The 140976-nt window shown below is 41.2% G+C and overlaps 5 protein-coding genes and 1 pseudogene across 17 annotated transcripts in view; 2 read left to right on the forward strand and 4 right to left on the reverse strand.

The window, feature by feature from the left end:
- Nucleotides 1-1303: 1303 nt before the first annotated feature.
- On the forward strand, nucleotides 1304-20989 carry SLC25A51 (solute carrier family 25 member 51). Of its 6 annotated transcripts, none has more exons than XM_066256707.1 (5): nucleotides 1304-1455; nucleotides 5886-6010; nucleotides 12117-12168; nucleotides 15484-15571; nucleotides 17403-20989. In XM_066256707.1, exon 5 carries the CDS (start codon nucleotides 17443-17445, stop codon nucleotides 18313-18315), a length of 873 nt encoding a protein of 290 aa, XP_066112804.1. In that variant the 5' UTR covers nucleotides 1304-1455; nucleotides 5886-6010; nucleotides 12117-12168; nucleotides 15484-15571; nucleotides 17403-17442; the 3' UTR covers nucleotides 18316-20989. The 6 variants fall into 6 exon arrangements, with proteins under 6 accessions (XP_066112804.1, XP_066112806.1, XP_066112808.1 ...); XM_066256706.1 differs by lacking the exon at nucleotides 15484-15571 and adding an exon at nucleotides 4660-4796 and having other exon boundaries at nucleotides 1320-1455; XM_066256705.1 differs by lacking the exon at nucleotides 15484-15571 and having other exon boundaries at nucleotides 1310-1455.
- Nucleotides 20990-27863: 6874 nt separating this feature from the next.
- DCAF10 (DDB1 and CUL4 associated factor 10) lies at nucleotides 27864-85660 on the reverse strand. Of its 3 annotated transcripts, none has more exons than XM_066256702.1 (7): nucleotides 85047-85660; nucleotides 71288-71401; nucleotides 57458-57655; nucleotides 45477-45679; nucleotides 43145-43258; nucleotides 39692-39837; nucleotides 27864-36171 (listed from the first exon to the last, which is right to left on the reverse strand). In XM_066256702.1, the coding sequence occupies exons 1-7, from the start codon at nucleotides 85592-85594 to the stop codon at nucleotides 35803-35805; spliced, it is 1692 nt and encodes a 563-aa protein (XP_066112799.1). In that variant the 5' UTR covers nucleotides 85595-85660; the 3' UTR covers nucleotides 27864-35802. The 3 variants fall into 3 exon arrangements, with proteins under 3 accessions (XP_066112799.1, XP_066112800.1, XP_066112801.1); XM_066256704.1 differs by lacking the exon at nucleotides 27864-36171 and adding an exon at nucleotides 36967-37115; XM_066256703.1 differs by lacking the exon at nucleotides 43145-43258.
- On the reverse strand, nucleotides 46247-47077 carry LOC136322795 (pancreatic progenitor cell differentiation and proliferation factor pseudogene; annotated as a pseudogene).
- Nucleotides 85661-96509: 10849 nt separating the features above from the next.
- On the forward strand, nucleotides 96510-101999 carry EXOSC3 (exosome component 3). Its single transcript, XM_066254691.1, has 4 exons — nucleotides 96510-97065; nucleotides 97792-97941; nucleotides 99649-99800; nucleotides 101304-101999. Exons 1-4 carry the CDS (start codon nucleotides 96751-96753, stop codon nucleotides 101503-101505), a joined length of 819 nt encoding a protein of 272 aa, XP_066110788.1. The 5' UTR covers nucleotides 96510-96750; the 3' UTR covers nucleotides 101506-101999.
- A 1440-nt stretch (nucleotides 102000-103439) lies between these two features.
- On the reverse strand, nucleotides 103440-120740 carry TRMT10B (tRNA methyltransferase 10B). 2 transcript variants are annotated; one of them, XM_066256712.1, is made up of 9 exons: nucleotides 120690-120740; nucleotides 115831-116033; nucleotides 115282-115390; nucleotides 114543-114667; nucleotides 112813-112965; nucleotides 111126-111204; nucleotides 110619-110686; nucleotides 105091-105214; nucleotides 103440-104536 (listed from the first exon to the last, which is right to left on the reverse strand). In XM_066256712.1, the coding sequence occupies exons 1-9, from the start codon at nucleotides 120730-120732 to the stop codon at nucleotides 104430-104432; spliced, it is 1011 nt and encodes a 336-aa protein (XP_066112809.1). In that variant the 5' UTR covers nucleotides 120733-120740; the 3' UTR covers nucleotides 103440-104429. The 2 variants fall into 2 exon arrangements, with proteins under 2 accessions (XP_066112809.1, XP_066112810.1); XM_066256713.1 differs by lacking the exon at nucleotides 120690-120740 and adding an exon at nucleotides 120071-120182.
- Nucleotides 120741-126666: 5926 nt separating this feature from the next.
- Nucleotides 126667-140976, reverse strand: part of FRMPD1 (FERM and PDZ domain containing 1) — an 89811-nt gene continuing 75501 nt past the window's right edge. For all 5 annotated transcript variants that reach the window (XM_066256714.1, XM_066256716.1, XM_066256715.1 and 2 more), the window contains one exon: nucleotides 126667-129219. In XM_066256714.1, coding sequence (XP_066112811.1) covers nucleotides 126836-129219 — 2384 coding nt within the window. In that variant the 3' untranslated portion in view covers nucleotides 126667-126835. The remainder of the gene's footprint in view (nucleotides 129220-140976) is intronic.

Genomic DNA, 140976 nt, shown 5'->3' on the forward strand with positions numbered 1-140976 from the left:
GTTTTACCACAGGAGAATAACCTATTCTAATTTAAAATGAATTATTTATGCTGATGAACATCCTGGATGCCTGCCTGATTTATTTGTTTTTCTAATAATACATCTGAATAGGAGTTCTCACAAGACAGGGCAAACATAATTTTGAGAAAAATGTCCTTCCCCTGTTGCCTGATTAATCATTCCAAACCACAGTGTGGCCTTGTCATTATTCTGTGGAGTCCAAAATTTATCTCTCTGCACAAATTACACGCCAGGTGCCTATGTCTGACAGTCAAGATTTGAACTATCAGACCCCACCACCTGACCTTCAGTCTTATCTCTTGCACTATGACCTTCTCTCCATGAGTCCAAATTCCATTCATTTATCCTCCAAAGCCCAATTCAAACACCTCCTGCCCTATGATGCCATTCCCAGTCCTCTCTGGAGGGGAAAGGCCCTTCATGCTTCTGATTTTCCAGTCTTTTGTTTTTATATCCCTCATTCCACTCTAAGCTCCCCCTGACTAATGCTTCTCTCCAGTGAAGTTGCCATTGGCCTATCTCCAAGTAAAGTGCATACACTTCACATATTTGACAAGCCTCCTGAAGAACCCCTCCTCTCAAACTGTCCTTTCCGTTTCCTTCAATTCCTCACATTTGCTGCATGTCGTCCAGTTCACACGTTAGAAACAGACTATTCTTCTCAGTAATTCTTACAAGGGCCAGGGGATGCCTACAAGGCAGGCTTTACTTTTCCGAGAGGGATTTGGGGCTCAGGGACCAGTCCCTTGTCTAAAGTCACTCCCAGGAAGTGTGTCAGGACTATTACCTGACCTCGGTTTCCTAACTGCCAGTGAAGTGGAGTCCAAGACCCGCAAGTTGTCTGAGGTCGGGTTTAAAGGTGATTTATATGTCCTAAAGCACACACAGGTGTTCTGTAAATTGTGGTATTGGTAGCTGACAAAAAGGCCACTCCGAAGGTTTGATGCAACTAACGGAGGCTAGAAAGGGGCTGGGTGGGGCACTTCCAAATCTTCCTGTCACCAGCTTGTCAATTACAACTATCAGTTCCCACCGGCCCTACCCGTAGACTGCACACTAGAGAAAGCGTTGGCTGTTTGTGGCATGGCTAGGCCACCGTAAGCTGCCAAGGGTACGGTGTGCCAGCTAATGAAGCCCCAAAACCTTACAGCAGGTTTGGTGGGTGATCCTCTACCTGCCCTGAGCCAAACGTATTCCACCAGAAGGTCGGCGTCACCTGACTCCCGCTATTTTAAAGCTGTGTAGCGGCAGCGGCGTTTCCCTCACGTGATTGGGTTGGGACAGCGCAAGCGCGTCACGCTGCGCCCCGCGAACCCGGGTCGGTCCAAGTCTGCGCCTGCGCGAGCTCGCTTGCTCGCGGTTCCGCCGCCGGCGGCTACCGGGCGTGGATCCGGGCGCCCGCGGCGATGGGTGAGTGGGAGAAGCCTGCGAAAGGTAAGCGGGCTTTCCCCCGGTTTCTGTTTGGAGAGCGTAGTAGCACGAAGGAGGGTCTGAGGAAGCCACCCTGCCCCGGCCCTCCGCGCGCTCGCGCTGCGCGCTGCGGCGTGGGTTCGATTCTTCCCTCCTGAGGTTCGCGGCTCCCAGCTTGCCCGCCTGCAGCGGGGCTTCTTGGGCTAGAGACGGCCTCTGGCCGCCGAAGCTTGCTTTTCCCGCGAAGGAGGCTGCACGTTCGTTCGGGCGCGCCCCGAGCGGGTAGGTGCTGGGAGCGCTCTCGGACTGCAGGGCGGGGACGGGCCGGCTCTGCCATTGCCTCGGGAGAAGGGCGGTGCTGGCGCGGCGCAAGGGCCCCCGCCCCCCGGCGTCTGGGATTCCGGGACCCCCGACTCTGCGGAGTGTCGGAGAAGGAAGGGCAACCCGCTCGCCTCCCCTGCCCTTCCCCTTCTCACTGATTGGCCAAATGGACGCCTGGGAGAGGTAAGTTTAGCTGCACAGCCAGACAATGCTTATTCTGCGACACCATGTTGCTTGGCGTTGTGCGAAACTCAATACAGGGCATATTTTTTCTGGGAATGTGGGGAAGGGAGACGGTGGTGTTAATGGTAAATCTCTGTACCGATTATTTGGTGTGAAGCTTAGCTAGATGGAGCATGTCGATGCTTCGGCTGTAGTTACCCTTTCGGCATAATTATTTTGCCCTTTACAGCTATACACAGCTGGTCTTGATTCACACCTGTTTCTCTGTCAGTACGCTGTGAAGCCCTCAGGGACCTTGCCACTTTGAGCCTCCCCTGCCCTTGCTTTGAAAGCATTCCATAAAATTAAAAGATGTTAGGGCTGGTCAGGTCCCCTAGTGGTTCCAGAGCACAGGGTTAGACAAGGTTAGACACTTTGGACTCACCCTTAGTGTGCATCTCAGGGAAAAATCACAGGCTGTCACCTCTAAGGAGTGGAGTTAATCAGGTCTCTCTTTTGGTAGATGAAAGTAAGCCCAGAGATGTGGATTTTTAAATTACAGAAATTGCTTTGTATCTATGGTAGGTAGCACAATAGTGTTATAACTAGGACTAGAACCCAGGTTGATCTTGTTATGAATGCTGAGTCAGACCTGTGGACTTGGAGTCCTTTGAGTTCACATCCTTTGAGAATTACTATGGCCTTCTCCCCAGTTTTGCACAAAGACCTTTGTGCTGGGATCACATCTGGATCTTGTTTATCGTAAATTACAGTGAGTATTTAGACTTTACACTGTTTTCTTATGCAACAAAAGTTTGACACTTGGAGTTGCTTGAAAGTCAACTTCAGTAGCTTTGCTTCCTAATGTTGAGATAGGTTGAGTGTTTTAGGGAGTGTAAAACTATGATAAATAAATTTTGCAATAAATTAAAAAAAAACAATTATCCATGTTAAAGAATTTAAAATGGGGAAAATTTAGCAAAGAAATATAGCCATGTACATAGTATAGATAAACATAAAAAACTTTAAGCTTCATTTTGCCAGAATACCGAGCACACTATCCTTGCTTCTGTTGCTAAATTAAGAACCTTTTCACACCATCCTGGTGTGTAGGATGAATGAGAGGGAAAGCTTTAAATCTGTGAAGTCTGGGTTCGTTACATTGCTTTTCCTTGTGTTAAGGCCTTTTTTTTTCTTTTTAAATCAAACTCTAAATGTACAGTAATGTTCTTAAAATAGTTCAATACAGTGGTCAATAAATGGCTAGCTTCTGTTTGCCACTGTTACTAAGAGTAATTACAAACTGGACGAAGTAACTTTAATTTGCAAAAACTTGGAAAGTCGTGCTAGTACCATTCCAATAAAAATTAAAAATGAATGTGGACGAAATATTGTTCAAGTGTGCAGGTAACTTTGTATTATCAAGGAACATATTCTTAAATAGCTTGTAGCTAACAACTTTAGAATTTAAAATACTGTATGTTGTGTTCCCTGTGTACAAATGAAAATATTTTTGTTCATAAATTGCCACAGTGTATCATTGTGTGATCAGATGTACATTAATCCAGTGGTCCCCAACCTTTTCTGGCCATGGACCAGTTTAATGTCAGAAAAGATTTTCACGGAGCAGCCTTTAGGGTGGGACGGATAAATGCACAAAGTAAAATTATGCGACCTGCGTAAAAACTGTGGTATTTTTAAATATAATTGTCGAACTTACGAGACAAGCGTCAAGAATGAGTCTTAGACGGATGTAACAGAGGGAATCTGGTCATTTTTTAAAAATAAAACACCGTTCAGACTTAAATATAAATAAAACGGAAATAATGTAAGTTATTTATTTATTCTTTCTCTGCATACCAGTGCCAAATGGCCCACGGACAAGTACGGGTCCACGGCTCGGGGGGTTTGGGGACCACTGCCTTAATCTGAATGTTTTTGTTAATCATAATGTTTAGTTCTGAAACTGAAGGAAACCATTACATTGCTACAAAGCATCTTTGTGCTAAGTAGTAGTATTGTAGTAATGAGTTTTTAAACTCATGTTGGTCAGCTGAAACAGAAGTAAGAATATAAAAGATTAAATGTGTGCAGTTCAAGTGCTATAGAGATGTTTACCTGAAACCTATGTGTTCTATGGACCAATGTCACCCCATTACGTTTAATTTCTAAATGAAATGATTAATGATTATGAAACTCTATACTCTGGCAAACTACTTCTTGAACATCTATAGAAAAAAATTTTAAACTAAAAATACCATTGGTTTCTTTAATTGGTTAAGAGCATAAATGTAACAGGCAGAAGGTCTATTCAGAAAAAAAAATTATAAAGCTTTTTCCCCCCAGTTCTTTCAAGTCAGATATATGCACACAAAAATGGTGTTAAGGGAAACTGTCACACATAAGAAGTTGTCTCCTGAGTTAAGGGAAACAGCTGTTGGAACAGGATTAACACAAAGTCAGCAACACATTAAGTTCTTAAAGAGTCTTGAAATGCTTAATGGCACAACACTATATTATAGAAAGTACTGCTAGATATGAAGGAGGATGTCTGTAGCTTCTAGCAAAAATGCTTTTTCAAAAAAACAAGTTGAAACAACACAATCAACAGACCAAGGAGGGTATCAGAATTTCAGCTTCTCATATCAGTGCTAGAAAATTCTTTTTATTCAGAATGGACCAAAATTTCAGGCCAGAATGGCCATTTTTAACATTCATCCATTTTTAAATTTTTTTATTTTTTAGTAAGCAGAAGGCAGGGAGGCAGAGAGAGACTCCTGCATGTGCCCTGACTGGGATTCACCCTGCCAGCCCCCTACAGGGGGTGCTCTGCCCATCTGGGTCCACTGCTCCTCTGCAGCAGAGCTGTTTCAGCTCCTGAGGTGAGGTCATGGAGCCCTCAGCACCCTGGGCCAAACCATTCAAGCAGTGTCTGCCAGAGGGGAGGAGGCAGAAAAAGAGGAGGGGGAGGGGTGGGGAAGCAGATGGTCACTTCTCCTGTGTGTCCTGACTGGGAATTGAACCTGGGACTTCCACACGCTGGGCCAATGTTCTAAACCACTGAGTCAACCAGCCAGGGCAGCATTTAAAGTTATCTGTTTCTTTCCCCCTCACCCTGTAACTCAACATGATCCAGCAGAAAGATGGCTGCTTTTAGAATTGGCTATTTAGTTTTTTTTGTGGTGACAAAGTCATAAAACCGGTACTTTATGCTCATATGTGTTCATGACTGGCATCCCACTGTTCGTAAAAAAACTTACAATAACAGTGGACTTGGTAAACTTGGCTTCACCCCTTTGCTTTGTTCTCCTGTTGATGAAGGTCAGCTTGAGAAGGATGTATTTGTCACTGGACCTTTGAAACTGGTGAACGGTTGCCAAATATTAGTTCCATTCCTGTAGGATCTTTTCTGTGGGCCATGAGAAAGATGCTCTTCTCCTAAGTATAAAGAAAGTATAAAGAAAGAATAGGATGTGACACACAAAGCTAAAACAGGTTCAGACTCTGGAAAAGGGGCACTTACAGCCATCCCAAATCAAAGCCGGGTGGCAAAAGAAAAAAACAGGAGATAATACAGATGGTAAGGCGACCATCAGACCAAAGTTATCCACAGAATATCTTAAAAAGTAATAAAAGTGTTGCTGAAAGTAAAATGCATAACCTTAAATACTAAGATTATGAAACAAAAAATAAGTAAAAGTTAGCATGTAACTTAAAAAAATTAGAATAAAATAAACAGACAAAGCAGGAGAAAAATGATAATAAAAAGGAAGAACATTTAAAAAGTGTAAGATAGTAAAATTGGAAAATTCAAATGCTGGTTCTTTGCAAGGTGGGAAGATTGTAAACTAGATGTATTCGCTGCCCTGCTTACCAAAAAAGGGGATGTAAGTAACACGTGGTTAGAAATAGTTTTTAAAATAGCAAGTACTTTATAAGACTATATAAATAAACCAGAATTTTTTTTAAAGGAAATCCAGTTATCAAAATTGACTCCAGAAGAGGGAACCTAACAAACCATTAACAATGGAAGAAATTGAGAACGTTATCAGAAAGCTACCATTCCTCAAAACACCAGGCCCAGATGGTGTTACAGGTGAATTTGTTTTGTTTTTATTTAAGTATAGTTGGTATATGATTTTATATTAGTTTGAGGTGTACAATATTCAACATTTCTATACTTTACAGTACAGTCATCACCTCACTGAGTCTAGTGATCATCTGTTACCATGCATACTTCTCACAATATTATTGGCTATATTCCCCTCTGCTGGGGAATTATTTAAAATTTTGACAAAGGGTAATTTTGGTAAGACTTAAATTGTTCACCGTCATAAGGAAGGAAAAATAAGATTCTTTCTACAAAGCCAATGGGACATTGATGCTGAACTTGATATGATGATAGTAATAAATTGAAAACTCTATAGTTATGAAGTTGTAAAGTTTTAAAAAGAAATATTAGACAATGGTATTTCATAAACATTAATATTTCACCATAGCCAAGAAGGACTCATAACCATATTACAAGGGAGAGTAATTACCAAAAAAGCATGCTATTGTGTACACCAAATAAATACACCAGAAGAGAACAATAATAATAGTTATCTCTATTGAGCACTGTTAGTTTCTAGCTCCTCTCCTTGGTACTTTACATGTATTAACCCAGTTAATTAACCAGTCTATGAGGTAGGTAACATCCTGATTTTATAAACAAGGAAACAAAGCCATAGAGACTTGAGTAACGTGCTGAAGGTCAAACAGTAGCCAGGATTTGAGCCCCGGCAATTAGCTCTAACTCTTAAATGTTACACTGGCTCTGCCCCCAGTATGTATATGATCTTTTCAGTTGCTTCCTAAAGACATGTGACCAGGTAGATTCCTGATTGTGGAAAGGGGTGGAGATGGTTGAACTTTAGTAAAACAGGAGTAATGTGTATTCCTTTCCCATGTTTGAAGACTCTCTAAAAGGCCCTATTCTTTGTCAATTAATAGTACTAGAAAAATGGAATACATTTTTAATGGGAAACATAATTTCCTAGTAAATAGTGGTGGGCAGGGGCTTCAAGTATAATTGTGGATATACTAGTTCTCAGAATGAATGCAGAATGAAGTTTTAGTTTTTAGCTTAATATGTCAGATGGAAGTAGATAGCTCTGGGAAGATGTGATGTGCTCCACGTCATGCTTGCAGCATAGTCCAAAAGGTGGGTGGGCTAGACCATAAGCGGGGAGGGTCACTTGAGTGGAACGTTTTGTGTCATGAAAACTAGTTTCTCTGTGTAAATTTGAAACTGCTAGGACTTGAATTTTGAACACTCAGATGACAAGAACTCCCTGTTTCTCAAACAAAAGCCAGCATCATACTTAACAGTAATCCCCAGCAAAGTTCCCACAGATGTCACAAAAAATATCAGGATATTCACTATTGTTATAATTTAATTTTATTCAGGAAGTATTTGCCAATACAGTAAGGTAGAAGAAACAAAGATCCGTGTTACAAAGGAGAAGGCAAAATTATTCATGATGTTTTATGTATGGAAGCTAAAGCAAATCCACCAAAAAAAATTGAAAATTGAAGATTTGGTAAATTGGCTGATTCTAACTTTAATACAAGAATTGGCAGCTTTTTCATAAAAAATTTGCAGATAAAAAGCAGTGAGAAAATTAATTGGAAAAAAACAGCCCGTTCATAATAGCTACCGAAAAGGTAACATACCTAAATATTCAAGATCTATATGAAGAAATGTAAATGCTACTAAGGTTTGCTAATTGGCTGGTGACACAGTGGATAGATGGAGCATTGTGGAGCGTTGAGGTCTCTAGCTAGATCTCTAGGTCTAGCTGGTTTGAGCCCTGGTCAGGGCACATATGAGAAGCAATCATTGGCACAACTAAGTGCAACTAGTTGTTGCATCTCTCTCCACCTCTCCCTCCCTCCTGCTCTCTTCCCTCCCTCCACTCTCCCTCCCTATCTCCCCCTTCCTTCCCCTTTTCCCTCCTCCCTTCCTCCTTCCCTCCCTCCTTCTGTCTTTTCTTCCCCCATCCCTCTCCTCTACCTCCTCCTTTTCCTCTTTCAAAGAAAAGAGAGAGAGAGAGAAAGAACACAAAAGAGAGCCCTTTAAATGCTACTAAGGTGCCTGCCCTGTGGCAGTGCAGTGGATAGGGAGGCAGCCTGGAATGCTGAGGTCACCAGTTCGAGGCCCAGGGCTTGCCTGGTCAAGGCACATACCAAAAGCAACTACTATAAGTTGATGCTTCCTGCTCCTACCGGCCCTTTCTCCCTCTCTCTCCTCTCTAAAATCAATAAATGAAGGTTTTTAAAAAAATGCTACTAAGGTTTGTAAAAAGATACAAGTAAATAGGAAGTCCTCGCCTGACCTGTGGTGGCGCAGTGGATAAAGCGTCAACCTGGAAATGCTGAGGTCGCTGGTTCAAAACCCTGGGCTTACCTAGTCAAGGCACATATGGGAGTTGATGCTTCCAGCTCCTCCCTCCCTTCTCTTTCTCTCTCTCTCTCTCTCCTCTCTCTCTCTCTCTCTCTCTCTCTCTCTCTCTCTCTCCCCCCCTCCTCTCTAAAATGAATTAAAAAAAAAAAAGCACCTCTTACCTAAGAGTGTGCCTTATAAAATTAAAAAAAAGGAAGTCCTCATGTCCTTGTAAAGTTCAATATTGAAACAGTTCTTCAAATTTGTAAAGTTTCTTTTGCTATAAAATACTAGGATTTTTGAGGAAAAATGTGACAAAAATACACTAACATATAAGAGCCCAGAAAACTGGTAATTCTGACAGGAAGAATAGAAAAGGAAGACCTACTAGATAATCTGTTCTGATGCTACAGCACATTAAAACAGCTTGGTATAAGGGAAGAGATACTAGGCTATTGGTTGAGCAGAATAGAGTGCAGAAATACATAAAAGTGCCTATCGGTGTTTAGGTTATACTAACCCAACTCTCTGCCTCACTCTTTATACTGAATTTCAGAGAATACAGAACAGATAATAAATGAAGCCATAAAAGTTAGGGAAGAAAGCATGGATTATTAATTTATAATTTTAGAGTAATGAAGTCCTAAGGAGGACACAAAACCTAGAAACTAAGATTGATAAATTTAATATTCAAATTAAGAACTTCAGTATCATAAAAATGATACAAAGTGGGGAAAGTGTTTGCCACAATTTGATTAATATAAGATTGATTTTCTTCATATGCAAATTTTACAAATCAATAAAAAGTGCTTACAGAAAAATGGGTGACATGAAAATTTATAATAAAAGAAATTTAAATAGTCAGTTAAAATGAAAAGCTGAATTTTATTCAAAAATTTTAAATGAAATAAATGAGTTTTTTTTTTCACCCATCCCATTGGTGTAAATTATAGTTTAATACCTGATGCTGGAAATAGTAGGAAAACTGATACTGGCATACACCTAATGGAAATGGAAATCATAAATTTTCTGGGGGCAGTTTGTAGTAATTATTAAATTAAAATGCATTACTCTTTGAGCCAACAGGCCCATTGTAAAGATTTACCTGACCAATAAACTTGTGAGAGTTGCCCAAGCAAGGTATAGGTACAAAGCTGATTATTGCAGCAATTTTTAGAAGCAAAAAAAAAAAAAAAGTAACCATAAATAAGAGAGAGACTAGATTAGAATATAATTACATAATACAGTTGATAGAATACTGTGTAGCCATTTAAAACATTAGGGTATCTCTGTGCTATTATTAGAAGATACCGAAATGCATTGTTGAATACCTTGAGTTTTTTCACTTAGTAGCATGTTCTTTTGGTGTATTTTTTTAAACGATGGGTAGTTAGTGGGGTGGGGAGCAGTGGAGTGACTGTGACTAGTCAGGCTGATGAGGATAGAGGAGGCTTTCTCCTAGTCAGGCAAGAGAGTCAGGACATTGAGCCAGGTGGAGAGGAGGTCTGTATATTTGATTTACAACCCTATTTTTCTCCCTCAAGAAAAATTAACACAGCTTTTTTAAATATGTGGGGGTATTTTTTGTTTATTTGTTTTTGAGAGAGAGAGGCAGGAAGAGAGAGACAGGTACATCAAGCTGCTCCTGTATGTGCTCTGACCGGGAGATCGTTAAATGTGTATTTTAATGTGTAAATTTAATGTGTAAGTTTCTAAAAAAAGTAATATACATTATTTTATGAAGTTATTTAAATGATCTATTGTTGCATTGGATGTACAAGCAGCCCGACTTCGAAGGAATATGGCCTCTTGGGTGAGCAATCGAACTGCATTAATACCTGCCAAAATTAGAAATAGTTCTTTTTCTGAGCCAGGGCTTATTTTGATTATTTAAATTGCAGTGAAACAAATTTTCAGAACACCAGGGGACAGCTTTTATTGTCCTTTTATTCCCCATTCATGATCTTGGTAAGCAGCGTTTACTGTATTTCCCCGTGTATAAAACGCACCTTAATTTTGGGCCCAAAATTTGGGGGGGAGATGTATTACATGAAGTTGTTGAACTCAAGTTTTATTTATAAAATTAATACAACTCCTCATCACTGTCAAAACTCCCATCCATTAGCTTGTCCTCATCTGTGTCTGATGACGAATCACTGTCTTCATATATGCTTCGTACTCAGTTCTATCTATGGCATTTGAAATGCCACACTTCTTAAAATGACTTATCAACTCTCTCAATCTTGATATTATCCTAGGATCTTTCCACCCAGGTATATACTTCTCCTATAGTTGGTTTCTTCACTCTTCCTGCTGGTGTCAAATTGTTCCCAGAAGACTTCATCCATTGGTTCCATTCGTCTCTCATGGCAGCTTTGAAGGGTTTGTTAATTCTGACATCAAGTGGTTGGAGCTGGGATGTCCAGCCTCCAGGTATAACGGCAAGTTTTTTGTTTTGTTTTTTTGATCTTCAGCAGTATTTGCGTTTTTTGTTATGTGTGCCCTGAACTGATCAAACACCAATGGGACAGGTTTGTGTTAAGAGCCCACCTGGTCTCCTCCTCCAAACTTTCTCAAACCAGATCTTCATCCCATCCTGATCCATCCAGCCCTTGTTATGAACATGGACAGTCAGTCCTCAAGGAATGTCTTCTTTTGGCATTGTTTTGCATTTGAAAATCAGCATAGGAGGCAGCTTGGTTCAGTCAGCACAACAACCCAGAACAACTGTATAATGGCTCTTTTCATGTCCGCTTGTCTTCACAGTTACAGTTTTCACCCCCTTATTATCAACAGTTCTGTTACTTGGGACATCAAATTGAAGGGGGACTCCCATCCATCTTTGCAGTCTGTCCCAACTCAAACTGATGTGTCTTCTAACATTGCATGACAAAACAGAGAAATTCAAGGACCTTCTCATAGCTTTCAGGCATCTTTTGGGCAAGTCTGGTGCATGTACGCATGCTTAGTGCATTCCGTTTTATGAACCTGAAGCATCAATTTGTCCTCCTTTGAAATCAGTAACTTCCTTTTCATCAGCAATTCTTCTTGCCTCATGCTGAACCATCTTTGTGGACACAGGGATTCCCATTGCCCTTTACTCTTCAACCCATATCTTCAGTTCCCTCTCTAAATCAGGCCATTTTGCTGACTTGCCTCTCATGGCCTTCTTCTGCCGTGGCGTTTTTAGTGGGGTTTCTTTATCCTGTAGCCAGTCTCGGATTGATTTCTCCGTTGGAGGAGGATCAAACTTAACATTCAGCAGCACAATTTCCATTCATTTTTGCAAACTGGATCACTTTTAACTTCAATTCAGCACTGTATGAAAATCTTTTCTGAGCCATTTCTGGGCAGAATGTGGCAAAACATAACCTACTGTAATATACTGGTAACAAATGCGAAACAATGAACGCAAAGACAAGTGCAAAAAAGCAGGAAATGCAAGCAAAAAAATCTACAACGAGCACAAAAACAAGCACGAAAAAGCAGAAAATGCCAGTAAAAAAATCTACAACCACTGTATAAGACACACCCAGTTTGTAGACCCCAAACTTTTTGAAAGTGGGGTGCGTGTTATACATGGGGAGATACAGTAGATACAAGTCCCACTGCTTCTAGCCCTCTGCCATAAGTGTGGTTTCTACAGTGAACAAAGTTTTCTGGTGCTCGTGGGGGTGGACAGTGGAAGGCTGGACCCCTGGCACTGTTGAGTTCTGTAGGTGTGACCAGGGACTCACTGAAGAGAAAAGTTCCTGACCCCTCTTATTACTTTCCTTAGGGCAGACTTTGAGCCTGCAATGGTATCCAGTAAGAATTCTTCACAACTGAGGGTAAGTTTATCTCTCCTAGGACAAGCCAGCTCAGCTCGAACCCCAAAGAGGCTTTGGGCCAAAGTGCGCACGTGTTACATTTTCGTGGCATAGTTTATCTTCAGGGAAAAGGGCACATACATAGATCTTGGTGTGACATACTTGAGGAAAATAGTTTGTTTCCGTTAGCTTCACATGAGAAAGGAAAAAGAAGTACATAGTGTCAGAGGGTCTTGGGGTCTTCCTGCAGGTCTCCTAACAGGCCCTGACCTGACTCTGTCCTCGTGCCGCCGGTCCGTTTCTCCCGCGTGTTACACTCCAGCAGGACGTGACTCAAGCATGCTGTCCCTTCTTATTCCCAGTTTCAGTTACCATAGTCAGCCAAAATCTGAAAATATTAAATAGAGAATTCTAGAAGTAAACATAAGTTTTACATTGTATGCCGTTCCGAGTAGTATGAAGACATTTCCTGCCGTCTCCCAGGATGCGGGTCATCCTTTGTCCAGAGCGTCCATGCTGTGTATTCTACCTACCCATTCGTCTCTCAGTAGCTCTCAGTTATCAGCATCACAGTGTCATAGGGCTTGTGTTCAGGTACCTTATGGTAGCCTAACTGTCTCACAGTGCCTGCGAGGTTCACCCCACTTTGTCTCATCAGGCAGGTGTTGTAGTATCTCACATCAGCGTGGGTCTTGGAATTTATCCCCCGCAGCTAAAGGGAGACTACTGTAATTCCTCAAGAATGTGACACTGCTGCTGTTTGACACAGGACCCACACCTTAGCCTGTACCTCCTTTGGCTAAAATGTGCTTTATTTGTAAGTAGTAGGGAGTCTTCTTCAGCCTTCAGAGCCCTGCCCGAGGGTTCTAGACTGCCCTGTCATTCCCTGCAGACATCCAGTTAATGATCCCCTTTCTCTCTGGGGCCTGTATACAGTGTATTATTTAACTTCTTTGATTGCACTTAGCACACTGTACTGTAATTGTTCGCATGTTTTATCTCCCCTGAGGCCAGGGGCCTTAGTCACCTCTCATCTCTGACACCCAGGGGAATGCCTGGAACATTACAGGAGTTGAGTAAGTTGGTTGATTTAATTCTCTTAGTAGTGTATTGAGAGGCCAGTATAAAAGCAAGCAAAGAAGAAATTCCCAATAGAAGTAAATGAGTCTTGACAGTTTTACCCAAAGTCTGTACAAACCAAGTACAAGAAACATTTTTATTAGAAAGAATTTAGGGAGGAAGGAAACAAATGGAAAGGCTGATGTTTGTTGATTGGCTCTGATTTCATTGCTTATAACGTGTCCCCAATATGGCAGGAGGACCTGACATAATGGTACCCTTCACCTGACTTTCTCTCCAGTCATGCAGCGTGGCTGGCATTGGCCTTGGTTATCATTGTGGAAACTTGAGTCTCAGAGAGAGACTGCAATTTGCCTTTTGTCACTTTGGAACTTTTTCTCATTGCTCTAACACTATAGTCCTTTTGTAGTCTGATTAGACCTCATTATTGTCACTGTAACTTTTTCTTTTTTCAGAGACAGAGTGTCAGAGAGAGGGATAGATAGGGACAGACAGATAGGAATGGAGAGAGATTAGAAGCATCAATCATCAGTTTTTCTTTTTTTTTTTTTAATTTTATTTTTAATGGGGCGACGTCAATAAATCAGGATACATATATTCAAAGATAACAACTCCAGGTTATCTTGTCGTTCACTTATGTTGCATACCCATCACCCAAAGTCAGATTGTCCTCTGTCACCTATCTAGTTTTCTTTGTGCCCCTCCCCCTCCCCCTTTCCCTCTCCAAACTGATAACAAAATAAACAGACAGCCAACTAAATGGGAAATGATATTTTCAAACAACAGCTCAGATAAGGGCCTAATATCCAAAATATACAAAGAACTCATAAAACTCAACAATCATCAGTTTTTCGTTGTGACACCTTAGTTGTTCACTGATTGCTTTCTCATATGTGCCTTGACCGTGGACCTTCAGCAGACCGAGTAACCTCTTGCTTGATCCAGCAACCTTGGGTCCAAGCTGGTGAGCTTTGCTCAAACCAGATGAGCCCGCACTCAAGCTGGCGACCTCGGGGTCTGGAACCTGGGTCCTCCGCATCCCAGTCCAACCCTATCCACTGCGCCACCACCCGGTCAGGCTGTAACATTTTTTATTGATCAATAAAAGGACTCACTGCTATTTGAAATTTTCTTAACATCATTAAACATTCAAAATTACTATACTAAATTTTAAATACTCCTTTATGTTTAATATCTGTATGATATCCCATCTTGTCAATAATTTTTATTTATGTGGCATGCCTCTTACTGTCGAGAATTATTTTTGAGGGGGAGAGAAGGGAGAGAGATGAAAAGCATCAACTCATACTTGTGTCACTTTAGTTGTTTGTTGATTGCTGCTTATATATGCCTTGAGAGTGAGGGTGGGGAGTGCTCCAGCTGAGCCAGTGGCCCCTTGCTCAAGCCAGCGACCTTGGACTCAAGCCAGCAACCTTTACTCAGCATCCCAGGTCAACACTCTTATCCACTGTACCACCATGGTCAGATGACCATTTAATTTTTATTCAGTATTCCTGTTCAGAGCATTCTGTGACTGTCCTGTAGTTGAAGCTTTGTGTTTGTCTTATGTTAACAACTGTTTCCCTCGGCTCTGTTCCTAGAGGGGAAGCTATGATTGAGTATGCATGTGTTCTGTAGTTTCTGTTACGCATCTGTGGCTCCCGCAGATGGAAGAACGGATGCTTCCTTCTTCTGTGCCTCAACTCTGCACTTCACCTTCACAGCGAGCACATTTCTCTGTGACATATGTTGTCCAGAATGCTTAGTGGTTTATAGCAGCATGTGGTATGGGGAGGAAGGGAACAATGAACTTGGTTTGTTTTTCTGTCATAGGTCAAAGACCTAGATGGATTATCTGATCTATTTTTTAAAAATTTATATACCATTGAAACTCTTACATACAGTGTGTGTGTATTATGAAAAAAATCATAAAAGTTACCATCTTAACCCGTTTTAAGTGTACAGTTCAATAATATGAAGTATATTCCCATTGTTATAAGACAGATCTCCACAACTTTTTCATCTTTAACCATTAAACAATAACTCCCTGTTCCCCTTTCTTCCAGTCCCTGGTAACTACCATTCTACTTTCTGACTGAATTAGACTAGGTGGATTCATAAGTTATTTTATCACTGGCTTATTTGACTTAGCATAATGTCCTCAGGGTTCCCTCTGTATGTGACAGGATTCCCTTCCTTTTTGGATATATACACAGAATTGGGATTGCTGGTAGTTCTATTTTAAATTTTTTTCAGAGTGACCAGACTGTTTTTCACAGTGGTTATACCAGTTTACGTTCCTACCAACAGTGCAGAAGAGTTCTGACTTCTCTACATCCCACCGGTATTTGTTATTTTCTTTCTTTTTTTCTTTTTTAGTGGTAGCCATTCTGATGGGTATGTGCTGATATTTCATTGTGGTTTTAATTAGCATTTCCCTGATAAGTGATGTCAGGCATCTTTTCATATGCTTGTTGACCATTTGTATAATGTCTGTTCAAGTCCTTTGCTCATTTTTAATTGGGTTATTTAATTTTTTGTTAAGTTGTAGTTAAATGTGGTGTCTTACTATTGAGGAATTAAAATCAACTTTGAAATATTGAGTCTGATACATCTAAAATATAAAACTACCATGTCCCTGACTAAACGTAATTTCTGTGACTATTTCTGAGATACAGGAAATGTTCTGGTTGATCTATTTGGACCCTTTCTTGAGGAAAGTCAGATTTTAATGACTAGTGAGGAACAATCTTGAGATTTTAAGGAGACAGAAATAGGATAGGGGTAGGGTTTTTCATTAGTTCTGCTCAGTGGGCTGAGTCTTATATATTTAGGCTCAAATCTTTTTCAGCATAGTCTGTCTCAACCACTTTTGTCTCAGGACAGCCTCCCAAAGTCATTGCCATCTGTGGTGTAATAGCAGGAACATGAACCCTGGAGTCCGACTTCTTTCCAGATGACAGCTCTCCCAGTCACTAACTATACCTTGGGCAAAGGGGAAGGTTGGTCATTTTCCTGGAAAAGCTAGGAAAATAATGTTTACTTTATGGAGTTGTTTTGAGGTTAAATACGTGAAAATGCAGTGTATAGTATATACCTGCAGGCCTTCTTCGACCCTGTCCTTCCAGTTCCTCCTCTCAACATGCATGCTTGGTGCCCCTTACCTGTGTTCCCACAGCACATTTATCATAGAAGGTATTACACGGTGGTGTGATTGTTCACCTGGCAGAGTCTCCTATTAGATTGTGAGTTCCTTGTCTTTAAACACTAGTACTTAGCAGAGGGCCTACTTCAGAGTAGGCACTATGTAAACATTAGTGAACAGAATGATTGACTTGTTATTTTATTTCTCATGGGAGGACTTTGAATCTGTTTCAGAAGGTTAATGGTGTCTATCATTAGGTAGTGTAGACCAGTGGTTTTTAACCAGCAGAAGGCTGTGGACCGGTGCTGGTCTGCCAGAAGGTTCATGAAGATAGACCCAATGATTATAGACTATAGTTTTCATATAGCGTCAGGTGGTTAACTTTTACGAACCAGCACAAAATCTCTCATGGACTGGCATTGGCCCACAGACAGGCAGTTGAAAAACACTGGTGTAGACAAAGTGTATGAATGGACCAGGGGTTCTCAAATGTTTTGGTCTCAGTACCCTTTTACACTTAAAAATTATTGTGGATGCCAAAGAGCCTTTATTTACTTATGTAGATTAATATTTGTGGTCTTAGAAATTAAAACAAAATTTAAAAACATTTACTAATTCACTTTAAAATAAAGATGGTAAACGATTACATATTTCATGAAAAATAACTTTAAAAAATTATTGAGAAGAGTGTTTTTACAATGTTACAAGTTTTTTAATGGCTGGCTTAAAAAATAGGCAGGGTGTCCTATCTGCTTCCACATTCAACCTGAGTTGTTTGGTTGAAGTGTGTGCAGAAAGTCGAGCCTCACATAGCATGTAGTTGGAAAAGAGAGGAGGACCTCCTGGGCAACAGAGAGGGCCTCAGGGACCTCCAGGGGTTTTCTGAAAATACTTGCAGAGCTACTGATCTATCTAAAAGGGAAAATGCAGTAGTGTTCAGAAAGTGGATGAAGGATTAGGGAAAGGAAAGATGCATGTGTGCTTAACACTATGTTTAAAGGTTTACCTGTTGTCATTTCATTATTTATAGGTTAAAAAAGCCTTCATGAAGAAGAAAGATCTTAAGCCCCATGATGGATTCAGAAGCTCATGAAAAGAGGTCGGCAATCATAACATCTTCAAAACAAGATATAGGTGAAATGAAACATTACCTGTGTGGCTGCTGTGCAGCTTTCAACAATGTAGCCATCACGTTTCCCATTCAGAAGGTCCTCTTTCGGCAACAGCTATATGGAATCAAAACCCGGGATGCAGTGCTTCAGTTGAGGAGGGATGGGTTCCGAAACTTATATCGTGGAATCCTTCCCCCGTTAATGCAGAAGACAACCACACTGGCTCTTATGTTTGGTCTCTATGAGGATTTATCTTGCCTTCTCCGTAAGCACATTAGTGCCCCAGAGTTTGCAACCCGTAGCATGGCAGCGTTACTTGCAGGGACAACAGAAGCGATTTTCACTCCATTGGAAAGAGTTCAAACATTGCTTCAAGACCACAAGCATCATGACAAATTTACAAACACTTATCAGGCTTTCAAGGCACTGAAATGCCATGGGATTGGAGAGTATTATCGAGGCTTGATACCTGTTCTTTTCCGTAATGGCGTCAGCAATGTCCTGTTCTTTGGCCTGCGGGGCCCCATCAAGGAGCACCTGCCCACCGCCACCACTCACAGTGCTCATCTGGTCAATGATTTTATCTGTGGAGGTCTATTGGGTGCCATGTTGGGAATCTTGTTTTTTCCAGTTAATGTTGTAAAAACTCGCATGCAGTCTCAGATTGGTGGGGAATTTCAGTCTTTTCCCAAGGTTTTCAGGAAAATCTGGTTAGAACGGGACAGGAAACTGACAAATCTTTTCAGAGGTGCCCATCTGAATTACCACAGGTCCCTCATCTCTTGGGGCATAATCAACGCGACTTACGAGTTCTTGTTAAAGATTACATGAAAGAAATCACCCATTAAGTGCCATTTATCAACTGACCAGACCTTTAAAGAATAATGCAGTTTGGCCTTGTTCCTAATTGGCCAAATATAAATTGTCATAAGTTTAGGGCACAGTGAATTGTGGGCAAAGCTGCTTTCCTTAAGCACCAACAAATTCAGAATAAAAGGGTTCAGTAGGAAAATTTGAGGGTTTTTGTTCTTTTTTTTGTTCTAATATCTTGAGAAGTTTAGGTTAATTGCCTTGTTAATAGCTGTCTCTATGATAGATGGCTTTTGAGAGGAAACTAACAGCCAAAATGGTCTTTTTCCCCAAAGTCTAAACCTTCTGTATTGAAATGTAAGTGGCCATGAGCAGCGGGAGGGAAGGCTCTGAAGGCCCCTTGAGTTCTCAGGCTTACTTTTATTGCTCCATTTCTTGCTCATTTGCTCTTAGGAGGAGTTGCAAAGGGTAGTCTTTGCTAAACTTAAGCATGTACACCAAAGGACAAAGGAGCAGGACATGGAAGAAAGAGCTTAGTAGACGTAAACTTTTTGTGGTAAGTTGTATTAGTTTTGAAACAAAGCTTCTGTTGGCATGGTCATTTTCCAAACTATTTCTGCTTGGACGTAGTAGGTCAAGCAGCCAATGAAAGCTCCTATTTTGGTTTCTAGGCTTGAAATTTTCTGTTTAGTTCTGAATGTGACCTTAAATCTGTTCAAAATGTCCTTATGTTAATTTCACTTATTTCATTGCCAAAAGATGGGGAGACTTATATTTTGTCCTAGGCATTTCATCCTGTGAAGTTTAATATAAACTGCATAAAGATCAAATTCTTGAGCTCAAGTTTTTTGAATTGTTGCCAGCCTAACAAACAGCTTTGGGTTTTTTCCCCTTCTGGATTGTAGGGTTTTTTTCCCCCTTTTATTGAGTTTATTGGGGTGACACTGGTTAACAAAATTATACGGGTTTCAGGTGCATCATTCTACAACACATCTCTGTATACTGTGCTGTGTGTTCACCACCCCAAGTCAAGCTCTGTCCATGTAATTTCTTATTCAAATATTCTGTTCTCTTGAATCTCTTTCAAAAAACACTTCCATAAAATTGTATTTTGGAAGTCTAGCAGGGTCTCAGAAATTGTTTTTTCTGGTTTCTAAATGTTTTGGGGAGGGAGGAAAAAACTCAGGATTGCCCCCCCTTTTATCTTCCTCTTAGAAATAGAGACTTCTATTAGGATATTTACATTTTGGGAACCCAGTTTTACCATTTTATCATTACAACAGACAGTTTGAGAGGATAACATCTAAATAAAGATATTTGAAGGGATTCGTTTTTAATTTCTAGAAATTGACAATAGCTGGATAGACTACTCATCCTTTACCTAACAAAAACATATTTGTCAAAGGAATCAGATCTTAAAATATTTTTTCCAGATAAATAAGGCAAAATGACACATACACCAGTTGAGTAATTAATACACATATGAAACACCCCAGAAAGGCAGTTTATCTTTTAAAACTCTGCATCTGTGAATATGTAGTTAGGATTGCTCCCCAGCATCTGACATGATAGAGTAGTTAGGTTTCTTATTACCAGTATCTCATTCTGGGTAATTGCATATGAAAATGTGTACAAACCAACCAAAGTAAAATCAGGGTCTTAATTGGTAGTTTACTCAGTTTCTGGGTGGATAATCCAAAAAAGATGTTTACCTCTACATGCAGTATGGCTGGTCAGATAAAATGAACATCTGTCCTCCAACCAAAAGGATTCAGAAGCACAGTCAAGCATATTTGTTAGGAAGTAATTAAGCTCAGGAGATTTACTACAACTCTGACGGTGTTGTGCTCAAAATGGCAGTTTACTTTAGCCACCACGGTGCAGATGTAAGGACTTCAGAAAACATTGTCACCAAATAAATATGAGCAGCTTCCTTTGGCCTATCAAAGTTAAGCATCAGGATCTGAAGCGACTCTCAGAAATGAATGACAATGATATTGTGGTGCCTGATCCCCTCATTCATGTCTATGCCCCGAGTACTCCTGGGCATGCTAGGTGCTCAGCCTGTGGCAGGTGTGGCAGCCTGGTGTCATGCCCTCGCCCTGGGAACGGACTCCACGGGCCTTTGGTTCCGTGGGGCTTCCTTTCGTCTCTACACTCCACACAGGTGGTAGAAATCTGAGTTCTAAAACACTTCTGTGAAACATGGGTGAGAATTTGAAGGAGAATGCTTTGGTTTCTGCTATCTCAAATACTTGGCATTTACAAACAATAAATATTTTTAATGGTTTTAACTCATATTTTTGGATTTCTTTGTCACTTTTTACAGCTTTTGAAGACCAAACTGCAGTTACATTACCAGGGATGGTTTTGTGTTGTCCTGTAGACTTCTTAAATTTGACAAAAAAGTTAACTATTCGTAGCCCACAGCTTTGTCTGAATTTTAAAGTAAGTCACAATGTGTGAATAAGTAAGACTAACTATTTACTTTCAGTGTGAACTAGTACAGTAATCTTGAAAAGGCAAGTAATGATCGAATAACTTGGAAAAGCTTTAAAAGTGGCCCTTTCTGTTACATACACAACCCAGACTGCTCATGAGCACAGGGCACTTCTGGCTTGCCTGTGAGACTTCATGTCTGATGTTACAGATTCCATATTTAACATAAGTAGAGTGGCATGAGCCCTCAGGACTGCACCACAGAGGAAATACAGCCTCTATACGTTGGCAAGTTTGTGTATCTTTCATTTCTGTTGCGGACAGAGTTGATGTTTTTGTCTCAATAGTCAATATTTATCTTACCTTACAGTTATATATAATCACCTGCTATATATTGTGAACTGTGCAGTAAAACAGAATTGTGCATATATAATCGTCTTTGGAGACCTGAAATTCCCTGGCTCCATTACAGTGGTGATACTTTGAAGGCTTTGCAGACATGTAAGGTCTCAGAAGGGGTGTTAGGCAGGATGGGTGAACCGGGCTCGAGAGGCCCCTTGGTGAGCCAGTCGTGCAGACCAGCACTGGGTTGGTGTGAAGTACCAGCGGAAGGGGTGTGCCGTCAAAATGAAGGCGAGACAGGAGAGAACACTTGAAGAAAGACTTGAGTTCTTCTAAATTAAAATAATTCTCTTTGTTTTCTCATACATATCAAAGACTTGAACAGGCATTCATAAATTTGAGACTTTTAGTTTTTAATGCCTTTTTTCCTCAATATGAAATATTTGCCTAAATGGCTCCCAAAATGGGCAGTCTCTACATTTTCATTCTTAAAGTTTCATTCAAAATGGTTAAGTTCACAAAGCTGTTTCTGTTTGATATTTTGAATTTTGTAACTATGTAATTTTAAATGAAACCTGTTAAATGTTTCAGTTAACATGCTTTTGGTAATTCTTTTGGAATAAAGGTTTTTTTCTTTTTAAGTCCACTTGTTCTCTTGTAGTTGGGTTAGTTACTAGTGCCTTCCTTTTTGTGTAGTAAACGGGTCTGTTCATTTTTGTTGATAATACACTTAGCACACTCCTCTCTCAGCAGCTTCACCTGATGACTTTATTGATTGAACAATCCTTCATTTATCCATCTTTGATCAAGAGGAGTTCCACGTAACTTTCCAGAGAGCTAAACAGCATTTCAATTGTTATAGCTTTTTGTCAAGTGCATTTATTTTCTACAGAGTATAAAACTGTCTTGGTAAATTCAGTTTACTAGTAATCTCTGTACAATCCTATACCTTCAGGTCATGGTTACCCCCAGCTAGATGGTCTGGATGTTCATGCTTTTCAAGAATTGTATATGTGTTTTTAACTTCATAGTTGCTCCTTCGTGTTAGAGTGAAGTTAGAGTAGCTGCACTGTTGGTTTGCATGTTAAACTGTAAGATGCTCCCTGTGTCAAGGGGTAGTTGAGGTAGCTTGATGAGGATCACTGGGTAAAGGAGCAGTTGCTGTAAAATGTTTCTGAAACTCCAGTTTGGGGTAGAAATTCATTATAAAAGTGAAGATCCTGTCCTGGCCAGAAGGCTAAGTTGGTTAGAGCCTCATCCCAATATGCAAAGGTTGTGGATTTGATTCCTGGTCAGGGCACATACAGGAACGGATCGGTGTTTCTCTTTTCTTTTTGTAAAAGCAATGAATAAATTGTTTTTAAGATGTGAATATCTTGAACTTCAGAATTGATAAAAGGGGTGTTTTACATGTCATCTGATGCAATGTCATTTTTTTTTAAATAATTTTATTTGGACAATTTTAACGGGGTGACGTTGGTCAACCAGAGTACTTAGATTTAGAGAAAACATCTCCAGATCGTTTTGACATTCGATTATGTTGTATACCCATCATCCAAAATCAAGTCGTCCTCCTTCACCCTTTGGTTTTCTTTATTCCACTCCCACCACCCCGTCCCTCTCTTCCCTTCCCCTCCCTTGATAACCACTGCACTCATATTTATGCCCATGAGTCTCAATTTTGTGTCCACCTATGTATGGAATCATACCGTTCTTAGTTTTTTCTGATTTACTTATTTCGCTCATAATGTTACCAAGATCCATCTACGTTGTCGTAAATGATCCAATGTCATCAGTTCTTATGGCTGAGTAGTATTCCATAGTGTGTGTGTGTGTGTGTGGTATATATATATGTACCACATCTTCTTTATCCAATCATCTATTGAAGGGCTTTTTGGTTGTTTCCATGTCTTGGCCACTGTGTACAATGCTGCAGTGAACATGGGGCTGCATGTGTCTTTATGTACCAGTGTTTTTTAGTTTTGGGGGTATATACCCAGTAGAGGGATTACTGGGTCATATGGTAGTTCTATTCTTAATTTTTTGAGTAACCACCATACTTTCTTCCATAATGGCTGTACTACTTTACATTCCCACCAACAGTGAATGAGGGTTCCTTTTTCTCCACAGCCTCTCCAGCACTTTTTATTACCTGTCTTGTTGATAATAGCTAATCTAACAGGTGTGAGGTAGCATCTCATTTCAGTTTTGATTTTGATGCAATGTCATTTTAACCCACCCGCAGCAGCCTTGATAGAGCAGAGAGAGAGTGGAGTAGACATTTCTTCAGGTGGGGCCAGCAAGGGCCCCAAGGGGCGCTCACACAGCTGCAGAGCAACCCTAGTCTCCTGGGAGGCTGCTTCCCAACTTAGTCCATTTAGTAACTGAAGATTCCAATTGGGAACTTGTTATTTTCCTAATGAGCATATCTGATTTTGAAGCAGAAATGGAGAACAGTATTATCTAAATTCTCCTTTCTAATCCATTTTTCATTTTGCTAATTTTTTTTAGATGAAATTGAAAAGGGGAGAAACCAGAAGAATGCAGGAGAGGGGACTGCAGTGTCTTATGCTCAAGCCAGTGACCTCAGGGTTTCAGACTGAGGGAGGAAGGGCTGACTGAGAAAGTTTGAAAAGTTACAAACCACAGCTGTAGCCCCTTTATCAGTTCCCTGAAATAAACTCGCAGCACCAGCAAGAAAAATGGGATATGTGAATAGTCAAGGACAGACAGTCCAAACCTCCCCTCTTACCCCCTCCCCTCCTGGAGACTCGAAAGTCATGTAGGTCAGCAGACAAAGAAGTCAAAGAAATCAGGCACTTGTCACATGAAAACTAAAGCTGTAAAGGTATATAAGATTCAGAAAAACTAACTGGGGAGCTTGTGCTTTGGTGCTACTAACTTTACGTGCTCTGCCGGCTACTAATAAATTCTTCCATCAAGTTGTCTAGATGTCTATTATACTCCCTTCCTGGGCCATTTCCTGCTGCAAAATGATCCCACTAAAACTGCCTTGCCTAGTCACTCCCCTCAGCACAAGCACTTCTGTACTCTTCGTCTCCTGGCATTGACCCATGCCGAGCTCCTTTGCCCTGAGCCCTGTACCCAGCTCTGATTCCATATCTCCTGCTGAAGATCTGAGATTGAGATCATAGGTCAGGGAAGATGGCTCACACTTTCAGGACTAAGTCTAGTTTCCCCTCTTAAAAATGTTCTTACATCACCACATCTCTGTTTTAACTTATCCTGTGATCGTTTGGTGCTTCTTGCCCCTTTCAAATGCCAGTTCCATAAGTGGGGAATCTGCTGTAGTCGGCAGTGTTTTATGTGCCTGGCACAGTGGCTGACAGCCGGTTGATAGCTGATAAATATTTCTTTAAGAATCAAGAGTACCCTGGCTGGTGGTGCAGTGGATAGAACGTTGGTCCGGCATGAGCCCAAGGTTGCTTGTTCAAACCCCATCAGGGCTGAACCCCAAGGGCGTTGTTGGCTCGACCCCTGAGGTTGGTGGTTCGAGCCCTAGTCAGGGTACATAAATAATGACACAACTAAGTGGAACGAGTTGGTGCTTCTCTCTCCTCCCTTCTTTCTCCCCCCTCCCCACCCTGTCCCTCTCTCCTTTCCTCTCAAAAAAAAAAAGGTTTTTTTGAGAGTAAAAGGACATGGGAAATTCGGGATCACAGCATTCTGGAATATTCTGTCTGACCACTCCTTGATGGGTCATGGAGGTTAAGGAGAATGTTTACACTGCTCAGGCTGCCAAGATAAAATACCATAGAGTGGATGGCGTGAGGCTGGTAAGTCCAAGATCAAGGTGCCAGCAGATTTGGTTCCCAGAGAGAGGCCTGTTCTTGGTGTGCAGACTTCTCACTGTGTCTTCTCATGAGAGAGAGAACCTCATGACCTCATCTAACTTCATTACCTCCAAAAGGCCCCACTTCTAAATACCATCACATAGCAGGGTATAAAGACTTCATCCTACCAGCTTTGGGGGACACAAACATAAGTCTGAGACATACATGAGCTAAATGACTGATGAGTGTTCTTGATTTTCCTGGCCAATTTGAGACAAAAAAGTTTGTACGTGAGTCAGGACTGGATGTATGTACAGGCACTCCATTTTCTCATCCCTCCTTGCACTGTCTGTAAGCGAATGAAGCTGACCAACCAGGACAGGAAGAAAACGTCTTTTAAAATAGTCATTGACTGCTACTTTGTTACAGTAGAAGTGTCACGAAGATGTTAATTTGTTTTGTTTAGAGCAAACTACCTCCTCTAATCATTGACAAAAACCAGTCGTGATGAGTCAGCAGTTCCTTGCTCCTGAGAACAAAGTACACCACGAAAGGGGAATGCATTTAGTTACAAGATGCTACCCTTTTGTTTCAGATACTAGACAAAAGGAACTAATTCCTCTTTCAAAGTTCATCGTAACTACAGTACTAGGAGCCTCCTGGTATAAAGCTTTCTCCTTTCCCTTGGGTAAAAAGAGGCTTCAGAACTTTCCTTAACCCCTCTCTTAGTTTTTGGGAAAAGAATGATTTTAAAAAGAAATTTCCAGAGTTTTGGGGACTCCCCACTAGGAAGCAGCCATAGAATTTCAAGAAAGACATAATAGTAGGGAAAATTGGGTATGTATGGAAACCAAGTACTTTTAATTTGTAAAATATGAAAGTAAAAAGTTAGGCCTGAACGTGGAGATGTAATAGGTGTGACGGCAGTGCTGTTGGGGTATAGAGCGCTTCAAAGCTTCCGCTACTTCCACCCAGGAACAGGGCAGCATGTTGTTTTTGTGTCTGGGGGCATTATTGAGTATATTTGCATTTATATGAACTCAAACTAGAGAAAAACAGAATCCTTAATTTCAGTTTTTGCCTTTGGTAGTGTTGGGCAAATAAGTTTGTAAAATCTGTATTTTCTAGTTTTGCTCACTTTTATTGTTAAAAATGGCACTGCCCACGTGAGTGGCCATCACCCAGGTGATATGGTTAATTGCCTTTCTGCTTGGGAAGGGGCTTGGTTATGCTAGTATGTGCTGGAGGAGGGCTTTCCCACTGAAAAGTTTTAAAAGGAGGAGCCAGGAGACCGTTTTGGTAGAGAGGAGACCATGGTGTTGCAGAGGAGAGAGGTCACGTGGTTGTAGAGGAGGCAGGGAGCAAGATGGCCGGGAGCTGAAAGGGAACAGAGGTGAATAAGGCTGGTGAGGCCTTTGATTCTAGGGAAAACTGGAGAAAGTCAGTGGCTTTGGGAGCTCTGAATGGAAAGGGAAGTGTTTTCCCCACTGTGTGTATTTTCTCACCTGCTGGTTGTGAGCTAAAATAAAGGATGGCCCACCAGTTCTTGGCTCCGTTGTTTCATTACGATCTGTCTGAATCAAATGTGAACCTGCATGAGCCAGGCGGTTGTGATGGTGGCCGCGGCTACTGGCTTCAGAGATAGTTTCTTGTTTGTTTAGCACATTTGCCTTGCATCTGCTCAGTACTATGAAACTGCCCTTATTTAAAGACAAATAATTTTGAGATATAAGATTCTAGACTTGTAGAAATACGGAGCATTGAATGCCTGAGACAAGTTCCAAAGTGAAAATTTAAACCTCCTTGATGCCCCAGTGACACCCAGGCTAGACCAGGTGGATCTCCTGTAGCACGTGATGGCTGTCTAGACCCTGCTCTCTGCATGGTGTTTATGCTGTATCCTGTCACTCACTGTGACTCCATTGAGGGCAAGGACTGCCTTCTGATCTTTCTGTCTATAGACTAGAGATCTCATATTGGTTCAATGAGTGAATCATCTGATCTCAGAAGTTGTCTTTCTTACTATTACTCTCCCTGTTTCAGAGACACTTTTTCTTAGGAATTTCTCTTTTAAAAATTATGGGGAATGCATAAAGTAGAATTCCACTCATCTGAAATTCAGGCAGATCCATGGTGGAAAAGAAAACACAGTGGTTGCCTCTGGGAGGAGTGGGGAAGGGAATTAACTGGGAAGGGGCAGCAGGGAACTTTCTGGGGTGATGGTAGTAATCTTTATCATGATACCGGTTTGGGTTACACGTGTGTGTACATTTGTGTAAACTTAGAAGACATGCCATTAATATTTGTGGGCTTCAATCGTGGAAAATTTTTAACAAAAAATAATTGAACTTAAGTTACTTTTATGTACTGCTGAAGATTTTTAGAAGGATGGGTACAGATATCTGCAGTTTATTCAAAATACATAAGAAATTAAGATGGACTGATAGAGTATTAGATAAGGGACAAAACAAGCATAGTAAAATGTCAATGGTAGAATCTTGGTGAACAGATGTTCTCTGTAAAATTCTTTAAACTTTGCTGTATGTTTGAATCTTTTTATAATAAAATTGTGAAAAATCATTAGGGTCTTATCACAATATTTGATGTTAGCGATATGTTAAGAGATGCAGTTTCATTCTTTTAGTATGTTCTTCTTAGAGTGCCATGAAGTCATGGGCAGGTACTATACAAAAGCACTTGCTGGAGGGGAATTCAACTGTATGGATAGTAATTCCCTCTCTTTCCCTCTAATGATATGGTAGCCACCCTCCTCACTCCCCTCAGGCCCAGAATACTGCAATTCCCCCCTCCCACATTGTGACAGGGCTGGTAGGTAAAATAGAGCTTAATCAACTTATTTTTTCTTGAGACTACCCGAAGTGAGAAATCTACCTACCCCTTGAAGGGACCAGGGTAGGGATCATAATTTCCCTGTCAATACACTGCAACTTTCAATAAATACCAGGAAATACTTCTTTTAATTATGTACGTTTATTAAGTACACACACAAAAATACTATTTAGTTAATAACTGCTTAATAAATACAGTGTATTCAGAATAGGTCTGAATTTAACTTTTAAAAATTAATCTTTTAACAATGAAATTTGGATCCTTCATTTTACCCAAACACTAACCTTTGTGAGTGAAGGGCTTTTGCAAGTTAACGTCAATGCAGTAGTCTCGTGTACACATAATTTAAATGGCTTTCAATAGAAACAGCTATTTCCCAAAGAAAGGTGAAAAACTGTTTTGAGCTGTCTCTGCCCTGTTAGTTCCCGTTGTTATTTTTCTGGCAGCTGCAGCTCATAGAACTCACACCAGAGATGTATTTCTATAGCAGTGCTCCTCTTTTTGAGTTAGAAGATACGCCACATGGCACCAGTCTGTTCCTGAGAAGGTAAGATGATCTTAGCGTAATTGGCTGCTCGGTCACTTAAATATTATGTTCAATTAGGAAAGACTCAGCTCTCCCTGGAGGATGGCCAACCAGACAACGTACTGACTGGTGTAGCTGATGAGATGGATGCACATGGTCCATCTGCAGTATCAACTTCTAAAGTCAGGATCTTCGCTAAACTGGCTTCCTGTGTCTACGTCAAGATGCCGGGATGTGTCATCCCAGAGAAATCTAAACTCATAACTGCATTTTTAATAGCCACAGTTTTCAAACTGTGGGCTCCAGACCCACAGCAGCAACAGGGTTCTGGTTAGAGAGGCAAACCGGAGGCTCTCACGCCAGCCCTGTGAATCAGAAACTCTGGATGTGGACCCAGCGGTCTGTGTTGTAATAAGCCCTCCAGGTGACAGCAACACGTGCTCGAGTTTGAGCACCACTTTCGTGTCCTCTGCCAGAAGGAAGGGCCTGGAAGAAAACTCAGTGGACATAAATTTGTGTTGTTTTAACCACTAAGTCTGTGGTCATGTTTTATCAGTAATAGAAAACTAATATAAATTGTTAGCTCATTGGTGTAAATGCATACCAAATAACCATTTTCTTTTTAAATAAAAATACCTATTTTTAAATAGCCAATAGTATGTCAGGCACAGGAATAACTGAAATAGTGATAATTAGTGCTATGATTAAATGGGTTTATCTAAATGGTTCACCTTATAGAATAATTGAAAGGGATTCATTCTGTTTTCTCTTCATTGACTTATGAGAAAAGTGAGTATCACAAATGTGATTGTCATTTTTCTAGTGAATTGAAATGGTATGACAAAACGAACCACCAATCACACTGTTACAGAAAAAGTCATTCTGGGGAACAGTGAAGAAAACAGCATGTTCTACATTGTCTACATGAGAACCAGTCACTGGATGCAGCTTGACAAACGTAAACATTTGTCAACTATGCTTTCTATTTATAGTTACTGAATAGTTACTGAATAAAGAACTAATTTATAAAACTCTACAAAACATAACTCATATCGAATAAACTTGTAAGTGGCCAGAACATGAACAAACAGATCAGATCTCAGTAGTGTTTTCAGTGAAATGCCAATTCTACATTTTTGAACAGTGGCCTTCAGAACAAGAAACGTGCCCGTGGAAGCATATGGTCTGTGGAAGGAATGGATTTCTTTCAACTCTATCTCTGTACATAGTTTATAATCTGCATATAGATCAGTACAGTAGTATATGTGTATACATAATTTATAAACTATCAACATTTGGAATGTATTCTCTAATGTTTTCTGATAGGGTTGCATGACTGGAAACGTTTGGACTAACAAGAACCCCCAAACCGCCGCCTCTGCCAAAACTTTATGCCCAATTCTGGTCTAAAGATGAACATCTAAGAGATTTCAACAAAAATATTCAAATTACTGCTAAATGTAAGTTTGCCATCAACCTTTTAAACAGGTTAACCGCACACACAAAAGTGTGTCAGGGTTTCAGAGTAGCTTTTATTATTGAAAGTACATTAGGAGGTAGACTTAGACCAAAATACTCAGTGCATATATTAATGAAAGGTTTATTAAAACCTTAAAGTTGTATGTAGGTATGGATGTAGATAATACATTCACCTATAACTCTACAGTAATCCATCTGAAAAACTCAAAAGCAATTCAATTAAAAAGGTAAAAAGTCCATTACATTTTTAGAAAGCTTTTCTACTTCTGAAATGAACATTTCATCTGTTAAAAAGTTTGTTGGGAGGGAGGTACTTCTGTTTCAGTTTTAGGTTTTGTAAGTTATTTTACTAAATCATTCATTTTGTGGCTAGTTTGCAGTGAATGTGAAAAGATAAAGTAATTCTTATTCTTTTGTTTCTACCATGTCAAAATGATAATATCTAAGCCAGGGCAGCCACATAACTTATGAGTCTAGTGCAAAATAAAAATATGGGTTCCTTGTTCAAAAAATTAAGCATTTCAAGATGGCACCAGTACAGCATGAACCCTAGCATGAGACCTTTCCCAACGCAGGCCGCACACCCAGGAAGCCAGCCCTGCATCTAGTCCATTTCAGCTGCAGCTGTGCAATCCCAGCACCTTACTTATCTTTGTTCCTCGAGTCCCTGGTACTGGACTAAGCATATAGTTAGTAGGGATTCAAATGTTGATTGAATGAAAAACTGAGTTTTACCCTGTTTTCTAGATCAATGAGAAATGCTTCATTTTTCTGACCTATGGTCAGAAGAAATATGTGTTCTTTGTAGTAAGTGACAGATTCCTTCAGAACTGAATAATCTGCACATCCATTCTGGCTTCATGAGAACTTTGAGGCCACATACGGTGGAGGTTCACTTGACTCGTTCAACAGATATTTATGGAGCTACTGCTCTGTCAGACCCTCCGCTGACTGATCACTGGGGATGCAGGAGTAGGTGCGGCAGTCTTGCCCTTGGGGAGCTTCCAGTCTAGCGTAAGAGCTTATAGCACCTCAGAGCCCAGTAAGAAAACTTCCTGTGTATATTGTCTGGAACATTCCAAATTTCCTGAAAATGTGAATCTAAAATTTACCAGAAAGCAGTCTGGAAACAGAAGATGCAATGAAATTTAAAAGAAAATTCAAATATTCAATTTCTTAATGTAAAATCTATGAAATCTAAATGGGGAAGAAACTTAAGAAAGCTGAAAATTCTATTTTAAATACTTTGGACCAGATTTAAATTTCAACAATTATTTTATTATCTCCGGGTGACATTTTCATTTTCATTTATAGTGACATTTATATATACACACATAGAGGAGGTATGTGTGAGATGGGTCCTTTGGAACATTTGATAAAACCCATTTTCTACGGCTACTTCATTTGCAACTAAAGAGAGCAGAATACAGGTAAATTTGAGACTTTTCCTTTGATAATAATTTCCATTATCATTTGAATGGGAGAAATTTTTAAGAATCATCTTTAGGGTATAAATTTTGGCACAATCTTATTGTGCAATGAGACTAAACTATATTTGTAACAACATGTGATAATTTAAGCATATATTTTAATGGTTATTGACAACATTTAATGGCACCAAAAATACTCTTAAATCTATCAGGATTTGATTTCCATTGTCCCCCCCTCCACCCCCTGCATTTTTTTTTCTTAAAAGCATGAAAAACCCTGTGCAAACACAGAGCCTTTGTTGGTGCTTTGCTTTCTTTGGTACACTGCTGTTAATTCCTTAATATAGCAACATCCTTAGTTTGTAGTATTTTGCCTAGTGGCAACGAAAAAAACCCCACTAGGCTAGGTTTTAACTGGAAACTTCTATCATCCAGAGGCTATTGTGAACCTGTCAGAAAGGTGGCAAGCAACCAAAAGAGCTGTCTCAAAGGCTGTGCACCCAGAGCTTGTCCAGCACTGGAGACACAAAGCAGGCTGGTTACCTCATGTCCCAGCTTGTGGCAGACGAACACAACACACTAGACAGAAGTGGGGGGCTTGTCAAAGGCAGGCATGCCAATAAATAGTGTGGAAGGAGACAGAACAAACTGCTGAGCAGATATAAACCATTTTTAAATTAAAAAAACAAAACACCAGCAATCTGAGGCAAATGATTGTATATACCTCAGGGCTGTGGGGATCACTTTATAATGACTGATATTAACTCATACTGTGATAGCCCTTTACATTTTATGAGTTATTTTATATACACCAGAGCTCCCTGGATATTTGTAATGATACATGAATATAACTTTTACTTTTCATCATGAAGAAGTGAATTATAATGAGCATGCTGTTTAAGAAGGCAGGGAGGTATACTAACATATCTGAATGACTCACATCAAAAATAATTACAACTTTTAAACTTTGGCACTTAAGAGATATGCATTAGTTGTCCAACATATACCAGCTTTCCTTCATGACCAACACAGGTTATTATGTAGTGAAATTTCATAGCTTTCAGTGACTGCAGGTCACTGAGTGGGGCTGATTGTCATCAGTAAGTTATCAGAATATTTCTCTTGCTAAACACAAGCTTAACAGATACTAAAGGGTGCCAATAACGTATCTTCTCACTAATTGGGAAACACTGGACCTCTAAAAGATTCTCAGAATATTTTTTCTATATTGCACTTTCTAGCAAACAAAACTTTAATACTAATGGTATAATGTGATTTTAGTAGTAGACATGGGAGTGGGGAGCATGTGATTTACGTTTTCCTTGCTTGTTTTTCTAAAATTTTTGGTATAACTTCTTCTCAAGGATGTAACAATGAGAAATAACAAAATATACATGTTCTTTGGGCTTCTGAGAAAAAAGACCACACACATTTTCAAAAGATTAAAATAGAGATCTTTTCTGCTTTCGCCATTTGTTTTCACAATTGAAAATAAGGAACTATTATATATTTGATGTTCCTAAACTCATCCAACATAGCATTGCCATAAATATACTGTTCTACAGAAAGCTTTTGAAAACAGAAATATAACTTATACTACACTTACCAACAATTATATTACTATTACCAATTATAATACATTTATTATCATGAATAAAAATGACTAAATATAATTTAATAAAAGCACACGGATTAGATTTTATATTCTAAGAAATAGGACCTTGAAATTTAAGGTGTAATATCTTCCGATAGTATGTATGCCATTGCTGATGACTAAATTCCTTGATTAATACCCATGAAGACTTCATGATCATGATCATACCACAAAGAGGACAAAGGTTGTTTTGTTGAGTTTGCTGGCTGTTGATTTCTAAATCTCATCTGTGTGGCTATATTTTTATACATGGCTATTTATCTTCTATTGTTCTTTATTTTATAACTATGTATCCTGCTTGAGGTTTTTTAGTTAGGCATAGACTGTATGTATGTTCTTCAGTTTATGGTATTAATTCTAATGGAAATTGTCAATCTTGTAAATGTTCTTTGACATGGTGCAGAAGGTAAGCCAGCTCTGTAATAACTTCCAGAGGATCCTAAACAAGTAAATTAACAGGCCAGTTTACCGTCCTTTACAAACTAAAGGGCAGAATGGTAGGTAGTAAGCACAGGCTTTGGATGAAAACAAATGGGCCTGGTTTTGAATCCCAGTGATGCTGCCCAGCTCTGTGACTTAAGGCAAATCACTTAAACTTTCTGACCCTTCATTTCCGTCAAAGAAAAGTGGTGCTTCTGCCACCTACTTTGCAAGGTTTCTGTGAGGATCAGTAAAGTATGCACACTATTGACACGAGACAGGTGCTCTATAGTGGCTGAACAATCATGGACTGAAGTTCAGAGCTGGACACCATGTGCACCCAGCGTCTGACATGGAACTCCCTCCAAAGGGGGTGCAAGCCTTTTGATTATCAATACAATTGTTGTACTTAGTAGCTTACTTCTAATGTTAACAATTGTTTTTGCTTCCAAACCTCTTTCTTCTAAAGAATTTTTTTTTTTAAAGTTTATGGCAAACCTGTGTTTTCACTGTATTTTGTCAGAATTTTTTTGATGACTAAAAAATTTGCAAATTTTAAACATTCATGGTAAATTGATCTAATTTTTAAAATTTGTTCTAGAGCCAACATTGTTCCAACTAAGATGTAAACTCTACACATGTGTGTGAATGGCTGTCTGGTAGGCCCTACCAGAAAAAGTGTCATTTTTATTCACCTATTTGGGTTGCTTAAACATTTCCACAAGATTTAAAATACTTTTCTTTTTATGGCTGGAATTCCCAGCATCTGCTCCCATGCCTACCTGCTTCCATCTACTGGCCAGTTTATGGGTAGGGTATTCACAATAATACAACTTAAAGACAAAATAAAGTGTTCATTCATAGTCACTGTTTGAACAGACACCATAGTATAGTAGAAATTGCCCTGAGCAAGGAATTAGGAGACTTTAACTCGAGACCTGGCTCTGCCATTAATTTTTCAGGATGACCTCAGGCAAGTCACTTCTCTCATTCTTTAAATAATGAGATTGATTACATGTTATTTTCTACCTCTAAAATGCTTTCACTTACTTATTATTTTTTAAAAAATAATCAAAATGTCTTCTGGGAGTTGTTGAAGCGCCTGATGGGTACAAAAGCAGTTACTGATGTTTAAGTACTGTTTTACAAACAGTGATGCAGGGGCCATCTGAAAAAAGATCACTTGATGCTCCTGTTAAAAATAAGTTCCCTGTCCCCTCCCTCGCAGAGTCAGAACCCCCTAAGGTGAGGGCATTTTCTCTATTTTTCACAAGCTCTTCAATGACCATAACATGCTCTAATGTCTGAGGACCAGTGGCCTAAGAGAATGTGATCTAAGAGGGAAAAAGCCAGCACCGGACTTGAATGATTCCAACCTCCGGCAAATCCCTCTCAACACCAACCCAGCAAAGTGGAGGAGGCTAGAGGACAGCCCTACGTCAGCAGGGCGGGAGGCCTGGGGCCTGAGCCCTGCTCCGTGCTTCTTACTTGCTGTGCTCCCTGACAAAGCACAGCACACAGTTTTCATGTCAGCTCTCAGTCTTGCCATCCAAGTCACTGATGGCCAGTTATGCCAACAGCTTGAAGCGGACTGCAGTTCTCCTCTTGCTAATGCTAACAAAGAGGACCTTTTGCCCCCTGGCTCATGGGAGAAAGAGGAGTAGAACACCTCTTCAGTCACAATTCCCGCTCCACCCCAATACTCAGTCTATACCATGTCATCCTGTGTGATTCAAATAACCCGGCAGAGAAACCCGAGCCACACTGTTCTCATCACTCTGTGGTCACATAGAGTGTTACTCCAATAAATAAATTCTCTGCTATACAACAGAAAGGACCAGAGCCCATTCCTTCTTCCCTTTTCCTCCGTAATGCTGTTGACAGGAACAAAATTCCAAGGACACATGCTAGAGATTTTAAAAGTCATACAAGTAAATTACAAAGACAGCTGATAATACTTTTTTCTAGAATTTCACAATGAAACCCTCTCAATGGTGAAAAAATAGGTATAATTTTGACAGGAAGCTTAAAAGACATTTTGCAGCAAGACTAACAGTTATGAGAATAATGCCATTATCTGTGCTCATTATAAAGAAACATAAGAGCAACTTTAAAAGGCGAAGTATACTGATAAGTGAAGATGAAATTTCTTTTTTAACAACCAGTATGCCAACATCAAACTTTTGGGTTTTATTCTAGTGTCCCGGGTTCTCCTAACCCAACCAAAATTCCTGCCAAGTGTTCACAAAATCCACACCAAAATAAAAATAACAAAAGAGAAATAAAAGGGAAGAAACTTGACAAGTGCTACCATGCAATACAGCCAGAGGGGAGCTCGGTGGCACAGGCAGCAGGAGCGCGGAATGCTGCAGACGCTGCTCCACAGTCTCACTTGGTGGCGCCTGATTACGCTGGACGGCCCAGTACTCAGGTCACAGGTGTGTTCACGGACCCATAAGAATCAGGATCTTGACCCAAACTTTTAAGATCTTCTAAAAAGGAAATACTTCACCTAAATTGAAGTAATTTTTATGTCAAATACCAGACAAGTTGCTTATTTGATGTAAGTTGTGCCTAAAACTTTGGCTGATACAAAGAAACCCGTCCACTAAGGCACCCTGAGGCAATCTGACAGTGCGTTGGAGAGAACTTTGTTGTCAGTACCACATCATTATGAGAGTACAGAGACCGGATCACCCGCAGGGGACTGGCTTCTTTGGGCAAACAATCAATAAGTTCACTGCACTGTTTGTCAAATCCCAATAAGCGAATCCCATAGCCATGTGGGGAAGAAATCATTCGCCCATCAGGGCTGAAGCAAAGTTCTTTGATATAACCCCTGCCTACATTGGCTTCTTCAATGTAATGAGTCAGACGTAAAGAACAGCGAGGTGAGACAGGTCGCACAGGAGCTCCTTCTTGGAATTCATAAACACAAGTCCACTAGGGAGAAAGGAGAAAGACAAACCAAAGTTATAGAGCCCCAAATAGTGCTACAGATAATCCAGATCCACCCAGCAAGCCCCCTATGGGGTGATGCTCTGCCCATCTAGGGCCATTGCTCCATTTTTAAAAAACCTCAACAGAATGCCAAAGCCACAGAATTGTTGCAAAAAATCACTTAGATGAATGCTATCCCTCTTCCAACTAACATATAGGCTTTATTGAACCTTATCTTCATAAACTAGGGTCTGTACTATGATGCTTTAAGCCTTTTATTCATGAGGCCACTGTGACTTCTGTAGAAATAATCCTTTTTCTGAGAGTAACAATTTTTTTTTTTGAGAGAGAGAAGAGAGAGAGGAAGGGAGAAAGGGAGAGAAGCATCAACTCATTGCTTCACTTAGTTATGCATTGATTGCTTCTCATATGTGCCTAGACTAGGGACTGAACCAGTGACCTCAGGCTCAAGCTGGTGACCTCACAGTCGAGCCAGCAACACCATGATCAAGCTGACAAACATGAACTCAAGCCAGCAACCTTGGCTTTTGAACCGAAGACCTCAACATTCCAGGTTGACACACTATCTACTATGCCACCATAGATCAGGCAACAATTTTTTTTTTAATTTTTCTTAAGTGAAAAGGAGGGAGGAAGAGAGACAGAGTCCCGCATGCACCCTGACCAGATCCACCCAGCAAGCCCTCTATGGGGTGATGCTCTGTCCATCTAGGGCCATTGCTCCATTCCTTGGCAACTAAAGCTATTTTAGTGCCTGAGGTGAAAGCCATGGAAGAAATCATTCGCCCATCAGGGCTGAAGCAAAGTTCTTTGATATAACCCCTGCCTACATTGGCTTCTTCGATGTAATGAGTCAGTCGTAAAGAACAGTGAGGCAAGACAGGTCACACAGGAGCTCCTTCTTGGAATTCATAAACACAAGTCCACTAGGGAGACTTGTGTCCTCAGCACCTGGGGCCAACTTGCAACTGAGCCATGGCTATGGGAGGGGAAGGAGAAATAGAGAAAGAGAAGGGAGAGAGAGAGGAATGGAGAAGCAGATGATCGCTTTTCCTGTATGCCCTGACTAGGAATCGAAACCGGGACTTCCACATGCCAGGCCGACACTCGACCGCTAAGCCAACTGGCCAAGACCACATTTTTTTTTTAATTGACTTGAGAGACAGAGAGAGAAAGGGAGAGTGAAAGAGAGAGAAACACTGATCTGTTGTTCCACTTATTTATGCATTCATTGGTTCTTTTATTTATTTATTTATTAATAATTTTACTATTTTATTTATTTATTTATTTATTTATTTATTTATTTATTTATTTTTACAGAGACACAGAGAGAGTCAGAGAGAGGGATAGACAGGGACAAACAGACAGGAACAGAGAGACGAGAAGCATCAATCATTAGTTTTTTGTTGCGACACCTTAGTTGTTCATCGATTGCCCCCCTATATGTGCCTCAACCGCAGGCCTTCAGCAGACCAAGCAACCCTTTGCTCTTTGCTCGAGCCAGCGACCTTGGGTCCAAGCTGGCGAGCCCTTGCTCAAACCAGATGAGCCCGCGCTCAAGCTGGCGACCTCGGGGTCTCGAACCTGGGTCCTCTGCATCCCAGTCCGATGCTCTATCCACTGCGCCACCGCCTGGTAAGGCGATTGGTTCTTTTATTTTATTAATTTTAATTTGTGTTTACATGGATTCAAATATCCCACTGAATATAACACCTTCACCCTCTACCCCTCATTGGTTGATTCTTGTATGTGCTCTGACCTGGGTCCGAACCCACAATTTTGGCCTATTGAGACAACACTCTAACCAGCTGAACTACCAGGCTAGGGACCAACAATCTTGATATTTAAAAAATTCTTGGGTTAAGACGTTCAAGCCCTAAAATACCGATCCTACACACTTCAAAGGCTCTTCTCTCCTTTTTTCAGTGGTGGATCTTAGAGCTAGTGAGATTCTTGGAGGATTGCTCTTCAAAGTGGTAAAGTCATATGGTCATATAATGCCTTTTCCCCTAGTCTCAGTTCAGTTCTTTCCCTTTCCCAGAGTTTCCCCCAGTTTTTAAAAAGAGGAAATTATAATACTCAATTGGCTTAACAAAACCTCACATTAAGCTAACCTAGCTGAAACAACCCAGTTTCATGTTTACTATATATATAGGCTTTTTTTTTTTACAAGAAGAAGGAAAAAAGCTGATCACTGTTTTAAAGTACACTGCTCATAAAAATTAGGGGATCTGGGAACCTGCAGATACTCCTGTACTTTCAGCCTTTTTATTTTTTTGGATTTTTCCAAAGTGAGAAGTGGGGGGTGGCAGGCAGACAGACTCCCACATGCGCCTGATCGGTATCCACCCAGCATGCCCACCAGGGGGCGATGCTCGCCCATCTGGGGCCATTCTAGTGCCTGAGGCAGAGGCCATGGAGCCATCCTCAGCGCTGGGGCCAACTTTTCTCCCATGGAGTCTTAACTGTAGGAGGGGAAGAGAAAGAGAGAGAGAGAAAGAAGAGGGCGAGGGGTGGAGAAGCAGATGGGCGCTTCTGCTGTGTGCCCTGGCCAGAAATCGAACCCAGGACTTCCACACGCCAGGTCAACATTCTACCACTGAGCCAACTGGCCAGGGCCCTTTCAGCCTTTTTTTTTTTTTTTCCTTAAGTTGGAAACGGGGAGGCAGTCAGACAGACTCCCACATGCGCCCAACCGGGATCCACCCAGCATGCCCACCAAGGGGCGATGCTCAGCCCATCTGGGGCATCGCTCTGCTGCAACCAGCGCCATTCTAGCACCTGAGGCAGAGGACACAGAGCCATCCTCAGCGCCCGGGCAAACTTTGCTCCAATGGAGCCTCGGCTGTGGGAGGGGAAGAGAGAGACAGAGAGGAAGGAGAGGGGGAGGAGTGGAGAAGCAGATGGGCGCTTCTCCTGTGTGCCCTGGCCGAGAATCGAACCTGGGACTCCCGCACGCCAGGCCGACGCTCTACCACTGAGCCAACCGGCCAGGGCCCCTTTCAGCCTTTTTATAATGCAGTTTCACCAATGAAATAAAAGTTGGCCTGACCTGTGGTGGCGTAGTGGATAAAGCATCGACCTGGAAATGCTGAGGTCGCTGGTTCGAAACCCTGGGCTTGCCTGGTCAAGGCACATATGGGAGTTGATGCTTCCAGCTCCTCCCCCCTGTCTCTCTCTCTGTCTCTCTCTCTCCTCTCTAAAATGAATAAATTAAAAATAAATAAATAAATAAAAGTTGGTTTTGCATCTCATTTGCATAATCAAACAACTTTCTTTGACTTGTTGTTTGCTTTTCTGATGTTCTTGTTTAATAAAAAAAAATCAAATGCATCTTTTCTTTAATCACTTCATATTCATTTTGAAATATCCTCTAATTTTTGTGAGCAGTATACTTCCCAGCTGCCACAGCCAGGATGGAGAGAAGGACGGGTGTTAAGGCACATGGCAATGGCAATTTGTTCAGTCAGTCCTGTTGAGGGTGGAGTGCTGCTGCCCATACCTCCTGATCATCAGTGTTGCTCGAGCACCGAAGAAGAGTGGCCCAGCCTTTTGGGTGCAGCTGTAAGGATGTGATGCAGTTTCCACGGTCTCTCTCACCAGGAACTTCAGGGGTTAAGACTTCAAGGCTATTACGTGGTGAAACTCCTGAGATACAAGAAAAGTAGAATGTGGGATTTGTATTATCAAATGACTAAGGCAGCTTATTAAAGCTTTGATTTATTTATTTTTATTTTTATTTAGAGAGAGAGAATCACCAATCTGTTCCTGTATGTGCCCTGACCAGGGATTGAACCAGCAATCTCTGCATATCAGTACAATGCTTCAATGAACTAAGCTATCTGGCCAGGGCAAAGTTTTGATTTCTTGGGTGGTGAACACACAATATAATATTCAGATGGTGTATTATAAAATTGCATACCTGAAATCTATACAATATTATTAACCAATGTCACCTCAATAAACTCAATAAAAAAAGTTTAAGAAATTTTTAAAAAATTTAAAAAGCTGCCCTGGCCGGTTGGCTCAGCGGTAGAGCGTCGGCCTAGCGTGCGGAGGACCCGGGTTCGATTCCCGGCCAGGGCACACAGGAGAAGCGCCCATTTGCTTCTCCACCCCTCGGCCGCGCTTTCCTCTCTGTCTCTCTCGTCCCCTCCCGCAGCCAAGGCTCCATTGGAGCAAAGATGGCCCGGGTGCTGGGGATGGCTCTGTGGCCTCTGCCCCAGGCGCTAGAGTGGCTCTGGTCGCAACATGGCGACGCCCAGGATGGGCAGAGCATCGCCCCCTGGTGGGCAGAGCGTCGCCCCTGGTGGGCGTGCCGGGTGGATCCCGGTGGGGCGCATGCGGGAGTCTGTCTGACTGTCTCTCCCTGTTTCCAGCTTCAGAAAAATGGAAAAAAAAAAAAATTTAAAAAGCTTTGATTTTTGTAGCCAGCCACCATACCTTCATTCCTTTGTCTGCCTTATGCTAACACTTATTTAAAACACACACACACACACATGTGTATGGAGTGTGTGTCTTTGGAGTGATGGTATGGGGAAAGGTATGACTAGAACTAAAGAATCCAAGTTCCTACAGCAGGAATAATCACCAATGACCTAAAGCTAAGGCATTAAAACTAACTAGGGGTCCTTTTGATTTGGATTATATCTCAGAAAGCTCTTCCTTTAAGTAAAATCAAAGTTATGTGACAGGAAAGGAATCTGGGAAAGTAAAAGATAACAAGTCTCATCTCAGAGAACGTGGTGTTTTTTAGTACACAGAAGGAAAGAACAAAAGCCAGGAATACTGCCATTACATAAATTAAAGACTATTCTGTACACAAAGAGCAGGACTTATGGCTGCCAAGGACAGTACTGTATACAACAAACAGACCTATAATTTTGGAGGTGAGAGAGGACACTTCACATAGAGGCATGTCAAAACAAGGGGTGGGAGACATGCCAATCATACATATTCGCGGTCCTCTGCTGTGACCCATCATTTCCTTCCAGCTGAGCCCCCAATGAAAGTGACTGCTGCATTAAGCCACTGTTGCTTCTGGGAGTATGGCATATCCCTCAGGTGTGCGGAGAACCACTTTTACAGACATTGAGAAAACAGCTTAAAAATATAGTTTCAAGAGAAATACTTCAACATTCCTTTGAAGATAATGAGCTTCCTCTGTCAGAACCTTTGTGAATTGTTTCTCAAAAAGATGTATCTTCTTTTAAAAGATTCCCATTAGATTCCTACAGCATTGGTGGAAACTGGTGAAGCTCTAAGTTACACTGTTACAACCAAAGTATATCTAAATAATGATTTCACATGTGATAAAACTTTAATAATTTTTGAGAAAAACTCCTGTTTCAAGAATTAATTTTGAAAATCTCTAACAAAAGCAGGAAAGAAACCCATTCTAAATAGCTAGGTAGTGGTGTCTAAGCTGTGCTCCTTGGAGTTCCTCAAGAGCTGGCAAAAGGGGGGACCACCTGGGGACCAGAGCAGACAGGGTGGGGGAAGACCACAGGGTCAAGGGCTTCCCTAACTTCACCTGAACCAGAGTCACTCCACTTTCATTTGTGCTACATCCCTAAGAATCCACAGTAAATTTCATGTCAAAAATAGAGTTTTAATCCTGAAATGAGTTTGGAAGCCTCTCCTCTTTGCAGCTATTGCATCTGCCAAAGTATGGTGTTAACCTATTCTGACACCTAAAGATCCAGGATTTCCCACAAAAAAGAGCAACCTTACCGCCCTGCCTTCTTTTCCCTTACCATTCCTTTATTTGCTTGTCCTGTCTGCCCAGGCTCCCAACACATCATCTCTTCTCCCAGACACAGCTCTGCTATACAGTTTTGTTTTGGGGTTTACCAAGGTAACAAGCAAGCATGTGAACTATTGTTCTTAAATTAAGTTTCCTATTTTCTCATGGATGGTTAGGTTAATCAATAAAGATTTTTCTCTATTTAGAGCCTTGACTTGTTTCCCTTAGCCAAGGAACAAGGAGAACAGGTAGAATCTGAAAAAAAGTTTCTGCTACAAACTGAAGGAGAAATGTTACACATCTGGGCATAAATCTCTCAGAGGAGTTTTTAACCTTAAAGTGAAATGTTACAGTCTCAACAACCAGAAGAAAGAGGATAAACTGTAAGTTAGGTTAGGAAGGGCTCTCAAACCATTCTACTAACATAAGTAGTCATGTATGCATTTATTAAGCACTTAAAAGGTCATGACATGCAGGGAAAACATGCAGTACTAATCTAATTATAATACTTCCCATAAATATCTAGGTAGGAAACATGCTTATCAGCAAAAGATGATCCCATACACAAGAAAACATATCTAGCCATCAGTCTACAAAGAAAACAAACGAGATGTGGTGTGGGAGTTTAGATGTGGATTAGACGGGGGTGGCACGAGATGTGAAATCTGCATGGGTAGAAAGCATTTCAATTAGAAGGTTGAAGGAACAGACTAAGCAGCCAGCTCTGCCAGAGTGGCTGGGGAACAAACGGCCAAAGCAGAGCGGAGTCAGATTGTAGCTCACTTTATCCCACCAGCGCCTCTGTGTCCGTCAGGATGGCTCGGATAAGGAAATGGCAGAGTAAATCCTGCTGGGCTGGGCCCACGTGCCGTTCACAAGCACCTGATAAACTCATCCCCTTACATTTATACAGCACTCTCACATTTATGATTTCATTTAATTTCCAAAATAACCTTGACTGGAATCTAAATTTCCCAACTCCTTCCTCTCCATACTACACTAAGCTACGTCCAGGAAATTAAACCAAAGCTTAAATTCCAACAAAGGTTTAAGCCCAAGATACACTGTTTAGCTTTTTGAAAAAGATAACTGAGGGGCAAGGAACAGCCTCATCTCTACTAGCTAACTTTATGGATTAAAACCAAACCAAAGAAAGCTATTTCGTAGAATCTGTTGTTGCAGGATTATAAAATCCAACTTTTAACCTACCTTCTCTTTGCGAGGCTCGTGACATGTGTTTCTCAGAGGATGAGTTAGAATCATTATGATGACAAGGTGAACCAGAAACTCTAGGACCAGATGAACTCGATGAAGTGCTCAGATCTTAAAAATACAAAAAGTTCTGACAATACACCGAGCAAAATTCTGGTAATGTCTCTCAACTTCTTAATCATCTACCTGAACCATACTGTTAAAATCCATCTGAAACATGGCAAGTACATGTCCACTTAAAACTGGCTTATAACTAAGGCTGAGGTAGGACAGTAATTTGAAGTGTTCTATCTAAGGCTTAGTCCCTTTCTAAAATCTTTTATCCCAATGCCTAGCATAAGTAAATAAAAATGATAAACCAAATAAACATAGGAGCATCCAATTTGATAGGAATGAGAACTGAGCTGTTCAGCCCATTATTTAATGTTAGAATAGGGTACAAACAACAGGCTCATTTCTGAGAACATGGACAGATCCTTCTTAAAGCATACCAAAAACATCTATTATCATTCCTGACATTATGTATTATCTTTGAAACGCAATACAAACTTCACAATGAAATCTGTGGAAAAATAAAAATGAATACCAGATAGCTGAATTTAATGTAGTACTCCAAAAATCAATCTCTATTTCTAGTGGCCCACAGTTCTGTGGAGGCTTTTTATTAATTTAATTCACTTTGATGTTATTAAATATCAGAATTACCCTTAGAAGTCAGAAAACCTTCTTGGTTTTTTAATAAAAAAATTCCAACTAGGGCTTTAAATCACTACTTCTCAGAAAGCTAAAGTTGGTTATTAATGTTTGACTGAAAAAAAAAACTGAATCCAAAAGGATTATATCCCTTGCTTGCAAATAAATAAGTTCATAAAACTTAAATTTTTACTTTTAGCAGTGAAATTGGGCTACTGCAGTAAAATGAGGCCTGCACATTCACAGAGGAGTCCTCACAAATGGCCCTGCGCACACAGGAGAAAGAGTCTAGCATTTGAAGCTAATTTTTAATAGAAATTTATGAACATTATATGTTCTAAATATATTATTTTTCCACTGCCTACCTGTGTCTAGACATTTGGGAGTCTAGGACACAATATAGACTTCAAATTAAAACTCCATACTGAATATAATTACAAAGCTCTGCTGGATTCCAGAGAAAAGACTGATATAACAGTGTTCTCAAACTTTTTTAAGGGTTGGGGTGCATTTAAAATCCTAAAAATAATTGTAGGCACACTATATTCTGAGAAATATGTTATAATAATTAAGTCAAATATTAAAGAAAAAAAAGTCCAAGTGTGTTTTTATGGTAATTAAACAAAATAAATACAACAAAATTAAATTTATTTTGATATTAAAAAACATTTTTGTTACATTTTTTGAGTTATGCTTTTTAGAATTCATAAAAAAGAGGGGTTAAAAAATTTAAAAATGACAAAAAAGTTATCTTTTTATATAGATAGATACATTCTTAGTAAGATTTAGTAAATTCGGCAGGTCCTGGTGTGAATATGTTGTCTTTTCATTCTTGTATTTATGAGAAACATGAACCTGATGTGTCCCAGCGATTTCTTCAATGTTTGGGCATATATTTGAAAGGCAAACTCTCATTTCTTCGTCAATACATTGAAGAATTCCTCTCTTTTTACTCTTAATTGTGTTGAGTACAGAAAACCCCCACCATACATATCATCTTAACTTTACACCAAACAAAGGATAGAAGAAACTTGCCTCCAGTCTTTCCAGGGAACATGGGGGGTAGTGTAAACAATCCAGCACCACAGCTGAACAGCCTTTTGCAACCTAATCAGGCAAGTGAGGTGAGGGGTTGGGCAGACTGTCAGTTTACAGCCAATTCCCCACACTTCTGTCCCCCAAAAATCTAAACTCCAAAAACCCTGTTGGTTTTTTGGTCCCAAACAGGCACATATTTCTCTGGAATACCATAGGCGCATCTGGAAATCTTCTAGGGCACACCAGTGCACCCTGGCACACACTTTGAGAACCACTGTCTTAGGCCATCACTTATTTTTCAGATAGTGATAATTTAGAAACACGATAAAAGACTTTCTGCCTAGCAGAGAGCTAAAGGAAATATTTTTAGAGTTAGCAGTTATTATTCCTAGATCATTTGTGATCAGAGGCACAAATTAATACTGTCAGAGATACATATAGCTCATTATATTTCCTTGAGAAAAAAGTTCTCACTGACTTTTCCAAAGAAATGTCTTAATTTTCTTCCCTTCTTCCTGCTATCATTCTCAGAATGGAAACATATACTATTCCTATGTCTGAGACTCTTTGGAAACTTCTTCAAAAAAGAGAAGCTTACCTGAACTTGATGTAGTTCTTCTTGCTCTCAAAATGGGATAGCTGCCTACTTCTAAAGACTTGGTCAAATCAAGATCATGCAAAATCAAAAGATATCCAGAAGACGTTGAGATCAACATTTTGGAACAATCTGGCGTTAATCTCATTCGCATGAGAAAACGTGTGTGAAAAAATTTCTTATGTGGACACCCATCTTCTGTACACCTATAGAAGAAATCAAACCAACAAAACCTAGAGTTAAGGATTCAGTGGTAGTCATATTTTTTCCTTTCAAACTAGAATTCATAGTCAATGCATACTTAGATTTACATGATTGATTTTTTTTTGGCTCACTATTCACTCTTTCATCTCCAACTTTCCATTTTAGATTATTATTTCTTTCTGAAGTATATATATATATTTTTTTTTTGAGAGGAGAGGAGATAGTGAGACAGACTCCCACATATGCCCCAATCAGGATTCACCCAGCACCCCGTCTGTGGCCAATGCTCGAATCAACTGAGCTATTTTTAGCACCTGAGGCTGATGCACTCAGACCAACCAAGCTTGGTGCCTGGAGCCATACTAGAACCAACTGAGCCACTGGCTGTGGGAAGGGAAGAAGGAGAGAAGGGGGATAGGGAGGAGAGAAGCAGATGGTTGCTTTTCTTATATGCCCTGACCAGGAATTGAACTTGGGACATCCATATGCTGGGCCAACACTCCACCTTTGAGCCAGCTGGCAGGATCTGAAGTTTATTTTTTTAAGGAAGACTTTGTTTAGGTAAACTTACTCTTTATTGTTCTGAAAATCTTTGTTTCACTCTTCTTTTTGATTAAAGGTTTAACTTTAGGTTGATATTTCTTTCTTTCTGAATATCAAGGATATTCCACTGAGTTCTGGCTTCCATTGTTGCTATTTATTTATTTCCTTTTTTTGCTGGCTGCTTGTTGTTTATTTTCCATGTGGTGCAAGGCATACGGTTATGGGTGTTAGGAAGGCTTGTGTGTGGTTTGGGTAGGAAAGAGCTGGGCTCCCTCAATTTCCTTTTTGGTATTTTGCTGTTTTGATTAAAAAAAAGAATCTAACTGCTTCTGCTTGCTACAGCCTGCCTAGTCTATGGGTTGGGGTGAGGAGGGGGAAGAGAGTGGAGGAGGTGGGGGAGGGGCTCTAAAGAGCCTAGCGCCTCTGGAAGTTTGGTGGCTGGTAGTAGCCACTGAGGATGGAGGCCCGGTGCTGGCTTTGCCAGGCTGGCCACCAGGCTGCTTCCTTGTAGCTTCCCAAGCCAGGTCACAGAGGATCATGCTGCTGGAGGCCTGGGGAAATCCCGAGTGTTCTGGGGACTCCAACACGGTGGTCATGAACCGGAGAGTGGACTTCCCTAAAAAAAAGCTTGCCCACCAGTGACCTGGGTCTGCCTTGGGGAGACCAGGATGGTGGGGGATGGCTTCTCCAGGGAACTCAGGACTTCCACAAGAGCTGTTACCAGAAATGGAACCAGGTGGCACTGGTAGTAATCATGGATGGCCACAAGGGAACCGCTGGAGGGGATGGCTGCCATGCTCTTGCTTGTGGATTGGTGGAAACCTCGGTGGCAGCCCCTCGTGGACCTCAGCGCATGATCATGGGTGGCAGGAATGAGGGTGCTAGGCCACAGAGTCTATTTGCAGAGGAGACACGCGGGAATCCATTGTTGCTATTTTTAAGTCTGCTATCAGTCTCACTGTTACTTTGGATAATCCCCCCCCCCCCACCTGCCGCCCCCCGGCTGATCTTCTCTTCGTCTCTGGAGTACTACTGCAGTTTCACTCTGATATGTGTAAATTTGGATTTCTATTTATTGGGATTCATTTGACTTTCTAAGTCTTGATTCATGTTATTTATATATTCTAGAAAATTCTCTATCACTATTTCAATATTGCCTCTCACTTATTTTCTCTATTCTTTTAAAGCACCAAATAGATATCTGAAATAATTAACTTTTGACTCTGTCTCATAACTGCTCTTTATGTTTTCTATTGCCTCGTTGCTTTATGTTGCATTCTGGGTAATTTTTCAATATTTTGCAATCTGGTTTTCTGTGTTTTTTTTGTATTTTTCTGAAGCTGGAAACAGGGAGAAACAGTCAGACAGACTCCCACGTGCGCCCAACCGGGATCCACCCGGCACGCCCACCAGGGGGCGATGCTCTGCCCCTCCAGGGCATTGCTCTGCCACGACCAGAGCCACTCTAGTGCCTGGGGCAGAGGCCAAGGAGCCATCCCCAGCGCCCGCGCCATCCTTGCTCCAATGGAGCCTTGGATGCGGGAGGGGAAGAGAGAGACAGAAAGGAAGGAGGGGGGGTGGAGAAGCAAATGGGTGCTTCTCCTATGTGCCCTGGCCGGGAATCGAACCCCGGTCCCCCGCACGCCAGGCCGACGCTCCACCGCTGAGCCAACCGGCCAGGGCCTGCAATCTGTTTTTTAATGCTGTGTCTGACCGGCTACTTGATCCATCCTATGTGTTTTTAAATTTCCATTTACAGTTCTTTCTTTCTTTTTTTTTTCCTTCTTTAAGTTCTATTTGGCTCTTTTTCAAATCTGCCTGGCTTTCTGGATAGATTTTTATTATTTGCCTATGTTTTCTATTACTCCTTTTATTTTTTCTTGTTATTTTTAAAATTGTGAACTATATCATACCTACAGAAAAGTACATAAATAAAACACATGTAAATTTTGAAAAAAAAAAGAATACTTGTGACTCATCACCCATGTTAAGAAGAAGAACAGCCCCTGGCCAGATGGTTCAGTGGATAAAGCATCACCCTGGCACACTGAGGTCATGGGTTTGATCCTGCGTCAGGGCACATACAGGAAGCACTGAGTGTACAACTAAATGGAAAAACTACGTGGAAACAAGTTGAAGCCTCTCTCTCTAATCCTCTTTCTCTCTCCCTTCCTCTCCTCTTTTTCAAATCAAAGGAAAAAATTTAAAAAAAGAAGTAAAACAATACCAGCTTGTTGAAAGCCCCCTCTATTTCTCTACTCTGTTGTATCCTTTAGTCAACATTCAATGTTTCAAGCATAAGATGTCTCTCCTAATCTCTGAGGAAACTACTAGGTTTTTAAAATTTTAAGTTTTCTTTTCCCTATGTAGTTTCTATTCCCTCCAAAATATCTCCCCATTTGTACAGGTCTTTATATTAGAAACTTTTCTCAAATGTCTGATTATCTTTAGCTGTCTGCTCATAATTGAGTGGGGAACTAAAAAGCTGACTGGAAACTCTGAGTGCTGGGATAGGCTTGAGCGTCACTATGTAGGGTGAAGCCATTTTTTGAGAAACTCCTACTGAGTACCTTTGGTTCACTAACTGGAAGAAACTAAGGGCCTCTGAATTCAATATTCAGTGTGTATATGGAAGATCAATTTCCCTGATTTTGGTAAGGTACTGTAAGGCCAGTAGCCACAGCCACCATCACAGCCGCCTGGCCCGTGCAGGTTCGCATTTGATTCGGACAGACAGTAATGAAATAACGGAGCCAAGAACTGGTGGGCCATTAGCTTTAATCCTAACTTGCACCTGGTGGGCAAGAAATACACACAGTGGGAAAACACTTCCCTTTCCATTCAGGGCTCCCAAAGCCACTGTCTTATCCGAGTTCCCTAGAATCAAAGATTTCTACCTCACCAGCCTTATTCACCTCTGTTCCCCATCTCCTTCTCTCTGTACCTTCAGCACCTTGCCATCTTGGCTGCTTCTCCTCTCCTCCACGTGGCCTTTCTCTGTTCTGCTTTTCAGCATGGGCTCCTCTGCCCCATTTTATAGTGTAGAAAATCAAAACTTTTAATCCAATATACAAACAAGGAAGTCTCTAATACAAAGTCACTTATCTGAGGCATAATGGGATTCCTCATGAGAGTTCACCACCCCCTATCATGCAACAGTCAAGGGTGTGGGGAAAAGCTTAGTCTTAAAACCAAGCCTTAGGCTAGAAGGACCCTACGTGCTTAGAGCTTGTCCCCCACACCCAATGCAAACTATAAGCAAGCAAACATATTATATATATCATATTTACAAACTTATTTGACCAGCAGGTACCCAAGCCTTCAACTGTGTCTGGTATCCTTCACTACAGAGAGTCTCTATTTTACTCTCTTAGTTTAGAGGATAAAATTGGAAACTTCTGAAATGGGAGACAATCAATCACCCAGTAGTATGGATTAAGGAAAGAAATATAAATTCTTAAATATCTTTCACTTGAATCCCTACTTATCTACCCCTTCTACTATAGCAGGGCTCAGGAACCTTTTTGGCTGAGAGAGCCATGAACACCACATATTTTAAAATGTAATTCCATGAGAGCCATACAACGACCCGTGTACGTTATGCATTATCCAATAAAAATTTGGTGTTGTCCCGGAGGACAGCTGTGATTAGCTCCAGCCACCCACAACCATGAACATGAGCAGTAGGAAATGAATGGATTGTAATACATAAGAATGTTTTATATTTTTAACATTATTTTAATTAAATATTTGTCTGTGAGCCAGATGCAGCCATCAAAAGAGCCACATCTGGCTCGCGAACCATAGGTTCCCGACCCCTGTTCTATAGAGTACCCAGTTCCTCTGATTTCTGAGGATTTCATATAAATTGTCTTAAGTTCTTAACTTTCCCACTGCCAGCTTAGAGCCTGGCTTTCTTGCACTTACTAAGTCAAGTCGTTTAAGTAAGTTGCTAAGTCAGTTGCCATTCATCTACTTATTTTCCAGATTTAAATTTTTTATTGTCATTGCTTCCTTTCCTATTCGCCTTTCTTTATGAGTTTACACCCTTTATTATTACATTTTCTTATTGTAGTTTTAGGGGTATCTTCTGATCCATAGACTTTACTTAGGTCTTACAATCACTTAAATATACAAATCCTCTGTTGTAACTTATTCTTGTGTACTAATTTTTTTTGTTTGTTTTTTTGTTGCTAGAGACAGACAGACAGACAGGGACAGACAGGACAGGAGAAAGAAGAAAAGCATCAACTCATAGTTGCAGCACTTTCGTTGTTGATTGATTGTTTTCTCATATGGGCCTTGACTGGGATGGGGGAGGGTGCTCCAGATGAACCAGTGACCCCTTGCTCAAGTCAGTGACCTTGGGCTCAAGCCAGCAGCCCTCAGATCATGTGGATGAATAATCCTCAAGCTGGTGAATAATACTATTATTAGCATTTATGTACAAATCCTTGTATGATTATATGTGTTTATTTCTAGATATCTAGAGATATCTACCTGAGTCATATCATAACACTAAGTTTAACATTTTAAGAAACTGCTGAACTGTTTTCTAAATGGCTGTCCCACATTCCTACAGCAATGTATGAAGTTCCACTTTCTCCAAATCTTTGCCAATACCTGTTACTGTGTTTTTTATTAAAGCCATTTTAGTGGGTGTGAAGTGGTATCTACTTGAGTTTGACTTGCATTTCCATTATGACTAATGACACTGACCATCTTTTCATGTGCTGCTTTATCATTTGCATATCCTCCTTGGTGGAATATGCCTATGCAAATATTTTGCCCATTTTTAAACGGGGTTATTTGTGTACATACATATAAGGGAGTTGTAAGAGTTCTTTAAGGACACAAATTCCTTATCAGATTTGATTTACAAATATTCTCTCCCACTCTGTAGTTTGTCTTTTCACTTTCTTAATGGTGTCATTTGATAAAGCTTTTAATTTTTTAAAAAATTTTATTTATTAATTTTTAGAGAGGAGAAAGACAGAGGAGAGAGAGACAGAGAGAGAGAAGGGGGGAGGGGCTGGAAGCATCAACTCCCATATGTGCCTTGACCAGGTAGGCCTAGCGTTTCAAACCGGCGACCTCAGCATTTCCAGGTCGACGCTTTATCCACTGCGCCACCACAGGTCAGGCCGCTTTTAAATTTTTGTTAGATCCATTTAATCAAATATTTTTGTCACCTCAGCTTTAGTGTTATATGAGGATTTACTCCCATGTTTTCATCTAAGAATTATATAAGGGTCTAAATTAATCTTTTTGCTTGTGGTTATCTAGATGTTCAAATTGTTTGTTAAAAAGACTATCCTTTTGCCTGACCCGGCGGTGGCACAGTGGATAGATCATTGGACTGGGATGCAGAGGACCCAGGTTCGAGACCCTGAGGTTGCCAGCTTGAGCGCGGGCTCACCTGGTTTGAGCAAGACTCACCAGCTTGAGCCCAAGGTCGCTAGCTCGAGCAAAGAGTCACTCAGTCTGCTGTAGCCCTCTGGTCAAGGCACATATGAGAAAGCAATCAATGAACAACTAAAGTGCCGCAATGAAGAATTGATGCTTCTCATCTCTCTCCCTTCCTGTCTGTCCCTCTCTCTGACTCTGTCACACACACACTCATAAAAAAAAAGCCATTAAAAAAAGAATTAAAAAAAAAAAGACTATCCTTTCCATTCTGGCCTGTGGTGGTGCAGTGGATAGAGTCGATCTGGAACGCTGAGGTTACCTTGGGCTTGCCTACTCAAGGCACAAACAAAAGCAAGCAATGAACAACTATGGTGAGGCAACTATGAGTTGATACTTCTCGCTCCCTCTTCCCCCTCTCTCTCCTCTCTGTAAAATCAATAAGTAAATCTTAAAAAAAAAAAAAGACTATCCTTTCCTGAACCACTGAATAACTGCAAGGATTTATTTCTGTACTCTCAATCTATCCTTTGCCAGTATCATGCTGTATTTAATTTTTAATTTTTTTTTCTTTACAGGGACAGAGAGAGAAAGAGGGATAGATAGGGACAGACAGGAACAGAGAGAGATGAGAAGCATCAATCATCAGTTTTTTGTTGCGACACCTTAGTTGTTCATTGATTGCTTTCTCATACGTGCCTTGACCGCGGGCCTTTAGCAGACCGAGTAACCCCTTGCTTGAGCCAGCGACCTTGGGTCTAAGCTGGTGAGCATTGTTTTTTTTTTTTGCTCAAAATTCAGTTGAGCCCGGGGTCTCGAACCTGGGTCCTTGGCATCCCAGTCTGACACTCTATCCACTGTGCCACCGCCTGGTCAGGCCATGCTGTCTTGATTACTATGGATTTATAGTAAGTTCTGAAATTAGAAAAGTAGTATTCCAATTTTGTTTTTATTTTTTAAGACTGTTTTTGCTATTCTAGGTCATTTACATTTCTATATAAATTTTATAATCAGCTTAACAATTTGTCCAAAAAAGGGGGGCAGCTGGAATTTTGATAAAAATTGCATTGAATCTAGACTAATTTGGACAGAACTAGAGTCTGTCAATCCATGAACATGGAAAGTTTCTCCATTCACTTACATCTTGTTACAGTTCTTTTTTTTTTACAGAGACAGAGAGTCAGAGAGAGGGACAGATAGGGACAGATAGGAAGGGAGAGGGACAGATAGGGACAGACAGGAAGGGAGAGAGATGAGAAGCATTAATTCTTCATTGCGGCACCTTAGTTGTTCATTGATTGCTTTCTCATATGTGCCTTGACGGGGGAGGGGGGCACTGGAGTGAGTGATCCCTTGCTCAAGCCAGTGACCAACTTGTTCATATTTTGATTAATATCTTACAGAATCCAATGTTCTTTTATTTAGAATATTTATACCTGCATCCATATTACAGACTGATTTTGCGTTTTTTCTTCTAATACTATCTTTGGTGAATGTAGGTATCAAGGTCATACTAGCTTCATATATGAGGTGATGAGAATTCTCTTTTTCTGAACTCTGAATAGTTTAATAAAATTAAAATGTTCTTTGTTTTTATAATATTTCATAGAAGTCACCAGTGAAACTAGCACATCTGCTGTTTTATTAATAAATCAGTTCGGACTGATTTTTTCCATTTCTTTAATGGCTATGGCAGAGGTGATATTCAGAATATTTAAATCATCAGCACTGCATGAAGACTAGCCAGTCAAAATTGATGTTGATGATAGTGCTGGAACTGGGTCCTAGATTTACTTTACTGTGTAAAGAGAACTTTAGCTACTTGGTCACAGGGAGATTGTGAGGGAGGTATACCCTAGTGAGGGGCCTGGGTAGACAAGGATGCCAGGATATCACACCTGGGGATGATTCACAACAGTGGCTATTTATTAATTATTATCAAAGTCCAATCTTTTAACAACCACTTTAGCTGAACTAGTGCATATTGGTTAAACATCAGTCCTGGTAACAGTTCTATTAGTAGTTGCTTCCTGTATGTGCCTTGACCAGACAAGCCTAGGGTTTTGAACTGTCGACCTCAGCATTCCAGGTTGATACTTTATCCACTGTGCTGCCACAGATCAGGATATTTTAGGTTTTCTACTTCTTTCTTGGTCAGTTTTATTAAGGTCTATTTTTTGAGTAGACTGTCCATGTTAAAGTTTTCAAGTATACTGGCATAGAGCTGATGTTATTCTATATTATATTTTTTATTGTCTCCTTTTATATCCTAAGATTTTTGTTTGTGTCTTCTTTTTTCTCCTGATGAATCTTACCAAAGAACTACATATTCAATTAGGTTTAAAATACTTTTATTTATTTATTTATTCATTTTAGAAAGGAGAGAGAGAGAGAGAGAGAGAGAGAGAGAGAGAGGAGAGAGATAGAGAAGGGGGGGAGGAGCAGGAAGCATCAACTCCCATATGTGCCTTGACCAGGCAAGCCCAGGGTTTTGAACCTGGGACCTTGGCATTTCTAGGTCGACACTTTATCCACTGCGCCACCACAGGTCAAGCTTAGGTTTAATAGTTTTTTTTTCATCAAATTACAGATTTGGGCCCTGGCCGGTTGACTCAGTGGTGGAGTGTCGGCCTGGCGTGCAGGAGTCCCAGGTTCGATTCCCGGCCAGGGCACACAGGAGAAGCACCCATCTGCTTCTCCACCCCTCCCCCTCTCCTTCCTCTCTGTCTCCCTCTCTCTTCCCCTCCCGCAACCGAGGCTCCATTGGAGCAGAGTTGGCCCAGGCACTGAGGATGGCTCTGTGGCCTCTGCCTCAGGCGCTAGAATGGCTCTGGTTGCAATGGAGCAACGCCCCAGATGGGCAGAGCATCATCCCCTGGTGGGCATGCCGGATGGATCCTAGTCGGGCGCATGCAGGAGTCTGTCTGACTGCCTCCCCATTTCCAACTTCAGAAAAATACAAAAATTAAAATTAAAAAAAAAAAACAGATTTGTTGGGGTTAACAAGCATCTTATTTTCAGTATGTACCATCTTTGAAAGGCAGTTCTCTGAGTAGATGCTTAGTGCATTAATTTTCAGTCTGTCTTCTAAATTTAACTATGATTTATTCTTTGATCCATAAACTATTTAGAAAGTGAGCTTATAAGTCTCTAAACATGGGCATTAGTTACCTGTGTTAATTAAACTGTACTGAGCCTGACCTGTGGTGGTGCAGTGGATAAAGTGTCGAGCTGGAATGCTCAGGTCACCAGTTCGAATCCCTGAGCTTGCCTGGTGGTCAAGGCACATACAACAAGCAACCAATGAACAACTAAAGTACAGCAACTATGAGTTGATACTTCTCAGTCCCCCTGCCTCTCTTTCCTCTCTCTGTAAAGTCAATAACAAAATCTTTAAAAATATATATTAAACTGTACTGAGGTCAGGGAAAATGGCCTGTGTAATGACAGTTATTTGATATTAGCTGAGACTTACTTTGTAGATCAGTCTGTACATGCTCATTTTTATACATGTTCTAACATTGCTTCAGAGGATGTATTCACTATGTGTAGGGAGCAGAATTCTAAATATGCCTAATAGATCAAGCATATTAATAACATTAAAATCTTCTTAAGCCTTACTAATTTTTGGTCTATTTTATCTATTACTAAAGAAAAGAATGGTGTTAATGTTTTCTACTAAGACAGGAATTCTAACTTTTTTCTTATAATTCTGACCGTTTTCGCTTTCTATGGTTTGAGGCTATGTTATTAGTTGCATATGAGATAAGAATTCTTTTATATTCTAGTGAAATAAACCTTCTAATATAGTACCTTTTTATCGTTAATAATGCTTTATGGCCTGACCTGTGGTGGCGCAGTGGATAAAGCGTCGACCTGGAAATGCTGAGGTCACCGGTTCGAAACCCTGGGCTTGCCTGGTCAAGGCACATATGGGAGTTGATGCTTCCAGCTCCTCCCCACCTTCTCTCTCTGTCTCTCTCTCCTCTCTCTCTCTCTCTCCCTTTCTCTCTCCTCTCTAAAATGAATAAATAAAATTTTTTAAAAAAGGAGAACTGTTTAAAAAAAATGCTTTATGCCTTAAACTCTATTTTTTCTGCCATTAATGTAGATACAACTTTTTTTCTTTGGTTTGTATTTGCCTGTTATTTCCCCTCAACATTTTACTTTCAAACTTTCTGTTTGTATGTTTTGGGTGTATCCCTTACAAGGAACAGATAGTTGGGACCCTGGCTGGGTAGCTTAGTTGGTTAGAGCATCGTCCTGATACACCAAGGTGGTGGGTTCTATCCCCAGTGAGGGCACATACAAGAATCAACCAGCATGAATAAGTGGAACAACAAATCAATGTTTCTCTTTCTCTCTTTCTCTCTCTTCCTCTCTCTAAAAGTCAATAAATAAATGGATAAAATAAAACTAACAAAGAACATATAGTTGGGTTTATTTTATAATCTAATCTAACACTATCTTTTAATTGACTAGTTTTGTCCATATACATTATGATTATTGATATTTATATTATCTGCCTAGTATATTTTTGTGCTTTCTAATTTACCTGTTATTAAAAAATGACTTTCCCCCCATTTTCTCTTCCTCTATTGGGTTGATTATATTTTATTAACTTTTATCCTTCCAGTAATTTGAAAAGTTACCATTTATATTCCTATTCAAATTTTATTTCTAAATTAAAAAATATATATTTCTAAATTCTAACAGGTATGTTCGTCTTCCTTTAAAGAAAATCAGTAGCTCTATCCTCTGCTCCAACAACATGCATAGCTAGAAATCTTTAAGCATATCCTCTTATCTGACCAGGCGGTGGTACAGTGGATACAGCATCAGCCTGGGATGCTGAAGACCCAGGTTTAAAACCCCAAAGTTTTAAAAGGCTTGAACAAGAGGTCATTGACTCAGCTGGAGCCCCTGGGTCAAGGCACATATGAAAAAGTAATCCATAAACAACTAAGGTGCCTCTACTATGAGTTGATGCTTCACATTTCTCTTCTCTCTCTTCCTGTCTGTCTCTCTCTCAAAAAAAAAAAAAAGAATATCCCCTCACTTTTTACATAGGACCTCTGAAAAGATTATTTCAGAAATGATCTTGTAACAATTCACTGTATTGTTATTTCACCATAGCTAGCAACAGATATATTTTAATTATATATTTCTCAAATTTCAACTCTTTAAATAATCAATTTCTCTACAAGGAGACATTTTATTAAAGTGTTTCACAACAGAGGCACTTCCAGCATTTCAGCAAGACAAATGGTCCACTGTGCAAACCATCCCATGCACTGCAGGGTGTTCAGAAATTCTTATCCCTGCTGACTGAATGCCACTGGAAATCCTCTTCTCTTCTCCCACAGTGACAACTAAAACTGTACCATACATTATTTCTAAACATTGTCCTAGGGATCAGTACTACTCCAATAGAGAGACTAATTACTCTTTTAATGCATGAAAACAAAGTGCAAGACTGACAAAATAAATAGATTTAGAATTGAAAGACCAATCAATGAAAAACACTTCAGTTCCACAAAGAAAATAACAATAATGTTTTTCCTTAAATTCAGGAAACTCATCTTATAAACCATTTTTCATCAGTAACTATGCTACTTGGTCTCCTTTCTCTATCATTTCCTATAATTTTTTTAGTTGCAATGTATGACTAAGTGCAAGTAAAAAAGACAAGTACTTTTTGATTATTTCTCACAAAACCAGCTTCTTCCTCCTAAAGAGATATAAAAGCTAAGACAGAACATTTTAAGAATTTGCCATCTTGAAGAAAATTTTTTGGTTTATACTCCTAACATGATCTCCTATTCACAAACCTGTTGGTGTCCCAAATAATGACATTTCCATCAAATCCTGATGTTACTAAGAGTCTTGTATTAGTATCATATTCGATGTTCTTCACCCAGCTAGTGTGACCATGTAAAGTGCATACTTTGGTGTTCAGTTTTCTCAGATCCCACAGTGCTATTGTAGTGTCATCAGAGCAGGTAGCAAACAGCCGGTTATCAAGAAATCTACAAAGCAGAAAAGAAAAACTGGTTTATTTAACCTCTTATTTAAGAAATCTTGAGAAACAGTTTCTATACTACCTAATCAAGAAAACAAACAAATAAGGACTACAAATTCACTGTATAAACCCAATGATTCTAATATACAATGAAAAGTATAATTCACATATCACATGTGATTACAGGGAAAGAAACTGATTTAATGAGGGCCACACTGCAATTTTGTCCAATGTCTTTACAATATTGCTTTTTATTTGGAACTGAATGAAAATAGGGATGGGTGTTTGGAGTACTGTGCTAAAGAGAAAGGACTTAAAAATCTGTATAGGGTTCAAAACCTTGAGCTTGCCAGTCAAGGCACATACGAGAAGCAACTACCACGAGCTGATGCTTCCCACTCCACCCCTGCCACGTTCTCTCTCTCTCAAATCAATAAATAAAATCTTTTAAAAATAAAATAAAATCTGTATAGGAAACACTACTGATGAGAAACAATTTAACAGGAGACAGAGGAGATTTTTTGAAGACTTAATTACCAAGGAAGACATATTAAGCATAAAGGGGTCAAAAATGATGAGAAATGGTTACTCTGTTACAAGTAATTTCTTTTTAGAACACACTTACATACAAAAATTGCTATTAAAATGCCATAATTTTAATCGATGAATTCAAAAGCATTCTCTAAATAATCTCACCTAGCACCACTTTATTAGGGCCAGTCAAGATTACAAGTAGACAATTAAAATACTCTCTAATTCAAACTTTTAATTATTTTACACTAATTTTTCAATCTTTAAGTGAGAATATCTTTTATACAAATACTTAAAAAATAACAAACCTACCAATCGTACTTGAATTTCTGCTTAATTCAACATTGGGATGATTTTTCTAACATTTGCTGTTTTATATACCTTCCTAAACTCTTACAGAAGAAATGAATTCTGGAGCTTCTTCCAAGATTAAATTATATAAAATTATTTTCTATCGAAAATCAGTATCAATCTCCATGAACACCGTAATGACCTTCCTGAAACTGAACACAGTTTTAAAATTTCAGGGCTTTGTTTAGGCTGTTTTTGCTACCTGAAACCACGTTCCTGTTACCCCTTGACCTGGGTAACACTTGTTTTCTTTTTAATATTCAGCTATCATTCCCTTCAGGAAGCCTTCCTTCTCTATCCAGCCTGGGACAGATTTACGAATCTTCTAATCTTTCAAAGCACTCTACGCTTTTATTACAAAGTTTAATATTGCAATGTACTTCACAAGGCTATAAAATGCACTGAAGGCACGGGAACCTGTCTGCATAGTTCATGGTTAGATCTGCCAATACCCGACACATATAAAGCCCGGCACATATTAAGAACTCACAAATGTTTATTAAATGAGTGAACAAGAAAGGAGTTTATTGTCTGGTAGAAAAGACATAAATACATATTTAAAAAAACCATACAAGATAATTATATGAAATAAGCAAAGAAAAGAAAGTGGTTATGAAAGACTTCATGGTGGTATCATTTGAACTGACTTTAAAGATGAGCACTGGCCCTGGCAGGTTTGCTCAGAGGATAGAGTGCCAGCCCAGTGTACGGATGTCCCAGGTTTGATCCCCGGTGAGGGCACACATGAGAAGCGACCATTTGCCTCTCTTCCCCTCCATCTCCCCCTTCTCTCTCTATTCCCCTCTTGTAGCCAGTGGTTCGACTGGTCTGAGCATCGGCCTCAGGCACTGGGGATAGGTCGGTTAATTCAAGCATTGACTCTAGATGAGGGTTGCTGGGTGGATTCTGGTCCGGCCACATGTGGGAGTGTCTCACATCTCTCACATAAAAAAAAAAAAAAGAGCAAGAACTCCCACAGAGGCATGTAAGGAATTCCTGAGGTGTACTCTGAGAGGCTGCTATGAGTGCTATGTATGAAAAAGTAGAGACGATATCATAGATATATTCTATAATGAGTCCCAATAATTATTTCTTGATTATAAATACATGCCCATTGAAAATAATTTTTAATGGAGGAAAATATCTACCACCAAAAATAACTGCTGTTCCTGTATGTCAAACCTAGTATTATGTCATATTTTGTCATGTCATAAATTTTTATTGACAAAATCATTCCTAATGGCAGCATTCACTGTATGAATGAACCATAATCTTTTTTCTTTTTAAAACTAATATGCAATTGTTGGATGTTTAGAGTTCTTCCAATTTTGTGTGTGTGTGTGACAGAGACAGAGAGAGGGACAGACAGGGACAGACAGACAGGAAGGGAGAAAGATGAGAAGCATAAATTCTTCATTGTGGTACCTTAGTTGTTCATTGATTGCTTTCTCATATGTGCCTTGACGGGGGGTGGGGGGCTACAGCAGACTGAGTGACCCCTTGCCCAAGCCAGCGACCTTAGGCTCAAGCTGGTGAGTCTTGCTCAAACCAGATGAGCCCATGCTCAAGCTGACGACCTCGGAATTTTGAACCTGGGTCCTCCACATCCCAGTCCGATGCTCTATTCACTGCGTCACCAGCTGGTCAGGCAGTTCTTCCAATTTTTTTTTTTTTTTTTTGTGACAGAGACAGAGAGAGTCAGAGAGAGGGACAGATAGGAACAGACAGATAAGAAAGAAGAGAGATGAGAAACATCAATTCTTCGTTGTGGCTCCTTAGTTGTTCATTGATTGATTTCTCATATGTGCCTTGACCGGGGGGCTACAGAAGACCGAGTGACCCCTTGCTCGAGCCAGCAACCTTGGGCTGGTGAGCCTTGCTCAAAACAGATGAGCCCGCACTCAAGCTGGCAGCCTCGGGTCTCAAACCTGGGTCCTCCACATCTCAGTCCCTCAAACCTGGGTCCTCCACATCTCAGTCCGACGCTCTATCCACTGTGCCACCGCCTGGTCAGGCCCAATTTTTACTACTATAAAATGCTATGATGAACATCCTTACAGCTGAACATTAGTCACATCCCCAGTTATTTTTCTAAGTACATTCCTAGAAAATTATATTGCTAATTAAAAAATAGGATTTTAAAAATGTAAGGCTTTTGATACAAATAGCCAAATTATCCTCAAAGAACATATCAGTATATATAGTTCTAACAGCAGTTATCAGGACAGTGTCCATAATTCCAAACCCTTGCCACACAGATATTTTTTAATTCTGCTAAGAACTGAAAATAAAACACCTAGTTTTAGTTGAAATTTTTGTTTCTGTTATTTTTTTAAAGATTTTTTTTTTTTTTTTTGGTATTTTCTGAAGCTGGAAACGGGGAGAGACAGTCAGACAGACTCCCCCATGTGCCCGACCGGGATCCACCCGGCACGCCTACCAGGGGCGACGCTCTGCCCACCAGGGGGTGATGCTCTGCCCCTCCGAGGCGTCGCTCTGCCGCGACCAGAGCCACTCTAGCACCTGGGGCAGAAGCCAAGGAGCCATCCTCAGCGCCCAGGCCATCTTTGCTCCAATGGAGCCTTGGCTGCGGGAGGGGAAGAGAGAGACAGAGAGGAAGGGGGGGTGGAGAAGAAAATGGGCGCTTCTCCTATGTGCCCTGGCCGGGAATCGAACCCGGGTCCCCTGCACGCCAGGCCGACGCTCTACCGCTGAGCCAACTGGCCAGGGCTAAAGATTTTTATTTATTGATTTTACAGATTGGGTAGTGAGAAGTATCAACTCCTACTTGCTTCTTTATTTTAGTTGTTCATTGATTGCTTGTGTATGTATATTGACCCAGCAAGACTAGGGTTTCGAATCTGTGACCTCAGCATTCCAGGTTGACGCTCTATCCACTGTGCCACCACAGGTCAGGCTAGTTGAAATTTTTATTTTTAGTAAAGATGAACTTTTTTTCACATTAACTGGAAGATTTTATTTCTTTTGTGAATTACTACTCGTGTTCCTTACATATTTTCCTTTTGCAGCATTATTATTATTATTATTTAAGAGAGAGAGACAGGGAGAGAGATGAGAAGCTTCAATTTGTAGTTGCATCACTTTAGTTGTTCATTGATTGCTTCTCATACGTGCCTTGATGGGGGAGGGCAGGTGGCTCAAGCCCAGGCAGTGACCCCTTCCTCAAGCCAGAGACCTTGAACTCAAGCCAGCAACCTTGGGCTTCAAGCCAGCAACCCTTGGGCTCAAGCCAGAGACCATGGGATCATTCTGATGATCCCACGCTAAAGTCAGTGATCCCAAGCTCAAGCTGGTGAGCCTGTGCTCAAGAGGGTAAGTCCAAGCTCAAGCTGGGGACCTCGGGTTTGGAACCTGGGATCTTAGCGTCCCATTTGTCAGGCCCTGTAGTATTATTTTTATATTGAGTTATAAAGTATCTTTTTTTTAATTTTTTTTAATTTATTCATTTTAGAGAGGAGAGAGAGAGAGAGACAGAGAGGAGAGAGAGACAGGGGGGAGGAGCTGGAAGCATCAACTCCCATATGTGCCTTGACCAGGCAAGCCCAGGGTTTCGAACTGGCAACCTCAGCATTTCCAGGTCGACGCTTTATCCACTGCGCCACCACAGGTCAGGCATAAAGTATCTTTATACTAACAACTATATACCTCATATTTTCAAATACTGTGTGTTAAATATATTTTCCATATATATTTCTATCTTTCTTTTATACGGAGACAGAGAGAGAGTCAGAGAGAGGGGTAGACAGGGACAGACAGACAGGAACGGAGAGATGAGAAGCATCAATCGTTAGTTTTTCATTGCGCATTGTGACACCTTAGTTGTTCACTGATTGCTTTCTCATATGTGCCTTGACCACGGGCCTTCGGCAGACCAAGTATCCCCTTGCTCAAGCCAGTGACCTTGGGTCCAAGCTCATGAACTTTTGCTCAAACCAGATGAGCCCGTGCTCAAGCTGGCGACCTCGGGGTCTCTAACCTGGGTCCTCGGCATCCCAGTCTGATGCTCTATCCACTGTGCCACCGCCTGGTCAGGCTATATTTCTCTCTTTCAATGTGGTTTATATGTTTTCTTACTATATCAAAGTTTTAATTATATTATCAAGTCCATTGTTCCCCTTATAGTTTCACCTTTTCTGATGAGGCTTTTTAATGACTTACACCAATGACAGGAATTACATAACTGCAAAATACACAATGACAAAAGGCTACTGAAAGTCAGTTAAACTTTTAAAATAAATTGACAATCATCACAAGAGCATCTTCATTCATTTGAAATTTTAGGGGAAAAATATAAGTAAGGTATTTTTTTTAGTTTATAGAACATACTTAATGCACATATGGATTGAAAACCCCAGTGGGATTATACTGTTGTAGGCCAGTCATCTACCCTGAAGGGTTTAAGGCAAGAGAGTGACAGGATTAAGAATTTCAGAGAGCACTCTCAGGTGGCCAGATTCCAAAACTCTTAGATTTTCATAAAAAATAAAACAAAGTGGAGGATCAGGTTTAAATTTTTGTCAATAAGGCTAACAAAAAAAATTAGCACTGTTACATGAAAGCATATTTTGATACCAATAATGTAGAAAGAATATAACCTCAAAACAAAAGCTAATTAATAATTTAGAATTGGAGAAATTTACCTTAATGAAAAATTTAATTCTTTGACTTTAATTTTCTCATTTTTTTTGGCCACAAAATATTACCTGTTAAAAATCTTGGTTTAGAGAATCATTGGCAAAGAGAGTGAATTATACAAAATTAAGAATGTAGACTAAAAGACCAGTTAAAGCACTGACAGTTTTTATTCCAAAATAAGCAGATGCAGAGAATGTGAAGTTTTATACAAGTTCCTGGAGATCTGGTCCAATTCTCGCAAATTAAAACTCAGTCTAGCCTAATCAGTTAATAATTGTAATATGTTTTAAGTCCATAGTCCCTAATAACAGGAGACACTCCTTCACACACTTGAAATCTATGAGTGTCTGAATTATAGAACCTCTCTGTATGTTCCCATCAAACCCCAAAATAGAACTATAATAGCTCTGGATAAATTGATATCCAGATAAATTGAGGTCTTCATTATCAGAAAATAACTGGTAAAGGATAACAGCAATTGAAATTGAATTTTTTTAAAATGGGTACCAACATGTCATTGTACAAGGTAAAGAAAGTGTTGAGTATTTATCTAAAAAGAACTAAAACTCATGAAAATAAGCCTTTCTTACATTTATTTAACTATCTGAAAATTCTCAGAACAAGAATAAATTAAATGTTTGGGTTTTATGCATAACCATTTCAATGAAATTAGGACAAAAGAATACTGCATCCTTACTTCATACTTGAGTTTTTACTATAATCAAAAAGAGGGTCATTTTCTCAGATGAGTACGAGACTTATCAGGATGATCACTCAGTAAGTTATATAATGTCTAAGCACTGGGTTGTACACCTGAAACTAATATAATACTGTACAGCAACTGTAATTGAAAAATAAAATTATTTTTTAAAAAGAGGGTTATTTTCTGTAAAATAGTCAAGAGCTTTACCCATTTTACCAAGGGGCTTTCCTTAGTTCTGAGAGATACATAATTTTTCAAAGTATCCATCATGTCACCATTTCTGTCATTTTCTTTTCTCTAATCGATAACTAGTCTAACTCTATCAAATCCCCATTTTCCAATAATTTTTTATGTAATGGATCAATTCTATAACATCACTCTCAGAGTTTTGTGAAATTCTACATCCCTTGCAAGACAAGAAATTCCATGTTCCCAGGAACAAGCACTGCATTTACAGTATGTATTGTTGAAATATAACAACCAGGAGAAGACCAACACAGACAGTGGGAGGGAAAAGTAGATTCTGGGATATTTTAAATGGGTACTAGTTTTTTAACTGCAATATCACTAAGTAAATATTCTTATAACTTTAGTTCCCTCTGTAACCACAAAATTGGGGAGAACTCAAATCTACATACAGAATCTTCATGAATGATAAGTAAGCCTGTATAATAGGCTTAAAATTTTTAATTACACACTTTCCCCCTTACTTTCTCTAAATATGAAGCAACAGAAAATACTCTCCACAACTGTCAACATTTTTATTTTACAACATAAGCAAACCTCAAAACTACTAATGAACCAAAAGACATCACTAAGTATGTGCAAAATGACTATCCAGCGCCAAACCAGGAAGTGCATGCCCACATTTCTGAACAGTACAGTGAGGTGGCCTGAAGGAACTGAGTACAAATTCCAGCTTTACCACTTACTATATATAAGAACCCGGACAAGTCTCTTGATCTCAGTTGCAGTTTCTTCATTTCCTTAAATGGGTACAGTATCTTATCTCACAAGAGGATACTACGAGGACTCAATAACATTATGTACGAAAAGTGCTCACAAAAGGTTTGGCACCCAGTAAACACTCCAAAAATGGAAGTTAGTATTATTAACTAACACACACTTACGCTCATGCCAGGGACTCCTCAGATTCTTACCCAAAACTCTTAAGGTATATATACTACTAAGAAAGCCCCAAAATTTCATTTCTTAACCAACAGATAAGAAGCAACTTCAAATCTGTAGGTGTGGGGTACAAGGACAGGCAAACTGATAGCAGCAAATGAGAGCTGATGATGATAAGTAACACAAATTCTAACTGAAGATTAGTCAGAGGTCATTTTGAGTAGGGGAAACAACTTGACATATATCTTTTCTTTTTGAGGTAACAAATTTTTAAATTGTAAAATATTAAAAACAGAAAATGATGAAGAATATAACAAACACCTGTGATACCCACCACCCAGCTTTATCAAATTTTAACATTTTGTATCATTCAGATTTTTAAAAACATTACAAACAGTTGAAATACCCTGTATATCCCTCCCCAATCCCATTCCCCTCCCTCCCTCTCCAGAGGGAACCACTATCCAAAATTTGTCACTTCCCATGCAAGTTTTTAATACCATGAATTCTTAAGTATGTAAGTATAAACAATTGATAATGGTTTATACTCTATTCTTTAAATACTTAATAAGCACCTACTGTGTGCTATGCACAGTTCTAGGTGCTGGGGATAAAGCAGAGAACAAACAGACAAATACATGCCCTCATCAAGCTTGTGTTTGTATATGTTCAAACTTTATATAAATGGTATCACACTGACCAGCTCATTTTACAATTTGCTTTTCTGGCTCAACCTTGAATTTCTGAGATGTATCTCAGATGCTAATTCTTTTAGTTCATTTATATTAACTGATGTATAGTATTCCATTGTATAAGTATATCAGAACTTATCTCTCTCTTGGAGATTTATTTCCAACTTCTAATTCGAATGATGCTATAATAAATCTTCTTAACATATCTCCTTGCTCACATGTGCTTTAATTATTTTTAAAATATTGATCTTCAACTAGATGTTGCTAAATTGCTCTTCAAAATAATTTTACCAATTTTATTCCATCAATAATAGCTAAGAGTTTCTATTTCTCAACATTTTTGTCAATACTTAGTATTTTTTCATTGTTATTTTTATTTACATTTCCATGATAACAGGTAAGCTTGAGAATCTTTCCATATTAATTGCTCATTGAAGTTTCTCTTACGTGATTCTCTGCTTATTTTGTTTCTGGATATTAATTCATTTTTTAGTTATGTGCATTGAAAATATCTTCTCCCACCAGCCTACAGCTTATCTTTTCACATTCCTATGTCTTTGGTTACAATGAAGTCTTAAATTTTAAAGCAGTTGAACTTATTAAACCTTAATGGTTTATGTTTTTTGTGTCTTAAAAATTCTTAGAATGTATTCTGTATTTCTTATAAAGCTTTCAAGTTTTACTTTCATAATTAGGTCTTTAACTGGCAGTTACTTATAGTTATGAGATCAAAATTTAATTTAATTTTATTTTTATATACATAACCAATTCTCTGTTTTCCACCCTCCCACCCCCACATGAACTTATAATGCCCCTGTTGTCGTGTGTCAAATTTCTGGAAGCTCCATTCCATTCCATTGGTCACCTAATCTATCCTTGTCCTAACACTATGTTTGATAGACATCTAGAGAGGCGAGTACTCCTACCATCTTAGTCTTCCTCAAAATAGTCTCAGATATTCTTGGCACTTTGCTGTTCAATATGAATTTTAAAATCAAGTTTAAAAAACAGTTGATATTTTGATTAAAACTGCACTGAATGTATAGACTAATTTGGGAACAGCTGACTTCTTTATGAGACTGAGTTTTCTCCCCCAGAGATTTGCATTTGTTTTTGGACCATATAATAGTGTGAATTTAGGCCCCACACATGCATGAAAACTGGCTTGTGGTTAGAAATTCACAGAGATTTTTCTGACACCCTCCTACCTAATGCCACAGTTTAAATAAACAAGGTGATTTATGTCTAGATCACCTTTATGCTAAAAGTATAATCCTTTGGAGTCCCACCCTTCTGCAGTTTTCTACTAGACTCCTCATCTTCAACTTTGAAGAATTACCTCTCCTGTCCACTGTACTCCTCATACATGTCAAAACAGAAGCTCAAGGTCACAAGCATTTGGCCAATGCATCCATGGTAAAAGACAGCTTGAATATGTTTACTTCCTTGCATTTTTGCTTCTACTTCATTTTAGCCCCTAGAATTTCTTTCTTATCAGCTCAACTATACATTAAAAGTTTTATCCAGCATTTTCTATAGCCTAATTTTTATCTTTATCTGCTGATTTACTAGTTTTGGATGAAGCTGTATTAAAATCTCTCACTATGATTATAGACTTAAAATTCATTATTCCACCTTTGCTTAGAACTTTTCAAGTTGCATACAAGTTCATAATTATGTATCTTCTTGGTGGGTTTTTCCTTTTTAAATGTATACTGTTGCATTTTATCCTTATTAAAAACTTTGGTCTTGCATCTGTCCAATAATGATAAACCTACATAAGTTTTCTTTGTCCATTTCTGGATAGCCTTATTATTGGTATCTCTATAAAGAATATACAAATGATTCTGTTTTTCATTCAAATTGCTGTCTCTGTGTCTTATTTGGAACTATTTTTACCTCTTATTTTCTATTTATCATTCTTTTCCTTCACTTTTTAAATTAATTTTTTAACTTTTTAAAGCTTTCCTGTCTTCTACTGAACTGATTAAGTTTTCAATATTCTCTTTTGCCCTGCTTCTGCTGGTCTGGAAGCTATAAACTAAATTTCTATGATTTTAGTTACTTTTAGTTTAGTTTTTTTATTGTACTTATTATACATTGTTCTGAAAGTCTGAAATTAATTTATATTTCTATCTCCTCTTGAATATGACAAACCTTAACATGTTATACCTTCCCACCGAACAAAACTCTCCTATACATACAAACTATTTTTTGCTACTCTCTAAAACTACATTGTCCAATTTGGTAGCCATTAGCCACATGTGGCCAGTCTGAAGTGAGATGTGCTCTAAGTGTAAAATTTGTACTGGAGCCTGACCAGGTGGTGGTGCAGCTGAAAGTCTGTTGGCCTGGGACACTGAAGACATAGGTTCGAAACCTCAAGGTCACCAGTTTGAGCATGGGCTCACATGGCTTAAGTGCAGGCTCACAAGCTTGAATGAGGGTTGCCGGCTTATGCGTAGGATCATAGACATGACCCCATGATTGCTGGCTTGAGCATAAAGGTCGCTGGTTTGAAGCCGAGGGTCCCTGGCATGAGCAAGGGGTCACAGGCTTAGCTGGAGCCACCCCCTAACCCTCCACCCCCACCAATCAAGGCACGTCTGAGAAAGCAATCAATGAACAACTAAAGGGCTACAACTATGAGTTGATGCTTCTCATTGCTCTCCCTTCCTGTCTGTCTGTCCCTGGCTATTTATATATATATCTCTCTCTCTCTCTCGCTAAAAAGAAAAAAAAAATCTGTAGGGATTTTGAGGATTTAGCATGAAAAAATGCAAGTAAAATATCTCAATAAATTTTATACTTATTACATGCTGAAATAATATTTATATATTGGATATACAGAGTTACTTAAAATATATTACTAAAAATGAATTTCAAATGTCTCTTTTTTAATGTGACTGGAAAAATTTTAATTACGTATGTGGCCAGAATTACAATTTTATTAGATAGTGCTAATCTATAATTTTAATTTTTACTGTTTTAAATGCACCCCCTCTAAAAAAAACCTAAAATATCTTTCTGCTATTAATAATTAATAACATTTATCATTTTGCCTAATTAAAATTCTTCATTCTAAAATAACAGTTTACTTGGATATGATATAGTATTGTCTTAGTATTTTAAGATATTATTCCATTTTCTCCTAGCGTCAACTGTACTTATGAGGAACCTGCTGTTAGTTTAATTATCATACCTCTGTATGTCATCTGGCTTCTAACTTTGATGGTTTCTAAGACTGTCTTTTTATCTTTGATATTAGTTTTACCACAACTTGTCTAGAACAGCGATTTTTTTTTAACCTACTTATCATTCTAGAGGTTACTGTTGATGGAGGGACTCAGGTGTTGGTGTAAGAATTCTCAGCCCCTGTATCCCTCTGTGTCTTCAAAACTTAGTTCTCCACTAATCTCAGCATCTTTTTTTTTTGTAACTCTTATACATATGTTAGAGTCTCTCAATTAATCTTCTGTATCTTTTAACTACCCTTTCTTATTTATATCTTTTTTTCTGTGTTCTAGGTGAATTTTTTTAGTATTATTTTCCAGCTCATTAAGTCTGTTATCAATAGTATATAGGGTAAATTTATCCCATCTACTGAGTTTTTTATACACTGATTGCATTTTTAATTTCAAAGAGTTCTAGTTGGTCTATTTCCACATTAACCTGTTCTTGTTGTTTCATAATTTTTAAGCTCTCTTTGTATGGAAAGCACCCCTTACTTATTTGAGCATCCTAAAAAAAGCCTTTAAGTTTCTTCTAGTCAATGGAATACTATGCAGCCGTTAAAAAGAATAAGATCATCCCATGGATATTAATATGGAATAATTTCTAAATATATTATGAAGTGAAAAAGCCAAGGTACATAATAGTATGTATAGAATGCTACCATTTATATAAAAGTGTGTATGTATGTGTGAGTATATGTTTGTACATGCACAAACTATCTCAGAAAAGATAGCAAGAAATTGGTAATAGTGGTTGCCTCTGGGGAGGAGAACTGGGTGGCTAGGGGACAGAGGTGAGAGATAGACTTACTTTTCACTCTTTACCCTTTTGTACCTTTGAATTTTGTACCACGTGCATGTATTACCTAGTCAAAAAAAAATAAATAAAATAATTTATTTTTAAAAATAAAGTCTTTGTTGGAGTACTCCATAAAATTAACTTCATCCAGAAAAAATGTCTGTTCTAGTCACTGATTTTGTTATGACATATCAGGTGTCTTCATGAGTTTTAGAACTTTTGTTGTTAGCTCATGATGAGTAGGAAAGATTTTTAATTTTTTTTCCCTCTCTCTCTCTTCCTATTTAATGGTTTATAGTTGCCCCCACTTGGACTTTTGGACCCCTAATCCACAACCTGACCTTATAACGACATTAAGGCCTCCAGTTTCATGATGATACTGGAGCTATCACACATAAACATTCAATCACTGACTCAGTAATGGCTTCATCAATTCCTGGTCATGAGTCTGTGTCTTTATCAGCTAAAACCCATTATCCTGGGTAGTTAACAGCTTTTTCCTTTTTTCATCCATTCACACATAGGACAGACAGTCCAATCAAACCCTTGGCTTCATATTTATGTTTCTTCATGTTCTGTTTTCTGCCTCACATGAAACACTTGAGCACTTTTGATTCTTGACAGGAACAAAACAACTGCTTGTCAGTGCCAGACTGAAACTCAGCAGGCTTGTGGTTTAAACCCTGCTAGCAGCTTTGTGTCTGTGTTCAATTTCTGGCCCACAAAAATGTTTACTGTTGTTTCACAGCCTGGGCATATCTTTTGTGCTATTTAATGTTTTGTTCTATGTCTATTACATTAAACCTCAGCATGTCATCTTAACTAAAATTTCCACATTTCTCTTTTTCTTGAAAATTAAAAGTAATCATTATAAAAATAATATAATCTCTTTACATAAAGTTTAAAAAATAGTAAATTACTCATCATCCATCCATTCTAAATCATCCACTGTTAGCATTTTAAAATTTTTCCTCCTAATCTTTTTTCTTCTGCATTATGTCATATTTGTGAAATTTTTATCATTATTTTAATCTATATTATCCCAAGCATTTGTCTATGTTGATATGTAGTCTATATGACTATCATTTTAATGACTGCATATTAATCCACCAAGCTGTTCAACTATTACCTACTTCCCATATTATTGAGAATTTAAGGAGCTTCCAACCATGCTGTAAAGTTCTCTGTGCTTAAGTGCTTTTTCCCCTCAATAGTTTGAATGGGGTGTGGGGGTGGTGAGACAGGCTAACTTAGAGGACTGCCATAATTCTACACAGTACTGGCTGAAGTTCATAATGATGACCCTAATATAAAGAAAAATAGAAAATCATGGGGAAATGAAAAATGCATTTCAGACATTCCAATCCAAAATAGTTAATGGTAGTTTGTAATTAAAGGAATATGTTTCACAAAGGGTAAGATTCACAATTCACAAATGTGTATCATCTAGCATTGCTCGACATGGCATTATACATTTTCACAAAATTGCAAAACAGAATATTTGGGGTCACACTAATAAAGTTCACTTTTTCACTATAATACTAACCTGATATTATTGACACAGTCTTCATGAGCTTCAGAAAGTGTTTTTATGTGCTTTGATGATATAGGGTCAAAAAGCAGAACTTCAGTCTGTTCACAAGCAACTGTCAGCACCGACCTGAAAGCAAATGATACATTTCTTGTTTAGTTTTCTAGCATTCTCTGGTTACTTATACTCATTTATTTATAATTACACAAACTGTAAGTGAATAACTTCTTTTTGTCCATGTTAGTAGCAAATATTTAAAATACTAATACTATCCACTATTGGCAACAGTAGACAATAGCACTGTCGTACATTATGGTAGAGTATAAACTGCTCAGAGAATACCAGTATCCACCAAAATTTCGAATACGCATACCTTTTGACTCAGCAATTTTTTTTCTGGGAATTTAATCTAGAGATATAATCATTCATAAATACAAAGAATATATGCTTTATTGTAAGGAGAAATTAAAAGAAACCTAAATGAATATGAAAGAAGGAATTGTTGATTATATAAGCTATTGTACATAATACAGTCATCCCTTGCCATATCACAGTTCACTTTTTTGCGGTCTCACTTTATCGCAGATTTTTAAATATATACATATATATCTAATTTTGTATTGTGGATTTTTTGCTGTATTGCAGGATTTTGCGGTATATAGGTATTTTTATATATAATATTTATTTTAATTATTTTTGTGGTAAAATAAGCATTTTCTAGCCTAAAAGCCTTCAGAAGAGCTGTACTGCTCTTCTTGGTTGTGCAGTACATTCATCTCATCATTACCTTCATCGTCATCAGTACTGCACAGCTAATTCATCATCATCTTCATCATTCAAATTGTATTATATTCACTGATAAGTACCAATATAGATTTTATGTTAAAATTACGTTGGTTTAAGAGTATAGAAAGTGTTTAAGAGTATAGGAAGTGTTTATAAGAGTACGAGAAAGGTTAATAACAGTGTGGAGAAGGTTTATAAATGTATAGGGAGCTTTAAAATATATATAAATAGTAAAATAAATATAAGGTTGCTACTTTGTGGATTTTTGCCTATCGCGGGGGGATTCTGGAACCTAACCCCTGCAATAGACAAGGGACTATTGTACTTTGCAATATGGTGCAACTTTTGAAAAGAAAGGGATAGTTGTATAAGATAGAAAAGAACTCCAAAACATATTTTTTAATGAGAAAAGCTGGTTGGACAAAACAGGCATAGGTGAGGCAACTTAGAGGGGGAAATCTTATACAACAAAATTGTATATTTCTTTATCAGTATCTATTAGAATGCACTGAAAAAGACCTGGTATACTGTACAGTGGTCCCCGCTATATTCTATTCTATGCAACACTACCACACTATTTTAATTTCTAAAAGTAGTAGGGCAAGATACCCTCATTGTTTTATAAACATTTTTCAGGGGGGCTAATAATATGCTTTCTCTTCCAAATGAACTTTAGATATAGCATGTCAGGTCCTATTAAGACATCTTACTGGTATTTTTATTGGGATGCACTGACTTTCAAAAATTAATTTCATAAAATTTATATCAAACAATATTGTATTATTCCATTAGTAATATGCATACTTTTTCCACATATTTAAGATTTTTTTAAGTGAGAGAGACAAACAGCCAGACAGACATAAAAGGAGAGAGAGAAGCATCAACTCATAGTTGTAGCACCTTTAGAGTTGTTCACTGATTGCTTCTCATATGTGCCTTGACTGGGGAGCTCCAGCGGAGCCAGTGACCCCTTGCTCAAGCTAGCGACCCTTGAGCTCAAGCCAGCTACTACAGGGTCATGTCTATGATCCCATGCTCAAGCTGGCGATGCTGCACTCAAGTTGGTGAGCCCATGCTCAAGCCAACAACTTTGGGGTTTCGAAGCTGGGTCCTCAGCATCCCAGGCTGATGCTCTATCCACCGCACCACTGCCTGGTCAGGCATGATTTTCTTAGCAAGAGTATCTTAGCAATTTTTGGACCTTTGAACATCCTTATACATTCAGAATCAATTTATCAAGTAATGCATGTGTGTGCGTGCACATATACACACACACACAAAGCCACAAAGCCAGATGTGGTTTTGAGATTGTTATAACTCTATAGAAAAGTTTGCACAGAATTGACATTTTTTCAATATGGAGTCTTCTAATACATGAATATGGTACAGATCCATTTACCCTGGAGTTTCTCCATATGGGCTGTACCTATCTTTTGTTAAATTTATTCCTTGGTACTTGACATTTTTTTTGATAATTTTTTAGATGTTCTTTTTAATATTGTGCTTGGTTTGTTGCTGGTGTACAGAAATGCAACTGATTATTATAGTATATAACCATCAATATTGCTATTTTAATACTTTATCTGTAGGTATTTTAGTTTTCCTTTGTTGATAATCATATCATCTACAAACAATTGCTTTTTTCTTTTTTAATACCTTTTTACTGTTGACTGGCTAGGACTTTCAGTACAATGTTGAATAGAAATGTTAATATAGCAGGCACTCTTGTCTTGTTCCTGATCTTCAAGTATACAGTCACCATTTCATCATTAAGTGCAATGTTTGCAGTAGAGGTTTTTGTTGTTGCTACCATTTCCTATTATTTGGGTTAAGGAAATTCTCTCCTACAACAAATATGCAAAGTTTCTTTTTGTTGTTGTTTTCTTTTTGCAAGAGATTGAGACAGACGCACAGATAGAGACAGAGAGAAACAAGGGAAAGATGAGAAGCATCAACTGGTAGTTGTGTCACTTTAGTTGTTCATTGATTGTTTCTCATATGCACCTTGACCAGGGGGCTCAAGCCGAGCCAGTGACACCTTGCTCAAGCCAGCAACCTGGGATTATGTCGATGATCCCACTCTCAAGGTGGCAACCATGTGCTCAAGCTGATGAGCCTGCACTCAAGCTGGTGAGCTCAGGGTTTCGAGCCTGGGACCTCAGCTCTATCCACTGCACCGCCATATGCTAAGCTTCTATCTTCATTAGTATGTTAAATTGTATGATACACTTTCCAACATACCATATTTTCCCATGTATAAGATGCACCTTTTTCCAAAAACTTTGGGGTCTAAAAACTGGGTGCGCCTTATACAGTGGTTGTAGATTTTTTTTACTCACATTTCCCACTTTTTCGCTCTTATTTTTGCACTCATTGTAGATTTTTTACTTGCATTTGCCACTTTTTCATGCTTGTCTTTTTTCCAAATTTTGGGCCCCAAAATTAAGGTGCGTCTTAGACATGGGTGAGTCTTATACACAGGGAAATACGGTATCTTCTATTTTTCTTTTAAGATGTTAATATAGTGATTTACATTAATTTATTTTCTAATGTCAAATTAACCTTTCATTTCTACCATATTGCTAGATTTATGTGGCTAAAATAGTGAGCTCACATCTCTGGCTTCCTCTTTTTTTTTTGTTTTTTTTTTTTGTATTTTTCTGAAGCTGGAAGATGAGACGTCAGACTCCCGCATGCGCCCGACCGGATCCACCCGGCACGCCCACCAGGGGGCGACGCTCTGCCCACCAGGGGCATCACTCTGTTGCGACCAGAGCCACTCTAGCACCTGAGGCAGAGGCCAAGGAGCCATCCCCAGCGCCCGGGCCATCTTTGCTCCAATGGAGCCTCACTGCGGGAGGGGAAGAGAGAGACAGAGAGGAAGGAGAGGGGGAGGGGTGGAGAAGCAGATGGGCGCTTCTCCGTGTGCCCTGGCTGGGAATCGAACCCGGGACTTCTGCACGCCAGGCCGATGCTCTACCACTGAGCCAACCGGCCAGGGCTGGCTTCCTCTTTTTATAGATCTTGGCTCTGCAATTTCCTCATTGTCTCAATTCTTCAAAGCCTTCCAAATAAGGTTTTTATACCTTACATTAAATATTTTATATCTCTAGTTTAAAAATTATGCCCAGAGGGTTGGTCCAAATCATCTGCTTTGCTACTTCAGGAAAGCTACAATCTCTTATCTTTTGCATCTGAAGTTATACCCCTCTTTTCATTCTTAATATTGTTTATTTGGGCATTCTCTCATTCAGTGAGTATTTCTCAATTTTGTCTTTTCAAATACAAATTTTTCTTAGTTGGGTAGTATTGTGCAATTTTTAAAATTTCACTAATTCTACCTTTTGTTATTGAATTTCCTTCCTTCTCCTTTCTTCAGATTTACTTTGCTATTATTTTCAGATAATTATTCTTTTTCTTGAGATGGATATGTAGTTCATTAATTTTCCATGTCTTCTTTTCCAATTTATTAAAGACTGTAATTTTCTTATGAAGTAGTTTTACTTATATATATCTCACAAGTTTTGAGACATGTGGTCCTTTCCTTATCATTTAGTTCTAAATATTTCTAATTTCTATTGTTATTTCTTTTTTGGCCCATGAGTTATTTATAAGTGTTTCTTAACTTGAGAATATATGAGTTTTTTTAGTTATCTTATTGTTATTCATTTACAGCAATCACATTGTACTGAGAAACTATACTCTATGACAGGGGTTGGGAACCTATGGCTCACGAGCCAGATGTGGCTCTTTGATGGCTGCACCTGGCTCACAGACAAATCTTTAATAAAAAAATAATAATAACGTTAAAAATATAAACCATTCTCATGTATTACAATCCATTCATTTCCTACCGTTCATGTTCATGGTTGCGGATGGCTGGAGACAATCACAGCTGTCCTCCGGGATAACACCAAATTTTTATTGGATAATGCATAACGTACACGGGTCATTGTAAGGTCAGGAAGTAAACTTCCCTCCTTTTAATCAAATAGTCAACTAGCTAATTGCAGAAACCCTTTTGACGAAGAAGATGGCTAAAAGAAAAAAAAATGAGGAGTATCGTACTTTTCAGCAGGAATGGACAGAGGAATTCACCTTTGTGGAGAGAGCAGGTTCTGTAGTGTGTCTAATATGCAATGATAAAATTGCATTGATGAAACGGTCAAATATAAAGCGGTACTTTGACACACACCATACATTTGCATCAAAATATCCAGTGGGGGACAGCAGGAAGAAAGCATGTCAAGAGCTACTGTGCAGAGTGCAAGCTAGTCAGCAGCAACTCCGTGTTTGGACCCAACAAGGTGACTGAAATTCGGCTAGCTTTGCTGGTGCTTTAGCAATTGTGAGAAACGGAAAGCCATTCACAGATGGAGAGTATGCCAAAACATTCATGCTTGATGTTGCCAATGAACTTTTTGACGACTTTTCAGATAAAGACAAGATAATCAAATGAATAAAAGATATGCCTCTGTCGGCAAGAACTGTTCACGATTGTACCATCATGATGGCAAATCAAATTGAGACAACACAAGTGAAGGACATAAATGTAGCACCATTCTTTTCTCTCGCTTTGGATGAGTCAACAGACGTAAGCCATTTATCCCAGTTCAGCATGATTGCAAGGTATGCTGTTGGTGACACACTGCGTGAGGAAAGTTGCTGTTTTGCCTATGAAAGAGACAACAAGAGGGGAGAATTTATTCAAGTCTTTCACCGAGTTCGCTGAAGAAAAAAAATCTACCGATGGATAAACTTATTTCGGTGTGTACTGATGGTACTCCGTGCATAGTGGGGAAAAACAGAAGATTCATAGTGTTTCTTTGGGAACATGAAAAGAGACCCATCCTAAGTTTTCACTGCATCCTACATCAGGAGGCGCTCTGTGCTCAGATGTGTGGCGAGCGACTTGCTGAGGTGATGTCGCTGGTCATTCGGGTGGTCAACTTTATTGTTGCCTGAGCTTTAAATGATCGCCAGTTTAAAACACTGCTGGATAAAGTTGAGAATAATTATACTGGTCTGCTTCTGCACAGCAATGTGCGTTGGTTGTCAAGAGGGAAGGTGCTCAGCCGTTTTGCGGTTTGAGCGAAATCCAGACATTTCTTAAAATGAAAAATGTCAAGTATCCTGAGTTACCTAACACTGAGTGGCTCCTGAAGTTCTACTATCTCGTGGCCATGACTGAACATCTGAACCAGCTCAATGTGAAAATGCAAGGCGTTGGAAATATAGTCTTATCCCTTCAACACACAGTGTTTGCATTTGAAAACAAGCTGGAAGTCTTCATCGCTGACATTGAAACAGGTCATTGGCTACACTTTGAAAAACTGGGAGAGTTTAAAGATGCATGCACAGCAAGTGACCCTGCTCAACATCTTGATCTCCAGCAGCTACCGGGCTTCATATCTAATCTCTTGCAGTCATTCAAAGCGCACTTTGGAGAATTTCGTGAGCACACTTGTCTTTTTAAGTTCATCACCCATCCACACGAGTGTGCAGTGGACAACGCTGACCTGAGTTACATCCCCGGTGTCTCCGTCAGAGATTCTGAGCTACAAGCTGCTGACATGAAGGCCTCAGACATGTGGGTGAATAAGTTCAAGTCACTGAATGAAGACTTGGAAAGACTTGCACGACAGCAAGCAGAGTTGGCGAGCAAACACAAGTGGGGAGAAATGAAAAAACTTCAACCCGCGGACCAGCTGATTGTCAAAACTTGGAACACGCTTACCGTCACATACCACATACTGCAGCGTGTGAGTACTGCTGTACTGACAATGTTTGGCTCTACATATGCATGTGAGCAGTCTTTCTCACATCTAAAGAACATTAAGACCAACCTACAATCATGTTTAACAGATTGAAGTCTCTACGCCTGCATGAAGCTTAACTTCACCACATATCAACCAGACTACACAGCCATCAGCAAAACCATGCAGCACCAGAAGTCACATTAATGGTAAGAAGTACTTTATTCATCATGGTTAGCAACAGCAGAACAACGTTATTAAAAAGAATTCAGAGACTTATTGTACTTCAAAAGTGTTGGTCTTACATAAAATGCACACATTTACTTGTATTTAGTGTTAAACATATTGTATGGCTCTCACCGAATTACATTTTAAAATATGTGGCGTTCATGGCTCTCTCAGCCAAAAAGTTTCCCGATCCCTGCTCTATGATAATCTTTTGAAATACATTGCCTTGTAAGTAAAATTTTGTATATTTTACTTGTGTTTAAAAAAACATGCATGAGGCAAATGTTACATATAGTCAAGTGTGATATTAAAAAATGTTAAACATTTGGCCCTGGCCGGTTGGCTCAGTGGTAGAGCGTCAGCCCGGCGTGTGGAAGTCCCGGGTTCAATTCCCAGCCAGGGCACACAGGAAAAGTGTCCATCTGCTTCTCCACCCTTCCCCTTCTCCTTTCACCCTATCTCTCTCTTCCGCTCCTGCAGCCAAGGCTCCATTGGAGCAAAGTTGGCCTGGGCGCTGAGGATGGCTTCACCACCTCAGCCTCAGCTGCACTAGAATGGCTCCAGTTACAGCCGGGTAATGCCCCAGATGGGCTGAGCATCGCCCCCTGGTGGGTATGCCAGGTGGATCCCAGTCGGGCGCATGCGGGAGTCCGTCTGTCTGCTGCCCCCCTTCTCACTCCAGAAAAATACAAAAATAAATAAATAAATACATAAAAATGTTAAACATTCATTAGTAACAAATTAAGATATAAATAAAATTAAAATATTTAAATCTGTAGATTATAAATATGCTTGCCAAATGATATTAGTTTTAACTCAAATTGTTCGTGAAATTATTCTAGTAACTTCCAATCATTTATTAATTTTTGGAAATTGTAGCTACAATCTTGTTTGATCCAGATACCCTTATCTAAACCTTGGACATAGAAAAGCTCCTCCAAGAATTTCCACATTAAATAGTCATTACGTAATTTGATAAGTTAAAGAAATCACTATTAGCCTCAATAGAATTGTTCATGGGGCTGAATCCTCTTTCTAACTTTTGTTGAAGTAACAGTAAGTATATTAAATCTTTTTAGTTTTTATAATGCTTGCTGCTAATTTTATGCATGCAATTAATAACTAAGTCATAAAAGTAATTTATTGATATACCATCTTTAATTATATCAAACATAATCCCTCAGCCCAGATAAGAGGTAATGTAATATGGCAATTATAAGCATAAGCCAGGGTACATATCCTTTGTATATGACATTTCTGCTTCTGAATTCTCTCAACTAAACGTGTCTGGTACAGAGATTTATGTTGGCAGTCATTTTCATTAATAAAATTAGTATTATTAATGCCTCTGGTGGGCTGGTACAAACATATCCCACTAAATAAGGGTGAAATTCAGTAAGAATGATAAAATTACAGATTTGCATCCTAGGGGTCATTTATCCATAAACCATCCCCTTAGGCCTCATTCATCAGCTGTAAATTCTATCCTGCCATGGTAGTGCACACTATGCCAAGAGTTCATATGTTTGGATGGTGCCTGCAATAGTACTATCACTGTACTTTTATTTGACTGTTCCCTTCATTTCTCTGGATCTCCCCAGAGCTTGCAGTTCTCACAAATGACCATATGAAAGTAGGAGAGTGCCTGATAAAAGCAGGCAGCCCCACACTAAGAGAGCCAAACGGTCACTGGGCATTTGCTTATGGTTTTGTTTTGTGTGTGGAAGAGTACTTGGCATGGGTAAGGAGCAATCAGATTGGACGCTATAGCTCTCCAGTGAGATGTTTGCTGGCAGCTTGCTGTGCCAGTTCTGAACTCTTTAGTTACTATATAAAGGATTATTCTAGGAGGTCTCATGGAAGGTGCTGAAACATCAGGAGGGCACTCAACAGGATTGGGGCAGTAACTATTTAACTACTATGGACATACATCAATATTTTAACAACAGGTACGGCTGAACCAATGTGTACCAGCTGAATATCAGGTCTGAATGTAGCATTCTACATATGCCCTTTAGAGCAAGGTTTTAAGTAATGTTGTTTTTATCTTGTGCATCCTTATGTTTGTATTTATCTAATTAACTGTAGTACAGTATGATGTGTGAAAATCTTCCCCTATGATAAATTTGTCTGTTTTCCCTTGAAGTTACTGATTAAAAAATTTTTATAAATTTTTATTTATTGATTTCTTTTTTTAGAGATAGAGAAACATTGATTTTGTTGCTCCATTTATTTATACATTCACTGGTTGATTCTTGTATATGCCCTGACCAGGGGATTGAACCTACAATGTTGGCATACCATAAAAACATGCTAACCAACTGAGCTACCTGGCCAAGGCAAAGTTAGAAATTTTTTATGTCTATATTTTAAGTCTAAAAGAGTCATTCAATTTCAGAACTGTGTTATCGTCCAGGTAAATGGAGCTTTTTTAAAAATGAAGTAACCTTACATTTCTAGTAATTTTCCCCCTGAAAGCCTATTTCATATGACATTAATATAGGTCACCCGCTTTCTTTTGTTTAAAATGTGTGTAAAGCCTGACCAGGCGGTGGCGCAGTGGATAGAGCGTCGGACTGGGATGCAGAGGACCCAGGTTCGAGACCCCGAGGTCGCTAGCTTGAGCTCGGGCTCATCTGGTTTGAGCAAAAGCCCATCAGCTTGAACCCAAGGTCGCTGGCTCCAGCAAGGGGTTACTCGGTCTGCTGAAGGCCTGCGGTCAAGGCACATATGAGAAAGCAAACAATGAATAACTAAGGTGTAGAACGCGCAATGAAAAACTAATGATTGATGCTTCTCATCTCTCTCCGTTCCTGTCTGTCTGTCCCTGTCTATCCCTCTCTCTGACTCACTCTGTCTCGTAAAAATAAAGAAATAAATAAAATTAAAATCCTAACATAAAAGGATATTAAAAAAAATAAAAATGTGTGTAAATAATCTTTCTCTATCCTTTTGAACATTTAGTATTTCTATGTCTATTATAACTAGTAATATGTGGACTTACTTTTAGCCATTCTTTGTGCTTTTGTTATGCCTTTTCCATTTTATCTTTCCCTTTCTCTTTTCAAATTTTTAAAAATTCCATTTTTCCTCTACTAGTCTAAGAATAATAGAGTCTCTCTTATCTTTTGGTGGTTACCTTGCAAATTTTAATGTGTACTAAACTTATTAAACCCTAACATTAATATATCATAATTCTCTCCTCAAAAAAGAACTAAGGAATTTAGAGCATCCATTTATCTATTATTGTTGCCTTCTATTTTAGTCCCATCTTTGTTAATCCCCCCAAAATATTAGTTTTACAAATATATTTTACATTTCCTTTGTTCTTCATTCCTTTTACCATCTCAGACCTTCCATTTTCTTCTTTCTGAACTTAGAATTCCATTATTGAAGGTGTGGTGGCAAACTCACTCTAAGGACAGATAGGGACAGACAGACAGGAAGGGAGAGACACAAGAAGCATCAATTCTTTGTTGCGGCTCCTTGGTTGTTCATTGATTGCTTTCTCATATGTGCCTTGACCCAGGCGCTACAGCAGAGCAAGTGACCCCTTGCTCAAACCAGCAACCTTGGGCTTCAAGCCAGCAACCTTTTGGCTCAAGCCAGCGACCTGGGGATTTCAAATTTGGGTCCTCTGTATCTCAGTCTGACGCTCTATCCACTGCGCCACTGCCTGGTCAGGCTATGTGAATAGATATTTATTTCACCTTTGTTCTTGACAAGAATAAAGAGCCCATGTTTGCTGGATATAGACAACTAAATTGACAGGGCTTTTTCCCCCAGCATACTAAAAATAATCATCACTGTCCTCTGATTTACACTATTAATGATAACTAAATGCCTTCAAAGCCACTTCTTTGAAGGTCTTTTTCTCTAGGTTTTAAGATTTTATATTTGTTGTCTTGCAGTTTCACTATATGTTTAGGGGATAATTCCTACTTCGGAGTGTTGGGCTTCTAAAATCATGGCTTAGTGTTTTTCATTCTGGAAAGTTCTGAGATATTATTTCTTCAAACAGGTTTTTGCCCCAATTATATATCTCATTTTCTTCAGAAACTAGCCAAATATGGTATATGGTATGCTTTTCCCTCTCTCCATGTCACTAAACCTTTGTATTTTCAATCTCTGTGTCTGTTGTCTACATTCTGAATAATTACTTCACTTCTATTTTTTTAGATTTTATTTATTCATTGTGAGAGAGGGAGAGAGAAGTGGGGAGGAGCAGGAAGCATCAACTCCTATATGTGCCTTGACCACACAAGACTGGGGTTTCAAACTGGCGACCTCAATGTTCCAGGTTGACACTATCTACTGTGCCACCACAGGTCAGACCCACTTCTATTTTTCAATACATTATTCTCTCTTCAGCAGTGCCTAATGTATTCTCATAGAGGAATTGCTTGAGAAAGTCCCATATATTATTATCTATCTCATCTATTAACATCAAATTTCCTTTTCCACAATGTCATTTTAGAAGGAAACACACTCACTTATTTTGACAATACTGCTATTGCTTAAAACATTTTTGGACTTCTTTAGAAATTATCTTCTAATCCATGTATCCTTTCATTTATTTTTTAGTGCCAAATTCTTCCTAGCCCTGCCTCTATTAAATTTATAATTTTAATTCTTACCTTCAATGTCACCTCTCCTTCTCTGTACTGAGAAGTCTTTTAAGTAACAGTGGTTATAGGACACAGTAAGTTGATTTAACTCATATAAATGAAGGATATGAGAAATTATCTTATTTAACACAGATATTTAGAATTTTTCTAAATATTACTTTAAGTCCTATAAAAGTTTGGAATATATTAATAGATGTAGTAAGATGATAAAAAATGAAAACACTGAACTATTTTCACTTATCACCTTGACAAAGATGAAAAAGAATAGCAATATGCAATGCTGGCAAGGGTATAAGGAGACAGGCACTTTCCTAAGTGACAGAATTGAGAACTGGTATAGTCTTCACAGAGAACAATTTAATAATAGGTATCCAAAATCTTCATAACCTTTAATTCATTTCAGGCATTTATCATAAGGACATACCTCTAAAATATTTGTTTATATTTTATTTAAACTAATGAAAAATTTAAATAATGTTATAGAAATAGGTTTATTAACATAGGTAATTCACAATAAATTGTATGGGGAAAAAAGCAGGCTAGAAAACAGCATAATTCCATGATTATATTTAAATATATTATATATACACAAAGAAAAAATTTCCTAGGATATCCAATTACTCTCTGGGATCATAAGTTTTGTTTAGCTTCCTTCTGCTCATTTATTGCCTGGGATTTCTATAATAAGTATATGTTATTGAATAATTAAACATTATTGAATTATTGTGTTTTAAATATCAGAGTATCTAACTACCATTTACATAAATGTTTCTATGAAAAAATGTAGTCCAGATTCAAACAAGAACTATTAATAATATATTCCTCATTCTAATATTACTGTCAATGGAATTTACTTTTTATAACTCATTCTATCCCTCTCACCCTCTACCTATAATCCCACTTCCAAAGAGTATAAATGGCTACTTCTGAAGGCCTGACAAAATAGGTAGGAGGTAGGGAGGAGAGGAGCTGTGATATGGAGAAGAGAGGAACTGAATGTTTATGAGGAACAGACTAGAAGTATGTTGGGAGGAGCCTTAAGAACAGGTCTTGGTTAGAGGAAGGAGAAGAGAAAGGAGGTTCCATGGATAAACTGTAACAAAACTTCTCTCAGTAATTCTCCCTGTATTCAAATGAACATTCACTGCTACAAGTTCCATCCAAGCTCTAAGGAGATCCAAGCACCAAGAATAATTAAGCAGGAAGCATTTGCTCAGTGAAATGAAATGAGTGCTCACTCTGACTCCAGATTGTTGCTTTGCTCCTTCCTAGACTATTTTAGGTCAACAGCAACATTTTTTGCTTTGTTAACCTACTGTCTTTCAGCTTCTCTAACGTGATGTGCTGCCCCTCCAGCCACAGATCTTTTGACATACCATTTCCTCCATCTGAAATACTTCTATCCTCTCCCCAACCTTATCCTGACTAACTTATCTCATTTTTCTGATCTGTGTTAAGTGTTACTTCCTCAGGAAAACCTGAAACACTCTATTCTCAATTTGTAAATACACATAATGAATTATTTAGTATGATTATTAATATTTAGTTGAAATAATTGGTCCCAACCTCAATGAAGGTAGTGCCATTACCTGGTTTTGATATCACTTGGGACCTCTGCATCTGGAACTTACAGGCAGTCACAATTACTTGCTGAATGAGGGAATGAATGACTACACAAATGACTGGAAATCAAGAGGCTTTGGATAAGGATTATATTAACTATGTCTCATGGCGGAACTGTGTGTAAATTTTTTCCATTGATTGCCGTTTAACTTGTTTGTGTACTCACAAAGATTTAAGAAGACATTTTTTAAACACTGTCCCAAAGTAAATCAAGGACAAGCATGAAATATTTAATCAGCCAGAAAAAAAGCTGGACCCCCTGAACAAAAGCATGTCGATAGCCTGGAAACTTCACTGCCCTTCATGTGGGCAGTGTCTTAGCATCTTACTGGAGCCAAGGAAAGCAATACCTGTCCCCTGGGGGCAGGTCAGGCACAGGGTACAAGGCATCTGCAGGCTTCCTACCCCTGACACAAGCTTAGGTGAGAGTGACAGGGAAAGAATGGGCATTTATTCAGGGTATTTACTGAGCATCTACTGTGTACCTGAAGATTCTTGTCCTAGGCTGGTTCTGCCAGACTGCTGTTGGGGTTCAGCAATTTCTCCTACACAGAGCTTGGGCGTTTGGAACGTGAGCAAATGGGGCCCCGGGCGGCCTAACCCAAGGGCCAATGGGGCCTCCGACAGTGACAGGGGCACGAAGGCCAGCGGCCCCAAGCGGACTCGCACACCCCAGTCCGGGCCGAGCAAGCGAGCCCTGGGCAGCCCAGCCAGGCGGAGGCGGGTACCCGCCCTCCGAGGGGCCGCGCTTACCCGTCGGGCGAGTACTCGAGGTTGAAGACGGCCCCGTGGGTGCGAGTGCTGAGGTACACCGAGTCCGCGGGATGGATGGAACCATAGAGGTTAGTCATGGTGCGGAAATTGTCCCGCGCCGGGTCCACGAACAGCCCGCGGCCCAGGCTGCGCTCTCGCAGCCACCCAAACAGCCGGGCGCCGGGGCCACCCAGGCTGGGGCTGAGGCCGTGCCGGCCCCGGCTCCCGGCCCTGCAGTCGGGCCCGGGTGGCCGGCGCGGCGGGGAGGGCTGTGGCGACTCTCCTTGGGCGGAAGCAGCGGAGGACTCCAGAGCTCCGGACCGCCCGAGCTCCCCCGCGCGCGCAGCTGGGAACAGCGAGGGGCCGCCAGGGCAGCGAGGGCTCCCGGACGGCGACGGAGGGGCTGCGTCAGCCCCAGGCTGGGGCAGCACGGGCGGGAAAGGCAGCGGCCCGGCGGCTGCCGCCCGGCCCCCGTAAAGTGCCGGATCCTCAGCCCGGGGTCCAGCTGCCGGGTCCCCTCCGGGGCTACCTGGCCCGAAGGGAAACATGGCCAACAACCCCGGCCCCACTGCCGGCCGCTGCCCCGCCGGCCTATAGCTCAGTGCTCCCGCTCCCACAGCCACTTCCGGCGCGCGGCGGCCTAACCCCGCCGGCTGGGAAACCCGCACCGCCCCTCGGCCATCATCCGCTGGGGACCACGAAAGCGGGAACACCGACTAGGTTTGCAGGTGCTACTGAGGATGCCCAGGGCCAGGCCTGTGTGGAACAATTAGCATCTGGGCACCATGTGCGACAGTCTGTAGTTGTCACTGACTGTGAGTGTGTGCTTGGGGATGAGTGGGCCTGACAAGACAAGGAGGCTGGGTATGATTGTGTACTGTTATCCCTCACTTAACACTGAGATCAGCTAGGAGGGCAAGAAATTACTATGGTATGTGCAGTTCACACACAGTAAATGATGTACAATAGTATACTGCCTACTCAGCCTGAAAGTCCAAGGACTCGGGTAACTTCAGCACTAAAAAGCCCTGGCCTGGGCCCTGGCCGGTTGGCTCAGTGGTAGAGCGTCGGCCTGGCGTGCGGGGGACCCGGTTTCGATTCCCGGCCAGGGCACATAGGAGAAGCGCCCATTTGCTTCTCCACCCCTCCGCCGCGCTTTCCTCTCTGTCTCTCTCTTCCCCTCCTGCAGCCAAGGCTCCATTGGAGCAAAGATGGCCCGGGCGCTGGGGATGGCTCCTTGGCCTCTGCCCCAGGCGCTAGAGTGGCTCTGGTCGCGGCAGAGCGACGCCCAGGAGGGGCAGAACATCGCCCCCTGGTGGGCAGAGCGTCGCCCCTGGTGGGCGTGCCGGGTGGATCCCGGTCGGGCGCATGTGGGAGTCTGTCTGACTGTCTCTCCCCATTTCCAGCTTCGGAAAAAATACAAAAAAAAAAAAAAAAAAAGCCCTGGCCTGTACAGAGAACGAATCATATTGGTGCCCTAAATACACTGCTCACAAAAATTAGGGGATATTTTATCGCTTCATATTCATTTTTAAATACTCCCTATTTTTGTGAGCAGCATATTTACCCAATTCCCAGCTACTGCACAGATCAAAGCCAAAGCCTTTCTGTCTGCAGGAAGCAGCATGTATATCCAGCCAGGAGTTAGTGGGGAGCTAGAGACAAACAAACAAACATCAACAACAAAAAACACTGGAGGTTAACTAATTGAGAAAGCACTAAAGATAGAACTTTAACTGTGCCTGTTGCTATTTACCCACTGCCTGTAAGAGTATTCAAACACAACCATTTTAACAAGGTTTGATTTCCAATCACAATCTATATAGATCAATTTCTATGTAACACTGTTTTGAAAGCCAAAAAAAATAAAAAATAAAACATTTCAACCTAAGTTCCTGAAATTCACAGATATCAGTTCATCAGAATTGCCTAGCCTGACCAGGCAGTGGTGCAATGGATAGAACGTCAGCCTGGAATACTGAGGTCCTAGGTTTGAAGCCCCGAGGTTGCCAGCTTGAACATAGACTCATTTGGCTTGAATGCAGGCTCACTACCTTGAGCATGGGGTTGCCAGCTTGAGTGTGGGATTATGGACATGACCCCATGGCTGCTGGCTTGAACCCAAAGGTCGCTGGCTAAGCCCATGGTTGCTGACTTGAGCAAGGGGTCTCTGGCTCAGCTGGAGCCCCCCCTCCATCAAGGTACATATGAGAAAGCAATCAACAAACAACTAGAGTGCCACAACTATGAGTTGATACTTCTCATCCCTTCCTATCCGTCTGTATGTCTGTCTCTCTAAAAAAAAAAAAAAAAAAGGTAAAGAAAATTGCTAAAGCATCCTCTGAACTCCTTTGCTCCTGATGTTCTTTTTAGATTACAACAAACAATTGGCAGAGGTTTCCCCTGGGTCCAGGTATCACACGTCCCTGGATACCCCACCCCCAACACTTAGGATATATCTCATCAAGTAAGCAGGAAGCAAATTTATTTACTTTCTTCCCTATCTAATGACTACATGTTTTTTAAAAACAACTTCCTGACCCTGGCTGGTTGGCCCGGTGATAGAGCATCAGCATAGTCGCAGTGGTCGGCAAACTCATTAGTCAACAGAGCCAAATTTCAACAGTACAATGATTGAAATTTCTTTTAAGAGCCAAATTTTTTAAACTTAAACTATATAGGTAGGTACATTGTTATTAACTTAATTAAGGTGGAGTACTCCTTGTGGAAGAGCCACACTCAAGGGGCCAAAGAGCCGCATGTGGCTCGCAAGCCACAGTTTGCCGGCCAAGGGCCTAGTGTGTGAATATCCCAGGTTCAATTCCCAATCAGGGCACAGAGAAGAAGCAACCATCTACTTCTCCACCCCTCCCCTTCTCTCTCTCTCTCTCTCTCTCTCTCTCTCTCCTCCTGCTGTCATGGTTCAACTGATTTGAGAACATTGGCCCTGGGTGCTGAGGATGGCTCCCTGGAGCCTCCACCTCATGTTGCAAGCATGGCCCAGATGGGCAGAGCATTAGCCCCAGACAGGAGTTTCTGGGCGAGTCCTGGTTGGGGCACATGCAGGAGTCTGTCACTCTATTGCCCCTCCTCTTACTTGAAAAAGAAGAAAAAAAAATTTTTTTTTTTATAATTTTATTTTTTTAATGGGGTGACATCAATAAATCAGGATACATATATTCAAAGATAACAAGTCCAGGTTATCTTGTCGTTCAATTATGTTGCATACCCACCACCCAAAGTCAGATTGTCCTCTGTCACCTTCTATCTTGTTTTCTTTGTGCCCCTCCCCACCCCCTATCCCTCTCCCATTCCCCCCTCCCCCCCGTAACCACCACACTCTTATCAATGTCTAAGAAGAAAAAAATTTTAAGAAAAAAAAAAAACTACTTCCCAACTGATGGCTTCTAATGCAACATGCCTGGAATGTAGACAGTGGCTTTTCCATTCAAGCTTTTATATTGGGGTGGGGGGTGGAGAGAGCAGATTAACTCATGATGTCTTTAACATTATTGGTTATGCCCATCAAATAGAATTTTTTGTTAAGAGCAAGATGGACAAAATAAGCAAGGCAGCTGGTTGTGGCATAAAAAGCTGAAATAGTAGCTATTTCCCAGGCATCTTCTCATTAGAAGCCGTGCACCTTGAGCTTTTTTAAATGGCCATATATTATGTCATCAGCTTGGGAAATAGCAAGTACAAACTGCAGCACTGCCTTTTCTCAAGCAGGGAGGTCAGGGTTTCTCCAATTCATACAGACCTGCAAGGACGCACACAGTCCAAAAGCAGAAACTCTGCTCATGAACATACAGCCAGTAAAACACGAGGTCTAATGAAAAGGCCATTAATGAAAAAATCCAAGGTTAGATTAAAGGGGCAAAGGCAGAGCAAAATAAAATTTTCAGATGATATCTTTTTTTTTTTATGTTCAAGGATTTTTATTTTTATTATTATTTTTTAAAGTAGTGTTTTACTTTTCAATTACAGGTGACATACAATATTATTTTATATTAATTTCAGGTATACAGCATAGTGATTACACATTTATATATCTTATGAAGTGATAACCCTAATAAATCTAGTACCCGTCTGACACCATTGATAATTATTACAGTATTTTTTACTGTATTCCTTATGCCACACTTTACTTGCCCATGACTATCTTTTTTTAAAATTTTTATTAATTTTAATGGGGTGACATCAATAAATCAGGGTACATATATTCAAAGAAAACATGTCCAGGTATCTTGTCATTTAATTATGTTGCATACCCATCACCCAAAGTCAGATTGTCCTCTGTCACCTTCTATCTAATAGTTTTCTTTGTGCCCCTCCCCCTCCCCTTCCCCTCTCCCCCCCCCCCCCCCCCACCGTTACCACCACACTCTTGTCCATGTCTCTTGGTCTTGTTTTTATGTCCCACCAATGTATGGAATCATGCAGATCTTGGTTTTTTTCTGATTTACTTATTTCACTTCGTATAATGTTATCAAGATCCCACCATTTTGTTGTAAATGACCCAATGTCATCATTTCTTATGGCTAAGTAGTATACCATAGTGTATATGTGCCACATCTTCTTTATCCAGTCTTCTATTTTTTTTTTTTACAGTGATTAAGGCCTTTAAGCAAGCTCTTGGCCAATACAGCAAGAATCCATAAAAGAGTAGTGTCCTTAACATGTTCACCAAGTCCAAGTTAGCACCAACACCATTCCAAATCAGATGATATCTTGATCAAGTCCAGTGGAATGCAAACCAGGAACTCTGGCCCAGCACCATCTCTACCGAGAATTCTTCTTTTTTTTATTATTTTTTAATTTTTCTGAAGCTGGAAACGGGGAGGCAGTCAGACTCCCGCATGCGCCCGACGGGGATCCACCCGGCACGCCCACCAGGGGGCGATGCTCTGCCCATCCAGGGCGTCGCTCTGTCGCGTCGAGAGCCACTCTAGCACCTGGGGCAGAGGCCAAGGAACCATCCCCAGCGCCCGGGCCATCTTTTGCTCCAATGGAGCCTCGGCTGCGGGAGGGGAAGAGAGAGACAGAGAGGAAGGAGAGGGGGAGGGGTGGAGAAGCAAATGGGCGCCTCTCCTGTGTGCCCTGGCCGGGAATCGAACCTGGGACTTCCGCACGCCAGGCCGACGCTCTACCGCTGAGCCAACCGGCCAGGGTCCCCGAGAATTCTTCTTTAATCACTCTAAATATAAGTGCCTCTTTCTCTAAACACCTATGGCATCAAAAATATCAGAACCAAGACTCAGAAACTCTTAGTACACAAGGATTCAAATCTCAAATCTTTTATTATGAAAAAAGTGTAACTCAGATAATTGTCCCTTTACTGCCCTAGGAAGTAGTAATTTTATTACCACCCCCATTTTATTGGCAAAGGAACCCAAGCTCAGAGAGGCAAAGTGACTTCCCCAAGGTCTCACAGCTAGAGATTGGTAAAGCTGGAATCTGAATCCAAATGTATTGGATTCCAAAGACCATACTAATAATCATTACCCTTACTGAAGCAAAATACTGGAAACCACTAAATACCTCAAAATAGAATAGTTTGGAAACCATGGTGTGATGGTATACCCTATGGTCACTAGAGAGAGAAACTGATCCTGGACAAACAAAGGTCTGGCAACTAGGCAGGAGGCTCTCAGCAAGGCAAAAGGGATGATGTACCTGTCCTGAAGTTATCTTGGGGCTAGCAACAGAAGCCCATGGAGAACAGTTTGCAAGGTCTCCACTCATGTTGGGTCATGAGGGAAGGTCGGGGGTATAAAGACTAATGACCCTCAACCTTGGGAATAGACTCTCCAGTACAGTGTTGAATAACAGTGGAGGGAGAGACTTCCTTGTCTTGTTCCTATCTTAGGGAAAAAGCTTTAAGTCTTTTGCCATTAAGTATGATTTCAGCTGTGGGGTTTTTGTAGGTTTCCTTTATATGTTGAGGAGGTTCTTTTCTTTTTTTCTTTTTTTTTTAAGTATACTTTAAATTATTTTTATTTATTCATTCATTTTAAAGGAGACAGAGAGAGAGAGAGAGAGAGAGAGAGAGAGGCAGGAAGCATCAACTCCCATACGTGCCTTGACCAGGCAAGCCCAGGGTTTTGAACTGGCGACCTCAGCGTTCCAGGTTGAAGCTTGATCCACTGCGCCACCACAGGTCAGGCAAGGAGGTTCTTTTCTAATCCTAGTTTATTGGGTGTTTTTTTTTTTATCATGATGGGGGGTTGGACTTTCTCAAATGATTTTTCTGCATTTATCGAGATGTTAGTGTGGTTTTTGTTCTTTATTCTATTGATATGGTATATTACGTTAATTGATTTCAGATGTTAAAATCCTGGGATTAAATTTCATTTGGCTGTGGAATATAATCCTTTTAATATGCTGCTGGATTCAGTTTGCTAGTATTTTGGGGGGGTTTTGTTGTTTTTTTTTGTGGCAGAGACAGAGTCAGAGAGAGGGACAGATAGGGACAGACAGACAGGAAGGGAGAGAGATGAGAAACATCAATTCTTGGTTGCAGCTCCTTAGTTGTCCATTGATTGATTTCTCATATGTGCCTTGACCAGGGGCTACAGCAGACCGAGTGACCCCTTGCTCAAGCCAGCGACCTTGGGTCCAAGCTGGTGAGCTTTGCTCAAACCAAATGAGCCTGTGCTCAAGCTGGCGACCTTGGGGTCTCGAACCCGGGTCCTTCGCATCCCAGTCCGACGCTCTAGCCACTGCGCCACTGCCTGGTCAGGCAATGTTGAAGATTTTTGTATCTATATTCATAAAGGATATTGATCTGTAGTTTTCTTTTCCTATGATAGCTTTGGCTTGATATAGGGTAATACTGGCCTCATAGAATGAGTTGGAAGAGTTTATAAAGAATGGGCATTAATTCTATAAATGTTTATAGAATTTATCTGGGAAGCCTCTACTTTATTGTGATCATTAATGAGTTTGTTGATCTTACAACCTCAGGACACCTTGGGCTAGTTATTAATGTATTTCTGCTAAGCTCTAAACTCAACCTTCACTGCCTGCTGTGAGAAAATTGATCTGGCTTTTTGTGACAGAGACAGAGAGGGACAGATAGGGATAGACAGACAGGAAGGGAGAGAGATGAGAAGCATCAATTCTTTGTTGTAACATCTTAGTTGTTCATTGATTGCTTTCTCATAATGTGCCTTGATGGGGGGGGGGGGCTATGGCAGAGCTAATGACCCCTTGGACAAGCCAGCGACCGTGGGCTTCAAGCCAGTGACCTTTGGGCTCAAGCCAGTGACCATGAGGTCATGTCTATGATCCCATGCTCAAGCCAGTGACCCCTCTCTCAAGCTGAGCTCAAGCTGGATGAGCCATATTCAAGCCTGAGACCTCGAGGTTTCAACCTTGTGTCTTCTGTATCCCAATCTGCCGCTCTATCCACTGTGCCACCACCTGGACAGGCAATCTGGGCCTTCAAATTGTTTTCCTTTTGTAATGCCAGTGGTAGAGGCCAGGCAGCTTCACATAGGATTCAGGTAGACGGTAGAGAAACTGCAGAGCCAGAAAGCATTGGGCCATCCCACTTAAAAAAGTCTCGCAATGGCAGACAAGCACACAGGCAGGGGAAACCGCCTATCAGGCAGACAGACAGCAAAATGGCTCCTCACAGTGGCGGGCAGGCAATCCGCCATCCACGATCCCCAAACTCTGTCGAGCCCAAGCACCCATAGCCTTATATAAACCATACACACATGGTGCTGCTATGCACCCACTCACCAATCAGGCAAAGTGCTTGCAGCTGGTAACCTGGCGAGCAAGCCTAAGACAGCTGCCCCGCGCCTTTGCTATGTATCATGAAGATAAGCTTTACAGGTAGAAGGCCCTGCAGAGGCATTGCAGGAGGAATGGATTTTGCTTCCTGGCTCCAGTGTGCTTTTTGGTATACCCCTGCATTAGGGCAGCTTCAGCCATCAGTATTCCCTAGCACCCTATCTGGCAGTTTGGTAACACACTTCCAGGAGACACCTCCCCAGGAATAGCTTTCTCAGCACCCTTGAAGTGCCAGCAAGTTCTGGAGAGTGGATTTCTAGCATGTTCTACTGGCACAGATTCCCAGTCACTTCTCGCCATTTAATGAGCCATGGCCATGCCCTCTCTAACAAGATCTCAATCAGTTCTTCCAAGCGGAAGAGGCTTGTCCTTGGGTGCTCTGTCTCAGTATTGGGGTAATAATGGCTGGTCCTTATCTCCGCTCTTCCTATAATCTTTAAAGCTCTCTTTAGTTTTTCCTAGTCAGAATTCTTGGTGATAAAAACATCTGTACCAAGTAGTTGTTCATTTGTGCAGTGATAATTCCGAGCATTTATGTTTAATTCCTTTACTTGAATAAAGATATTAACATTCTTTACATGGTCTCTCTCTCTCTCTCTCTTTTTTTTTTTTTTTTTTTTTTTTTACATAGACAGGAACAGACAGACAGGAACGGAGAGATGAGAAGCTTCAATCATTAGTTTTTCATTGTGCATTATGACACCTTAGTTGTTCATTAATTGCTTTCTCATATGTGCCTTGACTGCGGGCCTTCAGCAGACTGAGCAACCTCTTGCTCGAGCCAGCAACCTTGGGTCCAAGCTGGTGATGAGCCCGCGCTCAAGCTGGTGACCTCAGGGTCTCGAACCTGGGTCCTCTGCATCCCAGTCCGATGCTCTATCTACTGCACCACTGCCTGGTCAGGCTACATGGTCTCTTTTGATATTAACTTCTATATATAAATCAGCATGTAGTTGATTTGTAATTTTTAGAAACCAGTGAACTAAAAGATGTTAAAGGTTCATCAAATAGTACATCTTTTGGCCTGACCCCTACTTTCCTCGCACGTAGAGGTGACCATTTCATGGTCTGTAATTTCAGAGCTGACACTCTGATCAGACTGTTACAGCAACCATAACATCTGGTATTTTCATGTGGAGACAGTGAACTCCCCTAGCACAAGGGGCCATGATTCAGCTGATTCCCCAGCTCAACTAGTGTTGCAGATTGAAAGGGAAAAACAGCCCAATATCACTAATCAACGAAGAAAAGCAACCGAGAGATGCCACTTTTCCAACTTCTAAATTAACAAAGATTAATAAAGAGGAAATTCTGGGAAAGAGTATGGAAAGCCATAGTCTGTTCCAACATTTTCTAAGGACAGTATGGTAGTTTCCTAAAGAAAATACTCAAAAATGAGGTGGTGCACTTCCGAGCAGTTGATGACAATGCTGCTAGCTCACTGTGAACCCCCAAACAAGACCCACTAGCCAGGAAGCCCCCGAGGGCGGGTTGAGGGAGGGGCGTGGTCTCAGCTGCAGAAGGTGCACCGCGACTGCCCAGCTCTGGCCTCTGCATTCCCCTATTTTTTTTTTTTTTCTTTTACAGGGACAGAGTCAGAGGGAGGGATAGACAGGGACAGACAGACAGGAACGGAGAGAGATGAGAAGCATCAATCATCAGTTTTTCTTTGTGACACCTTAGTTGTTCACTGATTGCCTTTTCATATGTGCCTTGACCATGGGCCTTCAGCAGACCGAGTAACCCCTTGCTTGAGCCAGCGACCTTGGGTCCAAGCTGGTGAGCATTCTTTATTTTGCTCAAGCCAGATGAGCCCGCGCTCAAGCTGGCAACCTCGGGGTCTCAAACCTGGGTCCTTGGCATCCCAGTCCAACGCTCTATCCACTGCGCGACTGCCTGGTCAGGCGTGCATTCCCCTATTGATGGGGCCACTCTCACAACCAGAAAAGGCAGCACGCTCAGTACTGAAACGCGAACTTCATAACCATGACCCCAAGGGACCCCAGAGCGGGACCTCTCATCTCTCAAGCCAAGGGCGGCAACTTGAGGCGAGGCTCTGAGCACTTGCTCGTGGCCTAGATTTCCAACCCACCATAGGCGGGCGAACCTCATATTCCCGAAGCTCTGCACCCTGACCCAGGCCCTCTGTACACTCTATCACCAGTGGCCGTAAGACTCCGATGCCGAAAGGCACTGACATGGCATCACGTGGCACAAGGAAGGGCCAAGAGCATTCCCTCGCCCAGCCCTCTGTCCTGCCCTCAGCACGCGGTGAAGGGCTTGGCTCGTGTGGCCCTGATGACCCGCCCTTTGCAGCCCAAACTTCAGGTTTCCTGCTGAAGGACCTATTCCAGGTGTCTGGCTGGTTTCATCTGTTGACTAATGAATGAGGGAGATGGATGTCCATGTGCCACCCCCACAGGGAAATGGACTTAATGAAGCTCCTTAGCCCAGTTTCCTCCAGCATCTCCTCTACTAATGGGTGTGGGAAGGTCAATCTCAGAATCACTTCTTGATTTCCCTTTTGACCTAGCCCAGATCAGAAGTCATTGGACACCCTTCCGCCATGGCCATGGGCCAGTCACAATCGAGGTAATCTTGGTCACCAAATACCTACAGTTCCAGACCCTCTGGAGTTGGGTTGGAGTGGGAAGGAGAGAAAAAGAAACTGCACCATCCTTTCTGCCAAGGTAACTGCCCCAAGATCAGTTCTTATAATCTGACTGACCTGAGCTGTTGTGGTGCAGTGGATAAAGCATTGGCCTGGAACACTGAGGTCGTTGCTTCAAAATGGGGCTTATCCAGTCAAGGCACATATGGGAGTTGATGCTTCCTGCCCCCCCCCCCGGTCTAATAATGAATAAATAAAATCTAAAAAAAATAAATAAATCTGAAAAACAAACATTTCAGTTGTCCTCTTATTCAGTTGTTTCATCAATATGTTGCCAGATTTGGAGGGCATGCTAGAGAGTATCTATCTTAATCATCCTAAAAATCTAAAAATTCACATGGGAAGCAGAGGTGTTAAAAAGATGAAAACACACACACACACACACACACACACACAGATGAACAGAGCCAAGCCCTCTGAGTCACCATCAGCTTTCACCCTTGCTGGGGAATCTGACCAAGAGCTATTTGGAGATACCGGTTAACAGAGGAAAATGTGATTTCAAGTAAGGGCCCTAAATGTCAGAATACACCTGAAGTAAAAAGTAGCAGCAAGGACTTAATTGCAATTACTGATTTTCCCAGGCTATGTAGCAGTAGCTCAATTATGTAGAATGTGCATTTGATATGTGTATATTTGCAGGAAAAAAGTCTAGGGAGCAATACTAAAATATTAATATCCATTTATCGGATATTACCTATTTTGTGCCAGACCTGGGTTGCAAATAATGAGAACTAGAACTAGCTGACAGCTAAGCAAGGGAGACAAACAGGGGCGTGGAAAATATGTTTTATTTTCTTTTTACTCTCTGTGTTTTCCACAGTGTGAATAGATGTCTTCTCTAACAACCAAAAAGGTTTTACTTTGGAAAGGAAAATACTTTTCTTTCTGACGGCGGAGTTCCCTTTGTTCCCACGGAACCATTTGTGCAAGGCTCTAGTATCCCACGGTGAGACACCCCCCCCCCCCCAAACACCGGAAGTAGGCTCTCTGCGACGGACTCAAACTGAGTGCTTCTTGTACCCACTCGGGGATAGACTGCTGGATAGGCAGCCGGCTAGAGACACAGTCACAGACACCTTGGGGGGTATCGGCCCGCCCACAGGGATCAGGCTTCATCGATGTAGGCTGAAGTCCCTTTCGTTACTGCCGAAAACCGAAAGCCTTGGGCTGGCTGGCGATTGGACGCGGTGCCAGAAGCGGAAGCCGGAAACTTGGGTGGCGGCGGGGATGGCTGGTGCGGCGGCTGTCGCGACCAAGTCCCTTGCGGGTAGTAGGGCACGGGCGGCGAGCACAGTGCTAGGTCAGGTGGTGCTCCCGGGTGAAGAGCTACTGCTGCCGGAGCAGGAGGATGCTGAAGGCCCGGAAAGTGCAGGGCAGCGACCGCTGCGCCTCAACGCCGGGACGCGCTCCCGGGTGCGCGTTGTGTGCGGCCCTGGCTTGCGGCGCTCTGGCGACCGCCTGCTGGTCACTAAGTGCGGCCGCCTCCGTCACAAGGAACACGGCGGCGGCGGCGTTTACTGGGTGGACTCGCAGCAGAAACGGGTGAGCGGGGACTCTGGAGGGGTGATACGCCGTGAGAAGGGTATCGGGTATTCTCGTTCTGGGAAGACTTCTTGGAGCCCTTTTCTGTTAAAGCTAGTCTAGAGCCACCATGTCTGCCCCTACCTCGTCTCCTTTAGAGAGACTGTGAAAAACTGGAACGTGGCCCAAGAAGGGCGACTAGAAGAGAAAGAAATGTGGAAATCTTGGCATATAAGGGATAAGGACTTTGAGACATGGCCATTGTCTTCAAAATCCCAAAGATCAGGTATAAGCAGGTTTATCTTTAGGGGTTCCAAAGGGCAGAACCAGGCTCAATAAGTGGATGTTACAGGGAGTTAAATTTCTCTTAGAATAAATAAGAACTTTCATATAGGAAAATTTGTCTAACAATGAAATGGCCTTCCTTGTAAGTACACCTAATGCTACTAGACCTATGTGCAAGCAGAAGCTAGGAACTTCTGATAAGGATAATGAAGAGGTATGGGATCCCCAGCTCAAATGAACAGACTATTAAATCTTGAGTTATATGATATGCTTTTCTTTTACTGAAAGTGGCATATGACTGAGTTTGTTTTAAGATTTGTATTTGTAAACTTGGATTTCAAAATATTTCCTAAATACCCCCAATGACAAAGTAACCAATAAGGACTTGCTAAAGTTATCTTCCAGGATGTCTTGGAATGATTGTCATTTATGGTTGTTCTTTCATTCTGATTTCTTTTGTAGTATGTCCCAGTGAAAGGAGACCACGTGATTGGCATAGTGACAGCCAAATCTGGAGATATATTCAAAGTTGATGTTGGAGGGAGTGAACCAGCTTCTTTGTCTTACTTGGCATTTGAAGGTGCAACTAAAAGAAACAGACCAAATGTGCAGGTAATGATGGGAAACTTTGATTTCAAAAGAAAAGCATCCAGATTTTAGAAGGCTACCTGAATTGTGTATAAGATGATCTTCGAGCATCTGTTTGGTCACTCCAGGCTGCAAGAGTTCCTTCTGTTGCTTCAGCTCTGGGACCAGAGTTACATACTGTACTGTGTTACACTTGCTCTGTTGGGGGTTGTTTCATCTCCTGAATCGAAAAGTTATATCTGATTTCTCCATTGTTACCTGTTATGTCCATATCCACTGGACAAGGAGGCCATAGGCTTAGAGAAGAAGGAGGGATAAGTGGTGCAAATTGCCATATCAGCCATCCATTTATTTTTACTGTGGGTCCTGGAACTGGTATCTCACAACTTCAGTCACATTACTGTTTCCCAACAGTCCCTTTTTGGAGCTGATGGAAGAGTAGTCTTGTTTCCTCACGTTTTCTGTTTGGGCTTTTCAGATACTAGCCACATTCTTCCTGACCACCCAAACCAGAAATCTGGAGGTTTCTTTGCCCTTTCTCTCTCACCTTTCATGTGTTTTTTGTTGTTGTTGTTGCTTAATATTATTGATCCTGTTTACATTGTCTCTAAGTTCACCCCTGCATCTCTATTTTGCAAGTTCAGGCCTTAGCTATTTTTTGATTGGGGTTGGTCGATTACCCCCTCAATAACATCCCTGCCAGTACACTTTTGCCCCTCCATCCTGGCTTTTGTGAGCTGACAGCCTCATGCACTCTCTTTTCTTCAAAGCCTACAGCTTTCCTTGGCATTATACTCCAAAAGTCTTCCCTCACCCGTAAGTCTATCCCTACACAGCTGTGCTTGAACACACCAAGCTATTTAACAGCACTACTGAACTCATCATTTCCTGCTGTTGCTGTTTGCTCATGCTGTTCCTCTGTCTGAATTGCTCTATCCTCTTTTCAGCCTGTGGAACACATACTCATCACGTAAGACCCAGGCCAAATACCACCACCTCTGTAAAAACATCCCTAATCTTCAATCATTTTATTTTATAACTGCTCTAGAACTTAACTACCCTGAATGAGTTGGTTGTTTATATGTACATCCCCACTGCCCTCCAAGACCAAATGCTTCTGAAAGGCAGAGAATGTTTTGTTTCTAGTTCCTATAGTCACCAACTTAACAGAACAAGTTCACTCTCAAATTTCCTTAGTTTTATCATTTTGAAGTTCATCTCTGAAATTTTTAAGTAAATCTCACATGGATAAGTGTCAAGGAATTACCATTGTTCCATTTTGCTTTGAATAATATACATACCAGGAGTTGCTTCCATCCATCAATCTTCTGTAATTCCCTAAAGTGGTGCTACATAATAGAACTTTGAGATGATGCTAATGTTTTATATCCACAGTGATTAGTATGGTAGCCCCTAGTCCCTAGTCACATGTGTTCCTGTTGATGAACACTTGAAATGTGGCTGGTGCAACTGAGGAACTGAATTTTAATTAATTTAAAAGTGAGCTTAAATAACTATGTGTGGATAAATGGCTACAGTATTGGACAGTGTAACCCTAGAGGGTATTTATTATCTGGCTTTGAGATAGCTCCCAGTCTAGTTTTCCTGGTGGGTGAAGGGAGAGAGTACATGTGTAGGTGGTTGGCATTGCTGCCTATGGGAAAGAACGAATAGTAGCACCTATAGAATGGTTTTCTCATAGAAAATAAACTTTTTTAATTATCATTGTAGGTTGGAGATCTCATTTATGGACAGTTTGTGGTTGCTAATAAAGATATGGAACCAGAGATGGTTTGTATTGACAGCTGTGGACGAGCCAACGGAATGGGTGTGATAGGACAGGATGGTCTGCTTTTTAAAGTGACTTTGGGCTTAATTAGAAAGTAAGTCCTAATGCCTTCTGGCTTCTTTTATAATTAATTATACCTTCTTGGAAAGCCAACTAATCTTTGGGATTTGGCTTCTTTGTAACAACGTCGGAATCTCCTGAGTTAAAAAATCAGTATCTATTTAAGCACAGTTGTAAACTCGTGCAGTTAGTCCCGTCCTCTCTTAGTGTGAATACACTGAATTCAGATATACCTGGTCGTGGTGTTTCTTTGTTGATATGGAGTCAGGGCTTCTCTCCCAGGTCTGCTGTCCCTTATAGCTGATATACTCAGCCTAAATATAAAAATTGGCCTTTCCCGCTAAGTCACTTTAATACAGATGCAATTTACAGTTGTATAGAATCACCAAATTTTTCTAATAATGGAAGCCAGTACAGTAGGTTGATGTGACCCTCAGGCTTTTGCAGACATTCACAAAAGTCTTCTGCTATTCTGTCCTGGTAGAGTTAATAGCTTCCAGAGGCAGATTCTCTTTGTTAAGTTTACACCTTTACCTACCCAAAGCTGTGCCCTATTAGAGAGTTTTACTTCTAGATCCTGAAGTTCAGAGCTATCTAACATGACTCTGCTACTTGTTCTGCAGATTTGGAGAATTAGTTAAGGTCATTAGAGATGAATGTTCTTAACCAAGCAGCACCCCTGTGGTTTGAGTTAACGCTTCTCTCCAAGTAGTGAATGTTATACCAGGGAATAACTTACATGGTCAGGAAAGTTTAAGGTGTTCTTTTAGCACTGTTGATAATTAAAAAGCTATGCTTTTAAAGCCTAGAATTAAGGTACTCTGACAATGTAGGGGAAAATTTATATTTTTGGGGGGGGGAGATAGTGAGGCAGACTCCTGACCAGGATCCACCTGGCAACCCCAGCTGAGGCCAATGCTCGAATCAACTGAGCTATCCTCAGTGCCCAGGCCAATGCTTAAAATCAATTGAGCCATTGGCTGCGGGAAGGGAAGAGGGAGGGTGAGAGAAACAAACAGTCATTTTTCTTGTGTGCCCTGACTGGGAATTGAACCTGGATGTCCATAAGCCGGGCCGACGCTCTATCCACCGAGCCACCAGCCAGGGCCAATTTATACAGTTTTGGTAAAGTTGGTGACACAGGTAATTTGATTTCCTTGTAGAGGGCAGCTCACAGCTGTGACCTTTGATATACTGTAAGTATAAAGCCTCTTAGAAGAAAAAGGGCAGCAAACGTCATGTGCCTTGTTCTTGGAATGACGTTGGTGGGGCTTTAATTAGTAACTATGGAGAACTGGTAGACCATCCCCAGAAGCAGAGAGGTTTCATGTTCAATCCCTGGTCAGGGGACATATAGGAACAGATTGATGTTCCTGTCTCTCTCTCTCTTCCTTTCTCACTGTAAATCAATAAATAAAAAATTAAAATATATATTTAAATAACTATGGAGAATTGCCTAGAAAAGGAGTCTCCTAAAGGAAAATCAGTTCACACTGTACTTCATTAAAATTTCATTTTCTTTTCTCTTCCTCACCAGGTTGCTAGCTCCAGACTGTGAAATCCTACAGGAAGTGGGAAAACTCTACCCACTGGAGATAGTATTTGGAATGAATGGAAGAATATGGGTGAAGGCAAAAACCATTCAGCAGACCTTAATTTTGGCAAACATTTTAGAAGCTTGTGAACATATGACATCAGATCAAAGAAAACAGATCTTCTCCAGATTGGCAGAAAGTTGATCTATGTGGATTTTTTTTTAGTGGGTTGGTTGAGCCAAGAGACTGAGGATTCCCTGGGGAAGATTCTTTTCAGGTGAACCTCTCCCCATTAAATCTTCAGAAGATAAGATACTGTCTTATTCAGAGTCTTAAAATATTTTTATAAAAAAGGTACTGGTTACCACTCATGTTCTTGTGGGTGAGAAAAATCATAAAATAACAGTGTATTTTTTTCTTTATAATGAAGTTTACTAAAAGTTAGTATTATGGTTTACTTGGTGTTAACTTAGTTTTACTAGAGCAGCTTCTATAATAAACTGGAAGTGAGCATTAAGATAGCAATTGTTTTCTGATAATAGTAAAGCATGTTTACCACAGAAAATGTAGAATACATAATATATAAAGCAAACAAAAATCACCTGCTAGTCTCATTATTTAGTGCTATGTAACAGCTAATGATTATGTGTTTATGTAGCAAGTATTGTTTCAAGTGTTTTGCTTAGATTAATTCATTTATTCTTTTTTTTTTTTTTTTTTTTTTCATTTTTTCTGAAGCTGGAAATGGGGAGAGACAGTCAGACAGACTCCCGCATGCGCCCGACCGGGATCCACCCGGCACGCCCACCAGGGGCGACGCTCTGCCCACCAGGGGGCGATAATCTGCCCATCCTGGGCGTCGCCATGTTGCGACCAGAGCCACTCTAGCGCCTGGGGCAGAGGCCACAGAGCCATCCCCAGCGCCCGGGCCATCTTTGCTCCAATGGAGCCTTGGCTGCGGGAGGGGAAGAGAGAGACAGAGAGGAAAGCGCGGCGGAGGGGTGGAGAAGCAAATGGGCGCTTCTCCTGTGTGCCCTGGCCGGGAATCGAACCCGGGTCCTCCGCACGCTAGGCCGACGCTCTACCGCTGAGCCAACCGGCCAGGGCCTAATTCATTTATTCTTAGTAACTGCAGAAGACACCCTTCTATGCAAGAAACTGAGACAGAGACTTTAACTTGACCTACATTCTCAACCACTTTATGTGAATGCATGTTTTTCAAATTGAAATTACAAGATTATACTTTTTTATTTATTTTTTTTTTTTGTATTTTTCTGAAGTTGGAAACGGGGAGGCAGTCAGACTCCTGCATGTGCCTGACCAGGATCTACCCGGCATGCCCACCGGGGGGCGATGCTCTGCCCATCTGGGGCGTTTCTCTGTTACAACCAGAGCCATTCCAGCGCCTGAGGCAGAGGCCATAGAGCTATCCTCAGCGCCCAGGCCAACTTTGCTCCAATGGAGCCTTAGCTGCGGGAAGGGAAGAGAGAGACAGAGGGGAAGGAGAGGGGGAGGGGTGGAGAAGCAGATGGGCACTCCTCCTGTGTGCCCTGGCCGGGAATCAAACCCGGGACTCCTGCACACTGGGCCAACGCTCTACCACTGAGCAAACCGGCCAGGGCTAAGATTATACTTTATATACTACTTTGTAATAGACTTTGTCCCCTTCAAATAACATTTAATATATTTCTTTCATGATTGCTATTAATTCAATAGTTGTATATTTGTTTCAAGTTATAGGATATTTTGGGTATGTCCAGTTTTTTGTTGTGTTATAAATAATACTGATGAGTATCTCTGAATCTATGTCCAACCAAATCTTATTTTGCTAAGGTCATTTCCTAGAAGCCAAACAAGAAACTCTCTGCCTAGGTTTTGGAAAAATGGTAGAGGTGTGTGATAGAATTGGAGAGGAAATTCTTCTGTGCTATTTGGTATTTTAAACAAAACCTTTAGAGGTGAAAATGAAGCCTGGTCAATGGTTCTGGGGAGGCCTCCCTGAGAATATAAGTTATAGATCCCTGAAGACTACCCACAAGCAGTCCTTTTTGAATGACAAAGATCATAATTCATTCAATATGTTAACAAAGTCCAAGGAATGTTAATGTATTCCCAAAGATGTTTCCTGAAGACTAGGCTGCTTTTAGATAATAAAGAGATAATTTATCAAGTGATTATAGTTCCTGAGGGATTAGATTGTGAAACGGGACAGAACACAGAAGTAACCTTTTAGTTCTTTGAGATACAGAATACATTTTCTGAATTTGCTAGCAGCTTAGAAACAAGTTGACTAGCTCAAACTGGCCAGAGTAACTGAAGCAACTGTATCTAACTAGGACATGAGAAGGGATCACTGAGATTTGTGTAATAAGAGGTTCTCTAACATGCTTGTGTCAGATGTATTTTCCGGCTTTTTTCAAGTTAGACTTACCAATACTATGGTTTTGCTCTTCAATTTGAACTGATAATTACAAATACATATGAAGAATCTAGTTTGTACAAGACTCAGAAGGATAAAAAGATACTCCCACAAACTGTCCTGTAAGGAGGCTAGTTAGGAAGAGAAACCTTCCACACCCATACTTGTAACAGGGGAGACAAAGCAGAGGCCACAGGTGTAGGAAAAATGCTGTGGGGGCTTGAAGAGGGCTAGGTTAGGACAGGCTGATCCTGAAAAGCACACGTATGTACAGCTTATTCCGAACTGGGGAAAGTCAGCATGATCAGAGGAGGTTGGACAAAGTCATAGAACTTGAGGATGCCGGTTTAGTGAAAACTCTCGATATCACAATGTTTAATTATTTAAGCTATCTCTAAAGAGTAGGTTTTTCATAAATAGATGTACAAAAATGAATTAACACATCCAAAACCATGTAGCTTAAAGGCTAATTCCTTGTTATGTAAACTTTACTTAGTTAAGATATACTGAGCACTTCCTGTGAGCCAGGCACTAGAGGAGATACAAAAGAGCGTGAAATGTGGTCCCTGTTATTAGTAACCTGTATTCTCATGAAGATCCAAGGGGTCAAGTCAAGGCAAGTGTGTGCCATCACCACCCTTTGCTCTGCTCTTTGGTCAAGGCCCCTCCAGCAACTTCACTTCCTGTGGCTGCAACCTTAGGCTGTCCGTCATTCCATTGAGTTCTGAAGAACATAGCCTTTTCTAGAAGAAACTCCTTTCTTCAGTGCTTCAGGCCAGTTTTGAGTCTCAAAGTAAGTGGACAGGATATCAAATACTGTCAGAAAGGTAAATAGAAAACTGATCATACACTGGAAAAAGAACTAGTATATGACTAATAAGGAAAATGGTGTTCTGGAATATTTCATTCAACAAACGTACTCTACCACACATGGTACTAGATGCTGGGGAGACAGGCAAATATACAGGCCCTGCCTGCCTACACTGAGAGACAGAGGCCTGCAAATGGACAGTGCTGCAACAGAGAGGAACATGGTCCAACTGGAACACAAAGCAGGGGCCCTGCCATGGCCTGGAGTGGGGAGGGCAGCAGCCAAGGTGCCTGTGAACTGAAGCCTAAAGGATGAACAGGAGTTCACTGGTCAAAGAAGAGTTCAAGGCAGGGCATTCCAGGCCAAGGCAACAATTTCAATGGTATTTAACATAGTGGGGAATCAGGAAGAAAATGAAAAATACATGTCACAAAGTACACGCAATAAAGCCCAAGCGTGTCAATCACAGGGAACTGCTTCAAGGGCCATTCAGACTTAAACATGATGCAAGGAAGCGGCACCAGTACTAACACGTTAAGCATGGTCCATGTGAGCATACCTTGATTGATGGCCAATATCTCTGAATGATAGTTTTTTCCATTCTGGCGTCTGACCATGTATTCCTGGATTGGCAAGCGGGCTGTCATGATAGAGTGTTCTCGGGCCTTTTGAAATGTCACCTTCTGTGAATCACAGTTAAATATTTTTCTTTTGAAAATAATACATGAAGACAGTCTTATTTTCATTCACATAACAAATAGTGAGAATCCCTACCTATCACAACTCTTTTTTTGTTTGTTTGTTTTTTTGTGTGTATTTTTTCTGAAGTTGGAAACGGGGCAGTCAGATAGACTCCCGCATGCGCCCGACCAGGATCCACCTGGCACGCCCACCAGGGGGCGTCGCTCCACTGCAACCAGAGCCATTCTAGCGCCTGAGGCAGAGGCCACAGAGCCATCCTCAGCGCCCGGGCCAACTTTGCTCTAATGGAGCCTTGGCTGCAGGAGGGGAAGAGAGAGACAGAGAGGAAGGAGAGGGGGAGGGGTGGAGAAGCAGATGGGCGCTTCTCCTGTGTGCCCTGGCCAGGAATCAAACCCGGGACTCCCGCACATCAGGCCGACACTCTACCACTGAGCCAACTGGCCAGGGCCCCTACCTATCACAACTCTTCTATCTGTAATCATCATGATAAGTGTATTAAATATAAGTAGCCTGTTATTAACGAGTGTCACCCCAATAAATTCAATAAAAATAATTTTTAAAAGATAAAATGAAAGAAAAAAAACATCCTGCAGATAATTAGGAGTATTTGCAGATAATGAAGAATATTAACTTGTCCCAAGAAAGAAATGGCTTGTGCGGCAATACCTTACTTATTTGAGAGTCATTTATCCAGGTACCTTCCACTTGCTACTACTTAAAACCAAGAAAGAAATGAGTTGAAAGAGGCATGTCTGCAGCCACATTCTGTGTCCTGAAGTCCAAGCAGTCTAATCAGTCAGAGTAGAACCTTCCTGGCCCTAACTCAGAATACCCAATTCTGGATATCAAGTTTTCGACTCACAGCCAATTGGTAGCAGCAAATTAGAGATGAGGGACACAGGATTCAAGTAGGGTCCACCAGTAGCTGCAAGAGAGCATTAGGTGTGAGAACAATGCTCTCTTGCTGCTACTGAGGAAGAGGAAGGGCTCTGAACTTGCTAAAAGGAGTCACAAGAAATCAAAAGTTCAATAATCTGAGGTCACGTAGGGTTTCATTTAGAGAAAAATAACTGATGTCCATTTAAAGATGACCCTGAGCCATGAAATGAAGTTGAAATTATATCTGCTATCTTGTGAGAGGCTAGAAAGGTCATCTTACCTATTTGCAATTTCAGGATTAAAGAGAAAGGTTTAAGATTATTGGGATAGGCCCTGGCCAGTTGGCTTAGCGGTAGAGCGTCGGCCTGGCGTGCGGGGGATGCGGGTTCGATTCCCGGCCAGGGCACACAGGGGAAGCGCCCATTTGCTTTTCCACCCCCACCCCCTCCTTCCTCTCTATATCTCTCTTCCCCTCCCGCAGCCAAGGCTCCATTGGAGCAAGGATGGCCCGGGCGCTGGGGATGGCTCCTTGCCCTCTGCCCCAGGCACTAGAGTGGCTCTGGTCGCGACAGAGCGACAGCCCGGAGGGGCAGAGCATCGCCCCCTGGTGGGCAGAGCGTCGCCCCTGGTGGGCGTGCCGGGTGGATCCCGGTTGGGCGCATGCGGGAGTCTGTCTGACTGTCTCTCCCCGTTTCCAGCTTCGGAAAAATACAAAAAAACAAACAACAAACTTAAAGATTATTGGGATAATGAACATACTCAGGTTTGGAAGGAGCCTCAGCAGTAACTAGTCCAGTCCATCCAACATCACCCATGTCTGTCTATCCTCTATGATCTTCCTCTCAAGTGGCCTCTGGCTTTAAGTGGACAACCCTTATGACAGGGAATCCATGCATCCTGGGGAAACCTACTCCAATTTTAACAATACTAGGTAATAGGAAAGCCTTCTTGATATTGAGCCAAGTTGGGTTTTTTTCCTGAGACTTCCACCCATTTGTCCTAGTTCTATCCTTCCAGGGCCACACCAAGCAAGTAAGATGGCCCTTCCACATGAAAGATTCAGAAACTAGAAGTCAGGGATCATGCCACCACGAATCCTCTCATCTCTAGACTCACAGTTCTGTCAACTGTTCCTTGACTATGATGTAGTTTTGAGTCCCTTCATCATTCAGTCAACCTCTTCTGAACTTGTTCTAGCTTGTCAGTTCTTTTCACTTACAGTCCCATAATTGACTGGCCACCCCAAGTATGGTCTAACCAAGTGGAATAGCATGAAGCAGTCCCAGCACTTTGTCTGACACCTGGACTACCTCCCTCTCAGACACATGAAATACAATTTCAAGAAAGAACTTCCAAAAATGGTTTAAGTGATGTGTTTCAGATGGAATAAGGGTACAGCTACTCAAAGGACTTCTTTGAAGAATAACACTCCTTGCATATATGAACTATGATTGCTCTTTAAATAAAACATCTATTGCTTTATAAATACTCTGAACTAGAGTACAGAATTCAAAGTTAGTAGGAGGTAGGAGACTTGGAGCTGCCCTGGAGATTACAGTCCAGTATTTGTTCTCTGAACATTTAAAGATAAAATGATTCCTCTTAAGAAACATTTTTCTGGGAAGAAGTCAAACTCTATTAACAACCAAAAAGTTCCATTCATCTGAAAAATCTCTGTGCCAGTTGTTTTCTGTTTAAATAATGGTGGAAAAATAAAGTAAGATAATGTGTCAATACTGCATATCTATAGACCATACTTACTGATCCTCTAGACCAGGTGTCCCCAAACTACGGCCTGCGGGCCGCATGTGGCCCCTGAGGCCATTTATCCACCCCTGCCACACTTCCGGAAGGGGCACCTCTTTCATTGGTGGTCAGTGAGAGGAGCACTGTATGTGGCAGCCCTCCAATGGTCTGAGGGACAGTGAACTGGCCCCCTGTGTAAAAAGTTTGGGGACCCCTGCTCTAGACTTTGCTGCCTCAAAAAGGGCACTGTCACTATGCTTGGGAGACAGCATTTAGCTGTTGTCTTTTTAATTTCTCTTAATCTAAAACAGCCCCCTCCCTGATGATTTTAGTATTTATTACACTGACTTTTTTGAAAGTCTGGTCCAGTTGTCTTGCAGAATGTCTCAGATCCTGGATCTGTTTCCTCATGATTATATTTAATTTAGACATTTTCTGGTAATACTTCACAATGAGATTCCATAATATCAGAAATCAGAGGTATCTAATGTCACTAGTGGTGAGTCTAAGTTTGATAATTTTGTTAAGATGGTGACCTCCATGTCATTTAATTACTATGGTACACTTTTGCCTTTGTAATTTGTGGGGTGACTTTTTTTTTTTTTAGATTTATTCATTTTTAGACAGAAAAGAGAGAAAGAGAGAAGGGGAAGGAGCATGAAGAATCAACTCCCACATGTGCCTTGACCAGGCAAGCCCATGGTTTTGAACTGGCGACCTCAGCTTTCCAGGTTGATGCTTTATCCACTGTGCCCCCACAAGTCAGGTCCATGGGGTGATACTTTGAGACAATGTTAGTAGTCAGTTCCCTCACAACCTTTTGTTGAATCAATTCCCTGAATCAAAGATGACTCTGGGGCCTGACCAGGCGGTGGCGCACTGGATAGAGCATGGACTGGGATGCTGAAGACCCAGGTTCGAAACTCCAGGTTGCCAGCTTGAGCGCGGGCTCATCTGGTTTGAGCAAAGCTTACCAGCTTGGACCCAAGGTCGCTGGCTCGAGCAAGGGGTTACTCGGTCTGCTGAAGGCCCACGGTCAAGGCACATATGAGAAAGCAATCAATGAACAACTAAGGTGTCTCAATGAAAAACTGATGATTGATGCTTCTCATCTCTCTCCGTTTCTGTCTGTCTGTCCCTATCTATCCCTCTCTCTGTCTCTGTAAAAAAAAAAAGAAAAAAAAGATGGGAGTGGGAGTGACAAAATGATGATTTTAAAAAATTCTACTATGAATTTCTCATTATTAGCTGGATTAAGAGCCCCCCACCATATTTTTAGATTATCTTTATGAAGTCATGAACACTGACCTTTTTAGAATAAATGCAATTCAGTTAAATATCTTGTTAAATATGTGTGTGTATCTCATACATTTATAAAAAATATATAAAATACACTCACTTACCTGGAAAACATATATATATATACAAACATATAGATACTTGTGTGATCATAAACCAGGGGTCCCAAAACTTTTTACACAGGAGGCCAGTTCACTGTCCCTCAGACCGTTGGAGGGCTGCTACATACAGTGCTCCTCTCACTGACCACCAATGAAAGAGGTGCCCCTTCCAGAAGTGCGGCGGGGGGGGGGGGGGCCGGATAAATGGCCTCAGGGGGCCACATGCAGTCCGCGGGCCATAGTTTGGGGACACTTGTCATAGACTATAACAAGGGATACACAACAAAACAGTGTTTTCTCTAGTGGAGGACAAAGATGGGAGGGAGACTTACTGTATTTCTCACTGTATTCCTTTTTATATATTTTAACAATTAAGCTATTCTTTATTATCTATGAAATGTTAATTAGTAAATACAAATAAAATTATCAACAAATATTTATATAATAGAAAGACACTGGAAAGCTCCAATTATTCCAATAAAATTCCAGTTCAACAAAAGAACTCTGGACAGTACTACTGAGGTCAAGCTTGTAAGACCTCTGTCAGCAGGGAAGACGGACTAAGAAGGAGCAAATGACTCTCACAAAGAACAAAAAGCTGGTAAGAATGCTACATCAGTGATCCCTGGTCAAGATCAGTTTCCCTTACAGAAATGAAGAGGAGAGAAGAAAGGAATTCACCAATGGTATTGGTGTAATTACCAAACTCCCCATTCTAGTTCCTGACTAGGTTCTGTCAGATCAGAACTGCCCACATCGCTGCTGAAGAGAGGAGACTTCACTAGCAGGAGGGCCAACCCAGGCCGAATAGGCTCCTCTTCCTATTGCCTCTGAGTTTTTAGGCCTCTGAGTAAAATTATTACAGGGTAGGTGCCTCTAAAAGTAGCACCACTTTTTTTTTTTTTTTTTTGTGTGTGTGTGTGTGTGTGTGTGTGTATTTCTGAAGCTGGAAACAGGGAGAGACAGTCAGACAGACTCCCGCATGCGCCCGACCGGGATCCACCCGGCACGCCCATCAGGGGCGATGCTCTGCCCTCCAGGGGGCGATGCTCTGCCCCTCCGGGGCGTCGCTCTGCCGAGACCAGAGCCACTCTAGTACCTGGGGCAGAGGCCAAGGAGCCATCCCCAGCGCCCGGGCCATCTTTGCTCCAATGGAGCCTCCGCTGCGGGAGGGGAAGAGAGAGACAGAGAGGAAGGAGGGGAGGGGGTGGAGAAGCAAATGGGTGCTTCTCCTGTGTGCCCTGGCCGGGAATCGAACCCGGGTCCCCCGCATGCCAGGCCGATGCTCTACCGCTGAGCCAACCGGCCAGGGCCAGCACAACTTTTCAAATACAGGTTTTCAGGTAAAGTGCACACTTACCTTCTGAATGCTTTCGTCCACAAGTCCACCAAGGATGTAAACTTTGTTCACATCAACATCTTCAAGAGCTAATGAAGAAATAAAGGCCAATGAGATCAAGACTGTTTTATAATTTCTAAATCCAAAGAAAGAAAAGGAAAGAACAATAAAAGTAGAAATTCAATGAAATAGAAAACATAGATAGGAGATTAGCTAATTCTCTGAAAAGACCAATTCCAATTAAATAGACAAAATTTGGGCATATCTAATCAAGAAAAAAGGCAGTAGATTCAAATCAACATTAGGATTCAGAAAGGAGACAAAAATTAAAATTACAGAGGAATGTAAAATAATTAGAAAAGAATATGAAGATCAACTTTACATCAATAAATTTGAGAATTATGTGAAATAGATGATTTTCTGGGGGGAAAAATTTTAACATTGATCCAAGAGCATCAATGGGGGCAGCTGACCAGGGAAACTAGCTAGATACATGTGCTCCATGAATCTATGCAGTAATATACATACCATCTTCTGAATCAGGAGTCAGGTACACTAGGGTTTCCAGGGGGAATAAACTAAAGCAGTCTTCTTCTGTTACATCTAGCTGAAAAATACAATAGTCCAATGTGCTATGAACGAGGTTAAACATAGCCCACACTGAAGCAACTACTATAGTTACTGAACATCTAGTTCCTAGCCGGCCTGGCTCTAGGTACATTAAGAGGCTATATATATGTCTGACAACCTGTTCTCAGAAAGTGCTCAGCTGGGAAAGGGGAAGAAGAAAGGCACAGACATTCAACCCTAAAAACTGAGGCAGAAAGTAATATGAGGTCCTACCAGACATGCAGGGAGTACACCCCCAGGACTACAGATGAGGGAGGGACACACCAGAGACAAGCTTTTAGTGAAGGGAATGCTGGAACTGGGTTTCTGAAAAGAGGTGAGGTTGATATGTACAAAAGAAGCACTCAGAGTGAAGGGAATCACCTAAAGAAAGGCATGAAGACAGGAGAGCAGGGATTACAGGGCCCTGAGCATGGGTCTGTTTGGTTTGCATGCAGCAACCATAAAACACGCACAGCGGAAAGTAAGGCTGGGAGTGGCTGCACTACAGGAGGGGCTGTGAGGACAAAACAGCAGCCACAACTAACTGTGCAGCACTGCACTGGGAGCTCTCCACACTCGCTGCCTCCATGGACCTCCCTCAGAAAGGCCACACTGCCCAGTCTCAGCTACATAATGCAAACACACACGGGCATTTTTAGTGGCATTTCTTAGGAACTGACCTAGATTGTCCCTGTAACTCAATCACAACACGTAAGAGATCCAAGAGAAAGAGTTCAAAACTAACTTAGTACTCCCTAAAACTCATCTTAAATTCACATTACTTCCACAAGGATTCTTTCTCTTCCTCCAAAACTCATGTTTCATAATTCTGCATTACCAAGAACAAGAAAGGAATCAGGGCATTTTCCTAAAACATTCCTGGAGTATACAGTCTTGCATGCAATATACAGGAAACTAAATACAGGTCTAGATACTTTTTATCCATGTAGTGGAAAGGAGAAAAAAAATTAAATATAAGAACTGATGAGTGGTCCCCCCCCCCCCTTAGCAAGAGAGAGAGAGACAGGGACAGAGAAAGACAGGAAGGGAGAGAGATGAGAAGCATCAACTCATAGTTGCATCACTTTAGTTGTTTATTGATTGCTTCACATTTGTGCCTTCACCAGGGGGCTCCAGCTAAGCCAGTGACCCCTTGCCTAAGCCAGTGACCTTTGGGCTCAAGCTGGTGAGCCTGTATTCAAGCTGGCGACCTCAGGGTTTTGAACTTGGGACCTCAGTATCCCAGGTTGACATACTATCCACTGCCTCCCCACTGGTCAGACAAAGTTCTTAACTTTTTTACATTGTAATAATGAAAACACATATTTAGATATGTATTTTACATCAAAATATGAAAAAGTGAAAAAAATCACCCCACAACACACTTTTTAGATGACAATTCAAAATGACACCTACCAGCCTGGCCTGTGGTGGCGCAGTGGATAAAGCATCGACCAGGAACGCTGAGGTCGCTTGTTCAAAACCCTGGGCTTGCCGGGTCAAGACACATATGGGAGTTGATTCTTCCTGCTCCTCCCCCATTCCCCTCTCTCTCCTCTCTAAAATGAATAAATAAAGTCTTTATAAAAAAAATGATGCCTACCAGGTAACTAGAAAATCCATCATTCATCCTCAAACACTCTTCGTACAGGGGACTGTCTGCTGAGAATCCAGTGAGGTAGATCCAAAATGGCCTGCCAGCTTTTCTATTTGAACCATACAACCTTCGGATCTGTCCAGCCAGTCTGCTTAGTTCCTTCAACGAAATAAGAAAACTTAGGGTGGAAACATGCCCTCTCTGAATTCATTATCAATGAATGGTTATTCAGTAAGTTCACTGAGTGCTACTCAGGAAAATCTCAAGAACTGGAATGACCCCCTTTACCTCAGGGGGGAGTACCCTATGGCTCCACACCTTGTAGATGAAAGCTGAGGTAATGACACAGCCCAGAAACAGTGAGTTCAAAGGAAAAACTGAGAACTCTCCCTCCTTCAGAGCCTGCCATTATATGGCTAATGACATATTAAACTGTTCTTTTAGCATTTATCTAAAATCTTACCATGTGATGTTTACTATTTATTAAAGAGAGGTTAGATTACTACATAGACATTTTTATGTTGCATCAAATAAATTTGGCTCCCTAACTCCAGTAGCTGTAATAGGATTGAAAGTTTTAACTTTCCATTATGATTCAGAGAGCTCACAATCAGGCCTGATTTGGTTCAGTAGAGGAAAGAAAGCTTTGGGTTTGATTTAATCTGATTATCTCAATATAATAAATAGTAGAAAACTCTTGGTTGACCTTTTCAGAGGGCTACAGTTAAAAGAGGCTCCATGTAAGAACCTCAGATCTTCAGTTCTCCTAATTTCTCTGAGAAACAGGCAAATCCTAGCACATCTGACAGGGGTACTGGAAAACACAAAGACTTGTTTTGTAGTGTTAAGCCTAAAACTAAGGCCCAATATGATGTGCTGCCTTGACATCTGGCGGAACTGGGTGGGCCTTGGATGGCCTACCTACAAGTTCTTCTCCCTATTCTGCTTCCACAAATCAAGTACCCTAGCTAAAAATCATTTCATCAAAGGGAGCAGGTTTAGTTACTGATTATCCCTGAGCAGTGGGTCTTAATTCTCTAACAGCCCACAGAATCATTCCAACAGACAAATCATCCTCCTGCAGGAACCAGGGGTACCACCACCCTCTTGATGCTACAGAGCCTGCTCCCACAGTCCCCAGTTGTTCCCAGGTGCAGCCCCACGTGGCCCTGCATGGTGGGCAGTGTCCTCCTCCCTCAGGGCTGAGTGGATGTCACTAACAAACTATCCATTTTATCTGTTCAGTGTTGAGTGCCATGTGTTTAGCCATCCCCAGAACTCATAGGTGGAAATCCCTCATTCACCTACAGTAGGAAGGACAATGGATGTACTTCCTAAACAGATATGTTGCAGGTAGACATCCTACCAGATCATCTCCCCACAATATGTAACCAGGTAAACATTCCTCTTCCCAGCAGGTCTAAAATTTTGCCTCCGGAGAACTGAAACTGAAAGGCTCCAACCAGACTGGGACCACCATGAACACAGAGGCAAAGGGTAGATATCAGAACAGAAGCTAAGGTAAAGATTTGCAGACTAAACCAGAGGATGTCTATTCTCTTCCTGATTCTCTACAAGAGCCATCCTGGAACTTAGCCATGTGTAGGAAACCAAACACATTTGCTGGTTTACTGTGCAATCACAGATGCTGGAGCTGGTCACGCTCTTTGTGAAAGCTGCTCCCTTCTAGATTTCCCTCATGTGAGCAGGAATTTGGAACTCAGTGGATCTCCTACCTTCTTAGACATGTGGTGGGTCATACTCAAATCGATACAGAGTCTTGGTCCTGAGTGTTTGGCTTCTGAAAGTTTCTCCTTGGTTAAGGATCTCAGAAAACGTTTGCTGTGCTGGGGGCAGATGCCTAGAGTAGAAAAAGCAGAAAGAAATATGAGTGAGAAAACAGAGGAATAGTATTCAGTAAGAAACAAATCTCCCCAGCCAGGTGAGTCCTATTTTCACAGAAAGAGAAACTAGAAACTTGAAACTCAGGCAGGGTATTCATTCATAAGTCCATTTAGATACAGCAGAGTGGTGATGACTGCGGGCTCTGGAGCTCACTGCTGGGTCTAAATCTAAGTTCAGTTTGTTCATATATTATCTTAAGCATATTATTTAATTTCTCTGAGCCTCAGTCTATTCACCTACAAAATGGCAATAATAAAGGACCTGCCCCTTAGGGTAATCCATGTAAAATTCTGAACACTGAACCTAGCACACAACACTGAATAAAAATGTTAGCTATTGTTGGCATTTCTTCTACTTCTGAGTTTATAAACACACATGTACACTAGATTGTTTATATTTGAATGATAGACTTCAATTTTGTTTATTTGATACTCTGATTCACAACAGAATAGGACAACAGGTCTCAGCTCCCAGATGTTTATTTTTACTTAAAAACAGTATTAGAAACATGCAGATATCAGTTTGCTAAGAAATAAATATAATTATACCAGGAACCTGATGTATTGTTACCTGAATTTTCTACACGATTAGCTTTTCTTCTTTCTTTTTCTTGCTTTCTTTTGCTCTTCTTTGCTGCAACTATCTTTTCCCAGTTTCTCTGTTTTCTTTGGACATTTTTCTTAGGTTATCCAGAAAACAAAATTGTTTGAGAACTTCATAAGCACCAAAAAGGAAAATGAATATTAGAAACAGTTACTTATTTTTTTTAAAATTTAGATATAAAGTTAGGAAAGAAAAAGGATATTAGTCTTAACAACAAAAATAGACTAGATTGTATTTAGAGAAAGCAGAGCCCCAAGAAGAGACATGTGACATAATGGGACCAAAGCAGAGTTTAGACTTCCTGATCTTTCTGTGGTGTATCAAAAATTCCTCTTGAACTTGACTTACTTTTCCTACGACACAAAAGGAAATGAAGCCTTAAACCAGTTAGTAGGAAATCCAATCCCTGGAATACACCAGTCATTCCCAGTCTTTTTGTTACCAGCATCTACCCTTAGTATAGGGGTCTCTGGGACATTCCATCATCTCAAAACCCACGGCCACCACTGCACTCACCGAGCACCACGTCGCACTGCCTGCGGGCAGGGTCTCTCTCTTCTGATGCTCACATTCCACATCAATCTGTAGAAGCCGGAAGCTTTCAGAGATGCCATCTTCACCTGTGTCTTCTGGGATGATTTCTTGTTCCTGCAGCACGTGTGACTCTGTTTCCTGAGCACTCCCTTCCAACTTCCAGTCCATGTGCTTAGTCCTCTGCCCTTTTTGCCCAGATTAGAATAAAAAAGATTATGTGAGACATTACATTATTTCACTTACAGAGGTAGTCCCCTATATCCAAATGACAAACAAATAATGTTATTGTGTTACTGAAGAGGTGTGTAAAATACTAACAGGTTTATTGAAAAGCATGTGTGTCTTCCAGAGAAATAAGTCAGCACAGAAACATTGCAATAGTAATAGACCCAAATCCACTTCTCGGAAGAGAAGCACAGGTCTGACACCTTCAAGCCATCACTGGTTTAGTCACTGCTTGAGTGACACAGGAAACCAAGTCATTTATGGTGTTTTCTGAAATCCATTCAGGAGCTAAGGGTGGGACAGAAATGGCAAAAGCCACCTCCCTTATGTTTCAGTTTATTTTCAAAACCACTCCTTTAGCATATATTTATTGAGCACCTACTATATGCAAAGTCCTGTCCTAGTAATATCCTTGGAGGAGGAAGAGTGAGCCAAAACATATGGCAAAGGGTGGCCCAAAATCAACAAAGAATTCTTCTGGGTTGCTGGTTGTTGGTCAAATAAGTTTGTAAATATGATATATATGTTTGCTCCCTTATAGTTTGCATTGGGTGTGGGAGACAGGCTGTAAGCTGGCAAAGTCATTATAGCCTAAGGCTTAGTTTTAAAATTAAGCTTTTGCCCACACTCTTGACTGTTGCATAATAGGGGGTGGTGCACTCTTATGAGGAATCCCATTTATGCCTCAGATAAGTGACTTTGTATCAGAAACTTCCTTGTTTGTATATTGGATTAAAGGTTTTGATTTTCTACACTTAAAATGGGGCAGAGGAGCCCATGCAGGAGGAGAGCAAAGAAAGGTCACGTGGAGGAGAGGAGAAGCAGCCAAGATGGCAGCGTGCTGAAGGAGAAGCCAGTTTGTGCAGAGAGAAGGAGATGGGAAACAGAGGTGAATAAGGCTTGTGAAGTAGAAACCTTTGATTCTAGGAAACTCAGATAAGTCAGTGGCTTTGGGAGCCCTGAATGGAAAGGGAAGTGTTTTCCCACTGTGTGTGTCTTGCCTGCTGGGTGCAAGCTAGGATTAAAGGTAATGGCCCACCAGTTCTTGGCTCCGTTGTTTCATTACTGTCTGTCCGAATCAAATTCAAACCTGCATGGGCCAGGTGGCTGTGATGGTAGCCGTGCCTACTGGCTTTACACTGGTGATGTATCAAAATTTGTTATCCCAGACTATTCCCTCCCTCAACTCAGTGAAGTATCACTGCAGCAGAAAGCCACCATCACCAGTGTGAATATTTAATGTCTCTCAGAAGTGCTGAGGCAGAAAATATAGAGAACCACTGTTACAGCACACTTAAGGAATGTCACAATTTCAATATGGCATTCAAAATCCCTGAGAAAGGTGAGTAAAAAATAGTCTAGTCTACAGTTGTCACAAAGAATGGTATGACCATTGCTCATGGATGCTCCTGAGTCCAGTGTGTTACCACCATCTTAGAGAAAGCATATCTTTGGCCTGACCTGTGGTGACGCAGTGGATAAAGCATCAACCTAGAATGCTGAGGTTGCCGGTTCGAAACCCTGGGCTTGCCTGGTCAAGGCACATATAGGAGTTGATGCTTCCTGCTCTCCCCCCTTGTCTCTCTAAAGTGAATAAATAAAAAATATCTTAAAAAAGAAAAAGAAAAGCAACCTGACCAGTCAGTGGCACAGTGGATAGAGCATTGAACTGGAATGCAGAGGATCCAGGTTCGAAACCCCGAGGTCGCCAGCTTGAGCGCGGGTTCAACTAGATTGAGTAAGGCTCACCTAAGGTGAAGGTCACTGGCTCGAGCAAGGGGTCACTCGGTCTGCTGTAGCCCCCTGGTCAAGGCATGTATGAGAAAGCAATCAATGAGAAACTAAGGTGCCGCAATGAAGAATTGAAGCTTCTCATCTTCCTCCCTTCCTGTCTGTCCCTCTCTCTGACTCTGTCTCTGTCCCCCCCCCACACACACACACACAAAAAAAAAAAAAAGAAAAAAGAAAAAAGATCAACTGGTCCAATACCTAACAACCTCATTTTATTATAAGAAAACAGATTTGTTAAGGAAATGGTAGTTTGTTAACAGCCATGAGATCTCTTCCTCCTTTGAACTCCATAGCATTTTGCATTCTTATCTGTGTTTGTCCATTCAGAGGATGACTGGGAGGCAATGAATGTAGATATTGTCACTGGAGAAGTCTGGCTGAGGAGAAAAGAGAGCTAGGGTTGAAGTAGCTGGAGGGGCTGCAGAATTTTCCATTGCTGTTCTGAAAATTGGACAATCAACGCTTATCTTTTTTCTCCCAACAATCTGAATTCCTCTTCAGGAGGGACCCTGTAACTACATCTACCTACACATTGAACAGTTCAAAGACTCTGGCAAACAGCAGTGTTTAAATAAATGTTTGTTGAATAAACGGAATTTTAACACCACCGTCCCCATTCCCTTCTTTCCTATTCTATTCCTGTATCTCTGGTCTCTCCAAAGTCCTATAGTCCCTGGAAATGTTTTTTAGACTAGAAATTGGGATACACTGATCTTGAAAATCAAATGAAGGCAACTCCAACCACTACCAGTAGAATCAGTAATATAGAAGGTTGGGCATTCATGAGGATAGGGACATCTTTTTCATCTTTGTATCTTCACTGGTTAGCATGGGCCTGGCACAGAATGGAAGCTCCGTGAATATTGAATCAAAGCTTATTTCCTAGTAATCCTAGGAAGTTAGCATAGGGGAAGTAGGGCATCACAGAAGCACAGATCTACCAAGAATCTACCAATCCATGTGAGACATTATCTATGCCCACATTTAGCATTTCATTTCTTCATTTAATAAAATTGTTTTCTGAGCTTCCATTCCAGGTACAGTGCAGGGTACTGGGGTTACTCAATTAATCATTTAACAAATGGTTAGTTACTAAGCACTTGACATAATAACACATGCTGAATATTTGGGGATAATGTTCATCCTGTTTTCATGGGGCTGCAATTATCCGACCCAGCCTTGTATGATAGGTGGTCTGCCTGTTTCCCCACCAGATTACAAACCCTTCTGGCAAGAGAGGATGAAGAATTCACATGCACACCCCCAGCACTCAGTACTGAACCTCAAAGTATGAAAGCATCCTAAATGATTGATAATCATGTCATTCTTCTGCTCAGAATCGTGCTGGATTCTCCATTTCGCTAATGGTAAACAGCCAAAATCCTTACGACTGCTGGTACTGATCATTAACCTCTATTTCCCCCATCTACTGTTCTCTGCCACCTGCTCTACTTGCTGTTCCTCAAACATACCAAGGATATTCCTGCCTCAGGGCCTTTGCACTTTCTATTCTTGCTAACTCCAATGTTCTTCCTCTAAATAAATATGTAACTACATTTCTCATTCCATTTAGATTTTCATTATCCAATATACTTTACTTCGTTTTTGTGGGAACTTCCCTATTGTTTTTGTTGTTGTTTGTATTTTTCTGAAGTTGGAAACGGAGAGGCAGTCAGACAGACTCCCGCATGCACCTGACCGGGATCCACTCGGCATGCCCACCAGGGGGTGATGCTCTGCCCATCTGGGGCGTTGCTCTGTTGTAACCAGGGCCATTCTAGCGCCTGAAGCAGAGGCCATGGAGCCATCCTCAGCGCCTGGGCCAACTCTGCTCCAATGGAGCCTTGGTTGCAGGAGGGGAAGAGAGAGACGGAGAGGAAGGAGAGGGGGAGGGGTGGAGAAGCAGATGGGCGCTTCTCCTGTGTGCCCTGGCCGGGAATCAAACCCAGGACTCCTGCACGCCAGGCCAACACTCTTCCCCTGAGCCAACTGGCCAGGGCCAGAACTTCCCTATTTTTATAACTAAGTGTTCTGTTTCCTTTCTTCACTACTGTATTTTCTATGCCTAGAAAGGGTCATAATACATAACAGATGCTCAATAAATACTAGCTAAATTAATATATCCGCACTGCAGCCGCATCTCTGAGTTTTCTAACCCAAGTCCCACTTGATAAGCATATTCCCGGGCGCTTTGTAAAGGACCAACCTCTGTTTGCATATTCTTCTCATTCTCAGGTTCGGTCTGCGGAGCTGGCTCCACGCCTCCAGCACCTTCAGTAATAGAACACGGGCCCGAAAGTACCCCGCCTGTGGCCCCGCCTAGCCATGTTTCCCGCGAGTACGTCGGGAAACAGGAACGTAAAGCACTAAGACGGTGCGGAACACCAGTCCACACAACTCTTAAACGCTGTTTCCCGGCATCTTCCCCGCCCTCAAACGCTGCAGCAGTCGGGAGCCAGACACCAGCCAAGAGTCCCCAAACTTTTTACACAGGGGGCCAGTTCACTGTCCCTCAGACCGTTGGAGGGCCAGACTATAAAAAAAACTATGGACAAATCCCTATGCACACTGCACATATCTTATTTTAAAGTAAAAAAAAAACAAAACGGGAACAAATACAATATTTTAAAATAAAGAACAAGTAAATTTAAATCAACAAACTGACCAGTATTTCAATGGGAACTATGCTCCCCTCACTGACCACCAATGAAAGAGGTGCCCCTTCCGGAAGTGCGGCAGGGGCCGGATAAATGGCCTCAGGGGGCCGCAGTTTGGGGACCCCTGCTCCAGACCTTAACCTACACCGCAAAGAGCCCCGGGCGTACCTGATCCTGTCATCTCACGCAGCAGCAGGGCACATCGGACCATACCTTCAAACCCACTTCCGGTTCCCACCCTTTCCGAATGGCATTCTGGGGATTGTAGTTTTCCGCTTACCAGGTCGGTGTTCAGGGACCCGAGCGGAGGCTTGGCGTTCTGAGCCTCACCCAGGCACAAGGTAACTCCATCCCGCCGAAAGTGTTGCCACGCCTCCCTGAGCCTGTTTCCCGGACTATTACATGGGATTACAATCCTAGCTACTTGCCCACCCTACCGGGCTGCTGCAGGTGACTATATGACTGTCAAGAACTGGACATTGTGAAATTGGGCTGAATCCAGACTTTTACCACCTCCCATCTTACGGCCTGGGAGTCTCGCGCTATGCTGGGCTTCCCCACAAGCAGCAAGGCCCTTGAGCTGACAGGCTTTCCCTGAGCGACCATTCCCCTTCACCATAGCTGGCTGTCCAGGCTCACAACAGAGCTATCCGGCCTGAGCAGGTAAGGAATGAGTCTAGCTCCTGGCCACTGTCCTTTATCCATCTTTTCTCATATATAAATGAGGAAGCTGAGGCTCAGAGACCTGAAGTGACTTGCCCAACCCTTGTGCTGATAAAAATTTGTCAGCCATTCTTCACTTTATTCCTTCAGTCCTTGAGGTCTTGCTCTTTAAGAAAGAGCCTACGGGCCCTGGCCGGTTGGCTCAGCGGTAGAGCGTCGGCCTGGCGTGCGGGGGACCCAGGTTTGATTCCCGGCCAGGGCACATAGGAGAAGCGCCCATTTGCTTCTCCACCCCCCCCCCCTTCCTCTCTGTCTCTCTCTTCCCCTCCCGCAGCCAAGGCTCCATTGGAGCAAAAGATGGCCTGAGCGCTGGGGATGGCTCCTTGGCCTCTGCGCCAGGCGCTAGAGTGGCTCTGATGGAGGCAAGAGCAATGCCCTGGAGGGGCAGAGCATCGCCCCCTGGTGGGCAGAGCTTCGCCCCAGGTGGGCGTGCCGGGTGGATCCCGGTCCGGCGCATTCGGGGAGTCTGTCTGACTGTCTCTCCCTGTTTCCAGCTTCAGAAAAATACAAAAAAAAAAAAAAAAAAAAAATCTAGAAAAGAAAGATCCTACTATAAATGAGCCTGAAATGTCTCCCACCCAAAGAAACCACAGCACTGTTGGAAGCTACCTTGACCCCACATGCTACCCCCTCTGGACTTTTCTTCCCGCAGCAGCTCCCACCCGGCCCCCAACCCATGCTCCAATCCATTCATTATCTGTTACTGGAGCAATTTTTAAATACTGAAACTAAACATTCTGCCCCACCCCACCGAAGGCTTTTGCAAAAACCCAGCTCTAATGCCTCTTTTCTGCTCAGAAGCTGGCCTTGGCTTCCCGCTCAGCAGGGCTTGCAAAGCGGCTCAGATGGTCTTCAGTGGCTCCCACCACACCAACCAGTCCCTGCACCTTGCACTCAGTCATATTGAATACCTTTCGCCCCTCTCTGCCACTACTCTTGTGTTTCTTTGCTTTGAATGAGTTCATGTCTACTTCCCTGCAACAGAGGCCTCCTAACTGTTTCACTGACTGCTGTCCCAGCCCCACTGGCCCCCATCCATTTGCCAGGTGATTATGTGTCTCCCCTACTGCAAACCGCACCGTGTCTTCCTATCATACTCGGATGTAAAATCTGACCTTCCTAAGGCCTTTGCACGGCCTGGCTCTTGGCTGCCCCTCTAACCTCATCTGTTACTCTTCCTCCAACTTGCTGTGTTCCAGTCACACTTATTTTCCTGAAATGCTTCAAGCACACCAAAGACCTTTGCAGATACTGTTCCCTTTCCTCTCACTTTCTCCATGGCTGACTCCTTCTCATCCTTTCAGCTTCAGCTACAACATTCTTTCTTCAGAGAGGCCTTTCCTGATCACCCTGGGTAAGATTGGCTCATCCCATCCCATTTTGGCACTCTCTTCACTTTCTTTACATCACCTATCATTCAGTCATCTCTCTCTCTCTTTTTTTTTTTTAAAGATTTTAGTTATTTTAGAAAGATGAAGGGGAGGAGCAGGGAGTATCAACTCCCATAAGTACCTTGACCAGGCAAGCCCAGGGTTTTGAACCTGTGACCTCAGTATTCCAGGTCAGTGCTCCATCCAGTGCACCACCACAGGTCAGATCATCTCTTTTTTTAAAAATGTATCTTTCCTACTAATTATAAGTTCCTTGAGGGGACTATATCTATCATGATGATTGTATCCCCAGTACTGCTGCACAGTAAACATGTGTTCACGGAAAAAAACAAATGAGTGATTTTTCTTCTTTCTCGACACATCTCAAACTTACCTTCCTATCTATTAAAGCTAGGATCTGACACACAGTAGCTACTTAAAAATACTTCTTGACAAACTAGTTGTAATTAATGCTTCCTCCTACAGGAAGCCTTCCCTGATCACTATTCTGCCCCCACCCAACAACTTCTCTCCTTTGAGCTCTCACACACTTTATCTGTTCTTTTTGGTGGCCCTGAGCGCACCTTCTGTTGTAGGTCTCTATCTCTACATGTCATCTTATCTCTTGGACCAAGAATACTTGAAAACCAGATTCTCACCCAATTACTTATATCCATAATCCTGCATCAGGCATTGTAGAGGCCCTGAATAGGAACAAGAACAGGGACAGAGTTCAGTGAGGCAAAAGCCACAGTGGTTCTACTCACAAAAGTACTGAACACAGTACCAACGGGCTGAATGCAGCACAATAGGGATAGAATTAGCAATTATTGAGGAGCCACTGCGCCACTTCACCCGCAAGTGTTGTAAGGTACCAAAAACTACAGAATTAATATTAATATTTTAAGAGGCTTGGAGAACATTTTATTAATTTGGGTTAAGGTGTGCAGAGAAATTGTGAGAATAGTCTCTGTACTGTGTGATTGGCATAACCAGGATGGCCCTTGGCATTGTATTGTAAATGCAAAGGGGAGGAAAACATGGATCCCCAGACATTCCACCACACCTGTGCGGAAAGGATAAATGGCTAGCCAGGTACAGGGAGAGAAAAGACAAAATAAACCTTTTCTTATAGCAATGAGCCATTTGCGGGCATTTATCCCCACAGAAACCACCTCTCCTATGTAAATGCATGTGGTTAACATGTGTGACTCTGGACAGAGAGATGGCAGAAAAACACTAGATAATATAGGAATGCCTTTTAATATGTAAAGAGATATCTTTCTACCATTGTGTTGGCTTGTAAATTTTGTTTTCTCCAAAATGATGTATGGCTTGAAAATTTAACATGGTCCTATCATGTTAAAGGACATATGACTATAACCAATAGTGGTAAGGGGCTCTTAATTACAATTTTTGCTTCTGTACTTCCCACTTACAATACTATAAAAACTAAGTAGAACAAAGGGCCAGCACGCTCTCCCTCAGATTTCTGTCGGAGTTGCTGCCGCTTGGCCAAGCTAGACAATAAAGCTTTGATGTGTAATCGATGGACTTTGTTTGTGTCTTCAATGTTTCGGGTCCCTCCGGATTAGGCTTAACAATTATGATTAATCAATAAGTGGGGATATTCGAGCTACTTCCCTTACCCTTTCATCTGCTCTAAAGAAGTTCCCCTTCCTGACTCCCTCATTCTCTTCTTTGCTTCTTGACTTTCTCATTCTCTTCTTTGCTTCCTGACTTCCTCATTCTCCCTGCTTCTATTTTGTGTGTATCAATAAATACCCCTAAGGACTGGGGGTCAGGGCTATCTCATGAAACCGGTATAGGGGATTGTGAGGCAGTCTCCCCTAGGTCCCTCAGTGCACTCCATGTGGTCTCCAAGTAGTCATTTTCTTCACTACAAGTGATGCCCCATGAGAGGAATGGAACCCAAATGACAAGGCATCACCTGGCATGGGTGTGCCATAAATGTTTATGGAAAGAAATGAATCAGCCAGTAGGATGGTGGGTGGGAAAAGAAAGGAGGACTGTAAATGTCCAGTAGTTTCTTAATCATTAAACAAGTAATTTGCATTGCAGACTAGGCAGTCCCACTCTGCCTATTTCATGTAGGGGGCTGTATACTCAATGAAAGTGCTGAATAGAATAACTCCTCCTGTACTTCAGCATCTCAACAGCAATGAGGGGCTTCCCAGAACTTCTGAGACTTAGTGCTCCTCATGAAAACTTCAGAACAAAATACCAGCTTCATACTGTAGCAACTCAAGGAAGTTCATGGACTTGAGGGGAGAGGAAGCAAAGAAAGAGGGAAACAAACATCTGAGTGCTTGTGCTGGAGGCTCCTGCCTTCCCTAATGATCTATTTCTCATAACAATGCTGAGTGTGTATTTTATAACAATCTCTACTTTGGGGTGTTGTGTTGATACAAAAATGTATTCAAGGCATCTAGCACAGTGTAGGCCCTCCCTAAATGAAGACTAGTATTTCCTTTTGACAGATCAGGAACCTGAGACCTATCATAACACTGCCAGGATTCAAGCCCTTATTGAGTTGAAGCCCTAAGCTCCCTTTCCTAAATTTGTGAACATGTAGATTGTGTTCACGTAAACAAGTGATGTAGCTCCTTATAACCTTCTGCTGGTGAAAGCATTCAAGCCCTTTTTCACATCACACAATTTTTAATTTTTTCAATGTCCTGGTGTTCCTATGTTTCATTGCCACGAACTCACTTCAAATCTCTGTTCAAGAGCCTTATTCAAATTTTATTCAAAGTACTCTGTGAAAAGAAATAGGGCTCTAAAAAAATAAATCTTTCCCTGGCACAAGTACTGGTTAATTGTTGATTAGTTAACAAGTTACTGGTAACAGGGGATAGGAAGAATGGTTTTTCTCTTCTTCCAGGGTGTTGCTTTCCTTCTGATTGGAGATCATGTGCAGTGACTAAACCCTTTCATCTCTGCTCCTGTTCTGCAGGGTGAAGGAGAGGGATTAGGGAGCCCTAGGGGAGAAGAACCAGAGACAGCACTGGGCTCACAACTAATCCGGAGCTCCCGAGGGCCAAAGGGACCCCTTGAAAAACTCTAATAGTCCAAGGTGAGTGTCTAAACCACCTATGGCCTGCACAGATAAGCCAGGGGTAAAAAGTATCACAAGGGTAGCTTTAAATCAGGTTTCCTGGGGTCTGAAGGATCTCAAATGCAGGGAAGGATCTCAGAGGAAGAGAGGCAGCCATAACGCTGGGAGTTATTACTTACTATTTACTAGATTGAGTATTTACTAGATTTCTACCCTACAGAGCAGGCACTGTTAATGTCCCCAATGTACAGAAGAGAACACCAAAGCACTGAGGGGTTAAATTGCTTGTCCAAGGTCCCACCAAAGCTAACTAGGATTAACTAGCTCAACTGGGATTAGTAAGAAAGGTACTAAATATATTTATTTTGCACTAATATTATTCTTAAAAAGCCAAATACAATTCAGGGCTTTAACGTTTAACTTTTAACTATTTTAAACAAAAATATGGTGCAAGATTTAGGGGTACAGTCAATTCAGATGAAGCACAGAGCACACCTGAAGAATGTAGCCATGTAGCTAAGGCATTTACTGACACCTTGTGGCAACCTATGCTTATCACAGCTGGGTAGCCAAGATTACCAGGCCTCCTGGTGCAGCTACTGCAAACCAAAACTTGAGAAAGTAGAATCTACCAGATATCACGTTTTCACTCTTATATCCCACAGTTCTTGCCAAATAAGTGTGGTATCAGGAGATTGTGTTTATTGGTGACCCCCCTCACCTTCTTCAAGCATCCCTGCCTTCTTAGGACAGTTTGTGACTTCTTGCTTCCACGCCCACAGGGTATGCTCCTTTTATATAGAATATACACTTTTCTGATGGTAACCTACTTATCTGTGTCCCCAAAGGGTCTGTGAGCATCCTGACCAGGGTGGGACTTGTCTTATTTGTCTATAATTATCCTGGGCTCCTAGCACATAGCTGGGCCCAGAGGAGGTATTCAGTGAATGTATGTTGAATGGATAGGAGTGAATGTTTTGACCCAAACTTATCACTCTGTCTGATTCAGGCCAAGAGTAAGCAGCAGTTTATTTAAATGCTCTAATAGTAAACATTTGAGAGGGTGGGTGGAGGAATGGAAGAGGCTTCTCAGGGAAGAGTCCAGGGCAGGGCAGGGCAGGGAGCCTGGGCAGCTGGCCTGCTCACAGGGCAGTGGATGCCCGGAACTTCTGGGTCAAACAGAACACAGCAGCCGTGAGGGCCGTGCACTGACGGGCCAAGAGTTTCACACTCAGGTCGTGGTAGCCTCTCTCACAGGTCAGCTTGGCGGCCTCTACAAACTGGTGGTAGGTGTACACCACGTCCCTCAGGTTCCCTGCCGCTTCCCTGTGCCGGGCAGAGCAGCGGCTGCAGTCTGTCAACTGGAAGCACAGGCCAGCCAGCTGGACCAGGTACTGGAAGGTGTCACACACGGCACCCTGCATCTCTTCGGGAGACTGGTCCATTCTGATCACATGCTGACAGCTGGACAGGAGCTTCTGGGAGCCCATGCACAGGTGGCTCCGGCTTTCAGAAAAGTGCCAGGTACACTTCTCTGGGGGGTGTTTTTTCCCATTCTCCCAGGAAGCTTCTAAAATGCCTTGTAATTCCAGCAAGCTCTCTGTGAGTCGGATGAAGCCCTCAGGGGTGCTGGCGGGCACAGCTTTCAGTTGTCTCAGAGCCCTGGAGCAGTACTCTGGCCAGATGTGGCTATTCCTGGACAGGGGCACAGCACTGCAGCTGTGGGCCCGGACCGGCCTCCAGGGCAGGGCCAGCTGGCTTCCCGCAGCAGGTGGGGAGGTGAGGGGGACGGTGGAGTGTGCTTCTGAGTCCCTCTCTTCTTCCTCCGTCTCGGGCTGCAGGCCACGGAAGCACGTGGCGTAGGAGAACTGGCAGCTGCACTGCTCCATCCCAACCCTGGGGGACACTGTCTCAGTCACCCCTGCAAACCCCAGAGATGTGGCCATCCTGAGACTGGCAGAAACTTTAGGATGACTTTCTGGGGAAAAGCACAAGAAAGACTTCTCGGCAGGAAGGCAGACACTAGGGCTTTTGTCTTTGCTTTCTGACAGCAAACATTGGTTTGAACCTTCTAAGTGGGGCTCCTCTTGGGGACATGGTAGTGGGCTTAGTAGAGAAGGTCCTGGATTAAAAGAGACCTGCTGAGAAGCATCCTTGGGGGCTGTGTCTTCCCCTTTCACAGAGCTAAGTAGTTCTGCTTTGACCCCGTCCAGAGGGAAGTCTGATGGAATAGTCTGGTTCTCAAGCAAGATATCCGGGTCTAAATCTAGTTCTGCCAATAGTTTTTGTTGTTGGGCCTGGCAGGCTTGGCTTAGGGTTTCTCTGCTTTGTCCTTGGAGTTCTGTTGGGGAGTGTGGTAGGCTCGGCTCAGTCTCGGTTACCGGAGTCTCCAAGGAGAGGGAGGCTATTATTTCATCTTGAGCACTGACACCAATCCTCTGCAGAACAGCATTCAACACATCACCCTTAGGGTCACCTGGATCCTTCCCAGATTCGTCAGGAAATAAGTTGGTGCTGTTTTTGTTAGTAACTTCTCCATCATGTTCCGAAGACAGTTGTCCTTGCTGCTCCTCCTTTGTAGGGAAAGAAGCCATCTTCTCTCCTGAATGTGTTCCACATTCATCACTTCTGGGCCTGTCTGGAGGAGACAACAAGGGTGCTGTGTGTTTGGGGGCAGTTTCTGGCATGTGATTTGTAAACAAAAATCCCAATCCTGTTTCCACCTGGACTCCTTCCAGCTCTGGTGTGTTTCCTGGAGAGATGTTATGTGGCTCTGGGCTGACTGTCAGGCAGACTCGGTCTGGGTTTGGGTCAGTGCTGGAGAGGGAGGACGTGCTGTCCTCAAGTTCTATGGTGAGTTCTTTGAGGTCACTGCCATCTGAGTCTTGAAATGCAGGTAAAGTTGGGGAAGGCTCTGCTTGCGCAGTATCTTGGCCAGATGAACCTGGGTTGGAACAGTTAGGGGTACTTGCTGGGGAACTGGCAACAGTGGCAGTCACAGAAGCACCCCCAGAATTCTCTTTATGATTGGGATCAATCCGGAGGCGAATGGCAGAAATAGAAGACACGCAAGAGTCGATGACTGATTTGGTCTCCATGGTCTCAGGCTCCATCTCCATGACCCGGGAGGCTGGGTTTTTGCTCTTAGCCTCCCTCAAGGGAGCCAGCAGCCCCAGGGCCTTGGTCTCCAGGAGGCCGGGCTCACCTTGCATGTCCTGCAGAGTGGACACAGTTGGGGAGGGTGCACCAAGGGCCAGGTAGGGCTCCCTATTGTAGTAGCACACATCATCCACATTCTCCAGGGAGGCTGATGGCACCAGGGGGAATGAGACCTGACAGGTATAGTCGGTCTGTAGGAAAGACCTTCTTTTTCTCAGGGTCTTGGCATACTTTTTCACCCCTCCCCGTCTGCTTGGCTCCCTTCCCTCTGGTCCAGTTTCCAGGCTGTCCTCAGGGCTGGAAGTGCTGGCCTTATTCTGCATACTGGTGGTGGCACCAGGTTCCACAGCAGAAAGAGCTCCGGGCCCTGAGAATCAAGAAAGGGAAAAGTAGGAGATAATGTCAGAGTAATGGCGGCGTGAGAGATACTCCTGATCTCGCCCCTTGAAATTTCAACAAATTGAACAACCACAACATAGTGAAGGAATTGCATTTGGGCTCACAGGCACATCTGAAAGATCTGCACACTGAATGGACTAAAGGTGAGATGAGGTGAAAAGGGGAGAAGATAAAACACAATGGAGGTTGGCTCTGGAGAGGAAACAAACCCAGACTGGGTTATTTTTCTCTGCCAGACTATGGGGAGGAGGGAAGCTCAGGCTATTTAGATTTTGTCTGAGGGGTATGGAGAGGGACCCCAGAGTGACTGGGCCTCCTTCTGCTGGGAGGAGTGGTGAGATAGAGGGGCAAAGGGGAGATAAACCAAAGCGGCCAGAGCATAGGGTCACAGCCAGTGTTCCCACAGTCTGCCTGCAGCCCACACTCAGTAGAGACAGAGAAAGCTAAAGTCTGGCCCCCAGCCTCCCAGATCCTGCCTCCCTCACCTGGCGGTACCAAGAGTGGCAGAGACAAACCCCACAGCTAGCTCTTCAGAGCCACTCTCAACCCTGAGAAGCTCCACATCCGGTCCCCAGGTCTGTTGAGATGTGGGAAGGAGTGCCTAGAAGCCTGAGATCACCATTGCTAGAGCCGTAATGCAGGAAAGCCAAAGCCATAAAGCCAAAGCTGTAAAGCCCTCAAAACATGCCCCACCAACGTGACTACAGCCCCACCTATATCAGTGTGACAGCAATATCTCAGTGGAGGATAGCCCAGGAACTTTATAGAGCTAAAACTTGTAATACAGCGACACCTACTGGAAGAAACCTCTCAAAACCAAAATTTATTTATTTTTCTTCATTTTTCCCTTTTTTCTTCTATTTTTTCTCTTTCTCTTTTAAGTTTTATTTTCTTTAATTTTTATAAATTTTATTCTTATTGTTTTGGTTTTTATTTTTGTTTGTTTTATCTTTCTGTGTTTTTTCTTCTTTACTTGGCATAATTTTTTAAATTTCTACATTTTTATTGTATTTTTTATTTTTAATATTTTTTAGTTATTTTTTTTGGTTAGGGTTCTTAACAACACCACTCTCAAATGCCATCAAGGAAGAAGATATTGCATACCATGGCTACACGAGGAGAGATGTAGTTCAGAAAGAAAATGAAAAATCTCCAGAAAAAAACAACAACTCAATCACATGGAAACCTTGGAGTTAAATGATAGAGAATTCAAAATTTAAGTTCTGAAAATACTCAACGAGATGCAAGACACCAATAGGCAACTTAATGAGCTCAGAAAACAAAACGAATACTTCACCAAGGAGATTGAAACTTTAAAAACAGAGATAAAGAACTCAATATATGAATGGAAAGCTGAGGTAGCAATTTTGGCTAACAGAACAAGCCAGATAGAGGAAAGAATCAGTTACATCAAAGACAGGTAACTAGAGATGCTACAGAGAGAAGAGGTGAGAGACTCATGAATTAAAAAAACTGAAAGAGCTCTACAAGAATTGTCTGACTCCATTAGAAAGAGCAATATAAGAATAATGGATATATCAGAAGAAGAGAGGAAGAACAGAATGGAGAGCCTATTCAAACAAATAATGTATGAAAACTTCCCAAGCCTATGGAAGGAGTTAAAGCCTCAAATCCAAGAGCAAATAGAATGTCGAGTTACCTCAACCCAAACAGACCTGCTCCAAGGCACATCATAATAAAATTGTCAAAAATCAATGATGAAGAAAGAATCTTCAAGGCTGCTAGGGAAAAGAAGAATATAACATATAAAGGAAAGTCCATTAGGTTATCATCAGACTTCTCAGCAGAAACTCTACAAGCCAGAAGAGAGTGGACCCTAACATTCAAAGTACTGAAAGAGAGGAATTACCAGCCAAGAATACTATATCCATCAAAGTTATCCTTCATATATGAAGGAGAAATAAATACTTTTACAGACATACAGAAGCTATGGGAATTTATCACTAGAAAATCCCCACTGCAGGAAATATTCAAGGGGTTTATTTGATCAAATACAAAGAACAAAACAAATCAAAACTACAAGTAAAAGCTCCAACAAGGTCACAATAAAAAAAAGGATACTCTCTAACAACAATAACATAAAAGGGGAGAGGATAAAGATCTGCAGTAGCAAAGGAGGATGGAGTGCAGGAGCACTCATAAGACAAAGGACTTTTGTACATATAAACATTTTCCTCTTAATAACCTAATGGTAACCACCCACGAAAAAGCTACTAATGAAACACACAGCTTAAAAAAAGAAGAAACGGGAAAGAAGTATGAAATACTACCAAACAAAAACAACTGACAGAAACAAAAAAGAGAAGAACCAAACAAGACACAGAGCTACCAGAAAACAAAACATAAAATGGCTATAGGAAATCCTCAAGTGTCAATAATTACCCTAAATGTAAATAGACTGAACTTACCAATAAAGAGGCACAGAGTAGCAGATTGGATCAAAAAGCAAAACCCAACCAAATGCTGCCTTAAAGAGACACATCTTAGCTGCAAGGATGAAAGTAGACTCAAAGTCAAAGGTTGGAAAATGACTCTCCAAGCAAATAATATCGAAAGAAGAGCAGGTGTATCCCTACTCATATCTGACAACACTGACTTCAAGAAAACAAAGGTAACCAGAGACAAAGATGGATATTGATTGCATAATGATAAAGGGGACATTGTATCAAGAAGACATGATACTTCTTAATATGTATGCACCAAACCAGGGAGCACCAAGATATATAAGACATTCACTAACTGATCTAAAAAATAGAAGCAGACAAAAAAACACAATCATACTTGGAGATTTTAACACACCATTGGCGGCCCTGGCCGGTTGGCTCAGCGGTAGAGCGTCGGCCTAGCGTGTGGAGGACCCGGGTTCGATTCCTGGCCAGGGCACATAGGAGAAGCGCCCATTTGCTTCTCCACCCCTCCGCCGCACCTTCCTCTCTGTCTCTCTCTTCCCCTCCCGCAGCCAAGGCTCCATTGGAGCAAAGATGGCCCGGGCGCTGGGGATGGCTCTGTGGCCTCTGCCCCAGGCGCTAGAGTGGCTCTGGTCGCAACATGGCGACACCCAGGAGGGTCGCAACATGGCGAAGCCCAGGATGGGCAGAGCATCGCCCCCTGGTGGGCAGAGCGTCGCCCCCTGGTGGGTGTGCCGGGTGGATCCCGGTCGGGCGCATGCGGGAGTCTGTCTGACTGTCTCTCCGTTTCCAGCTTCAGAAAAATGCAAAAAAAAAAAAAAAAAATTAACACACCATTGGCAGCTTCAGATAGATCATCCAAACAGAAAGTTATAAAGAAATATTGGCCTTAAACAACACACTGGACCGGCCCTGGCCGGTTGGCTCAGCGGTAGAGCGTCGGCCTAGCGTGCGGAGGACCCGGGTTCGATTCCCGGCCAGGGCACACAGGAGAAGCGCCCATTTGCTTCTCCACCCCTCCGCCGCGCTTTCCTCTCTGTCTCTCTCTTCCCCTCCCGCAGCCGAGGCTCCATTGGAGCGAAGATGGTCCGGGCGCTGGGGATGGCTCTGTGGCCTCTGCCTCAGGCACTAGAGTGGCTCTGGTCGCAACATGGCGACGCCCAGGATGGGCAGAGCATCGCCCCCTGGTGGGCAGAGCGTCGCCCCTGGTGGGTGTGCCGGGTGGATCCCGGTGGGGCGCATGCGGGAGTCTGTCTGACTGTCTCTCCCTGTTTCCAGCTTCAGAAAAAAAAAAGAAAAAAAAAAGGTAAAAAAAAACAAAAAAAACAACACACTGGACCAAATGGACAAATTAAGGAAGATTGAAATTATACCAAGCATATTTTCTGACCATAAGGCTTTGATATTAGAATTCAATTATAAAAAGGAAGTAAAAAAACTCCACAAAAATGTGGAAATTAAACAGCATACTTCTAAAAAATGACTGGATCAAAGAAGTAATAAAAGCAGAGATCAAAAGATATACATAGGCAAATGAAAACGACAACACAACGTATCAAAATTTCTGGGATGCAGCAAAAGCAGTAATAAGAGGGAAGTTTATATCACTACGGGCTTATATCAAGAAACAAGAGAGATCCCAAGTAATCAACCTAACATCACATTTTAAGGAACTAGAAAAAGAAGAACAAAGGCAATCCAAAGTCAGCAGAAGAAAGGAAATAGTAAAACTTAGAATAGAACTAAATGAAATAGAGAATATAAAAACTATAGAATAAATTAATACAACAATGAGCTGGTTCGTTGAAAAGATCAATAAAATTGACAAACCACTGGCTAGACTCACTAAGGAAAAAAAGAGGAAGGGCTCATATAAACAAAATCTGAAATGAAAGAGGAGAAATTACCACAGACATCATAGATATACAATGGATCATAGTAGAATATTATGAAAGACTATATGCCAACAAATTCAACAACCTAGAGGAAATGGATAAATTCCTAGAACCATACAATCTTCCTAGACTGAGTCACGAAGACGTGGGAAACCTAAATAGACCAATAAGCAAGGAGGAAATAGAAACAACTACAAAATCTCCCCCAAAAGAAAAGTCTAGGACCAGATGGCTGCACTAGTGAATTCTACCAAACATTCAAAGAAGATTTGGTACTTATCCTTCACAAAGTCTTCCAAAATATAGAAGAAGCAGTAATACTCCCTAACACATTTTGAGGCCAACATAACCCTGATACCAAAACCTGGCAAGGACAACAACAACAAAAAGAAAACTACAGACCAATATCTCTAATGAATACAGATGCAAAAATCCTAAAAAAAAAAATACTAGGAAATTGAATACAACAACACATTAAAAAATAATACATCACGATCAAGTGGGATTCATTCTAGGAGCACATGATGGTTCAACATATGGAAATTGATCAATGTAATACACCACATCAACAATACAAAGAACAAAAATCATATAATCCTATCAATAGATGAAGAAAAGGCATTTGATAAGATACAACATCCCTTTATGTTTAAAACGCTCAATAAAATCGGAATCGAAGGAAAGTACCTCAACATAATAAAGGCCATATGTGACAAACCATCAGCTAATATCTTAAATAGTGAAAAAAATGAAGGCTTTTCCTCTAAAATCAGGAACAAGATAAGGTTGTCCACTCTCTCCACTCTTATTCAACATAGTTCTGGGAAGTTTTAGCCAGAGTAATGAGCCAAGAGAAAGAAATAAAAGGCATTCATATCAGGAAAGAAGTAAAGGTATCACTTTTTGTAGATGATATGATCCTGTATATAGAAAACCCCAAAGACTTCACCAAAAAACTACTAGAAACAATAAAGTCACAGGATACAAAATCAATATACAAAAGTCTATTGCTTTTTTATATGCCAAGGATGAAACTTTGGAAAATGAACTAAAAAAAATTCCTTATACAATTGCAACAACAACAAAAATACCTAGGAATAAACTTAACAAAGGATGTGAAGGATGTATATACCGAAAACTATAAAACATTATTGAAAGAAATGGAAAAAGACACAATGAAATGGAAAAATATTCCATGTTCATGGATTTGGAGAATGAACATAGTTAAAATGGCCATATTACCCAAAGGAAAATACAAATTTAATGCAATCCCCATCAAAATCCTAATGTCATTTTTTAAAGAAATAGAACAAAAAATCATCAGGTTTGTATGGAATCATAAAAAAACTTCAAATAGCCAAAGCAACCCTGAGGAAAAAGAATGAAGCTGGAGGTATCACACTACTTGACCTCAAATTATATCATAGAGCCAATTAATGAACTCAGGGTAGATGATGGGAGAGTTCATTCATTCACTTAGCAACAACTGCCAGACTCTATGTGCTGGGACACAGAGATGAGTGGGAAATGCATTCCAAGGTGTTCCCAGTCTAGTGAGGGAAAGAAGCATCAACACAAGATCACACAAATAAATACATAATTACAGGCAGTGCTAAATGCCAGGCAGGAAGCACCCAGGGTACTGTAGAAAAATGCGATGGGGATAGGGTGACTTGCCCTACTCTTTTTGTCTGGTTAAAGTTTCTGGAAGAAGAGTGACGTCACGGAAATGGCGCCGTGAGCAGCGCATCCGACAGCTCTCCCCTAAATCACAACAAATTTATCAACTAGAAACAGAAAAATTTATCCTCGGAGCATTCCGGAGTTCCACACAAACTGATAGCGAAAGGACTGTTATCACTTGAATCTGAGAGACGAGCGTGTGGAGGAATCTACCACAGGGACGTTCTTTCAAACCGCAAGGAAGTGCGCCTGTGGTGAGTCAGCCCATATACTTGGGAACCGCGAGCCGCGAGCGGCCGACACGAGCCGCCACCGCGAGCCCCCGCGAACCGCTGCCGCGAGCGGCCGCCGCGAGCCACCGCGAGCAGCCGCGCGCGCCCGGTCCGGTTGCGCACCGCTGACGTTCCCAGCGGCCCGCACACTGCGAGTGGGGGTCGCCGGCCACCGGTGCCCGGAGCGCCCCATTCACGCGTGTCCCTTGGGCATTCCACGCGCCCAGGGCGCCCTGCTGGCCCGCACACCCAGGGGGCTCCATTATCCTGCGCCTGGTGCGGTCCAGCCGCCAGCGGCGGGGCGAGCGGGAGAGGCTTGGGAGATTCTCTCCGTGGGCGGGGCACCTCACCCAGCCATTCAAGCTAACAATCAAGCATTGGGGGAGGGGCGCGCGCAGGCAGCCTAAAATACCTTCGGAAGCACAGCTGCGACCCAATCACTGAAATTAGCTTAACCCATAAAATCTGCGCACCCTCGGTTCTAATTGATAAGATCTCTCTCAGTTCAGCGATCCAAGACAAGAGGCGTGATATTTTTTAGTGCCTCTCGCTAAAGGGGCGGGGGCAACTTCTGATTGATAGAGCCTCCATATTCAGGGATAAACGCTAACAAGAAGGACTTGGCAGATAATAAGGTCTATACTACACTAGTCGTAAGCAGAGACTAGTGCCTCTTCTTCCTTGCAAAAACAGGCTACAAAGTGTGGAAAGCCTGGGTTGAGAGGTCCAACTAAATGATAGGCGCTGAACAGTCACCTTGACAACAATTGACTCCCACCTCCGCTTGATTACACTGGAGGCCCTGACTGTCAGAGCCTTTCCCAAAGCCTTGCACTGAGTGGGGATAGAGTGGGGATTTCCCAGCTCTTTGAGCCTCTTACTCCCCAGGCAGAAGCAGTTGCAGCCTTATAGCTGGATCACCAGGCTGCTAATTCAGAAAGGGGGTACTAGGAGAGAGAACCCAGGAAAGCAAACTCTCTCATCGTTGGACCCTGCAAACGCCAACAAGCCTTTACTTCCAGCAAGACTAAAGCCAATTATATGACATTGCCATAGAATCCCATCAACTGCAAATCCCTACCTAAGAGTGACACAGGGCCAGAGCCTGGGGTACAGAGTCACCGACCAGGAAGAGGGAGAGAAAAGAAAAAGGAAGAAGTTAACCTCTCAAAATCAAGAAAAACCCACAGACTTTACAACTTGATCCACTAATTTTTTGTTGTTGTTTGTTTCTTCTATCTTATTGCCTTTATTTCCTCCACCTCGGTCCTTCTATTCTCTGCCCATCTTATGCTTCCCCTTTCTTGAACTACACTACCCATGAGTGTTGCATTTTATTTTTCTTCTTCATCCTCACCCTCCTTTAAGGTTATACTCCAAAACACTTAACTCTCACTCTCTCCTCTTTTGTTTTTTTTTTGTCTTGCTTTATTTTGTTTTTTTCTCTTCCTATTTTATTTCTTCCTTCGTTTTTCTCTTTTTCTTATTTTTTCCTTTCTATTCGTTTTTTCTTTTCTCATTTTACTTTCCTCCCATATAATCCTCAATCACGAACAAATTAGTTAATTTGGGACTCAAGGCTTTTTTTTTGGCTTTATTTCTCTTTTTTGCTTTTTTTTTTTTTTTTTTTCTTGTTTGTTTATTTTTCTGGCATTTTGGGTCCTCCCAACCCAAGGTCTCCATTGTATTTAGTCTTCGCTCCACTTAATACAACAGATTTTTACTTATTATTTTTATTTTTTCTTCTTTATTTTTCTTTTTTGGTCCTTTTTTCTGGTTCCCTCTTATCCCTCTCATTATATCTCTTAGTTGACCATCACGTACAAGCAAATCATCTTATGCTTGTCTAAGATTTTCTTCCTTTTTTTTTTTTTTTTTTTTTTTTTGCATTTAGTAGGTCCCTACTCCCTTTTTTTTGCCCCTTGAACTCTTCACCCCAAATCAGGCCCTCCATTATAGGCACGATATTTCCCTGAGGAGGGGAGAGGAGGGAAAGAGAAGAGAGAAAAAAAAGGGGGAAATAATAAATTATTACTGTTTTTTTTTTGTGGGGTGTTTTACCTTTTTTTTTTTTTTTTTTTTTTTTTTTTTACTTTTTACTCTTTATTAATTCTAATTAGTGCTATCAATAAGACCACCCTCAGATGCCGATAAGAAAGAGGAAATCGAATATTATGGATACAAAAGAAAGAGAGGTAACACAAATAGATGTGGAAAAATCTATGGAGAAAAGACTTAACATATTGGAAGCCTTGGAGCTAAATGACAGAGAATTTAAAATAGAAATCTTAAAAATACTCAGAGATATACAAGAAAACACAGAAAGGCAATATAGGGAGATCAGAAAACAACTCAATGAACACAAAGAATATATTACCAAGGAAATTGAAACTATAAAAACAAATCAAACAGAAATGAAAAACTCAATTCACGAGCTGAAAAACGAGGTAACAAGCTTAGCTAACAGAACAGCCCAGATTGAAGATAGGATTAGTGAAATAGAAGACAAACAACTTGAGGCACAACAGAGAGAAGAAGAAAGAGACTCAAAAATAATAAAAAACGAGAAAGCCCTACAGGAATTGTCTGACTCCATCAGAAAGAATAACATAAGAATAATAGGTATATCAGAGGGAGAAGAGAAAGAAAATGGAATGGAGAATATACTCAAACAAATAATAGACGAGAACTTCCCAAGCCTGTGGAAGGAACTAAAGCCTCAAATTCAAGAAGCAAACAGAACACCAAGTTTTCTTAACCCCAACAAACCCACTCCAAGGCACATCATAATAAAGATGACACAAACCAATGACAAAGAAAAAATTCTCAAGGCAGCCAGGGAAAAGAAGAGTACAACATATAAAGGAAGGCCTATTAGATTATCATCAGATTTCTCAGCAGAAACTCTACAAGCTAGAAGAGAGTGGACCCCAATATTTAAAGCCCTGAAAGAGAGGAACTTTCAGCCAAGAATACTACACCCATCAAAGCTATCCTTCAAGTATGAAGGAGATATAAAAACATTCACAAATACAGAAAAGATGAGAGAATTTATCAACAGAAAATACTAAAGGGGGTTTTCCAACCAGATTCAAAGAACAAAAGAAAACAACACCACAAGTAACAGCTCCACCAAGAACACAATAAAACCAAACTTAAACTGTGACAACAAAGGAAAAAAAGGGGGGAGAGGATGGAGATTAACAGTAGCAAAGGATGATGAAGTGCAGAAATACTTATAAGATAGGGTACTACAATGAATATGGTAGGTACCCTTTTCATTACTTAATGGTAACCACCCTTAAAAAAACCACCACAAAAACACTTGACTTAAAAAAGGTAGCAACAGAGGAAAGAAGTATGGAACACAAACAAACAAAAACAAATGATAGAAAAACAAAAGAGAAGAATCAAACTAGATACAAAACTAACAGAAAGCAATTTATAAAATGGCAGTAGGGAACCCACAAGTGTCAATAATTACACTAAATGTAAATGGATTAAACTTACCAATAAAAAGACACAGAGTAGCAGAATGGATTAAAAAAGAAAATCCAACTATATGCTGCCTACAAGAAACACATCTAAGCAACAAGGATAAAAACAAATTCAAAGTGAAAGGCTGGAAAACAATACTCCAAGCAAACAACACCCAAAAAAAAGCAGGCATAGCAATACTCATATCTAATAATTCTGACTACAAGACAGAAAAAGTACTCAGAGACAAAAATGGTCATTTCATAATGATTAAGGGGAAGTTGAATCAAGAAGACATAACAATCCTTAATATATATGCACCAAACCAAGGAGCACCAAAATATATAAGACAGCTACTTACTGACCTTAAAACAAAAACTAACAAAAATACAATCATACTTGGAGACCTCAATACACCGCTGACGGCTCTAGATCGGTCATCCAAACAGAGAATCAATAAAGATATAGTGGCCTTAAACGAAATACTAGAACACCTGGATATGATAGACATCTACAGGACACTTCATCCCAAAGCGACAGAGTATACATTTTTCTCTAGTGTACATGGAACATTCTCAAGAATTGACCATATGTTGGGCCACAAAGACAATATCAGCAAATTTAGAAAAATTGAAATTGTACCAAGCATATTTTCTGATCATAAAGCCTTGAAACTAGAATTCAACTGCAAAAAAGAGGGGGAAAAACCCACAAAAATGTGGAAACTAAACAACATACTTCTAAAAAATGAATGGGTCAAAGAAGAAATAAGCGCAGAGATCAAAAGATATATACAGACAAATGAAAATGAAAATATGACATATCAGAATCTCTGGGATGCAGCAAAAGCAGTAATAAGAGGAAAGTTCATATCACTTCAGGCCTATATGAACAAACAAGAGAGAGCCGAAGTAAACCACTTAACTTCACACCTTAAGGAACTAGAAAAAGAAGAACAAAGACAACCCAAAACCAGCCGAAGAAAGGAGATAATAAAAATCAGAGCAGAAATAAATGAAATAGAGAACAGAAAAACTATAGAAAAAATCAATAAAACAAGGAGCTGGTTCTTTGAAAAGATCAACAAAATTGACAAACCCTTGGCAAGACTCACCAAGGAAAAAAGACACAGGACTCAAATAAATAAAATCCAAAATGAAAGAGGAGAGATCACCACAGACATCATAGATATACAAAGAATTATTGTAGAATACTATGAAAAATTATATGCCACCAAATACAACAATCTAGAAGAAATGGATAAATTCCTAGAACAATACAACCTTCCTAGACTGAGTCATGAAGAAGCAGAAAGCCTAAACAGACCAATCAGCAGGGAGGAAATAGAAAAAACTATTAAAAATCTCCCCAAAAATAAAAGTCCAGGCCCAGACGGTTATACTAGTGAATTCTATCAAACATTCAAAGAAGACTTGGTTCCTATTCTACTCAAAGTCTTCCAAAAAATTGAAGAAGAAGCAATACTTCCAAACACATTTTATGAGGCCAACATAACCCTCATACCAAAACCTGGCAAGGATGGCACAAAGAAAGAAAACTACAGACCAATATCTCTAATGAATACAGATGCTAAAATACTAAACAAAATACTGGCAAACCGAATACAACAACATATTAAAAAAATAATACATCATGATCAAGTGGGATTCATCCCAGAATCTCAAGGATGGTTCAACATACGCAAAACGGTTAACGTAATACACCATATCAACAAAACAAAGAACAAAAACCACATGATCTTATCAATAGATGCAGAAAAGGCTTTTGATAAAATACAACACAATTTTATGTTTAAGACTCTCAACAAAATGGGTATAGAAGGAAAATATCTCAACATGATAAAGGCCATATATGATAAACCATCAGCCAACATCCTATTAAATGGCATAAAACTGAGGACTTTCTACCTTAAATCAGGAACAAGACAGGGTTGTCCACTCTCTCCACT

The sequence above is a fragment of the Saccopteryx bilineata genome, chromosome 2 (assembly GCF_036850765.1).
Source record: "Saccopteryx bilineata isolate mSacBil1 chromosome 2, mSacBil1_pri_phased_curated, whole genome shotgun sequence".
Lineage (NCBI taxonomy): Eukaryota > Metazoa > Chordata > Mammalia > Chiroptera > Emballonuridae > Saccopteryx > Saccopteryx bilineata.

Coding starts and splice junctions, on each gene's coding strand:
- SLC25A51 (XM_066256707.1), top strand. CDS start 17,443: ATGATGGATTCAGAAGCTCATGAAAAGAGGTCGGCAATCATAACATCT.
- DCAF10 (XM_066256702.1), bottom strand. CDS start 85,594: ATGTTTCCCTTCGGGCCAGGTAGCCCCGGAGGGGACCCGGCAGCTGGA. Junction 57,656..71,287: donor GACTGTGTCAATAATATCAG/GTTAGTATTATA, acceptor TCTGCTTTGTAG/ATTTCTTGATAACCGGCTGT. Junction 36,172..39,691: donor GCAACACTGATGATCAGGAG/GTATGGGCAGCA, acceptor CTTTCTCCCTAG/TGGACTTGTGTTTATGAATT.
- EXOSC3 (XM_066254691.1), top strand. CDS start 96,751: ATGGCTGGTGCGGCGGCTGTCGCGACCAAGTCCCTTGCGGGTAGTAGG. Junction 97,066..97,791: donor TGGACTCGCAGCAGAAACGG/GTGAGCGGGGAC, acceptor TTTCTTTTGTAG/TATGTCCCAGTGAAAGGAGA. Junction 99,801..101,303: donor ACTTTGGGCTTAATTAGAAA/GTAAGTCCTAAT, acceptor CTTCCTCACCAG/GTTGCTAGCTCCAGACTGTG.
- TRMT10B (XM_066256712.1), bottom strand. CDS start 120,732: ATGGTCCGATGTGCCCTGCTGCTGCGTGAGATGACAGGATCAG. Junction 115,391..115,830: donor GCAGTGCGACGTGGTGCTCG/GTGAGTGCAGTG, acceptor GGATAACCTAAG/AAAAATGTCCAAAGAAAACA. Junction 114,668..115,281: donor TAATCGTGTAGAAAATTCAG/GTAACAATACAT, acceptor TTTCTACTCTAG/GCATCTGCCCCCAGCACAGC.